The 125,807-nt window shown below is 50.7% G+C and overlaps 4 protein-coding genes across 4 annotated transcripts; 1 reads left to right on the forward strand and 3 right to left on the reverse strand.

Moving 5' to 3' along the window:
• Positions 1 to 2,329: 2,329 nt before the first annotated feature.
• Positions 2,330 to 21,159, reverse strand: paqr4a (progestin and adipoQ receptor family member IVa). The gene is made up of 3 exons (XM_073033891.1): positions 20,245 to 21,159; positions 3,775 to 3,993; positions 2,330 to 3,369 (listed from the first exon to the last, which is right to left on the reverse strand). Exons 1-3 carry the CDS (start codon positions 20,402 to 20,404, stop codon positions 2,939 to 2,941), a joined length of 810 nt encoding a protein of 269 aa, XP_072889992.1. The 5' UTR covers positions 20,405 to 21,159; the 3' UTR covers positions 2,330 to 2,938.
• A 6,626-nt stretch (positions 21,160 to 27,785) lies between these two features.
• LOC140719005 (kremen protein 2-like) lies at positions 27,786 to 44,206 on the reverse strand. The gene is made up of 10 exons (XM_073033314.1): positions 44,066 to 44,206; positions 42,651 to 42,759; positions 38,757 to 38,946; positions 38,199 to 38,290; positions 37,220 to 37,344; positions 36,060 to 36,213; positions 35,303 to 35,635; positions 34,723 to 34,833; positions 34,183 to 34,255; positions 27,786 to 33,525 (listed from the first exon to the last, which is right to left on the reverse strand). The coding sequence occupies exons 1-10, from the start codon at positions 44,204 to 44,206 to the stop codon at positions 33,303 to 33,305; spliced, it is 1,551 nt and encodes a 516-aa protein (XP_072889415.1). The 3' UTR covers positions 27,786 to 33,302.
• A 2,075-nt stretch (positions 44,207 to 46,281) lies between these two features.
• Positions 46,282 to 78,868, reverse strand: pelo (pelota mRNA surveillance and ribosome rescue factor). The gene is made up of 13 exons (XM_073034130.1): positions 78,782 to 78,868; positions 77,080 to 77,172; positions 75,015 to 75,165; positions 72,924 to 73,014; positions 65,710 to 65,873; positions 65,231 to 65,291; positions 64,472 to 64,633; positions 63,855 to 63,901; positions 55,457 to 55,530; positions 51,523 to 51,594; positions 49,615 to 49,689; positions 47,285 to 47,316; positions 46,282 to 46,591 (listed from the first exon to the last, which is right to left on the reverse strand). Exons 1-13 carry the CDS (start codon positions 78,820 to 78,822, stop codon positions 46,497 to 46,499), a joined length of 1,158 nt encoding a protein of 385 aa, XP_072890231.1. The 5' UTR covers positions 78,823 to 78,868; the 3' UTR covers positions 46,282 to 46,496.
• A 3,974-nt stretch (positions 78,869 to 82,842) lies between these two features.
• cldni (claudin i) lies at positions 82,843 to 86,096 on the forward strand. Its single transcript, XM_073033461.1, has 2 exons — positions 82,843 to 83,745; positions 85,436 to 86,096. Exon 2 carries the CDS (start codon positions 85,440 to 85,442, stop codon positions 86,088 to 86,090), a length of 651 nt encoding a protein of 216 aa, XP_072889562.1. The 5' UTR covers positions 82,843 to 83,745; positions 85,436 to 85,439; the 3' UTR covers positions 86,091 to 86,096.
• The last annotated feature ends 39,711 nt before the right edge of the window (positions 86,097 to 125,807 follow it).

Below are 125,807 nucleotides of genomic sequence, written 5' to 3' on the forward strand. Positions count from 1 at the left end.
AGCGGTGTCAAGGTAGCCTGAGAGACCCAGGGTTGGTGGGGAGTGCTGGTGAGGGAGTCAAGGGACCCAGCAGCAGTGAGAATGGTCTTGGCCTGGAGGTGAAGGTGGCCAAGGTTGGGGATGGAGTCAGAGCTAGAGGATGCATAATTGGTGGATTGGAAGCATCTGGATCATTGGAACTGGAGATGTTGGGATCTGTTGTCAGACCTGATTTAGGGTCTTGTCCAGCAACTTCAACTGTTTACTCCTCTCCATAGATGCTGCCTGACCTGCTGAACCCAATGCTTTGGATGTGATACACCTTCTTAGCCAACCTATCAAATTTGGGTGGAAACTGTATGGACCTGGTCCCCTAGATTCCTCTGTTCCTCCACACTGCTAAGAATTCTGCTGTTTATTTTGCCTTCAAGTTTGACCTTCCAAAGTGAATCACTTCACACCGTTCTGGATTTAAATTCATCTGCTACTTCACAGTCCAGCTCTGCATCCTATCAATGTCCTGCTATAATCCCCGACAACCTTTTAAACTTTCCATAACTCCATCAACCTTCATGTATTCTACAAAATCAATAACCCACCCTTCCACTTCCCTACAGGTGTCTCAGAACAGATCCATGTGGAAACCCTGGTCAATGACCTCCACCCAGAATAGCCTCCATTTGCTACAACCCCTCTACCTTCTATAGAAAAGCAATTCTGGATGCACGAGGCCAAGTTTCCCTGGATCCCATGCCTCCTGACTTTTAGAATGGGCTTACTGTGCGGAACCTTGTCAAATGCTCACTAAAATACATAAACACTTTGACCACTGCACTACCTTCATCAATTTGATTTGTCGCTTCCTTGAAGAATACAATCAGGTTTCCGAGGCATGACCTGCCCCTCTCAAAGCCACACTGACTATCCCTAATCAGATAATGCTTCTCCAGATGTTCGTAAATCCGCTCTCTAAGAATCTTCTCCAATAGTTTGAACGCCACTGAATTAAGACTCACTGGTCTGTTACAATTAGAGGGCACGGGTTTAAGGTGAGAGGGGAGAGACTTAAAGGGGCAAATTCTTCACCCAGAGGGTGGTCCATATATAGAACAAGCTGCCAGTGGATGTGGTTGAGGCAGGTACATTAATAATGTTTAAAAGACACTTGGACAGGTACATGGATAGGGTTGTAGGGTCTATTTCATTGTGACCCTTACACCTGATCGTCTGCCAGAACAGCACTTCCTCCATAACCGTAACACTATTTTGCATTGTGCTATTTGTATGGCCTCAATGCATTGATGTGGTGAAATGATCTGTATGGAACAAAATGTTTCACTGTACCAGGTACACGTGACAACAATGAACCAAGTTCCCAGTTCAGAATTCGCTGACACACCTCACAAGTGCATCACGTCAGTCGTAATTTATAACAAACACTCTTTATTTTGTGAAGGAGTTCCCACGGGGGGGGGGGGGGTGAGGGTGGAAAGACAAGATGATGGGGAGGGGTTGGGGAGACTTTGGGGGAAGGGGGAGTGAGACACAATGCAACCACCCACCCCCACCACAATCTGTGCCCTTTCCTTCCCCAGTCGAAGATTGACGCTGTGAGATATAAAAGTTGCAAATTGCGGGGGGTCGTGGGGAGGGTCCAGGGAGGTAGGTAGGTCAGGAAGACTCTGAGCTCCCAATCCCAGGACAGGGTGAGGGAGGAATCACACTGGGTTCCCGCTACCCACCCCTGGGACCAAGGGGGAGCGCTCCCTCTTTACCCTGTTGTATTGCTTGCTGGTGGGAGGGGCAAAGGGAGGAGAGTGGGTGGAGGAGCTCGAATAATCACCCTGGTCACCCCTCCCTTCCTGATTTGTGTTTGTTGGGGGGAGGTGGGTTGGAGTGTGGGGTCACACAGACTACCCTGGTCCATGTTGTGTTGGGGGGGGGGGGTTCCCACTCACCTCTTGGGACGTAGAGGAATCTCAGGCATGGTTGATGAGTGGAGGGTGAGAAAAGGAAGAGAGTGAGACTGTGTGGTGGTGGGGGTTGAAGGAGGAAGAGGAGGTAGAGGGGTGTCCTGTCTCCAGAAACACCCCGTTAACCATCCCAAATCCAGTAAGCACCTTGTTTACCCCCTCCCCATCACAATTCCCCGACTCTCTCCTGTCTCCCCATGTCCCAGTCTTCTCCGAGACCCTCATCTCGACTCCTCCCCTTGGGTACATTATTGTTTCTTGATCAGAGCCCATGTTTGGGCCGTTGTCTGAACCCACGATCGGGTCCATTGTCAGAGCCCATGTCCGGGCTGCTGTCTGTTGTCTAAGCCTGCATTGGGTTGTGTCTGGACCAGTGTCTGGCCTATTGCTTGGGCCCAGTCTGTTGTCTGAGCCACTGTCTGGGCTGTTGTCCACGCCATCGTCTGAGCTGTCTGGGCCCTGCTAGGCCACCATCTGTCATCTGTTCCTGTTTTCTCCGGCTGGAGTCTTCGTGTTCTGGCAGTGGGGTTTGGGGACGTAGGGAGAAGGGAATGGTGGGGGGGGGAGGGTGGGGAGAGGTCACAGGAAGGAACAGGGAACATGAAGGTCAAAGGTCGCAGGGAGTCCAAGGGTTGGGGGAATGGGAAGACGGGCATCAGGGTCAACAAGAGGTTGGCAGGGAGGTACTATGGGGGTCACTGAAGGGGGGGTGGGAAGTTGAAATGGAGGTCAGGGGCTGAGGGAAAGCAGAAGTCATAGTCACAAAGGTCCAGGAGGATCAGAAGAAATGGAATGAGGAGGAGGGTGAGGAGATACTTAGAATCTAGTGTCACGAGGGGGTCAAGGGTCAATTGGAGAGAGAGAAGGTCAGAAGGGGTCGAGGGGGATTGGGGTGAGTGGGAGGTGGGGAACGGGTTCAGGAGAAGGTGCTGGGAAGATTGGGAAGGCATTCAGAGAGGAGGAGGGGTTGGGGAGAGAGGTAGGAGTCAGGAGGGGCAGCGGGAGGCACTGATCCAGCCTAGGTCGTCCAGGACACCCCGGTTCAAGCAGTAAATGCTGGCCACCACCAGCAGGTGCATGATCTGGTGGCTGTTGAGGCAGTAGTCGAAGGCGCCGGGGAACCAGCGCTCAGGGATCCGGCCGGCGTTGATGAGCCCTCCCAGCGCCCCAAGCCCGTCCATGGCCAGGTAGCGGGGCAGGGCGGAGGGGGAGCCCCAGGCCAGGCCACACCACCGGAGCAGGAGGAGGACCAGCCGAAAGCAGGCTGGCCCCAGGAAGCAGCGTAGGCGCCCAAGGGTGGTGACGGCCCCCAGGGCCTGACGTACAACCCAGAGCGAGAGGGTGGCGTAGGATAGCAGGGCCAGTGCACGCAGGGCCGGGCGGCACAGGAGTGTGGCGTAGATAATGGGGAGTGCGCCTGGGATGGGAGAGGGAGAGAAGGCAGGAGTGGGGTGGAACCAGGAGCAATGGGTGGTGGTGCAGCCAAGGGAGAAGAGGGGTGGTGAAGGGGGGGAATGAGGGGATGGGGGAGAGAAAGAAGATTATAGACAATACACACTCCACACCCCTTCCTCACTGGTTCCCTTTGACCGATCTAGGAGTGTGAAGGGGAGAGAGGGAGCGACCAGCCCAGATGTGGGGGACGGAGGGAGAGGCCAGCCCAGATGTGGCGGGGTAGAGCGACAGACCTGCCCAGATGTGGTGGGGTAGAGGGGGAGGCCGGCCAAGGTGCAGGTGGCCCCGTAGTGGGGAGAGGGGGTGAACAAACAGCCCAGATGCGGGGCAGAGGGAAAGTCTGGCCCGGATGCAGGGGTTCACTTACCCAGCGTGTTGAGCAGGCAGATGCCGCACATGTCGATAGTGAGAAGAGTGCGGTAGACCTGCGCCCCCCCCTCATGGTTCATGAAGAGGTGGTAGAGGACACTACCCAGCTGGGGGGCGACACAGGCCAGGCAGTGGGACACGGCCAGCCATGGGACACTCAGCTGCGACCATGGAATTTCAGCTGGCATCAGGAACAGGAAATACAGCAGTGGGATTCCTGAAGGGGAAAGAACAGGTGTTAGTCAAAGGCAGGGCAATACTGTTCCCAGCTGATCACTGCATCTCCCTCTCTCTCCAACCTACCCCTCCTCTCCTCCCTCCACATCTCCCCTCCCCATCTATCTCCCAACCCTAATGACCATCCTCCCGGCCCCACCCTCCCCATTGCCACATGACTGCATCACTCCCCTCCCCTCATCCCCTGCATACGCCTCCCACCTTCCTTATCAACCCCTCTATCTCCACACCCTCCTTTACAGGACCAGTATCGTTTTTTCTCACAGAGGCTGATAAGGATATGGAACAAGCTGCCAGAGGAGTTGAGAGTTAGGGGGCAAAAGTTTAGGGGTAACATGAGGGGGAATTTCTTTACTCATAGAGTGGTAGCTGTGTGGAATGAGCCTCCAGTAGAAGTGGTAGAGGCAGGTTCAGTATTGTCATTTAAAGTAAAATTGGATAGCTATATGGACAGGAAAGGCACGGAGAGTTATGGGCTGAGTGCGGGTCAGTGGGACTAGGTGAGAGTAAGCGTTCAGCACGGACTAGAAGGGCCCAGATGGCCTGTTTCCGTGCTGTAATTGTTACATGGTTATAGGAAGTGGGGGAGCCCAGATGTGGCGGGGTAGATGGGGAGACCGGCCAAGGTGCAGGTGGCCCAGTAGTGGGGAGAGTGGCTAGCCCAGTAGTGGGGAGAGAGGAAAAGTCTGGCCCGGATGCGGGGGTTCACTTAACCAGGGTGTTCAGCAGGCAGATGCCGCACGTGTCGATAGTGAGAAGAGTGTGGAAGATGGGTTCACCACACGGTACAATTTGAAGGCACTCAGACAGGTGCACGGACAGGAAAGGTTTAGAGCAATACAGGCCAAATGGGACCATCTTGGTTGACACGGACCAGTTGAATGCACATCAGCCTACATCATGGGGAGTGGCGGTGGAGAGAGAGGCTCAGCACTAGCATCTGAGGTGATCTGTCCTGGACCCAGCCCAGGAGGGAAATTGGAAGAAGAGGTGAGCAGTAGTGATATGGGTTTCATTGGTTAGGGGAACAAACAGGAAGTTCCATGCATGAGAACGAGATTCTCGAATGCTACATCACCTCCCCGGTTGTCAATGTCAGGAATGTCTCAGATTGATAGCATCTTTAAGGCAGAGGGTGACCAGCCGGAATTCATGGCCCACATCAGTAGCAATGATTCGGTAGGAAGGGTGACAAGGTCCTGCAAAGTGAGTTCAGGGAGTTAGGTGCTAAGTTAAAGGACAGGACCTCCAGGATTGCTACCTGTGTCATGTGCTAGTGAGGCCAGAAATAGGAAGATCATAAAGTTTAACACACGGCTAAGGAGACGGTACAGGATGAAGGGCTCTAGATCTTTGGTTTGGTCTTTCTTCCAGGGAAGGCGAGACCTGTACAGGTGGGACAGTTTGCACCTGGACTGGACTTGGGACTAATATCGACGTGGGAAGGATTGCGAGTGCTGCTTCGGGGCTGGGGTTTAAACTAGAGTTCCAGGGGACGGGAACGCCAGGGCAGCTAATGGAGTGGTTATGGGAAAAGTGGATGTTAGGCTACATCAAGATTGTTTAATGTCATTTCCAGAACACAGGTGCGAAGGAGAAGAAAATAATTGTTACTCCGGATCCAATGCAGGACAACAAAAAAAAACAAGATATAGAACACAATAATAAAAAAGAATACATATAAGATAGCTTATATACATAGATTGATTGAATGTCCATAAAGTGACACTAGGTACAGGAGTGTCCATGCATAAGGCGACTGACAGGAAATGGTAAAGTAGTGATGGGGGGGTGTGGAGAGCTGGGTTTGTGGGTGGAGATTTTGATCACCCTTACTGGCTGGGGAAAGAAACTGTTTTTAAGTCTAGTGGTCCCAGCATGGATGCTACATAGCTTCCTCCTGACGGGAGTGGGACAAACAGTCCATGAACAGGGTGAGTGAGATCCTTCATGATATTGTTGGGACATTTGGGGCAGCTTTCAGTGTGCGTGTCCTTGATGGCGGGTAGGATGACGCTGGTGATGTGCGTTGCGGAGCCTCCCCGCCTGCTGCGCCCCATACAGTGATGCAGCTCCCCACTGGGTGTCCGTAGAAGGCCAAGAGTACTGATGTGCATAGCCCACTCCCTTCAGCCTCCTCAGAAAGCAGAGGTGTTGACCTGGTTTCTCGATGTGGAGAATGTACTCTGGGACCATGAGAGGCTGTGTGAGATGTGCACTCCCAGGAGCTTGAATCTGCTTGTAGTTCCCATTGCTAAGCCAGCGATGTTCAGTACTGTGCAAAAGTCTCATACGTAGCTTGGGTGCCTAAGATCTTTGCTTAGCACTGTATTTGACAACGTGGAGCAGAGAGCAAGATTGTACGTAAATCTGGTGGGAGCAAAAGATGTTGGGAATGATGAGGGTGGAGCGTCTCGGAAGGGATATGGGACAGTTAGCAGGGAAGGTTTGCTAGGGATTGGGGGTGGGGTGGCACAGGTGTAGACACACCCAGCCCTGAGACACAAGACAAGGTCATTTGATTCCAAACAATTGGTTTATGTATCATTACAGAATGTCTCTCTGGTGCTTCCCACTCCCTCCCATCTCCTTGCCCCCTTCCCACAACAGAGACCCATATCAGAATCAGGTTCATCATCACTCACAAAAGTCATGAAATGTGTTTTTTTTAATGACAGTACAGTGTAATACATAATATTCTTACAGCTTTAGGCACCCTAGCCACTGTATATATGCCTGAGACCTTTGCTCCTTAAGTCTATAATCATCTCCTTTGTCTTAATGACATTGAGGAAAGGGCACCAGCCTCGAGCTACAAAGACAGAAACCAAAAGGCTCAGCATGGTGGAAGTAATATTCTGAACTGCGTACATTTCAATGCAAGGAGTATTGTAGGTAAGGCGGATCAGCTTAGAGCCTGGATCAGCACATGTAATTAGGATAATGTAGCCATTAGATACTTGGTTGCAGGAGAGGCAGCTCAGTGTTTAGAGTTCTGATGTCGTAGACATGATCGAGCGGGAGCTATTAGTGATGGTGCAGTGGCATTACTAGTCAGGGAAAATGTCATGGAGATGCTCAGATAGGATACACAGAAGGGCTCGTCCATTGAGATGGAACTGAGGAATAAGAAAAGGATGAACTCATTAATGGGATTATAATATAGACAACCCAAAAGTCTGCGGGATTTAGAGGAGTTAATCTGTGGAGAGATTGCATACTGTTGCAAGAAACAAAGTTGTGATAGGTGATTTTAACTTTAGACATATTGACCCAGACTCCCATAATGTAAAAGGGCTGAAAGCGATCGAGTTTGTCAATATGTAGAGGTCCCAACTAGAGAGAACACAATACTGGATCTCCTATTAGGGAATGAGACAGGATAGATGACAGAAGTGTTTCTAAGGGAACACTTCGGATCTAGTGATCATAATTCCATTAGTTTCAAGATAATTATGGAGAAGGATAGGACTGGTCTTCTGGTTGAGATTTTAAATTGGGACACAAACAAGAGAAAATCTGCATATATGTTGGAAATTTAAGCAACACAGACAAAATGCTGGAGGAAATCAGCAGGCCAGGCAGCATCTATGGAAAAAGAGTAAAAAGTCATCGTTTTGGGCCGAGACCCTTCATCACTCCTGTAAGGTATTGTAAGGGATGGGATACACAAGTATTTGGATAGACAAGGCCCGATTAGGGATGGTGAACATAGATTTATGTGTGGTAGGTCATATCTAACCCATCTTAATAGCTTTTCGAGGAGATTACCAGGAAAATTTATGAAGGAAAGGCAGTGGATGTTGTCTGCATGGATTTTAGCAAGGCCCTTGCCAAGGCCCCACATGAGAGGTTGGTCAGGAGGTTCAGTCACTAGGCATTCAGCATGAAATAGTAACCGAATTCAACATTGGCTTAGCTAGAGTGGCAGCAGATGTTCCATTACTGAAGAAGGGAACCAGGGATAATCCTGGGAACTATAGACCAGTGAGTCTCACGCCGGTGGTAGGGAAATTACCGGAGAGAATTCTTAGGGATAGGAATTACGAGCATTTGGAAAAAACATAGCCTAATTAGTGAATACCAGCATGGCTTTGTGCAGGCAAGAAATGTCTTACTAACTTGATAGAGTTTTCTGACAAGGTGACAAGGGCAATTGATGAAGGTAGAGCTGTGGATGCTGTCTACATGGCTTTTGGTAAGGTGTTTACTAAGGTCCCTCATGGTAGGCACATCCAGAAGATTAAGATGCATGGGATCCATGGGGAATTGGCCATTTGGATTCGGAACTGGCTTGCCCACAGAAGACAGAGTGGTCTAAGGCACTTATTCTAGCTGGAGGTCAGTGATTCATGGTGTTGCACAGGGATCAGCGCCGGGAGTGTTGTTTGTCATCTATATTAATAATTTGGATGATAATATGATAAACTGGATCAGCACATTTGCAGATGAAACCCTCCCAAATGCTGTCGCAGGAAAGCAGCATCCATCAACAGGGACCCCCAGCACCAGGTTCAGAACAGATACCCCTCAACCATCAGGTTCTTGAACCAAAGGGGATAACTTATCTCACCCCATCATTGAAATGTTCCCACAACATATGGACTCACTTTCAAGCACTCTTTATCTCACATTATTGATATTTATTGCTTATTTATTTATTATTTTTTCTTTTTGTTTTTGCACAGTTACTATCTTCTGCACTCTGGTTGAATGCCCTAGTTGGGCAGTCTCTCTTTCATTGATGGTTATTATTCTGTAGATTTATTGAGTATGCCCACAAGAAAATGAATTTCAGGGTTGTATATGGTGATAATAAATTTACTTTGAACTTTGAATGACACCAAGATTGAGGCTGTAGTAGTGACAAAGGTTGTCAAAACCTGTAGCAGAATCTGGACTAGCTGGAAAAATGGGTTAAAAATGGCAGATTCAATTTTGTGCAGCAAAGTATGAGGCTTGGTCATTGGTAGGACTTACACAGTGAACATTAGGGGATTTGAGTACAGTAAAATAGAGGAATATGGGCATACAGATACATAATTCCAAGGAAGTGACGCCACAGGTAGATAGTGTTGCAAAGAGAACTTCTGGCACATTGGCCTTTATAAATCAAAATACTGAGTACAGGAGTTCCACAAGACATTGGTGACGCCTAATTTGTGTGCCAAATTAGTCACCTACGTACAGGAAAGTTTTCAGTTGGATTGAAAGAATACAGAGAAAATTTACATGAATGCTGCCAGGACTTGAATACCTGAGCTAATAGGTTAGGACTATATTCCCTGGGGCGAGGGAATATGATAGAAATATACAAAATTATAGTATAGATGGGTAAATTTCCACTGAGGTTGGGTGAGACTAGAACTGGAAGTCATGTAAAGGGTGAAATATTTAAGGGGAGGTTGAGGGGGAACTTCTTCACTCAGAGGGTGGTATGCGTTTGGAACAAGACGCCAGTGGAAGCGGTGGGTGCAGGTTCAACTGCAACAGTTAAGTAAGGTTTGAATTGGGCACATTGACGGGAGGAGTATGACGGGACATGGTCTACGTGTGGGTTGATGTGACTACGCAGAATAACCATTCGGCATGGCGTAAGTGGGCCGAAGGGCCTGTTTCAATGCTGCGATGCTCTATGACTAACCATTCAGTTCTTGAACCAATCTGCACAGCCCCAATCATTACACCAGAAGAGTAATAAGGTGAATATTTAGCACTAAAATAGACTTTGTTTTCTTCCAATTGTGTCCTTTATTGTCATTTTTAATTGATGCACCACAGCTGTATCACAGTTTGGTACGGCATATTTCTGCCTGTGATTGCACTAAATTGCAGAGAGTCGAGGACACAACTCAGCACATCACAGGAACCAGACTCCCCTCCATGAAGTCCATCTGCACTTTCCACTGTCTCTGAAAAGCAGCCAACACAACCAAAGACCCCACCCACCTCAGACATTCTCTCTTCTCCCATCGGGCAGAAGATACAAAAGCCTGAAAGTACATCCCACCAGACTTGAGAACAGCTATCTAACTTTGATCACTTTATGCGAAAAAGTACTTTATTTATTTTTGTTTCATTTTCTTGTAAAAATTGCATCTGTTTAGTTTATGCTTTTCCTGTGAATGTTGTATATCTGATGCTATCTGTCTGTGATTCTGTTGTATTAAGTTTTTCATTGAACCTGAACTTATGTGTGACAATAAACAGTTTTTGATTTTGATTTTCAAACTGCTGGAGAAAGTCACACACTTGTGCAGATGACAATAAACTCCACTGTGACTTTAAGGAGAAAAGGAGAAACGAATGGAGACAGTGGAATGAGAGAGATTAAAAGACAGAGAACGAAAGAGATTTAAGCAGATTTAGGGAGGGATTTCACAGCCCTAACAGCGGCGTTATCCAAAACTCTTGACGCACTATGGTTGGGATGAGGGTTGAATTTTACAACACTGCTCCACGAGTTACTGCTCCCTCTCCAACCACCCGCAGCCCTGACTAACCACAATACCGCACCAAACACCCATCACAACCCACCCCTCACCCAGTCTGTGGCGGGGACAGGCTCACCCACTGGCTCCCAGGCTGATGCAGATGGGAGTGGACATGATGTGCATCAAGCGGGGCTCAGTGTGCTAATCCAATCACAGGGGATGGAGTGTCAGCTAATTCCCCTCAAGGTGACCAGCTCTACAGTTTGAAATGGGGACACTGCTGGCTGGGAAAGATTAAGATTATAAGACATAGAAGCAGAATCAGGACATTTGTCCTCTGGTCCGTTCCACCATTTAATCGTGGCTGATTCTATAATCCCTCTCAACTCCATTCTCCTGCGTTCTCGCCATAACCTTTGACTCCATTACTATATTAATCAAGAACCTCTAAAACTCCTCTTTAAATATACCCAATGACTTGGCTTCCACAGCTGTGTTGGGCAATGAATTCCCACATTCACCACTCTCTGGCTATAGAAATTTCTCCTCATCTCTATTCTAAAGTGACTTCCTTTTATTCTGAGGCTGTGCTCATGATCCTGGGCAAATTTGGAATCACCCTCTCCACATACACTTTAGGCATTTTAATAATAATTATTAACAAAAATCCCTTCCTGCTCTGACAGCGGAGACAGTGGCTTGTTTGCACATCTTATCCTGAGAACATCTGGAGTCTCTCACTACAGGATTGGTTTCTGAATAGTTCCCCTTACCTCCATCTGCATGGGACACTCCCCAATTCCCTAGGTGGAATTAGTGCATTCCTTCCACATCTCCCCTATCTTTCCTCCCTTCTCAAGAGGGAGATGAAGGGTAGGTGATAAATGCTGGGAAGTTCCCCACCCTCAAGGGGAGATGACAGCTATACACGATATCTGTGAGGCTGCACTGTGCAGTTTTGGTTGCCCAGCTATAGGAAGCAAGGGAATAAGCTGGAGATGGTGCAGGAGAGATTCACCAGGACATTCCCAGTACTGGAAGGCTTGAGTTGTAAGAAGAGACTGGACTGGTCTTCCTTGGAGTGAAGGAGGCTGAGGGGTGACCTGACTGAAGTTTATAAAACCACGAGGGGCATAGATAAGGTCATGGTTTCTCTCCATCAGGGCACAGATTTAAGGTGAGAGGGGAAAGGTTTAAACGGTCAGGACTTTCAGCCAGAGGGCTGTACGGATATAGAACGAGCTCCCAGAGGAAGACACTTGGACAGGTACACAGATAGGAAAGGTTCAGAGGGATACAGGTCAAATACAGGCAGATGGGATCAGCTCGGGAAAGGACCTGGGCTGGCATGGACCAGTTGGGCTGAATGGCCTATTTCTGTGCTGCGTGACTCTGGGACACTGATCCACTTTGAGTGGAGATTGTGTTGATATCTTTTGATACCTTCCACCACCTCTCAAAACCAGAAGTTTACAGAAACTTGTTACGTGGGATCGCACTGTGTAGCCCGCTTGCAGCCACCCATAGGCTGTAATGTATTTAATATTTCAGTAATATTTGAGTAATATATTGTTTGATTAAGCATTTTTTGTTTACATACTCTTACATATAACCCATAATGAAGTATGTGAATGGCTTATGTTATTACGCCACCATGTCATAAGTAAGCACCTGTCACAAAGCAGCTCCTGTGTTTTTCTTTCAGTAACTTTTGGAGTTCCAAAATGCAAGTGACGATGAGGTAGTTTTAAAATGAACCCTACCTGTTGAAGTGCAGCACGTCCTTTTTTTCTTCGCAAGGGGAGAGAGAGATGTTCAAGTTTTAAAAAACATGCTGCAAGTGTTTCTTCAGAAGGGGACAAAATTGGCGTTCACCTCTCATAGGCTATTCCACATGCTTACAAATACCTCAATTTGTTCAGTTAAAAAAGGTGGAAAAATGAAGAAATTCACGGGTTCATAAACAGTGAGTACCAGGTGATAACCATAATTTTTTTTTAAAAGGCAGAAATGGTTGGCTATATCAGAAAGACAGACATGCTCAATTGCACAATAGATAACTGGATTATGTATGCTGATGAATTGAGCAGTTTTTTTAAAAAGCAAATGGAATCGCCGATGAGAAACGAGTGCCAGTTTTGCCGGGTGCAATAGGTGGCATAAAGATTGCCAAGAAGTCTGACTATGGCACCCAAACCAGTTGAAATGGGCTTTGCCAATATCATGAAAGCAATGCAGGATCATTTAAAACTGAAACTATTGTTGATTGCAGATGCTTTAGGTTTCATAAGCAGTATCAAAAGGACAAGGAGTCTATTTCAGCTTACACAGCTGAATTGAAGAAATTGCCTAAGCATTGCCAGTTCATCAATGGGTTTAATGATGTACTGAGAGATTGTTTAGTTTGTGGAATTTTACAAGAAAATATTCAAAAGTGGCTCCTAACCAGGGAATAACTCAGATTTAAAACAGCAGTTTAAATCACTGTGTCAATGGAAACAGCGGCCAGAGATGCAACTGAGTTGCAGTCAGGAATGAAAGAGAGCATGAGAAAAACTGTAATGTCTAAACAGAAACCTGCCTCGCTGAACAAATTGTGTTACCGTTGTGGCAGGGGCAAGCATACTCCAGACCAATGTAGACTTAAAGGTTAAACTTGCAACAAAGTAGGACACATACAAAGGGCATGTTGGGCAGGCAAAAATAAATGGACTGCACAGGGAAGAAGGAAAAGATAAAAAGTCCAGTTGTAATTACAAGAAGAATCTGCATGCTGTTGATGAATGATCTGATAATGATGAGAGTGATAAAGGACTGAGTAGCCTTGATATTTACAATGTGAGATCTAACCAGAAACGACCAATACGGCTTACACCAGATGTGAATGGCAAATTAATTAAAATGGAATTGGACAATAGCTTGGCTGTTCCCGTCATTACATAAAATGAGCCTGAAAGGCATCTTAAAGATGCTGAACTGAAGCCTGCACGTATCCAACCATACTGGAGAAAAGATAACTCCTATAGGAATGTACAGTCGGCCCTCCTTATCCGCGGATTCCACATGCGCGAATTCAACCAACCGTGAATTGCGAAAACCCGGAAGTGCTCTTCCAGCACTTGTTGTTCGAGCAGGTACAGACTTTTTTTCTTGTCACTATTCCCTAAACAATGCAGCATGATTGAAGATCCATCCATCATTTGCATGTCACATCCCCTGCAATAGACTCAACTAAAAGCAAATTAAGAAAGGTACTGGATGATGCCAGAGAAGCGTACAAGGACGGCACTGGAAAATTCAACATACAGGATAAGATAGTGTTAAATGAAAATGCCACACTTAAGTTTTTAAAAGCCCATCCAGTTCCTTGTACCCTCTGTAATAAAGTAGTAAGTGAGCTAGATCACATGGAGGCTGAAGGAATTCTTTCCAAGGTCGAGTTGAGCATTTGAGCAAAGCCAGTGGACCAGAAGCCAAGAAGAATGGGTCTGTCAGGATCTGTGGTGATTTTAAGGTCACCAGCAACCAGTACTGAAAGTAGATTAATACCCACCACCCAGGGATAGAGGATATATTTGCAAACTCTCTTGGAGGGAAAGGTTTTGTCAATTACTATAACAGGTTCCTTCTCCAAGAGAACGACAACCTTGTTGTTGATTTTGGAGGCTCACCTGCCTCAATATCCTGGAGAGCCATGTTGACTGAGGTCAGGCCTTGTGCTTTGGCTCTTAGTAGGGTCACCCATGACAAATAGGTCGAAGTGTATAGGCCAGACTAAGAGTGGTCCACCTGTCCTCCAGGTTCGGGGATGTCAGCTCAGGGCTAACAACTCTGACTAGTAAAACAAAATTGTTACAGAAACAGCAATGAAGAATCCTTCTACATCTAAGCGTGACAGTATTCTTGACTTTCCACCAGGGACATGCATGACTGACAGTAGTGAAAATCAAGAACAAGCTATGACATGAAGATCCTGAACACCACCAGAGATGGAGCACTTTCATTGCTGCCCTAAACGCCAATGGCGTAGTAGGCAATCATTTTCATTTCAGAACAGGCTCCTGCCAAGCCTGGCTACTGTGCTTCACATCTTGACTCATTACTACAGACCGGGAAGAAATGGCAATGGACAAAGCAGTGTGAAGTTGCTTTCCAAAAGAAAAAGGAAATGGTGACATCAGACACAGTACTGACACATTATTATCCACATTACCCAGTGAAGCTTACCTGTGAAAACTTGCCTTATGGTATAGGGTGCAGTCATATCACTTTATGAGTAATGGAAGTGAACGCCCCATAGCCTTTACATCACGTTCCCTTACCGCTGCAGAGAATATTACGAACAGATTGACAGAGAAGCCGCAAGTTTGGTTTGGGTATAAAACGTTTCAACCAGTACTTGTATGGGACAGAGTTTACGCTCATTACTGATCAATGACAAGTGTCCAATTTCAATCCACAGAAGGGTGTTCTGCTAACAGCAACAGCGTGAATGCAAAGATGGGCTCTGATTCTTGGAGAACAAAATCACAAGATCGAATTCAAGAGGACAACTAATCACGGAAATACTGATGGTTTGTCCCGTTCACCCTTGGAAATGGAAGTACCAGAAAAATTTACAATACAGGACACTTCCCTGTACGTATTCTTCCTAATACAAATCAAAAATCTCTCAATTACGGCAGAGTTGATACAAAAGGAAACCAGAAGTTAAAAGGTCTACATGGCAAGCAAAAATGGCTGCAATGTGCAGCAAAGATTCCAATTTCCCCATTCTTACCAGTGCCAGGATGAACTTCCCCTTGATAGAGGTTGCCTTATGTGGGGATTGAGAGTTTAGTACCATCCATACTGAGAGCCAAAATGTCAGAAGAGTTACACGTCGGTCACCTAGGCGTGGTCAAACTGAAAGCATTGGCTCGAAGCAGTTGCTGCTGGCCTGGGATAGATCAGCAGATCGAGCAGCCATGCACTGTTTGGGATGCCGACACGCCCAGATGATGCTCCATCCCTGGGAGTGGCCTGCATTGCCCTGGAAGAGGATTCATGTGGATTTTGCAAGACCGTTCATGGGCACAAATTTCTTGCCAGTAGCGGATGCAGCTACAAAGTGGCCAGAAATGTTCCCAACAGCCTCGCACACTGTTGATGTGTTGAGACGCCTCTTTTCAAGGTCTAGTGCTCCAGAACACTTGGTCAGTGACAATGGACCACAGTTTGTTGAGGAACAGTTTCAGTCATTCCTGAAAATGAATGGAATTACATCTGTATCATACCACCCAGCCAGAAATGGCTTGGTGGCAAGTTTTGTCCAAAGTTTAAAGAATGCTCTGTGAGCAATGTCAGTAGAACACACTACCCTTACACAGAATCAGAAGCTCACCAACTTCCTCCTTGCATATTATAATCTAACACACTCCACAATCAACAACTCACCAGCTATGCCGCTCCTGGATTTACAATGCTGTACCTGTCTAAATAGTAGCTGAGAGTTGAGATCCATTCTGTATTGAGTTGGGAGCATTGTGTTTACATAATTCATTATGGGTTATATGTAAAAGTATGTGAATGGCATACGTCATTATGCCACCACATCATAGGTGAGCGTCTCACTAAAGTAAGACGAAGTAGCCATGCATCTTCTGGTTCCTGTGTTTTTCTTTCGATAAGATTTGGAGTTACAAAACTTAATGGGTTCAACCCCTCAGACTGTGAAGGGTGTGGAGTGGGGAGGAGTAGTGGTTGCTGTGAGTGGGGATTATGGGCTAGGCTAACCTAGTCATCTACTGGGTGACAGCAGATTATCGCTGACCTGGGGGCCCACTGCTCGGTGCTGTCTCTCTCCCTTGTTCCGACACACCTCGCATTGTCTGCCCTACTTTACCTCCCTCTCTGAGAATTTACCCCTCCACTGCTTGCTGTTGTGTGTTCCATTACAATGCACCCTCACATACCCTGATTCTCCCTCCCTGCCTCTTCCCCTACCCTAAGGCACTTCAATTGCTGCTGCTTAGCCAGTGACTCTCATTTTTACACACCCTTGCATCCACCATGTTGTTTCCACTTTTTCCTGTTTACCCCCACCCCCGCTGTCCTTTCTTCTTACCATGGCTTCTCTCTGCCTCTCCCCCTCTCCATTCCCCCCCCCCCCCCCAGTGCCTCTGTCCCCACCCACCTGCACCTGCCCTGCACAGAGATGGTGTTGGGGGGTAGGGGGGAGAGAAAAAATATGAAATGAGCAGGACAGGCAGATAATAAGGACCATCTCATCTCAGATGGTGATGAGGGCATAAGGAACAAGATATCCCAGCTAGTGTTGCAAAAACTCTGCACTCAACATCAGTAAGATCACAGAACTGATTGTGGACTTCAGAAAGGGTAAGATGAGGGAACACACACCAGTCCTCAGAGAGATCAGAAGTGGAGAGGGTGAGCAATTTGAAGTTCCTGGGTGTTAATATCTCTGGGGCCCAAACCTGGTCGGAATATACTGATGCAGCTGTAAAGGCTAGACAGTGGCTACGTTTTATTAGGAGTTTGAGGAGATGTGGTTATGCTAATGTCTACAGATGTATCATAGGGAGATTCCTGACAGGTTGCATCACTGCCTGGTATGGGGGGGGAGGGGCTGCTGCATAAGATTGAAGTTTATAGAAACTTGTAAAATTAATCAGCTCCATCATGGGTACGAGCCTCCGCAGTATCCCATATGACATCTTCAAGAAGTGGTGCCTCATAAAAGGGACATCCATCATTAAGGACCCCCCCATTGCTACCAACAGGAAGGAGGTACAGAAGCCTGAAGACACACACTCAATTCAGGAACAGCTTCTTCCCCTTTGCCATCCGGTTTCTGAGTGGACAGTGAACCCATGAACACTACCTCATTCCATTTTGTTTTTATTTCTCTTTTTGCATTACTTCCTTAATTTAACTATTTAATATGTATATTCTTGCTGTAATACAGATTTTTAAAAACTATATTATCATGTTTTGCATTGTACTACTGCCGCAAAGTTAACAAATTTCACAACGTCTGCTGGTGATCTTAAACCCGATTCTGATCCATCATAGGCAAGAGATTCTGCAGATGCACACACAACAAAATGCTGGGGATCTCAGCAGGTCGGGGAGCCTGGAGATGGGTAAACAAGGCAGCCCAATCGATTCTCCAACATCTACTGCAACCCGGACAGAGTACGCCAAGTTACACAGCATCCCAGTCCATGGATACAAACTGCCTGTTTCAGGGCTGAGCATGGTAGAGTACACTAGGGCCCCACACACTGCTGGCTGAGCCCATCCCCACCCACACGCATTCCATGAGCCGACTGCATTTGTTGCAGTGATGGGGCGTGGGAGACATCAGTCCAGAGAACCTCCGGAGGGGAACAGCGGACGAGTCTCGAACAATGCGAGCATGAGTGATGCAGGAAAGACAGCTGCACGGCTTAGCCGAGAGAAGCACAGCCAGACCCAACAGTAGCCTCCCTCGAGTGCCTGGTGTTTACCCTGTTGCTCACTCAGGCAGGCTCCTCTGGGGAACCCATTAGCCCAAAGAGAATGTCAGGGCTGATTTACAGAGGTCCTGGAGCTTTGCAGCAGAAGACCGTTACACAACGTGCTCTCTCAGCACACCTCCAACCCATGTTCATATACAGCACAGACCGATTACTTCACTGATGATCCAACAATATTTCCTTCAAAAACACCTCCCATAAGTTTCCTGATGCTCTGACACATCAATCAAGCCCTTCCATCAGATTCCTGACATAGGAGCAGAATGAGGCCATTTGGTCCATTGAGTCTGATCCACCATCCGATCATAACTGATTTATTATCCCTCTCAATCTCACTAGGGTGTTTGTGGTCTGCAAGGCTTTGTTTCTTTTTCTTTTCATGTGGGGGAGGAAATCGATGTCTTTTTTTTTCAGCTACTTGTATGGTTTTCTATATTTAATGGCTATCTGGAGAAGACAAGTCTGAGATGTATTCAGCGTACATGCTTGGATAATAAAATTAACCTTTGAACCTTCATTCTCCTACATTCACCCCACACCCTTACTAATCAACCTCCGCTTTGAATATACCCAATGACATGGCCTCTAGCGAAATTTGAGGCAATGAATTCCACTAATTCACAACCCGCTAGCTAAATAAATACCTCATCTCTGTTGTAAAGGTAAAAAATTGCCTGACACATCTGTTGGAATTCTTTGAGGCAGCATAGAGAAAGGAGAGTCAGTGGATGCTTCAGAAGGTCTTCGACAAGGTAAATCTAATGTTAGGATTCATCTCCAGTGGATTTGAATATAAAAAGCAAGGATGTAATTGTGAGTCTTTATAAGGCATTGGTTAGACAGCATTTGGAATACTGTGAGCAGTTTTGGGCTCCATATCTTAGAAAGGACGTGCTGGCATTGGAGAGGAGATCCATAAGAATGATCCCAGGAATTAAAGGGTTAACATGTGAGGAATATTTGATGGTTCTGGGCCTGTACTCACTGTAGTTTAGAAGAATGACAAGGGCTGTAATTGAAACTTGTAGGACATTGAAAGGCCTAGATAGAGTTGATGTGGAGAGGATGTTTCCAATAGTGGGAGAGTCTAGGACCAGAGTGCACAGGCTCAGAATACAAGGTCATTGTTTTAGAACACAGACGTGGAGGAATTTCTTTTGTCAGAGGGTAATGAATCTGTGAGATCCTCACCACAGACGCCCATGACAGGCACGTCATTAGGTATATTTAAAGTGGAGGCTGATATGTTCTTGATTAGTTTGGGTGTCAAAGGTTATGGATTGAAGACAGGAGATTGGGGTTGAGAGGGAATGATAGAATAGCAGAGTAGACTCAAGGGCTGAATGGCCTAATTCAGCTCCTATGTCTTGTGGTGTGTTCACACATGCATACCAAGGGTCCTCTTTAAATTTCCCACCTCTCTCCTAAAACCTAACCCCTTGATTTACTTCAACAGGGGAAAGTGGAGAAAGAAAGATTCTCCTTCCCCCATTGATACTTGGGATAATCTTTCACACACGTCAGGTCACCCAAGCCTCCTTCACCCCAGGAAGGTGGCTGAATACCTGCTTCTTTCAAGGAAACCCACCAATATATTAACACCCACCAGGATGCTGCAAGGAAGCAACACTGCTCTGGGGAGGGGGAGGGGATTTCACACAAGAGAGCCTACAAACAGACCGGGGATTGGAGCAGGCTCAAGGAAACAGAGACTGGGAGGACAGGATGCTGGGCAGGGGAGGTTGGCTGGCTGGCTCTGATTCCACACCACAGATCTGCCCCAGGTGAGATGATGGGCCACAGAGGGAGGTTGGAAACAGATTAGTTATCCACCTTGCCAACCTACCCCCTTCCCTCATTCCCCTGGCAAGCCACCGACCCCTCCTATCCCACCACTCTGCTTCACCTCCTCCATCCCATCAACCCGTTTCCCTCCTTTCCCCATCATACCAACCTCCCCCACTCCCCCAACTCCCTCCCGTCCATTCCCACCACCCTGGTCAACCCACTTCCCGGTCCGTAAACCCACCTCCCTCTCCCCCAACATCTCTTTCCCCCTCTCCTCTACCTCCTCCCACCCGGGACAATCCCTCCCCTCGGACACCGACCTTGGGTGATGTTACCGAGCTCGTTGTACAGGTAGAAGAGGCTGCCCATGACCCTACCCTCCCTGGACCCCCTACCCTTGAGATCTCTCCCCCCACCCCATACACACCGAGCATGGCTCTGGACCGCTCCGCCCCCCCGGCATCCCGTCCTCCCCTCTCGGACACTGACCGTGGGTGTAGATGTTACCCAGCTCGTTATGCAGGTAGAAGAGGCTGCCCACACAGCCCCGCAGCGGGGTCACGGGCCGGTAGCCGCCCAGCACGAACCGGTTGAACTGTAGGTGGGCCGGGCTGCTGGCCCAGTCCTGGAGCCGGGGCCCGCTCGGCATCAGGCCAGGAGAGGGCAGAGAGCCCGGACCCACCGAACTGCCAACTGTCCGCCGCTCCCCCTTCCAACTATAAGGGGGGGCGGTCCCGACTCGGCCGGCAGTGAGCAGGCGCACCGGCAACGGGAACCGGCGGAGCGTTGAGGAGAGACAGAACGGCACAGGCGCACCGGCAACGGGAACCGGCGGAGAGTTGAGGAGAGACAGAACGGCACAGGCGCACCGGCAACGGGAACCGGCGGAGAGTTGAGGAGAGACTGAACGGCACAGGCGCACCGGCAACGGGAACCGGCGGAGAGTTGAGGAGCGACAGAACGGCACAGGCGCACCGGCAACGGGAACCGGCAGAGAGTTGAGGAGCGACAGAACGGCACAGGCGCACCGGCAACGGGAACCGGCGGAGAGTTGAGGAGAGACAGAACGGCACAGGCGCACCGGCAACGGGAACCGGCGGAGAGTTGAGGAGAGACAGAACGGCACAGGCGCACCGGCAACGGGAACCGGCGGAGAGTTGAGGAGAGACAGAACGGCACAGGCGCACCGGCAACGGGAACCGGCGGAGAGTTGAGGAGAGACTGAACGGCACAGGCGCACCGGCAACGGGAACCGGCGGAGAGTTGAGGAGCGACAGAACGGCACAGGCGCACCGGCAACGGGAACCGGCGGAGAGTTGAGGAGCGACTGAACAACCGCAGGAGAGTTGAGGAGCGACAGAACGGCACAGGCGCACTGACAACGGGAACCGGCGGAGAGACAGCACAGGCGCACTAGCAACGGGAACCGGCGGAGGGTTCAGGAGAGAGCATAGGAGGGGACAGCTGAACGCAAAAGGGAAGAGAGGAAGAATGGAGAAGTGCATGCGTACTGGACGATGAGCAGGTGCACTAAAACCGTGAACGGCAGCGCTTAAAAGCGGCGTCCTTGTGGGGGGAGGTGGTGGTAGTGGTTTAAAACTGTGCGCAAGCGCGGAAGAAGCAGTGCTCTGTACCCGGCTTCTGACCGCCGGCAACAGAATAATCCCGCCATTTACCGTCATCCTGTCAGTCATTGGTAGGTCCTACCCTTCAGTTCATCCTGTCAGCTAATGAAATGTCCCGAACTTCTTTGCACTCCTGTCAGTCAACTATTGGTTCCCGCCCCTTTGCATCCTGCTGCCAGTCAACAAGGGAAACTCTGCGGATGCTGGAAATCCGGGCAACGCACACACAATGCTGGAGGAACTCAGCAGGCCAGGCTGCCTCTATGGAAAAGAGTACAGTCGATGATTCGGGCCGAGACCCTTCGGCAGGACGATCAGCCAGTCAATAATAGATCTCTAATGACAGACCCCGACCCAACCATCTGTCAGTCAACACTAGGTCCCGCCCTTCTCATTCTTTTGACAGGTTCCAACCTGTCTCACCCTCAGGTTAGTCAGTCACGTGTCCTGCCATTTCCCCCTCTCCTGTCATTCAACCGCATGCCCCGCCCCTTTCTCATCCACCTGTCAGTCAATGCTGCTCCTTCTCATCTGTCTATCAATCAATCCTAGATCCTGCCCCTTCTTATCTACCTGTCATTTAAATCTGCCTTGCTTAATATCCTCCTGTCAATCACAGGCCCTGCCCCTTCTCACCCTCCTGTCCGTCAACCATGATCCCTGCCCCTCCTGCTTCCCATCACCCACCACTCAGCCTTCTAATTGTCATAGTAACATCATATCTCTATATATTATACAGTTTTGCTGCCTAAAAAGAAATTTCACAACATATGACATACCAAGTTCAAGTTTATTGTCATTCAACTACATACATGTACACCGCCAAACGAAAGACCAAGGTGCACAACTAAGTATATATAAAACTCACACACCACATATGATGTAATACTACTGCAAATAGATTAACAAATAATAAAATATATTACAAAGATTGACATTTAGGATGAGGAAACCAGGAATTAGCATAATAAGTAAGTGGTCAAAGTGCCCAAGGTGGGGGTGAGGGGCAGCTTTGTATGGAAATGTTCTCACCTCTGGTAGCAAACCCAACATGCAGATAGAATTTAGACAGGATTGTTTTAAGTTAGCTTGGTTGAAGTTGCCAGTTACAATAAACCATTGGTGTGTGAGCCTGGAGATCACTGATGGTGTCAGAGAGTTCATGCAGTACCTCCCCAACATCAGCACAGAGGTGAGGGGATGTATTCAGTCATAACCACAATGGCAGTGAACCATTCAACCCCCCCCCCCACAAATAGAGGGGATTGCACTTCACGTTAAAAGCCAGAGGTAAACACGACCAAAGCATTCACACACCAGTTCTTATTAGAATGGATATATAGTCCTCCTCCGTGGGTCTTAGCAGAGTTGCGGGGTTTCAGTTGGCCTGAAAAGAGATGAAACCCACTAGCTGGATGGCCGCTTCAGGGGTGGTATCTTGAAGCCATGTTTCCGGCAGGAAGAGCAAACAGCAGTCTTTCACCTCATGCTGATTCAGTCGGTTTATTTCCCAGCGATCGGATGTTTGAAAGTCAAATCGATGGGGGAGCAAGCCTGCGGGGTTTCGCCTTTCGTCTCGCATGAATACCAGCACATTTACTGTGCTTCTGCTCACCCGCGCACAACTTCTGACACCTTCAACCCTTGTTTGCAGCAGGCGATGACTCAGTACTCAGTAAGCCTCTTTGTGAGTGATAATTTCTGATACAAATCACTAGATTGTCACACGTACCGAGGCACAGTGAAAATCTATTGCTCTGCTTGTCATCCGCACAGATCAGTGGGGCAAATGCGAGGAGACAGTGCACTGTTCAGGGCAAGATCCTTAACAGCGTTGCAGAGCAGAGAGATCTTGGGGTCCAAGTTCATAGCTCCTTGAAAGCGGCTACACAGGTCAATAAGGTGGTTAAGAAGGCTTTTGGAATACTTGCTTTTATTAGTCGAGGCACTGAGTTCAAAACTCAGGAGGTTATGGTGCAACTTTATAAAGCTCTGATTAGGCCATATGTGGACTATCAGTTCTGGTCGCCCTGCTATATGAAGGATGTTGAAGCCTTGGAGAGGGGACAGAAGAGGTTTACCAGGATGCTGCCTGGTTTAGAGGGCGTGTGCTATCACGAGAAGCTGGATAAAGTTGGGTAGTTTTCTCTGGAGCGCTGGTGGCTGAGGGGAGATCTAATAGAGGTTTACAAACTTAGGAAAGGCATAGATAGAGTGTACAGAAAGTGTCTGTTTCCCAGGGATGAGGTGCGTACTACCTGACAGCATGCATTGAGGGTGAGAATGGGTAGGTTCAAGGGGGATTGAGGAGTAAGATTTTTACTCAGGGAGTGGTGGATGCCTGGAATGTGCTGCCTGGTATGGTGTACAGGCAAATACATTAGAGGCTTTTAATAGACATTTGGCTAGGCACATGGATGTGAGGAAAATGGAGGAACTGTGTAGGTAGGAGGGATTAGTGTTCGGGTGTTTTCAATTTGCTTCGGTACAATGTTTTGGGCCGAATGGCTGTTCCTGTGCTGTACTGTTCTACGTTCTGTTATTTTGTCAGATCATTACATCGTGGTAGGACTCGGGGAAGAACAGTAACAGAATATGCAGAGTAAAGTGTAACATCTGCAGGGAGGGTGCAGTGCAATGAGGGCTACTACACAGTCGATTGGGAGGTCAAGAGTCTGTCCTATCATACCAGGGAACCATCCAGGCCTTCTAACAGGAGGGTAGAAGCTGTCCTTGAGCCTGGTGGGACGTGATTTCAGGCTTTTGTATCTTCCGCTCGATGTGAGGGGTGAGAATAGAGAACGTCTGTAGTGGGTGGGGTCTTTGACTATGCTGACTAAGGCAGGGGGAAGTGTAGACAGTGTCTTTAGTGGGGAGGGCTGTTTCCTGATGTATTGGGCTGAGTCTACAACTTTCTCTGCTTTCTTGCAGTCACGGCCAGAGCAAACCGTGATGCGTCCAGATCGGATGCTGTCTCCAGTGCGTCAGTAAAAACTGAGTGTCAACTGGGATGTGCCGAACATCTTTAGCTTCCTGAGGAAGCAGAGGCGTTGGTGAGCTTTCTTGGGTAATGGTGCATATGTATTCGAACCAGGACAGGTTATCGTTGAGGTTCATTGAAGCTTGGACTCAACACCGTTGATGTAGACAATAGCATGTGCACACATCCCCACACCCCTTTCCTGAAGACAATGACCAACTCTTTTTTTTTCCCTTTTGACATTGAGGGAAAGGTCATCAGTTTACTGTGTCACAAAGCTTTCTGTCTCCTTCCCGTACCCTGACTCATCGTTATTTGAGATGCCAACTGCAGCCTTGCAGATGGAGATAGGGCAGGTTTATTATCGCTGACGTACGTTGTGAAATTGGTCATCTTGCAGTGCAACGGCGTAGAAATTCTGAGGGGGTTTGGTATGTCACCGAAGACTCGAGCAAATTTCCACAGAGGTGCATCTCCGCCTGCTATGGAGGCTTGAGTGCACAGGATCGGAGAGTTGCTCCATCACAGGCTCACCTTCCAGAGGCATTCCCTCAAGAAGGCAGGACATGCCCTCTTCTCATTGCTGCCATCAGGGAGGAGGTAGAGGAACCTGGAGACGCACACTTCATGGTTCAGGATCAGCTTCTTCCCCTCCGGCATCAGATTTCCAAATGCTCAATGAACACCACCTCACTGTTCTTCTTTTGCACTTCTTTTATTTTTTGTAACTTAATGCAATTTTTATGTCTTGCACTGTACTGCAGCCACAAATCAACAAATTTCACCACTTATCAGCGAAAATAAGCTCGATTCTGATTTTCAAAACATTTCCGTTTTGCCTTACAACAACGTTTCGTGTTCCACATTTTTACATACACCGACGAGCAATCAGACATGGTGTCGGCACATTTAACTCTCTCCTTAGAATTTGGGGGAGGGTAGGGAACAAGATCTCAATGTAGAAAAAGAATGAAGTCATCACCGGGGTGGGTGGGGGGGGGGGGCAGCAACAACAGATGAGGTGTAGAGACACCAGCCCAGCAAGGATGGTCCCAGTGTGCCTGAAGAGCCCGGTGGGGCGATGGACTGGGACGGAGACTGGGTCCCCAGAACCGGCGGGATAACTGTGAGAGGGAGAGGGAGGAGGGCAGAGAAAGAGAGGGACAAGAGAGAGAAGGAGGGAGAGAGTGGAAGAGAGGCGGAAGGGAGGGGAGGTAAGACAAGAGTGGGAGAAGGGGAGAAGCAAGGGACAGGGAAGAAGGCTGGGAAGGGGAGAGTGGGAGGGATAGGGAGCAGATCAGTGAGAGAAGGAAGGAGAATTGGAACAGAATGGCAAGAGGGAGGAAGAGAGGGTGAGCGAGAGATATATGGGGTGGGGGGTAGGGAAACAGAGAGGGGAGGAAGAGCTGGAGATAGCATGGACAAAGAAAAATGGAGGAGTATGTAGGAGAGAAGATACAGGGATCAACAGGAGTGAGATACAGGCCGGGATCTAATCCAGGGGTTTCTAAAATAGAATAACAGATCCCCGGGAGTGGATTGCAGGCTGGGATCTAATCCAGGGGTTTGGGGGCTTACGTATAGAATAACTGATCCCCTGCAGTGGGTTACAAGCTGGGATCTAATCTTGGGGATCGGGATTTATATATAGAATAATAAATCTCTGAGAATGAGTTACAAACTGGGATCTAATCCAGGCTTTCAGGGGGTTTATATATAAAATAACAGATCCCTGGAGTAGGATACAGTCTATGGTCTAATACAGGGGTTCGGTGGGTTATATGTAGAATAACAGATCCTGGAAGAGGAAGAGAAACTTGTGAGCCACTTTGAACAGCTGTGTTGTTTACATATTTACATCATACATGATATCTGTGTGGATTGTCCGTGTTCCATAAATTGGAATTTACTGTGAAACTCTGTGGCCTTTCTTCACAATCCTTTGATGGAGAGCTTCAGTCACCAGATCACAAATGGGAGGCTCTCACCACCGATTTGCCTCAAAGGCACACGCTGCTTCTATGTGGCCCTTCATCCATCCAGCCTCTGCTATCCCCCTCACATGTCTGGAACATTGAGGAGGTAGGTGATCTTTCCATTCGAAATGTCTCTTCTCTCCCAAACATACCATCCTCTCCTCCCCCCAACCAGGCATTGGACACACCATTTGCCACCCCCATCCCGACATTGGCAATTAACCCATGAGGGACTTTATGAAATGCCTTACTAAATTCCATGTAGACAACATCCACTGCCCTAACTTCGTTAATCTCTCTCATCACCATGTCAAAAATATCAAAAAAAGTTGGTAAAACACAACTTGCCCCACACAAAGCCATATTGGGTTTCTTGAATTAGCCCATGGGTTTCCAAATGTTCATTTTCTCCAGCAATTTCCCTAACAACTGACATGAGACTCACCAATCGATAGTTCCCAGGATTTTCCCTTGTTACCTTTTTAAATAGAGGTATATTAGACACTTGCCAGTCCTCCAGGACCTCACCTGTCGCTAGAGAGGACACGAAGATACTGGTCAAGGCCCCAGCAATTTTGTCTCTTGCCTCCTTCAAATCCCATCAGGCCCTGGGGACTGATATTAATACTCATTAGGAGGCCCAACACTTCCCCCTCCTTGACCTCTAAACACCCTAACGTATTTTTTACACTCAGCACTAACCTCCTGTTGCTCCATATCCTTTTCCTTGGTAAATTCTGAAACAAAGTTCTCAGTAAGTACTTCATGCACATTCTCCACATCCAAGCAAATGTTCCTCTTTATCCTTGAGTGGTCCTACCCTCTCCCTAGTTATCCACTTGCTCACGATGTATTGGGATGCCTTGAGATTCACCTTAATCCTCCTTGCCCTTCCCAGCTTTCTAAATTCCCTTCTTTATTTCTTTTTTGGCTTCTTTATAATCCTCATGTGCTCCATTTGATCCTAACTTCTGAAGCTTTAAATACCATTTCCATTTTCTTCTTGACTAAATTCTTCTTGACTAGGGATTCAAGGTTCTCTTAACTTTCCATCCTCATCCTTCCTTCTAATAGGAACTTTACTCTGTATGATTGATCTTTAACCACTCTCCACATGTCTGATGAGGACTTGCCAATTAAATAGGCATCCGTTAGTCTCATGACACCATGGATTTGTGCCTTGGAAGGTTTCCAGGGCGCAGGCCTGGGCAGGGTTGTATGGGAAACTGGCATTTGCCCAAGCTGCAGGCCTTCCCCTCTCCACGCCACCGATGTTTTCCAAGGGAAGGGCACTAGGACCCATGCAGCTTGGCACCGGTGTCGTCACAGAGCAATGTGTTGTTAAGTGCCTTCTTCAAGGACACAACGCGCTGCCTCAGCTGAGACTCGGACCAGTGACCTTCAGATCACCAGACTGATACCTTATCCACTAGGCCACGCGCCAACACAAGTTTTGCCAGTTAAAAAGGTGTTCCCAAATAACGCTTCTTCGTTCCTGCCTAATGCCCTCGTAGTTTGCCCTAATCCAATTTAAAACTCTCCTGCAGGTCACTGCTAATCCACTGAAAGGTCAGTCACCTGGCCTGGCTCAACACCAGGTCCAGTACGGCCCCTCCTCTCGTCAGACTGTGCACATATTGATTTAATAAATCCTCAAGGATACACTTAACAAATTCTTCCCCATCTAAACCCCCTGCACTAAGAAGGTCCCAGTTTATATTAGGGAAGTTGAAATCCCCCATGACAACAACCCTATTATCTTTACACATTCCCTTCATCTGATTACTTATCTGTTCCTCAATGTTCTGGTGGCTATTAGGGGGTCTGTGTTTCAATCCCATCTGTGTGACTGCACCCTTCCTATTCCTGAGTTCCACCCAAATGGACTTGTCTGATTTTTCCACTATGTCTCCTCTGAGTGCAGCTGTAATATTGTCCCTGATTAGTAGTGTAACTCCATCCCCTCTTAAACTCCTCCTCTATCTTTTCTAAAACCTCACTCTTTCCAATATTTTTATTAGTTTCTACATAAAAGAATACAGAGTACAAGGAAGTGTATATAAGAGGTCAGAAAAGATTAAAAAAACCCAGTTACATTGTATCTGTTCATAATAACAATTACATTACCCCATATTCATATAAGTTAATCAATAGTTATATTGAACTATACTAATTTATTACAAAAGAAAAAAAATCTAACCCCTACTAAGACTGAAGCTGTTTATTAAGGAGAAAAGAAGGTAAATACCTTCTTATATAATAAAAATTAATAATAGCCAACATCTGAGTTTAAATAACGAATTGAAGGCTTTGAAAATAATTCAGAAAAGGTCCCCACAAAGTTTGAAAGTCTTGACAAGATTCAGAAATTGAAAAACAAATCTTCTCTAAATCTAATCATGACGTAACGTCACATCCCCATTGAGCATGAGGAGGAAGAACATCTTTCCATTTAAACAAAAGCGTCCTCCTAGCTATAAGAGAGCTAAAGGCCAAAATATGTAAATCAGATGCTTTCAGCTTACTATCTTGTCCAGCAACAACACCAAAAAGGGCCATCAGAGGGTTAGGCTTAAAATTGACTTTTAAAAAAATAAGGAAAAAGTTTGAAAAACTAACTTCCAATATTTTTCAAGAATCAGGCAGGAACAAAACTTCAAAAACCTGGTATATTAATCAGCTATTCCTGCCCCTCTCTCAACCAAGGTTCAGTAATGGCTACAACATCATAGTTTCTTGAACTGAAACCTGCTCTAAGTTTATCACCCGTACCCAGAATACTCCTAGCATTACAATATACACGTTTCAAACTATCTGATCCATCATGCCTATTATTTTAATTTTGCCTTTCAACACTTTCCCTGACATCCACCTTCTGGTCTGAATCTTTCCTTAATTACCTGGGTCTCCGGTTCCTGACCCTTTTCAAAACTAGTTTAAACCCTCACAAGCAGCACAAGCAAACCTCCCGGCCAGGATATTAGTTCCCCATCAGTTCAAGTGCAACCTATCCCTCCTGTAGAGGTCACTCCTCCCCCCCACCAATGATCCAACAACTTGAAGCCCTGACCCCTGCACCATCTCCTCAGCCACTCATTCATCTGTACTATCACCCCATTCTACCTGCACTAGCCCGGAAGTAGTCCGGAGATTACTAATAAATTTTTATATTTTGCACTGTACTGCTGCTACGAGACGACAAATTTTGTGACACGTCAGTGACCTGATACTGATTTAGTTCTCCAGGTATTGAGTGAGAGAGGAGGGGTCCATTACCTATCTCTCCTGAAGCAGTAGGATTACAGAGTTGTACAGCTCAGAGACAGGCTCTTCTGCCCAGGATGTCCATACTGACCCCTTCCCTCCCAATCCCTTTCACCAGTTTTCCAACTCTACCCTTCTACGTGCTGTTTCTGTCTAAATGCCTCTTAAACGCTGTCACGATGTGCGCTGACAATATCAGAACCCATAGGTGGAGGAAAGACGGACTCCGTTGTAGAGACAGTGGCGAGAGTTTATTCATAATAATTCGAAAGAAGTTTGGCTCAGCCAAGCGACACCGCGACAAGAAACATTCTCAAAGTGAGGACCCCATAATTGGCGCTAATTGGGCGTCCGCTTAAATGATACAAGTAACAGAGACTCCCCAAGCCTATCAAAATAAACTTAAGCTTAAACAGAAAGCACCAGGACAGCAGGTCACAAAGAGCGAATCGCTTGAGAAAAACACAATGAACTCTAAACAATTAACCAATTCAGGTGCTCTAAAAGCCTTGGCCTAAAGCTCTCCTGCGCCCCACACAGGCCCGAAGAGCTCATTACAAATGCAGTGACTGCATCAGATTCCACCACCTCCTGTGGCAGCTCATTTCAAATGTCACTCACACTTGGTATGAAATATCTCACCCCTCAGGTCCCCCTTTAAATCACCTTCCTCTCTCCTTAAACCCACAGCCTACCTCTCCCTCTGGCAGCTAATTTCATATCCCCAGCACCCTCTGTGGGAACAATCTGCCTTTTTAAACCTATTCACGTGAACACAGCCCAGTCCGTCACACAAACCAATCTTCCGTCCTTGGACTCACTTTGCACCACATGCTGTTGGAGCAGTGCTGCCAGGATAATCAAGGACACGACCCACACAGCCAACACATTTTTGTCCCTCTTCCCTCCGGGAGGAGGTTCAGGAGCTTAAAGATTCATACGGTCAGATTTGGGAACAGCTTCTTTCCAACCGTGATAAGACTGATGAACGGATCCTGACCCGAATCTGGGCCGTACCTTCCAAATATCCGGACCTGTCTCTCGGGTTTTTTTTTGCACAACCTTACTCTCCCTTTTCTATTTTTTATTTATGATTTATCATTTTTTATTATATTTACTATCGATTTGTACTCCAGGGAGCATGAAGCACAGAATCAAATATTGCTGTGATGATTGTACACTCTAGTAGCAATTGTTTGGCGACAATAAAGTAATAAAGTATTAAAAAGTATTCCCCCTAGTTTTGGACTCCCCTCTTCTGGGAGAGGGACAGAGATAGAGGGGGAGAGGGACAGAGAGAGGAAGGGGGTGAGAGGGAGAGAGAGAAAAAAAAGAAAATGACCACCCTCCTCATCTACACCCCTCATGATTTTATAAACCTCTGTCAGGTCACCCCTCCAGTTCCCTTTGCTCCAGGGAAAACAGGCCGAGACTGCACAGTCTCCCCTTACAACTCAAGCCTTCCAGCCCCGGGAATGTCCTGGTGAATTTTTCTTCCACCCTCTCCACCTTCATATTGCTGGGTGACCCGAACTGCACATACTACTCCTCACTGATGTATCGCTGGAACGGGACATCCCAACCACTGTACTCAATGCTCCAAACGGTGAAGGCCAGTGAGCCAGACACCTTCTTCCCCTTTCCAGTGACTTCACTTTCAGGAAACCACGCACTTGTACCCCGGGTCTCTCTGTTCTACAACAAACCGCAGGGCCCTGACATTCTACCATCTGCCCTGCTGGGCAATGAGGAAGCACACTATCCACTGAATTCCCTCTTGTGGTTGATACTCTGACCACACAGAAAAAGTCCCTGATGATCTACCCTACTTTCTAGGAGGTTGAGGAGGCCTGGCTTATCACCGAACTCTAACAAGCTGCTACGGCTGCACTGTTGGAAGTGTCCTGGTGGCTTCACGGTCTGCACAGCAATTCAAACATGCAGAAGTGTAAGAAGCAGCAGAGAGTAATGGGTGCATCCCCTCCCCACCGTCAGTATTTACAGCGAAGCCTCAGGAAGCAGCATCATCAAAGACGAGAGCTTATTCATAATAATTCCAGAAGAACATCGGTGCCTTGGCCAAGTGACACAGCGAGAAGAAACATTCCCAAAACTAGGACCCCGCGATTACCACGAATCCGGCGTCCACTTAATTAATACAAGTATCACAGAATTGCTGACCCTCTCAAAGTAAACTTCATAAGTTTAAACAGAAAGCACCAATGTCCATTATCAAAGATTCCCACCACCAGTGTCATGGTCCCTTCTGGCAATTCCCCACCTGGCTATTTTCCTCAGGAATTGGGCCTCAATCCCCTTGTTTAGTTTCCAATCATTCCCAGATTCCACTAACTACACACACCTGCTTTCCATCAGAAAATGCAGGATAAAAAACCTTGTGATCACAACAAGGAGCTGCCAGTTTGTTGGTCGACTCCGGCGTGAGTAACCTCATTGCACGGCTCTTAGGACTGCCGGTTCTAAGTCTAGCATCGTTCCTGGATACCGATTCCACGCTGGCTATGTCAAGAACGCCTCCTGATTCTGCCTCTGCACTCGTGTTCTGCACCTGGGTTTGTCCACCGCCTCGCTCGTGTAACACCCAGGCCATGCCATCTTCTCACAGCTCCCATCTACAGAAGCCCGAAGTTCCACACTATCAGGATAAGAGCAGCAACCTCCTTTCAATCATCTGGTTCTTGAACCACCCGGCACAACCATGATCACTACCTCAGTACAGCAACACTGTGACCACTTCACTCTTGGGTGGACTAGTTCTAATGGTATTCTTTATTGTAACATTTCGACCTGACTTATGTTTGGTTGTTGTTGTTCCACCACCGTCTAGTTGGAGGGGCCACTACACAGGATCGGAAATTGCTGCAGAGAGTTGTAAACGCAAGACAGCTCCATTATGGGCACCAGCCTCCCCAGCACTGAGTACGTCTTCAAAAGGTGATGCCTCAGAAAGGTGGCATCCGTCATTAAGGACCCCATCACCCACGATGTGCCCTCTTTTCATTACTACCACCATGGAGAAAGTACAGGAGCCTAAAGACATACAGGGACAGCTTCTTCCCCTCCACCATCAGATTTCTGAATGGATAAGGAACCCATGAACACTAAATCACTATTGCTTTATCTTCTCATTTTTGCACTACCTATTTTTAATTTAATTTCTTATTGTAATTTATAGGTTTTTTTTCATCATCATGTACTGCTGCCACAAAATAACACATGTCACGACATACGCCTGTGATGTTAAACCTGATTCTGATTCGGGTTTAAAACGTTGTACATTTGATGCGATGTCTGATTTTGGATCTTTATCAGAGAACAGCAGGTCACAGGTACGCAGGTCCTCGATGTGACCGTGCCTCTCGCAGGGTCCTCCATTTGCACCACATCAATACCCTCCATCTCCTCGGCCTCTGATGCTCTAGGGCCAAATGGCATCAACCTCTCTCCAAACCTCTCCCCACCACAGGAGTTTTCCCCCACCCACCCTGGCTCCAGAACACTCTCCTCTTCCATCCCCTCCACTGAGACCTCTGCGAGGCACTCTGTGTGCCTCTCTCTGTCACAGACCTCTCTCGGGTGGGGAGGCAGCTTGGAGTGTTTCTCCCACAGTGGAAGAGACGGGAGAGTGGAGGTAATGGGGTACCGTAGATATCAGTGTCCTGGAGGGGAGAGAGGGGGCATCTAGTTGCTGTTGAGGAGGGATTTGAGAGAGGAGCTGGAGAGGGTGTCGGGACAGGCCAAATCAGCCCCCACACTCTGGGCTGTGGAGGGCCCCACAAGGACCACTCTTGAATGCTTGTAGGTGACTGCCCAGCCTTTGGGAGTGTGGCCAGTGCCAAGATCCGACTGCCTTCTCAATGTCCAGAGACCCAACGCCGTCTTCTGCTGAATTCGAGTGCAGGTGCTTGGGGGAAGGGGTGGTTGGAGAGAGGGGAGAGAAATGTCAGTGGACGAGAACAGACAGGATTATCGCACAGGCAGAAGGCAGTGAGGGGAGAGACAGATGTCCAACGTTCAGTCGCAGAGGGAGGAGGAGAAGAGATAGATGTACAGTAACAGATAGAGGAGAGGACAGTGTGTTACACCCAGTCCCAAAAGGGGGAGAGGATGGTGTATCCAATGTCAGTCCCAGAGGGGGGAGAGGACATTGAGTCCGATGCCCAGTTTCAGACAGCGGAGAAGGCATTGAGTCCCATGCTCAGTCCTAGGGAGAGGGGAGAGGATGATGTGTCCAATGCCCATTCCCAGAGAGGAGGAAAAGGCGTTGAGTTCAAAGCCCACTTCCAGAGGGGGGAGAGGATGGTGTATCCGATGCCCAGTCCCAGAGAGGGGAGAGGGCATTGAGTCCGATGCCCAGTCCCAGAGTGGAGGAGAAGACAGTGTGCCTGTTGCCTGCTCCTGGGGGGGGGTTGAAGAGGACAGTGAGGCCCGGGGGGGGGGGTGGGGAAGAGAGGACAATGAGTCCGATGCCCAGACACGGGGGGGGTGGGGGAGAGGACAATGAGTCCGATGCCCAGACCTGGGGGTGGGGGCGGGGGCAGGAGAGGACGGTGTGTCTTACCTCTTGTGCAGATGACACACTGTGACGAGGACAATGATGCCTGTTAGAGTGATGGCTGTGTACATGGCCCAAGCTAGAACAGGAGAGAAACGGGAGGGAGTCAGAACCTGGGAGGAGACATCCCCCCTCCCGATGATCCTCCCTACCCGCCCCATACGACGCTCTCGCAACAACCAAAGAAAGGAATGGCAGGAAGGCAGTGGAACTCAGCAATAGAGGACCACACCCGGGTTCCCACCCAACCCAGGGAACCTCCTTCCCTGCTCACAGCTCATCCCTCTGGGTGTCTGGTGAATCCGGTGTTGCTGCAGCTCCCAGTGTCTGCGGACACTCCCCCTCCCTCCCTGCAGCTCACTCACACCCTCCTCTCTCTCCTGCCTCAGCCCCTCCTCTTTCCCCTATCCCCTTCCTTTTAACCCTACTCTCTCTTTCATTCCCCCCTCCACCCTCATTCCACAACCTCCTTTCTGCCCCATCTAGTACCCTGCTCTGTGTTCCTGGGGGAGGGGAAGGATGGAGTGACTCCCCCCATCCCCATACCTGCTATTCCGGTCATCATCCTGTTTGAGCGTCCGGTCTCTAACCCCTCGGTCTCCATGGGGGAGGATCTCGGAGCTTCCATCAATGTTCTGACATCATCATTCTCCAGACCTGGGTCAAAGTTCAAAGGCAGGTTGGTACGACTGGGGCCAGGGGTCAAACCCAAACCTTCACCCTGTATCTGACTCTGAATGTGTGTGATGGGATGGTGTGGAGGGAACTCCACTCTGCGTCTGACCCAGGAGTGCGTGGAGGGAATGTCACTCCATGCCTGACCCCAGGAGTGTGTAAAGCGATGGTGGGGGAGCGAGGGAGAGGGAAAAGGGAACAGAGGTGAAGAGGGGGCAAGGAAGATAAAGGAGGAGAGAGGTGAGGTGAAGAGGGTCAGGAGATTGGGGTTGTGTGGAGCAAGGTAGCCTCTCCCCCCCTCAGATCTGTAGATCAGTGTGAAGGGGATGAGGGAGTGGGGGAGAGGGAGGGCCATGACACCGTGTGGGAGCTTCGGAGTGAGGGTGGGGGCTGGACGAGGGAGTGAAGGGGGTGGGATTACTGAAGCGAGCGAGCCTACCCCAGATCTCACCTCCGTAGACCAGTGCAAATCCCTGTCCCTCGTGGATGGAGTTGGAGAGGAACCGGAGCCGGATCCAGCCGGTGTGGAAGCGGTGGGTCCCCAGGGGGGAGCCTCCCCCCGCGAAGGTGGCCAGCAGCCGGCCTGTCCGCCCCTCCCGCACTTCCAGTCGGTCTCCCCCTTCTCGCAGCTCAAACAGCCGGATGTCCAGCTCGATGGCCTGGGCGCCCGGTGGCTGCAGGTCCCAGAAACACTCCGAGTCCGGCTTGTAGGTATCCGGGTATTCCGGGGAGTAGATTACCCCAGAGCGGGAGCGCAGATCTCCCCCGCATGACCCTACGGACACTGGGGGAGAGAAGGAAGGGGAGGGTTAAGGAATGCTCCTCCGCTCTCCCAATCCTCACTGCTCACCCCTCGCCTTCCCAATCTCCTCTCCCCATCCCTTCACAATGCCCTCTCTCTCCTCATCCTCTCCTTTCCCCCTCCTGGTCCTCTACCTCCCATTACCCTGCCCACTCCCTCCCCTCCCCCTCAACTTCCCAATCCACTGTGACCCTCCCCTCCCCCTCAATTTCCCAATCCACTGTGACCCTCCCCTCCCCACTTCCTAATGCACTGTGACCCCTCCCCTCATGTGACACTCCCCTCTCCCTCCAGCCTCTGCTTCTCCCCTTCCCACTCCTCCCTGAGAAAGACTTGCCCTTTCTAGGACCTTCTCCCTTCCCCATCTCCTCTCCCCATCCTCCCCCCTTCGCTCCCTCACACTCACCCTCGTAGACCCCGAGACGCCCGTCACCGCCACACAGCTGGCTGGACTGGCCGAAGCAGACCTGGTTACATTCCAGCAGGCTGGTCCGTCTCTGTCCGCGCAGGTCCGCCCGGCTACCGCAGAAACAGGCGTACCCCGCCTCCAGTCCTGCCAGCTAAGATGGGAGGGGGCGGTGGTGAAGATCTGGTGGTTTGACTCAGCTACACCCCCCCCCCCACCTTCTGAGGGATCGTGAAGTGCTGGATCCCTCCTCACATCACCTCTCTGACTCACCACACCCTCTCCGTCCCCCCTCCCTTCCTGTGCTGTGCACCAAGTTGGATCTAACAAACTCCTCCCCGTTACCCATTCCCTCCTACGGATCCCGGGGCTGGGGTCTCTGCTCACCCTCATCCCTGGCACACTCAGCACCCGGGTACACACGGAGACAGTAACACGGCGCAGAACGATTGGCAAACACACACACACACGAAGATGCAAACTCAAAAACACACCAAAGCGATGCACGCACACAGAGACAGACATACTCTCACTCACACACGCCCATCTCTGTTCACACCCCACTGGAAAGCCGGGGCAGGGGCGCCCCTCGCCACTCCTGTAGGTGACGGGGAGGAGGTGTGGCAGCAGGGGCCGGGCCGTTCTCTCACCCCCCACCCCGAGCAACTGCATGCTCACATACACAACGCAAGCCGATGCAAGTCCATGAGGACCACAGGAAAGTACAAACGCGGGCACTGGCTACAGGCACCCACGAGGTCCAAGTCACAATACATATAATGTCACCAAATAAAACCCTGAGAATCATTTTCTTGCAGGAAAATATAGAAATCCTATTTCATAAATACAATTTATGAAGAATTGCGCACAGACAGGGCAGGAAAGCGGGTGTGCAGAGGGGCGCCGGTTGCAGCAGAAGAGCTGGCGAGCATTTGCACACGGATTTGTTTGCACGCCAGCGAGTGTGCACGCAGGAAGATGTGTGCGGGAGGCTGCAGACACACGGGAGAGAATGCATGGGGTCGTGTGCGCGAATGCACTGCTGGCGAGCGTGTATACAGGGGGAGGTGATAATGCGTACAAGGTGGCCATGCACTACTAGCGGGCTGTGTGCATCACCGCTCCCTCGCCCCCCACAGTCCGAGGCACAGCCTACCTACCTCGTAGCCTTTCCTGCGGCAGAACCGGATGCAGACCTGGACCGTGAGTTTAGTGGAGGTGCCGCTGCTGCCACTTAGCGTCGCCGGGCTCCCCGTGTCCACGAAGCAGCCCACGTAACCTGGCACTGTGGAGATGGGCGGGGTGGGGTCAGTGGGGGTCCAACTGGCAGCGGGCTGCGTGCCCGGTAGGGGTGTGGGCATTCACAACAGGGGGTGCACGTGAGTAAGAGCAGGAGGCTAGTGCGTAGAGTGTGCAGGGAATGGTGCATTGGGTGCGCAAGAAACTAGTACATTTGCAAGTGATTGTGCCAGACACTGTTGCATTTCCATGGAGAAATTGGTGCTTTTGCTAGCGTGCGACAGTTGGTGCAGCCGACAGTGTTTGGGAATTAGTGCACAGAAAACTGTGCTTGCAAGGGTTCCGGAAATGTGCACGTTTGTGAGTATGTGCAAGAACTTACTGCACTGGTGAGTGTGCACACAACCGGTGCCTAGTTAGGGTGCTAGTGCACTTGGTGAGAGGAAATCATCGCACTGGCAAGGAGAAAATAGTGCAATGGCAAGTGTGCAAGGATTCTGTGAGTAAGAATTCAGTGCATGGCAAGTATGCAAGAAAAATAGTGTGTAAAAGAGCGTGCCTGAAATTAGTGCATTGGAGAGTGTGTAAGAAATTAGTGCCCTGATGAGCGAAAATTCAGTGCATTGGCAAGTGTACAAGAAACCAATCGTTAGCGAGTGTGCAAGAAATGTACACGTTAGTAAGAAGATATGGGTGCACTGGTGAGAGATTAATAGATTAGTGAGTGAGAAAATAATTCAGTGTATTGGCAAGTGTGTAGAAATCAGTGCAGTGGTGAGTGTGCAGGGAATTAGTGCATTGGATGTGTGATAGTCCACCGGGAAGCCAGAAGTGATACATTTGTGAGCGCGCAAGGGGAGAGAGCGTTAGCGAGCGTGCACCACGATGCGAGGTACTCACTTGTACAGCTGGGGATGTTGCAGTACTTCCAGTAAATGCCTTCCTCGCTCTCAGAGATGTAACACCACGGCTGAACATCACCGTCCGGGTTCCTACCACACCAGAGAGGGACGAGAGCCCGTCAGCCTCGAGGGGTGGGGGAGAGGTAGGGCTGTACATCATGGTCTGGGTTCCTGCCACACCGGGGATGGGGTGACAGTCAGGGTGCTGGGGGAGGGCGAGGAATGAGGGGACAGTAAGGAGAGGGAGGGAGAAGCGAAAGGGGAGATAGGGAGAGGGCAGTGCTGGGGCAAGGGGTGGGGAAGGGAGGATAGGATGGGGAGGGGATGACTAGGAGAGAAGAGAGGGTGGGGAGTAAAGGAATGGAGGGGAGAGGAGGAGGGTGGAGGATGTGGTGTGGAGGGGAGACAGGGAGGGGAAGCAGAGGGGGAATGGGGAGTAGAAGAGCGGAAGGAAAGGAGGAGTGGGGAGGAGAGGAACGAAGGGGGTGGGGGGGTAGGGAGAGGAGGGGAACGGTGGAGGAAAAGGGGAGGTGGCGAGCGAGATCATGATACCCACCGGCAGTAGTTATGATTCCCCAGCCCCCATTCCCCGTTGGGGTACACACGCGTGTTGTAAGCGTGCTGGCGTGTTTCGTTCCAGTACAAGCACCGCTTCCCATTCTCGACAGACGTCTGGTCCTGGTCGCCCCGGTAATCAGCTCCATTCACCCGGAAACACTCGGAGACTCCTGGAGAGACGGGAGATCAGCCAGGCCAGAGATTCCCATGACGGACCCGCACCGGCATCACCGTGCACCGTTCATGTCTCCATATCCCCCTGGGTCAGACCCACACCAGGAGCATCGGGCACGGTTCCCATCTTAATATCCACCGGATTTGGAATCACACCAGGATGAGAGAGAGAGGGGGAGCACAGGAGAGGGATTGCGAGAAAGATTGCGCACGAGAGAATGTGCGTGTGTGTGTGTTTGCCTTCCCTACACCCCTCCCCATCTCTGCAAACCCTTCTCTCCCTGTGCCCCTTCCCGTCTCTGATGCTGCTTCCTTCCCCTAGAGTCCCATCTCTCCCCCGGAGACACCCACCTCTTTGTGTAGGGATTCTGACTGGATCACGGGACAGTTGTGTGGAATTCTTCTTCGGCAGTTCCGTGAGGTTATCAGAATACGGGAGAGAGTCTGTAACATTAACAGGCTGAGAATGGGTGTCAAGGAATGGACGCTGTAGGAGCAACAGGCAAATTGATACAGAGAGCAACACTGTGACCACAGTCAGACAGAGGCATGAGTAGATAACACCAACACCCTGACTACCATTGCACGTAAAACCCAGACAGGAATAATGACTACAGTCAGATCAGAATAGAATTGAAGACCGGAAGCGCATCGGGAGCTTCACTCTGTATCTGACCCCGGGAGTGTGTGATGGGACGGTGTGGAGGGAGCTTCACTCTGTGTCTGACCCCGGGAGTGTGTGATGGGACGGTGTGGAGGGAGCTTCACTCTGTGTCTGACCCCGGGAGTGTGTGATGGGACGGTGTGGAGGGAGCTTCACTCTGTGTCTGACCCCGGGAGTGTGTGATGGGACGGTGTGGAGGGAGCTTCACTCTGTGTCTGACCCCGGGAGTGTGTGATGGGACGGTGTGGAGGGAGCTTCACTCTGTGTCTGACCCCGGGAGTGTGTGATGGGACGGTGTGGAGGGAGCTTCACTCTGTGTCTGACCCCGGAAGTGTGTGATGGGACGGTGTGGAGGGAGCTTCACTCTGTGTCTGACACCGGGAGTGTGTGATGGGACGGTGTGGAGGGAGCTTCACCCTGTCTGACCCCGGAAGTGTGTGATGGGACGGTGTGGAGGGAGCTTCACTCTGTGTCTGACCCCGGAAGTGTGTGATGGGACGGTGTGGAGGGAGCTTCACTCTGTGTCTGACACCGGGAGTGTGTGATGGGACGGTGTGGAGGGAGCTTCACTCTATGGCAACTGTTAATTAGCTACAGCAGTGTTTAGTACACTCATTCCTATAGGTCTGATCAAAGAACTCCAAGACCTGGGCCACTGTGCTTCTCTCTGAAACTGGATCCTTGACTTCCATACCAGGAGATCACAGTCTATGTGGATTGGAAATAGCATCTCCTCATCACTGATCATCAACATTGGTGCACCACATGGACATGTGCTTAGCCCATTGTTCTAATCTCTCTATACCATGACTATTTTTTGGCGCAGCTCAAATGCCATCTGAAGATATGCTGATAATAGAACTGTCAGCAGAATTTCAGATGATGACAAGAAGGCAGACAAGAGCGAGATAGATCAGCTTGTTGAGTGGTGTCGCAGGAACGACCTTCCACTCATTGTCAGTAAGACCAAAGGATTGATTGTGGACTTCACACAGGTTAAGACAAGGGAACATGAACCAGTCGTCTTTGAGGGATCATCAGAAATGGAGGGGGTGAGCAATTTCAAGTTTCCGGGTGGCAACATCTCTGAGGATCTAACCTGGGTTGAACATATCGACATAGTTACAAAGGAAGCAAGACAGCAACTATGCTTCAATAACAAGAGAAAATCTTCAGATGCTGGAAATCCAAGCAGCAGCATCATACACAAAGTGCTGGAGAAACTCGACAGGCCAGGCAGTATCCGTGGAAAAGAGTAAGCAGACAGAGTCTCAGGCCCAGACCCTTCATCAGGACTGGAGAAAGAAGTTGAGGTGAGAGTAAGAAGATGGGGGAGGTGCTGGGTGAAACCAGGACGGGTGGGGGAATTGGTGAAGTAAAGAGCTGGGAAGTCGATTGGTGAAAAAGAAAAAGGGCTGGAGAAGGGGAAATTGGATAGAGAAGGGTAGACCATGGAAGAAAGGGAAGGGCAAGGAGCACCAGGGGGAGGTGATGGGCAGCTAAGGAGATAAGGTGAGAGAGAAATGGGAATGGTGAAGGGGAGGGGGGCTATATTTCATTAGGAGCTTGAGATTCGATATGTCACCAAAGACACGGGTAAATTTCTACAGATATATCGTGGAGAGCATTCTGACTGGCTGCATCATTGCCTAGTATTGTGGGGGGGGGGGGGTCCATTGAACAGGATCAAAATAAGCTGCAGAGTTGTAAACTCAGTCAGCTTCATCACGAACAGTAGCCTCCCCAGCGTCCAGGACATCTTCAGGGAGCAAAGCCGCAAAGAGGTGGCATCCATCATTAAGGACCCCCATCACCCAGGACATGCTCTCGTCTCATCAGGGAGGAGGTACAGGAGTCTGAGGGCATGCACTCAACGATTCAGGAACAGCTTCTTCCCCTGTGTCAAGAGATTTCTGAATGGACATTGAACCCATGAACACTACCTCACTACTTTTTATTTTTGCACTACTTTTAAAATTTAATTCATATATATATAATTTTTACAATAATTCAGGTTTTATGTATTGCAATATACTGCTGCCACGTAACAACACATTTCATGACATATGCCAGTGATATTAAACCTGATTCTGACCCTTTGAGTGTGTGATGGGACCGTGTGGAGGGAGCTTCACTCTGTGTCTGACCCCAGGAGTGTGTGATGGGACGGTGTGGAGGGAGCTTCACTCTGTGTCCGACCCTGGGAGTGTGTGATGGGACGGTGTGAAGGGAGCTTCACTCTGTGTCTGATCCTGGGAGTGTGTGATGGGACGGTGTGGAGGGAGCTTCACTCTGTGCCTGACCCCGGGAGTGAGTGCGTGACAGTGTGGAAGGAGATTCACTTTGTGTCTGACCCCGGGAGTGTATGATAGGACAGTGTGGAAGGAGCTTTACTGTGTCTGACCCCGGGAGTGAGTGACGGGACAGTGTGGAGGGAGCTTTACTGTGTCTGACCCCGGGAGTGAGTGACGGGACAGTGTGGAGGGAGATTTACTCTGTGTCTGACTCGTGTGTACGGAGAGACTCACCTCGGTGCTGCAGTGAAAGAGACTCTTGGAGCCGAACATAGATGAAGATCACAAGCTGGAGTTCAAACTGCATCACTGGTCTTTCTTGAAGAGCACCCAGCAGGAGGGAGAGAGGGTAAAACAGCAAAATTGAGGGTAACGTGGAGAGTGGGTGTCAATGTTAGGGGAAGGAGAGAGATGGAGGGAGAGAGAGAGGTGACAGGGATATAAAGGGGAGAGGGGGAAGAGGAGAGAGGGGAAGTAAGATGGAAAGGAGAGAGAGAGAGGGGAAGAGATGGGGGAGCAGAGGGGGAGAGGAAGAAATAGAAAGAGGGTGCTTCTCAGGAGCCAATCAGTGTCCCAGGACCTGAGTCCTCAGGATGGAACAAGCAGCGGATCGAGCCCCAAGGCGGAGAAACCTGCCCTCCGCCGGCATCAGTACCCTCTCTCCTGTCCCCAACCCGGCACCAGGAGCATGTAGGTCTGTTCCGAGTCTGTGGCAGAGACGTCCACCGTCTGTCTGTCTCTGTCTCGCCGGCGCAATTACCCAGGGTCTGCTCGCGGGTGCAGGACCGACCCAGGCAGACTGAGCGAGGCATCACCTGCTCCCGGTTTAAGAGGAGCAGGGGCTGGGAGGAGGAGCTCTCCTGACTCGTCTGTGGGAGGTCGGGAGAGAAGGAAATGAGGAAGAAAGAGAAAGGGGGTTGGAGAGAGGGACGAGGAGAGGCTGGGAGGGGGAGAGAGGAAGCGGGATGGGTAAAGGGTAAAGGAGAAAGAGAGGGACTGGGAGAAGAGGAAGCAAGAGCGGGAGGGGAGGGGGAGTGAGAGAGGAGAGGGCGTGGATGAGGGAGGGTGGGGGCAGGAGAGGTGAGAGAGGGACGGGGAGGAAAGAGAGGGTAGAGGTGGAAGCGGGTAAAGAAAGGGGTGGGAGTTGGAGAGGAGGGGGCAAAAGGGAGGAAAGATAAATAAGTGGGGGGGGAGAGAGAGGTGAGGGAAGGGAAAATGTGATGTTCATCCAACTCCCTCAGACCATTCTCACCCCCCCCCCCCGGACCTGTCATTGGACACCCCATTCTCGTCTCCCAGCTCGCCCGCCCGTGGACCATCAGACACCGTTCTCTCTCCACCCTTGGCCACGGACACGCCGACCTCTCCCCTCACCCCAGTCTGGTATCTACTCGGTAGCGAGCACGGGCGAAGGTGTGCGTGAGAGAGGACTGGGTCTATTCCAAGGAGACGTTCTCAGCCACCTTCTCCCGGGGCTGCAATCGTTTGAAGTGAGAGCCTTGTGCTCGAGAAGCTGTTTGAGATTTCGATTGATGTTAAAGAGAAAGGTTCTTTGGATTTCTCTCGAAGAGCTTTCATCAAAGCTCCAGATCTTGGAACAGTTCCCGTACCCATTTGTACCCCGAAGGCTTGTGTTAACCCCTACAATGCTAAATAGATCACCAAACAATACAGCACAGGAACCGGCCTTTCGGCCCGCGATGCCTGTGCTGTACACGATTCCAGATTAAATTTAAAGAACTTCTGCCTGCTGGTGATTCAAATCACTCCATTTTCTCCACGCAGAAATAACTCGTGCTCTCTGTGTAAAAAAACACACTAGCCCCGTACATCTCTGAAACTCTTCCCCTCGCCCCTTAAGACATCTCAAACGTGGGAAAAGATGCCGACTGACTTACCCTGTCTGTACCTTTCATAACCTGTTAAACTTCAATCACGTCTCTACCCCCGCCACCCCCCCCCACCCCCAGCCTCTGCCGGTCCAGGGAAAACAACCTCTCCTCCTGCCTCATGTCCAGGCAGCATCCTGATGAACCTCTCCAAAGCTACCCCCACCCACACCCTCCGTGTAAGGATGCGACCAGAGTTTTAGACTGCTGAAACCTGACTCGTATATTCAGTGCCCCGACCACCGAAGGCAAGCATGCTGTGCGTCTTCTCCACCACCTTCCTTACTCTTGCGACCAGTTTCAGGGACCTGTAGCCTTGGATCTCTCTGAACATCAACGCTGCTGAAGGTCCTGCCGTTAACTGTCCTCTCTCTTTCCATTTGACTCCCGAGTGCAACACCTCACACTTGCCCGGATTAAACGCCATCTGCTGATTTCTCCGCCTTTGTCTACAACTGCTCTGTCTTTTCCTATATGCTGCCTGGCCTGCTGAGTTCCTCCAGCATTTTGAGTGTGTGTGTGTTGTTGGGATTTTCAGCAGCTGCAGGTTTTCTCTCGTTAGTGTATAAATAATAATCATCTGCTCTTCCATTTTTCTTTCCAAAATGGATGACCTCGCATTTATCAACATTGTAATCTATCTGCCAGTCCCTTGCCCACTCACTTAACCCATCTATATCTCTCTGCAGACTCTCCGTCTCTGCTGCACTATTTGCTTTTCCACTCAATTTAGTATCATCAGCAAATTTAGATACACTACACTCGGTGGACTCGTTAATGTATATCGTTAACAGTTACAGGCCCAGCGCAGACCCTTGTGTCACACCACTCACCACTGATTGCCAATCAGAGTAACACCCATTTATCCCAACTCTCTGCTTTCTATTAGTTAACCAATCCTCTGTCCATGCTAATACATCACCCCCAAATCTACACATCCTTATCTTATGGGTGAGTCTTTTATGCCGCATGTTATCGAACGCCTTCTGGAAAACCAAGTAAATAACATCCATCTGTTCCCCTCCATCCACTGCGCTCGTTATATCCTCAAAGTCCTTTGTCAATCCTCTACACTGTCCACAGCAGCACTTCGAGTCGTCGGTGAACTTACTACCCCATCTCCGTCCGTGTTTTTATCCAAGTCCCTTATATATATTTCACAAACAGAGGAGGTCCCAGTCCCAGTGTGGAACACTACTAGTCAGGAACCTCCAGCCAGGATAGGTTCCATTGACCAGTACCTTCCGACTTCTAAGGGCAAACCGATTCTGAATCAAAAAGGGTAATCACTCTGATTCCCATGCATCTGAATCTTCTGGATCAGCTTCCCATGACAGACTTTGTCAAAGACCCTACTAAATTCCAAGAAGACAACGCTCACTGCTCTACCCCGAATCAATCACCCTTATCAATTCCTGAAAAGGTTCAATCAAGTTAATACGTCATGAGTCACACTGACTGTCCCCAGTCATCCCTGTTCCTCCAAATGTGTGTTCATCCTGTCCGTTACCAGTCTATAGTTTCCAGGATTGTCCTTATTTCCCTTATTGACTAACTCTTGTCCACCTGGACCTCAATCATGGCTCAAGAGGACACAAAGATCTTGGTCAAAACCCCAGCAATCTCTTTCAAGAACCTGGGTCACATCCCAGGTGGCCTTGGGGATTTATCCACCTTCAAGGGGCCCAGCACCAGCAGATATCAAGATCAGGTTCATTATCGGTGTCACAGAACGCTCAGAAATCTGATGGTGGAGGGGAAGACGATGTTTCTGATTTGTTGAGTGTGTCTCCCCTCCCAGATAGTAGTAATAAGAAAGCATGTCCCAGACGGTGAGAGTCCTCACCGATGAATGTCTTGAGGCACCGGCTTTTGAAGATGTTCCCAATGGTGGGGAGGCTGGTGTCTAAGAGGAAACTAGCGGAATTTACATGTGATCCTGTACCAGGTGGGGACAGGAACAGTCAGAACTCTCCACTCTACATCTGTAGAAGTTTTGGTGACATCCCAAATCACTTCAAGCTCCCAATGAAGTAGAGCTGTTGGCTTGCTTTCATCGTGAGGGGCTCTGGATAGATCCCCAGGGATGTTGACGCTCAGCAACTTAAAACTGCTCACCCTTTCCACCACTGACCCCTCAATGAGGGCTGGTGTGCGTTCTACTAACTTTGTGACCCCAACATGCCCGACCCCACATGATCACATTGTTGTCCACAACCTTCTGCTTGGTGAATACTTATGCAAGGCATTCATTTAGGACCTCATCCACGTTCTTTGACTCTAAGCACGAGCTTTCTCCTTTATCCTTGAGTGGTCCTCTCTCACCCTAGTTACCCTCTTGATTTGAATGTAAACATAAAATGATTGCCTCTTTTGGGAGGCTCCTTGACAGTTGATGAGGGATGAGCAATGAATGCTGGGAGGCTCCTCAAAACTCAAAGCGACAGAAAAAATGCTGCTTGCTTCTGGTTTTAATATTAGTCGACATGCCCCCCCCCCCCCCCCCCGCATTGTCCCACCATAAGGCCACTGCCTCTGATCTTGAGTCTGTGCTGGAGATTGTAGTAAAACAGTCCAGGGGAGGGGAGGGGGTTCCAAGCTCTCCCCCTTCCTCTGGAACGGCTGCTTCTCTCTCCCCTCCGTCCTCACTCCCTGCAGACACAAATCCAAGGCAGGAGAGAGGCCTGTCTGAACGGGAAGCATGGCTTCAGTTGCTTTTAGTCACCATCCGAGCCGGAATCTTCTTCTTGGTCCGAGAGATCGGGAACCGGGAATCGGAGAATGGCAGCTACTCCTGTCAGCTGGCTGAGCTCTAGAGGAGAGAGGGGAAGAGGAGGAGAGGGAGTGGGGGGAAAGGAGAGGGAGTGAGGGGAAGAGGAGGGGGGAGAGAGGGGAAGAGGAGGGGGAGAGAGGGGGAAGAGGAGGGGGAGAGAGGGGAAGAGGAGGGGGAGGAGAGGGGGGAGAGAGGGGGAGAGAGGGGGAGAGGAGGGGGAGAGGAGGGGGAGAGAGGGGGGAGAGGAGGGGGAGAGAGGGACGAGAGACAGAAGTGGGGGAGGGGAAGAGAGAGGTGGGGAGATTAGAGGGGGAAGAGAAGGTGCAGAGGGGATTGGGGATGAACGGGAAGGGTGGAGAATTAGGAGAGGCAGAGCTCAGTGGGGAGGGAGATTTGGGGAGATCATGGAAGGGGGAAGGGTTGGCAGCAGGGAGAGAGAGGTTTAGGAAAGAATGAGGGAGAGGAGACACGCATTCATATTAGTGTTCTGTCCCATCAAGACTCTGAGTCAGGACCCCTTCTCGGGAACACCCCCCACCCCCCCCACCGCCTCCTGCAGCTCCACCCATTCAGGCAGGTGAGCTGGTATTGGGGATAAAGTCCTAGGATCCAGAAGGGGGCCTACTCCACAGACTGGCCAAGAGCTGGTGGGGAGGGAGCACAGGAAGATCCCATCAAGCTGGGGAGGGGTAGGAAGGCAGGTGTGTGCATACAGAGGTTAGATATACTCACGTTCTCCGGAGACGTGGAGACTGGAAAACATCCTGTGGTGGCCGGAATGTGGAGGAGTAAGGATGTAGGAGAGAAAGGGGGAGGGGGAAGATGGGGGAAGGGGGAAGGAGGGAAAGGGAGTGGGTAGAGGAAGGGAGGGTGGGTGTGAGATGGGAGAGAAAAGGAGACAAAAGGAGAGGGGGAGGAAAGGGGAGTGGGTAAAGGAAGGGGAGAAAGATGAGAGGGAGGGGAGGGAGGGAGGAGAGGAAGGGGGAAAGAGGGAAAGGAAGTGGGTAGAGGAAGGAGGGATGGGTGTGAGAGAGGGAAGGAGGGGGAGTAGGGGGAGGATGGGGAAGGGAAGGGAGTGGGTAGAGGAAAGGGAGATTGGTGTGAAGGGGGAGGGGAAGGAGAAGAAAAGGAAGGAGGGGAAGAACAAGGAGGGAGGGGGAGGGGGGGAGGAGTGAAGGGGAGGAGGGAGTGAGGAGGAGAGGGAGGTGAGAGAGGAGGGGGTGAGAGAGGAGGAGAGGGAAGAGGAGATGGAGGAGGAAGAGATGGACAGGAAGGGAAGACGAGGTGAGGAGAGGTGGAAGGAGAGATAAGGGAGGGAGAGGAGGGGAGAGGTAGAGGGATGAGGACAGAGAGGGAGGAACAAAAGGTTAGAGTGAGTGTCTCTCCCTGGTGACCTCCCACCACCCCACCCTCACCCTGGTCCATCCCTCCCCCTCCCTCTCCTACCCTCATATTCCCTCGACCTCCATCCCTCCCTCCGAACAATCTCTGCCTTAACTGACGGGATAGAACCCAATGGGACCGCCTCTCCCTGGACAAGGAGGAGATGAAGAGCTTGGTAACTTGTGCAGCCACTTTCAAGGAGATAGGGACTTGTACAGAGGATCCTTGAGGTCCATCAACACTGTCCTACCACTAATTAGGGTCACACAGCAGAGAACCAGGTCCTTTGGCCTAACTGGTCCATGCCGACCAAAATTTCCTTCCAAGCTGGTCCTATTTGTCCATATTTGGCCAAATCCCTCTACACCTTTCCAATCCACGTATTGTCCAAGTTTCTCTTAAATGTTGTTACTGAACTATCCTCTCTGGCAGCTCATTCCACCATCTGAATGAAAAGGTCTCTCAAGTTCCTGTAAGTGTCTCTCCTCTCACCTTAGACCTGCACCCTCTAATTCTTGATCCCCCAGCCCAGGGAAAAAGACTGTGTACATTCACTCTACCTATGCCCCTCATGACTTTATACACCTCTATAATGTTACCCCTCTCAGCCTGCCCAACCTTTCTGTATAACTCAAGTCCCAGCAGCATCCTCATAAATCTCCCTTGCACTCTTTCCAGCTTAATGTCTTCTTTCCTACACCAGGGTGACCAAAACTAAACATAACACTCCCAAGTCAGGGACACAAGAGATTCTGCAGATGCTGGAACTCATGAGTAACACACACAAAATGCTGAGGGGTAAAGATAGGGGTAAATCCAAGCAGGCCTTTTCTGCTGAGGTTGGGCAAGTCTAATACTAGATGTCATAGGTTAGAGGTGAAAGGTGAAATATGTAAGAGGAATTGGTGGGGGGAACTTGTCACTCAGGGTGGTGAGAGGGTGGAATGAGCTGCCAGTGGAAGTGGTGTATGCGGGTTCGATTGCAACATTTAAGAAGTTTGGATAAGTACACGGATGGGAGGGATATGGAGGGTTATGGTCCAGGCCGGGTTGATGGGACTAAGCAGAATTACAATTCAGCGTAGACTAGACGGGCCAAAGGGCCTGTTTCTGTGCTGTAGGGCTCTATGACTCTTGGTGGATACAGTCCAGTTCATCACAGGCAAAGTCCTCTCCACCACTGAATATCTCTACAAGCAGCCCAGCCACAAGAAAGCAGCATCCTTCATCAAGGACCCCCCACCCTCCAGACGCCTTCGGTCCCACACCACCAGCTTCAGGAACTGTTACAACCATCAGTCCCCTGAACTGGCATGGACAACTTCACTCACCTCTACCCTGAACTGATTCTACAACCCACAGACTCACTTTTCACCTCATGTTCTCAGTTTTGCTTTATTATGCACAGTTTGTCTCATTTTGCATATTTGTTTGTCGGTTTTTGGCTGTTTATGTATTTCTTTTTTCCCTGTAAATGTCTAAAGGTAAATAAATCTCAATGTATATGGTAAAAGGCATGTATTTTGCTCATAAATTTACTTCGAACTTGAACTTTAAAACACCAGTGAATACAAGGCCAGTGGATGATCTGACCAGCAGCAGGGTCACAGGGACACGTCCCACCTCTGCCGGGATCCGACTGCCCCAGCCTCCCCTGCCCCGACCTAGGCTTCCCTCACCTTATAGTTCCCCCGTTATCACGCACGCTGTCCACCAGTTTGACATAGCGACTTCGCTGTGCGATGTCTTGGCTCCTGTTGAAGGGGAAGAAAGAGGAAGAGTAGCCTTCATGTTTCTGGCCTCAGTTCCCTCCTGAGGCATGTGCTCTCACATTTCCCATCTCAATATCCCCTGGGTCAGACTCACACCGGGATCACTGTGCACGGTTCCTGTCTCTGTATCTCCTGGGTCAGACTCACACCAGGAGCTCCATGCACGTTTCCCATCTCAGTATCCCCTGGGTCAGACTCACACCAGGATCACCACGCACGTTTCCCATCTCAGTATCCCCTGGGTCAGACCCACACCAGGATCACCACGCACATTTCCCATCTCTGCATCCCCTGGGTCGGACCCACACCGGGATTACCGTGCATGGTTCCTGTCTCTGTACCTCCTGGGTCAGACCCACACCAGGATCACTAGGTATGGTTCCTGTCTCAGTATCCCCTGGGTCAGACCCAGACCAGGATCATTGTGCACAGTTCCCATCTCTGCATCCCCTGGGTCAGACCCACACCGGGATCACCAGGTACGGTTCCTGTATCTGTATCTCCTGGGTCAGACTCACACCAGGAGCTCCACACATGGTTCCCATCTCTGCATCCCCTGGGTCGGACCCACACCAGGATCACCAGGTACGGTTCCTGTCTCTGTATCTCCTGGGTCAGACCCACACCGGGATCACCGTGCACAGTTCCTGTCTCTGGATAAGCCTGGGTCAGACCACACCAGGATCAGCAGGTATGGTTCCTGTCTCTGTATCCCCTAGCTCAGACCCACACTGGGATCACTGTGCACGGTTCCCGTCCCTGTATCTCCTGGGTCAGACCCACTGCAGGATCACCAGCATGGCTCCGGTACTAGAACATCAAAGAACAGAGGAACAGAGAGACCTCGGTATACAAGGATATGACACACACAGTGAATGATGGGGATTACTGAGGGACAGAGAGACCTTGGTATACAAGAGTTAGGCACACCCTGAGTGGTGGAGAGTAACGAGGGACAGAGGGAGTTCAGTGCATGAGGGTGGAACACATCGTGAATGGCGAAGAGTGTTGAGGGACAGAGGGTAGGACATACACCATGAATGGGACGGAGGGACCTCAGTGTACACAAGCGGGGGAGAGGGCAGGGAGGGTAAGGCGGGGTTGGTGGGTTAGTGAAGAGTATTCTAATTAGAGTTGCCAGGAATCTGGATTCATTCCAAATCTGGGAATCAAGAGGGAGGGATGGGAGACAGTTGGAGCCCAGGCACAGAAAATTCCCTGGCAGGGAGACAGAAATGGGAAGAGGGATCAAAGAAAGAACTCATCTAGGCCCAACAAGCACAACTCGACAGTGGTTAGCTGGGTTAGCTCAGCAGATTGGGACACGGGAAGGAGGGAGTGTTTGAGACAGAGAAAGGGACGGAGAGAGACGGAGTGATGGAGGGAGAGATGGAGTGAGTGAGAGGTGGAGGGGAGGAGAGAGGGAGTGCATCAGGGTGGGAAAGGGAGACTCAGAGAGACAGTGGTGTGACAGGATTTAAAGAGGGTTTAAAGAGGGAGGGATGGTGGGAATTAGATTGTGGAGGGCTTGGAGAGGGGGAAGAGGAGGGAGGGTGGGATGGATGGGAGGGAGGAGAAAGACCTCACCTTCCACAACTCCTCCCTCCTCTCCTGGGACCAGCCGCCTCCTTCAGTCACTTGTGGAATTCTGCTGTGCGCTCACCCCAGGTCTGCTGAAGGAGGAGGGGTGCAGGCGGCATGGTGAGAGAAGTTCCTTTTCCCTCTCGTGGAAGGCCAGGAGTGATCTGGGCAAATTACGCTCACCCACCCCAGCCCCGCCACTGAGAGGGGAACGGGAGTGAGAGGTGAACTGACCTGAAGAGATTGTCAGAAATGAGGAGGGTTTCCACAGCCAGGGCTTCATTTGCCTTCTCCACTTCCTTCACCCTGGGGAGGGGTCAGAATTCAAGCATTAATGCCATGGAAACAGGTCCTTCTGCCAACTCCTGAGCCCTGTGCCTTCCCGAGCTGCTCCCTCTGCTGTATTTAGCCCACCTTTCCCATCCGTGCATGTTTTGTGTCTTTTAGTTGTAGCCGCCTCTCCACTTCTCCGGCGGCTCATTCCATATCGTCACTGCCTCCTACGTGGGAAAAGCCTGCATTTTTCCACCTTTCTCCACACACCTTAAACCTGTGTCCTCTAGTTTTAAAATCCCCTCCCCTGGGGGAGAGAGACCATGACTACCCACCTTCTCTACACCCCTCATGGCTTTATAAACCTCTGTGAGGTCACCCCCTCAGCCTCCCCCACTCCAGGGAAAACAATCCCAGGCTGTCCAGTCTCTCCTTGTAACTCAAGCCCTCCAGTCCCAGGAACATCCTTGTGAACCTTTCCTGCACCTTCTCCAGCTTAATCATACCCTTCCTATAGCTGAGTGACCAGAACCACTCACAATACTCCCAAGTGGCCTCACTAACAGCTGAAATGGGACATCTACACAGTGCCCCAACTAATGAAGGTCAACGTGCTAAATCCCTTTTTCACCTGTCCACTTGCGACTCCATTTTCAAGGAACCATGTGACTGTAGCCCTTCAGCCCGTGATGTTGTACCAACTTTTTAACTCACTCCAAGATCAATTTAACCCTTTCCTTCACTTCCCTTTCTAAGAGTTTCTTAAACGTCCCTAACGTGTCTGTCTCTGCCACCATCCCCAGGAGTGCCGTCCACTCACCCACCACGTTCTGTGTCCAAAACCTAGCTCCAACATCCCTCCTGTACTTTCCTCCTATCACCTTAACAGTATTTCCTTTGGTATTGGCCAGTTGGGCGGAGGTTTGGAGATACGTCTCTACAGAAGAAGGTGTAAGGCGCTCCTTCCCTCTGCTAGCCTGCATGCAGGATGTAGCACCAGCTTAGTCTCTCATCATGGTCACGTGAAGTCATACGAGCAGCTGGTGCACATCACAAGTCCTGGCTATCACGCAGACAATCTCTCAAGAGTATTGAAAATGACTGGGGTCACCCATCTTGCAAAGACATTGCCCAGAAGAAGGCAATGGCAAACCACTTCTGCTGAAAAATTTGCCAAGAACAATCACGGTCTTGGAAACACCAGGACCATCCATTTTATTTAAATGGAAAGATTCCAACCCACCTACCACATTTCAATGGTTTTCCCCAAACGATTGCATGTTTAAATTTGGAAAAGATTAGGAGCAGTACTATGGACCCCTCGGTTAAATCTGAAGAAACTTGGAAGCCATTTATTCAATATTTTCATATGATGCAAGTTGACCCTTTCTGAATCCTTTTTTCAGTAATTTTTTTTATGTATAGAGGAGCGGAGTTAACGACAAATTATAATTTTAACCGATGAAATATGGCAGCCCAGTCTTTGTTTTTTTAGGTTAGTTTGTTTTAGTTTGGGGTTCTTTTTCTCTTTTTTTTATAATTATCTTTCTCATGGTTAATTACTGAGAGATTGGGAGGTTAGACTCCATTTGCTACTCGGAATATGTGTCTCTACATGTTAACCGTTATTAACGTACTCCTGATCTCTATGTACCAGTATCAATATTGTTAATTGGAAACTTAATAAAAAGTTTGAAGAAGGAAACACCATGACTGCCCACGTCATACTGCATGGCACATAATGAATGACTGATTGGCCATTATTGATCTGAGAAAAAGCCCCGTCCACACTATCTATGCCTCTGATCATCTCAAACACCATGCTCCAAGGAGATAAGCCCTAGCTCGCTCAACCTTTCCTGAAAAACCATGCTCTCTAATCTAGGCAACATCCTGGTAAATCTCCTCTGCACCCTCTCTAAAACTTCCACATCCTTCCTGTAACAAGGTGACCAGAATTGAACATAATACTCCAAGTGTGGTCTAACCAGGGATTTATCGAGCTGCAACATTACCTCAATCTGACTGATGAAGGCCAATACACTTCCTAACCACAGCAACTCTGAGGGATTCATGGATGTGAACCCAAAGATCCCCCTGTTCCTTCACACTACTAAGAATCCCGTAAATACCCCTGGACTTTGTTTTCAAGTTCAACCTTCCTAGGTGAATCACTTCACACTTCTCCAGGTCCAACTCCATCCTCCACTTCTGAGTCCAGTTGTGTCCAGCCAATGCCCCATTGTAACCTACAAAGACCTTCCACAATATCCACAGCACCACGGTTTTAGTTTTGTGACTTTTGTCACCCTTCACCACAGCACCAATTACCAAAATTAACATCTGCACCAACAGTAAATCCTGGTTAGTGAGATCACACCGTCCCATCGCACACTCCTGGGTCAGACACAGAGTAAAGCTCCCTCCACACCATCCCATCACACACTCCCGGGTCAGACACAGAGTGAAGCTCCCTCCACACCATCCCATCACACACTCCTGGGGTCAGACACAGAGTGAAGCTCCCTCCCCACACCATCCCATCACACACTCCCGGGGTCAGACACAGAGTGAAGCTCCCTCCACACCATCCCATCACACACTCCCGGGTCAGACACAGAGTGAAGCTCCCTCCACACCGTCCCATCACACACTCCCGGGTCAGACACAGAGTGAAGCTCCCTCCACACTGTCCCATCACACACTCCCAGGGTCAGACACAGAGTGAAGCTCCCTCCACACTGTCCCATCACACATTCCCTGGGGTCAGACACAGAGTGAAGCTCCCTCCACACCATCCCGTCACACACTCCCAGGATCAGTCACAGAGGGAAGCTCCCTCGTCACCATCCTATTACATACCCACAGGGAGAGACACACAGAGTGAAGTTCCCTTACACCATCCCATAACATACGCCCTGGGGTCAGACACAAAGGGAAGCTTCCTCCTCACTGTTGCTCACTGTCCCATCACACACTCCCTGGGGTCAATCACAGAGTGAAGGTGCCTCCATACTGTCCAATCATACATTCCCAAGGTTAGACAGAATAAAGCTTCCACCACAGAGTGTTAGCGAAGGGTTAATGATCCTCCCATGATAATGAAGCAGCTGGGCAGAAATCCCCTGGTTCTTTCCCAGCATCTGGGAGGTTGCAAACTTCTGAAAACACCTGGGCTTCTGACTCTGTGCTGAGACACGCCCAGCGAGGCTGTGATTCAGGCAGAGAGGGAATGAGAGAGGATCGAATAGGAAAGGGAGTGGGGGGGGGGATGGAGAGGGAGAGAGGATGGGAGAGAGGGGAGGGGAGAGGGGGGAGAGAAGGGGGAGGGAGAGGGAGGGGGAGGGGGGGGAGAAGGGGGAGGGGGAGGAGGGGAGAGGGGGAGGGGGGAGGAGGGGAGAGGGGGAGGGGAGAGGGGGAGGGGAGAGGGGGAGGGGAGAGGGGGAGGGGAGGGGGAGGGGAGAGGGGGAGGGGAGAGGGGGAGGGGAGAGGGGGAGGGGAGAGGGGGAGAAGAGGGAGGGGGAGGGGGGAGAGGGAGGGAGGGGGATGGGGAGAGGGAGGGAGGGGGAGAGGGAGAGGGAGGGAGGGGGAGAGGGAGGGGGAGTTGAGGTGGAGGGGAGTGAGGTAGGGAGGGGATGTGAGAGGGGAGGAGGGAGTGAGGGGCTGGAGGGAAGGAGGGCAGGAGAGAGCAGGGGAGGGGAGAGAGAAAGAGAGGGGGAGGGGAGAGGGGCAAGTATCGGAGGGGGAGGAGCAGAGGGTGGAGGGAGCTCCTGCCTCACACTCTCGATCTTTATCCCCCTCCCTCTTCCCCTTCTCTCCCCTCCTTCTCCATTGTCTCTCGCCCACCCACAGAATCCTCTTCCTCACCCCACGGACTCCTCTCGCCCACACCTACCCGTAGAAGGCTCGGTCTGGCTCTTGTTTCAGCATCTTGTAGAAATCTTCCAGTGCTTTCACCTCCCCAGCTGCCTGTTATGGGTGGGGGAGCAGAGGGGCAGGTTAAGTCTGTTACAGAGGATATAGATGCAAGTGGGGCTGGGGGTATGGGAAAGGGAAACCAAGGTGGGTATCTACTTCAATTCCCCACCCCATCTATTCCCCTTCGTAAACTCCACCCTCCCTACCTGTCCTTCTCACTGCCTCCAATTCTCCCTAAACCACTCTACCCCTCCCTCCCTTTCATTCTCTACTCTTCCCTACTTTGCCCCCTTCTGTTCCACTGCAATCACTCTCCTTTTCCCCCTCCCTCCTTCTTCCCCACTTTCTCCCCTACTCTCCCCTCCTCAATCCCACCCTTTTAACAGGCTTCTTCCTTCTCCCTTCACTCCTCCTCCTCCTAACCTCTCCCCTCCCCCCACTACCACTCCACTGTTGTCTCCTCCCTCCTTCTACCCCCTTCTCCCTCTCCTTCCTCCTCTGCTCCCTATCCTTTCTGCACACCGTCTCTCAGAAACGATGATCACATGATCCCTCCTTTCACTCTCACTTCCTCTGATTCCGAGGGGATGGAGTCATCAGGTAGTGAGGGAGAAATGTAGGGGAGGGGCCAGGTAAGGCAGGGAGTGATGGAAATGGGGAGGTAACGGGACACGGAGATGGGGATATGTTTCAGGGTGGGTGGAATTCATAGGGATGGGGAGGGGTCAGAGACGGGGAGGTGTGTAGGGGAAGGAGGGTGTCAGAGACGGGGAGGGGTCAGAGACAGGGAGGTGTGTAGGGGAAGGAGGGTGTCAGAGACGGGGAGGTCTGTAGAGGAGGGTGTCAGAGATGGGGAGATGTGTAGGGGAAGGAGGGTGTCAGAGATGGGGAGGTGTGTAGGGGAAGGAGGGTGTCAGAGATGGGGAGGTGTGTTGGGGAAGGAGGGTGTCAGAGACGGGGAGGTGTGTAGGGGAAGGAGGGTGTCAGAGACGGGGAGATGTGTAGGGGAAGTAGGGTGTCAGAGACAGGGAGGTGTGTTGGGGAAGGAGGGTATCAGAGACGGGGAGGTGTGTAGAGGAGGGTGTCAGAGGCGGGAAGGTCTGTAGGGGAAGGAGGGTGTCAGAGACGGGGAGGTGTGTAGGGGAAGGAGGGTGTCAGAGACGGGGAGGTGTGTAGGGGAAGGAGGGTGTCAGAGACGGGGAGGTCTGTAGAGGAGGGTGTCAGAGACGGGGAGGTCTGTAGGTGAAGGAGGGTGTCAGAGACGGGGAGGTATGTTGGGGAAGGAGGGTGTCAGAGACGGGGAGGTGTGTAGGGGAAGGAGGGTGTCAGAGACGGGGAGGTGTGTAGGGGAAGGAGGGTGTCAGAGACGGGGAGGTGTGTAGGGGAAGGAGGGTGTCAGAGACGGGGAGGTGTGTTGGGGAAGGAGGGTGTCAGAGACGGGGAGGTCTGTAGAGGGTGTCAGGGACGGGGAGGTCTGTAGAGGGTGTCAGGGACGGGGAGGTCTGTAGAGGAAGGAGGGTGTCAGAGACGGGGAGGTGTGTAGAGGGTGTCAGAGACGGGGAGGTGTGTAGGGGAAGGAGGGTGTCAGAGACGGGGAGGTCTGTAGAGGAGGGTGTCAGGGACGGGGAGGTCTGTAGAGGAAGGAGGGTGTCAGAGATGGGGAGGTCTGTAGAGGAGGGTGTCAGAGACGGGGAGGTCTGTAGAGGAGGGTGTCAGAGACGGGGAGATGTGTAGGGGGAGGAGGGTGTCAGAGACGGGGAGGTCTGTAGGGGAAGGAGGGTGTCAGAGACGGGGAGGTGTGTGGGGAAGGAGGGTGTCAGAGACGGGGAGGTGTGTAGGGGAAGGAGGGTGTCAGAGATGGGGAGGTCTGTAGAGGAGGGTGTCAGGGACGGGGAGGTCTGTAGAGGAAGGAGGGTGTCAGAGATGGGGAGGTCTGTAGAGGAAGAAGGGTGACAGAGACGGGGAGGTGTGTAGGGGAAGGAGGGTGTCAGAGATGGGGAGGTGTGTAGGGGAAGGAGGGTGTCAGAGATGGGAAGGGTGTCAGAGACGGGGAGGTGTGTAGGGGAAGAAGGGTGTCAGAGATGGGGAGGTGTGTAGGGGAACGAGGGTGTCAGAGATGGGAAGGGTGTCAGAGACGGGGAGGTGTGTAGGGTGAGGAGGGTGTCAGAGACGGGGAGGTGTGTAGGGGAACGAGGGTGTCAGAGATGGGAAGGGTGTCAGAGACGGGGAGGTGTGTTGGGGAAGGAGGGTGACAGAGACGGGGAGGTGTGTGGGGAAGGAGGGTGTCAGAGACGGGGAGGTGTGTGGGGAAGGAGGGTGTCAGAGACGGGGAGGTGTGTTGGGGAAGGAGGGTGTCAGAGACGGGGAGGTGTGTTGGGGAAGGAGGGTGACAGAGACGGGGAGGTGTGTAGGGGAAGGAGGGTGTCAGAGACGGGGAGGTGTGTAGGGGAAGGTGTCAGAGACGGGGAGGTGTGTAGGGGAAAGAGGGTGTCAGAGACAGGGAGATGTGTAGGGGAAGGAGGGTGTCAGAGATGGGGAGGTCTGTAGAGGAGGGTGAGAGAGACGGGGAGGTGTGTAGGGGAAGGAGGGTGTCAGAGATGGGGAGGTCTGTAGAGGAGGGTGTCAGAGACGGGGAGGTGTGTAGGGGAAGGAGGGTGTCAGAGATGGGGAGGTCTGTAGAGGAGGGTGAGAGAGACGGGGAGGTGTGTAGGGGAAGGAGGGTGTCAGAGGCAGCGAGGTGTGTAGGGGAAGGAGGGTGTCAGAGACGGGGAGATGTGTTGGGGAAGGAGGGTGTCAGAGACGGGGAGGTCTGTAGAGGAGGGTGTCAGAGACAGGGAGGTCTGTAGGGGAAGGAGGGTGTCAGAGACGGGGAGGTGTGTGGGGAAGGAGGGTGTCAGAGACGGGGAGGTGTGTAGGGGAAGGAGGGTGTCAGAGACGGGGAGGTCTGTAGGTGAAGGAGGGTGTCAGAGACGGGGAGATGTGTAGGTGAAGGAGGGTGTCAGAGACGGGGAGGTCTGTAGAGGAGGGTGTCAGAGACGGGGAGGTGTGTAGGGGAAGGAGGGTGTCAGAGATGGGAAGGGTGTCAGAGACGGGGAGGTGTGTTGGGGAAGGAGGGTGTCAGAGACGGGGAGGTGTGTAGGGGAAGGAGGGTGTCAGAGACGGGGAGGTCTGTAGAGGAGGGTGTCAGAGACGGGGAGGTCTGTAGGTGAAGGAGGGTGTCAGAGACGGGGAGATGTGTAGGTGAAGGAGGGTGTCAGAGACGGGGAGGTCTGTAGAGGAGGGTGTCAGAGACGGGGAGGTCTGTAGGTGAAGGAGGGTGTCAGAGACGGGGAGGTGTGTGGGGAAGGAGGGTGTCAGAGACGGGGAGGTCTGCAGGTGAAGGAGGGTGTCAGAGACGGGGAGGTGTGTAGGGGAAAGAGTGTGTCAGAGATGGGGAGGTCTGTAGAGGAGGGTGTCAGAGACGGGGAGGTGTGTTGGGGAAGGAGGGTGTCAGACGGGGAGGTGTGTAGGGGAAGGAGGGTGTCAGAGATGGGGAGGTCTGTAGAGGAGGGTGAGAGAGACGGGGAGGTGTGTAGGGGAAGGAGGGTGTCAGAGGCAGCGAGGTGTGTAGGGGAAGGAGGGTGTCAGAGACGGGGAGATGTGTTGGGGAAGGAGGGTGTCAGAGACGGGGAGGTCTGTAGAGGAGGGTGTCAGAGACAGGGAGGTCTGTAGGGGAAGGAGGGTGTCAGAGACGGGGAGGTGTGTGGGGAAGGAGGGTGTCAGAGACGGGGAGGTGTGTAGGGGAAGGAGGGTGTCAGAGACGGGGAGGTCTGTAGGTGAAGGAGGGTGTCAGAGACGGGGAGATGTGTAGGTGAAGGAGGGTGTCAGAGACGGGGAGGTCTGTAGAGGAGGGTGTCAGAGACGGGGAGGTGTGTAGGGGAAGGAGGGTGTCAGAGATGGGAAGGGTGTCAGAGACGGGGAGGTGTGTTGGGGAAGGAGGGTGTCAGAGACGGGGAGGTGTGTAGGGGAAGGAGGGTGTCAGAGACGGGGAGGTCTGTAGAGGAGGGTGTCAGAGACGGGGAGGTCTGTAGGTGAAGGAGGGTGTCAGAGACGGGGAGATGTGTAGGTGAAGGAGGGTGTCAGAGACGGGGAGGTCTGTAGAGGAGGGTGTCAGAGACGGGGAGGTCTGTAGGTGAAGGAGGGTGTCAGAGACGGGGAGGTGTGTGGGGAAGGAGGGTGTCAGAGACGGGGAGGTCTGTAGGTGAAGGAGGGTGTCAGAGACGGGGAGGTGTGTAGGTGAAGGAGGGTGTCAGAGACGGGGAGGTGTGTTGGTGAAGGAGGGTGTCAGAGACGGGGAGGTCTGTAGAGGAGGGTGTCAGAGACGGGGAGGTCTGTAGGTGAAGGAGGGTGTCAGAGAAGGGGAGGTGTGTTGGTGAAGGAGGGTGTCAGAGACGGGGAGGTGTGTGGGGAAGGAGGGTGTCAGAGACGGGGAGGTCTGCAGGTGAAGGAGGGTGTCAGAGACGGGGAGGTGTGTAGGGGAAAGAGTGTGTCAGAGATGGGGAGGTCTGTAGAGGAGGGTGTCAGAGACGGGGAGGTCTGTAGGTGAAGGAGGGTGTCAGAGACGGGGAGGTATGTTGGGGAAGGAGGGTGTCAGAGACGGGGAGGTGTGTAGGGGAAGGAGGGTGTCAGAGACGGGGAGGTGTGTAGGGGAAGGAGGGTGTCAGAGACGGGGAGGTGTGTAGGGGAAGTAGGGTGTCAGAGACGGGGAGGTGTGTTGGGGAAGGAGGGTGTCAGAGACGGGGAGGTCTGTAGAGGGTGTCAGGGACGGGGAGGTCTGTAGAGGAAGGAGGGTGTCAGAGACGGGGAGGTGTGTAGAGGGTGTCAGAGACGGGGAGGTGTGTAGGGGAAGGAGGGTGTCAGAGACGGGGAGGTCTGTAGAGGAGGGTGTCAGGGACGGGGAGGTCTGTAGAGGAAGGAGGGTGTCAGAGATGGGGAGGTCTGTAGAGGAGGGTGTCAGAGACGGGGAGGTCTGTAGAGGAGGGTGTCAGAGACGGGGAGATGTGTAGGGGGAGGAGGGTGTCAGAGACGGGGAGGTCTGTAGGGGAAGGAGGGTGTCAGAGACGGGGAGGTGTGTGGGGAAGGAGGGTGTCAGAGACGGGGAGGTGTGTAGGGGAAGGAGGGTGTCAGAGATGGGGAGGTCTGTAGAGGAGGGTGTCAGGGACGGGGAGGTCTGTAGAGGAAGGAGGGTGTCAGAGATGGGGAGGTCTGTAGAGGAAGAAGGGTGACAGAGACGGGGAGGTGTGTAGGGGAAGGAGGGTGTCAGAGATGGGGAGGTGTGTAGGGGAAGGAGGGTGTCAGAGATGGGAAGGGTGTCAGAGACGGGGAGGTGTGTAGGGGAAGAAGGGTGTCAGAGATGGGGAGGTGTGTAGGGGAACGAGGGTGTCAGAGATGGGAAGGGTGTCAGAGACGGGGAGGTGTGTAGGGTGAGGAGGGTGTCAGAGACGGGGAGGTGTGTAGGGGAACGAGGGTGTCAGAGATGGGAAGGGTGTCAGAGACGGGGAGGTGTGTTGGGGAAGGAGGGTGACAGAGACGGGGAGGTGTGTGGGGAAGGAGGGTGTCAGAGACGGGGAGGTGTGTGGGGAAGGAGGGTGTCAGAGACGGGGAGGTGTGTAGGGGAAGGTGTCAGAGACGGGGAGGTGTGTAGGGGAAAGAGGGTGTCAGAGACAGGGAGATGTGTAGGGGAAGGAGGGTGTCAGAGATGGGGAGGTCTGTAGAGGAGGGTGAGAGAGACGGGGAGGTGTGTAGGGGAAGGAGGGTGTCAGAGATGGGGAGGTCTGTAGAGGAGGGTGTCAGAGACGGGGAGGTGTGTAGGGGAAGGAGGGTGTCAGAGATGGGGAGGTGTGTGGGGAAGGAGGGTGTCAGAGGCAGCGAGGTGTGTAGGGGAAGGAGGGTGTCAGAGACGGGGAGATGTGTTGGGGAAGGAGGGTGTCAGAGACGGGGAGGTCTGTAGAGGAGGGTGTCAGAGACAGGGAGGTCTGTAGGGGAAGGAGGGTGTCAGAGACGGGGAGGTGTGTGGGGAAGGAGGGTGTCAGAGACGGGGAGGTGTGTAGGGGAAGGAGGGTGTCAGAGACGGGGAGGTCTGTAGGTGAAGGAGGGTGTCAGAGACGGGGAGATGTGTAGGTGAAGGAGGGTGTCAGAGACGGGGAGGTCTGTAGAGGAGGGTGTCAGAGACGGGGAGGTGTGTAGGGGAAGGAGGGTGTCAGAGATGGGAAGGGTGTCAGAGACGGGGAGGTGTGTTGGGGAAGGAGGGTGTCAGAGACGGGGAGGTGTGTAGGGGAAGGAGGGTGTCAGAGACGGGGAGGTCTGTAGAGGAGGGTGTCAGAGACGGGGAGGTCTGTAGGTGAAGGAGGGTGTCAGAGACGGGGAGATGTGTAGGTGAAGGAGGGTGTCAGAGACGGGGAGGTCTGTAGAGGAGGGTGTCAGAGACGGGGAGGTCTGTAGGTGAAGGAGGGTGTCAGAGACGGGGAGGTGTGTGGGGAAGGAGGGTGTCAGAGACGGGGAGGTCTGCAGGTGAAGGAGGGTGTCAGAGACGGGGAGGTGTGTAGGGGAAAGAGTGTGTCAGAGATGGGGAGGTCTGTAGAGGAGGGTGTCAGAGACGGGGAGGTGTGTTGGGGAAGGAGGGTGTCAGACGGGGAGGTGTGTAGGGGAAGGAGTGTGTCAGAGATGGGAAGGGTGACAGAGACGGGGAGGTGTGTAGGGGAAGGAGGGTGTCAGAGATGGGGAGGTGTGTAGGGGAAGGAGGGTGTCAGAGATGGGAAGGGTGTCAGAGACGGGGAGGTGTGTAGGGGAAGAAGGGTGTCAGAGATGGGGAGGTGTGTAGGGGAACGAGGGTGTCAGAGATGGGAAGGGTGTCAGAGACGGGGAGCTGTGTAGGGGAAGGAGGGTGTCAGAGGCGGGGAGGTCTGTAGGGGAAGGAGGGTGTCAGAGACGGGGAGGGTGTCAGAGACGGGGAGGTGTGTAGGGGAAGAAGGGTGTCAGAGATGGGGAGGTGTGTAGGGGAAGGAGGGTGTCAGAGATGGGAAGGGTGTCAGAGACGGGGAGGTGTGTTGGGGAAGGAGGGTGTCAGAGACGGGGAGGTGTGTAGGGGAAGGAGGGTGTCAGAGACGGGGAGGTCTGTAGAGGAGGGTGTCAGAGACGGGGAGGTCTGTAGGTGAAGGAGGGTGTCAGAGACGGGGAGATGTGTAGGTGAAGGAGGGTGTCAGAGACGGGGAGGTCTGTAGAGGAGGGTGTCAGAGACGGGGAGGTCTGTAGGTGAAGGAGGGTGTCAGAGACGGGGAGGTGTGTGGGGAAGGAGGGTGTCAGAGACGGGGAGGTCTGCAGGTGAAGGAGGGTGTCAGAGACGGGGAGGTGTGTAGGGGAAAGAGTGTGTCAGAGATGGGGAGGTCTGTAGAGGAGGGTGTCAGAGACGGGGAGGTGTGTTGGGGAAGGAGGGTGTCAGACGGGGAGGTGTGTAGGGGAAGGAGTGTGTCAGAGATGGGAAGGGTGACAGAGACGGGGAGGTGTGTAGGGGAAGGAGGGTGTCAGAGATGGGGAGGTGTGTAGGGGAAGGAGGGTGTCAGAGATGGGAAGGGTGTCAGAGACGGGGAGGTGTGTAGGGGAAGAAGGGTGTCAGAGATGGGGAGGTGTGTAGGGGAACGAGGGTGTCAGAGATGGGAAGGGTGTCAGAGACGGGGAGCTGTGTAGGGGAAGGAGGGTGTCAGAGGCGGGGAGGTCTGTAGGGGAAGGAGGGTGTCAGAGACGGGGAGGTGTGTTGGGGAAGGAGGGTGTCAGAGACGGGGAGGTGTGTTGGGGAAGGAGGGTGTCAGAGATGGGGAGGTGTGTAGGGGAAGGAGGGTGTCAGAGACAGGGAGATGTGTAGGGGAAGGAGGGTGTCAGAGACGGGGAGGTCTGTAGAGGAGGGTGTCAGAGACGGGGAGGTCTGTAGGTGAAGGAGGGTGTCAGAGACGGGGAGGTGTGTGGGGAAGGAGGGTGTCAGAGACGGGGAGGTGTGTAGGGGAAAGAGTGTGTCAGAGATGGGGAGGTCTGTAGAGGAGGGTGTCAGCGATGGGAAGGGTGACAGAGACGGGGAGTGTGTAGGGGAAGGAGGGTGTCAGAGATGGGGAGGTGTGTAGGGGAAGGAGGGTGTCAGAGATGGGAAGGGTGTCAGAGACGGGGAGGTGTGTAGGGGAAGAAGGGTGTCAGAGATGGGGAGGTGTGTAGGGGAACGAGGGTGTCAGAGATGGGAAGGGTGTCAGAGACGGGGAGGTGTGTAGAGTAGGGTGGTGTTCATGGCAGTGGGGGAGGGAGGGTTCACAACGTCAGGGACAGGATGACAGAGATCAAGCCCCACACCTCACCTTCGTGTTGGCCAGTCGTCCTGTCACGTTGGGGTCACAGAGTACCTCTGAGAAACAGAGTAGGAAGGATGTGAGGCACTGGTTGAAATCTTTCGGCTCCCCCACACGCCACCCAAAGATTAGCTGCCCTCTCCTCTCCCCCCACCCCCATCCCCACTCCTGTCTGCACAGACCATCCTACCAAGGGGAGTCAGCTCCTTTTGTTCCCATCCGCACATCGGACACTATTTGGATCTTCCCAACATTTATCGCCCATCCCTAGTCACCCCCTTGGGAAGGCATGGTAATTGCCAGCATTTATCGCTCATCCCTAATCATCCCCTCTTGAAGGTGCGAAATTGTCTATGTTCATGCTCATGCAGGTTGTGGGGTGTATGGGGACCCTGCATGAGGTGCTGGCCAGGAGAGGCACGAGGTTTGGGTGAGTGACCGCAGTGTGTTTGACCGATGGAGGGAGGTGGGTAGGAAGCCTATCAAGTGGGCAACTGAACGACACCGAGCTTCCCGAGAGTTGTTGGACCCAAGGGAGTGTTCTATCACACTCGTAACGTGTAGATGGGGGAGAGGTAATGTGGCGGATGTCGAGTGCATGGACTAACCCCAATCAGGAGACTCACCTTTGAGGGCATACTTGTGCCCAGAGGAGGAGTGAACCTGTAAGAACTTGGAGCGGTTGTCGAGGATGAGCCGGATATCAGACTTCACTGCCTGGTCAAACATGTAATTGCAGAAGTGTTCTTTGACGAAACCAGGGCTGGCTATCAGCACACACTTCACCACTGAGGTATGGGGGAGAGAGGGAACAGCGTGTCAGAGTCTGGGGAGGGAGAGAGAGGGGAACAGAGAGAAAAGGAGTGGGGTGAGAGAGGGGAACAGAGAGAAAAGGAGTGGGGTGAGAGAGGGGAAAAGCTGGGGAGAAAGAGGGGAGAGGCAGGGGTGAGAGCAGGGGAAGGGATAGAGGTATGGGGAGAGGGGTGAGAGATGGACAGAAAGGGGAGAAAGGGAGGAGAATAAGGAAAGGAGGAATGGGACAGAAGAGAGAAGATATAGGACACAGGGAGAGGTGGGAGATGGGGAAAGAGAGGGCTAGAGAGAGAAGGCTGGGGAGAGGAAATGGGTAGGGAAGGGTGGAGAGGGGTGGAGGAGAGAAGGGTAGGGAGAGAGTGAGGAGGGGAGAGAGAGGGGAGTGGGGAGAAGTGAGAGAGGAGAGTGGGGAGAAGGGAGAGAGAGGGTGGGGGAGAGGGGGAGGAGAAGAGAGGGGAAGGAGAGGGGGACGAGGAGAGGGGAATAGGGGTTGAGATGGAAATAGGGGAGGGGAGTGTGATAGAAGGGAGGGTGGCGAGAGGAGAACGGGGGTGGGGGGAGAGGACACTCACCATCGAAGTTGATGTGTCGAATGATCCCCTGCATGACGGACTCGTAGAACCTCTCCAGGGCCTAGAACAGAGTGTGGTCAGCAGGTCAGTGAGTGAATGTCCACTCCTCAAGCCCACCATGACCAGGTATCAGACACCGTCTTCTCCCTTCCCCTCTCCTTTCCCAGTCCAGGCATTGAACACACTGCCCTCTCCCCACCTCAGCTCAGGGGCTGGACATTGGACACACCTTCCTCTCCCCCCTTGGGACCCAGCGTCGGATTCACCGTCCTCTCGCCACCTCCACTCCGGAACCAGGTGTAAGACACACTGTCCTCTTCCCAACTCCTTTGGGACGAGACATCGGACATACCTTCCTCTCCCTGTCTGGGACTGGGCATTGGACATACCATCCTCTCCCACCCCTCTGGCATCAGGTGCTGGACACACCGTCCTCTCCCCCCTGCTGGGACTGGAGGTCAGACACCGTTCTCCCCCACCTTGTCGTGCTGAGAACAGCTGCCTTTCCGTTTCCTGGGGATCGTGCTCTCCACCTTGGCCCTCAGCACCGTCATACAGGACGTCACCAAGCAGATGTGAGCCAGACCCTCCTGCATCACCACAGCCGCCACATCTGCACTTTGCGCTGGGTCACATGCCTGTTCTGCAGCCAATGAGAAGAGAGGAGACAGGTGAGAACATGTTGCCCAGGCAGCTCCCTCACCCCAGTGTTGCCTCTCTTAATATCCTGGACGCTCGGCATGGGACATCCCAATTTGTCAAACACCTTCCCCTGCCGCCTTCCTGAAATTCCGAGAACAGAGCTGTGGGAAGTTCCCCTACTGAGGTTGTCCTAAGGTTAGAAGTTCGAGGAGATCTGGTTTGTCACTGAACACAAGCAAACTTCTACAGATACACTGTTGGAGTGCCCTGACTGGTTGCATCACGGTCTGGTACGGAAATCTGAATGCGCAGGAGCTTTAGAAGCTGCAGACAGTAGCGGTCTCAGCCCATTACATCATGACCACATCCCTCCCAACCATCGGTAGTATCTTCAGGAGGCACTGCTTCAAAAAGGCAACATCTACCATCAAAGATCTCCAACATTTGGGCCTTCTCATCTCCCTACAGCTCCCACTAGGCAGGAGGTACAGAAGCCTTAAGTTTCACACCACCAGGTTCAGGAACAGCAACTTCCCTTCAACCAACAGGGTCTTGACCCTAACACTAATCCCTAATCACAACCCTGATCACCACCCCAGTAAAACAACACTATCACGTGCTATCGTGGACTTTGTCTTTGATCTGTGTTCTTTGTGTAGAAAATAAAAGTTTATGAGACGATTGAGAAGTGCAGATAAAGTAGATGTCTGGTATCTCTTTCTCAGGGTTGAAATGTCTAATAATTGAGAGCATCCATTTAAAGTGTGAAGGGGATAAGTTCAAAGGAGGTGCTTGGAGAACTTTTTTTTAAAACACAGAGAGTGGCAAGTACCTGGAACGAGCTTCAAGGGTGGTGGAAACAGATACCACAGATGCACATGGACACCTAGATAAAATTTGGCAGGTCCTCTTTGACCCTTACCGATTTTCAAATCGGTGCACTGCAGAAAGCCGGAGCTTTCTGCCGAAAGAAACGGCAGAGGGTGGTGGACACAGCTCAGCAGATCATGGAATACAGCCTCCCCTCCATGGACCCTATCTACACTTCCCACTGCCTCGGTAAAGCAGTCAGCAGAATCAATGACTCCACCCAGTCCAGATATTCTCCTTTCTCCCTCCCACTGGGCAGAAGATAAAAATGCCTGAAAGCACAACCCAGCATGCTTAAGGATAGCTTCTACCACTGGGCAAGAGATTCAAAAGACTTAAGTCGCACACTGCCAGGTTCAGGAACAGTTATTACCCTACAACCATCAGGATCTTGAACCAGTGTGGATAACTTCACTCAGCTCTACTCCACAACCTATAGACTCCAAGGGATTCACCTTCAAAGACTCTGTGGCTCATTCTCAATATTATTCATTTACTTTTTACTATTTTCACGATTTGTCTTCTTTTGCACATTGATTGTTTTTCACTCTTTGTTATGCACAGTTTTTCACAAGTTCTATTGTTTTTCTTTACGTGCCTGCAAAAAAATGAATCTCAAGGTGGTATATAAGACCATAGGACATAGAAGCAGAATCAGGCCTTCAGCCCATCGAGTCAGCTCCACCATTTCCCTATCAACCCCATTCTGCTGCCTTCTCCCCATAACCTTCAAAGCCCTGACTAATCAAGAACCTATCAACCCCTGCCTTCAATATACCCAGTGATCTGGCTTCCACAGTGCCTGCGGCAAGGAGTTCCACAGATCCACCACCATCTGGCTAAAGAAATTCCTCATCATCTCCATTCTAAATGGACGTCCCTCTTCTCTGCGGCTGTGCCCTCTGGTCCTAGACTCCCAGTGCAGGAAACATCCTCTCTACATCCACTCTATCTACGCCTTCCTCATTCTTCTGAATTCCAGTGAGTATGGTGGCATAAACATTAATAATAAATTTAAATTTACTTTCATTTTTACCCCGCAGTTATAGTTTATTTAATGATCTGCTAGTTACGATAAGATGGGACTTTTCACTTCACAATCTACCTCATTGTGGTCCTTGCACCTTATTGTCCGCCTGTACTGTGCTCCCTCTCTGCAACTGTTCAATAGTTTTCCATTTTATTACCTCGATTTGTATGGACATTGTGGAGGGAGAAGGGGTTAGCTTAATGAGGCATTTAATTAGTTCAGCCCAATAGGATACGCAAATTAATTTATATATAATTTATATTCTTCTTCTGAATGTTGTTATCTTGGAATTGGAATTGACCCTATTTATATTTGTCACATGCACCAAGAGACAGTGCAAAACTTGTGTCCATACAGATCTGTTCACTAAAGTAGAACCATAATGATACAGAATAAATTGAACAGCTACAGAGAAAGTGAGGTGCAGGTAAACAATAAGTTCAAGTAAATTTATTATCAAAGTACATATGTGTCACCCGAGATTCATTTTCTTATGGGAAAACTCAATAAATCTATGGAATAATAACCATATGAAAGACCACACCAACTTGAGTGTCCAAACAGTGTGCAAAAGACAACAAGCTGTGTAGATACAAAAAAAGAAACAATAAGAAGAAGAAATAAGAAATTAAAATCGAGAACATGAGATGAGAGTCCTTGAAAGTGAGTCTGTAGGTTGTGGGAACATTTCAATGATGGGGCAAGTGAAGCTGAGTGAAGTTATCCCCTTTGGTTCAAGAGCCTAATGGTTGAGGGGTAATAACTATTGCTGAACCTGGCGGTGTGAGTCCTGAGGCTCCTGTAACTTCTTCCTGATGGCAGCAGCAAGAAGAGAGCAGGTCCTGGGTGGTGAGGGTCCCTGATGATGGATGCTGCTTTTCTGCGACAGTATTTTATGTAGATGTGTCCAATGATGGGGGTGGGGGGGGGGGGCTTTACCCATGATGGACTGGACTGTATCCACTACTTTTTGTAAGATTTTTCCATTCAAGGGTATTGGTATTTCCATATCAGGCTGTGATGCAGCCAATCAATATACTCTCCACTACTCATCCACAAAAGTTTGCCAAAGTTGTAGATGACATGCTGAATCTTTGCAATCTCTTAAGGAAGTAGAGGTTCTGCCATGCTTTCTCATAATTACTCTTATATGCTGGGCCCAGGACAGTTCCTCCAAAATAATAACACTGAGGAATTTAAAGTTGCTGACTCTCTCCGCCTCCGATGAAGGCTGGCTCATGGACCCCTGGTTTCCTTCTCTTGAAGTCAATAATCAGCTCCTTGGTCTTGCTGACACTGAGTAAGAGGTTGTTGTTGTGACACCACTCAGCCAGATTTTCAGTCTCCTTCCTATATGCTGATTCATCACCACCTTTGATTCGGTCTACAACACTGGTGTCATCAGCAAACTTGAATATAGTGCTGGAGCTGTGCTGAGCCAGACAGTCACAAGTTTAAAGCGAACAGAGCAGAGGGCTAAGCACAGAGCCTTACGGTACACCTGTGCTGATGAGGTCGTGGAGGAGATATTGTTGCCAAACTGAACTGACTGGATTCTGCAAGTGAGGAAATCCAGAATCCAATTGCACAAGGAGCTATTGAGTCCAAGGTCTGGAAGCTTATTGAATAATTTTGAGGGGATGATGGTATTGAATGCTGAGCTGCAGTCGATAACAGCATCCTGATGTATGCATCTTTTTTGTCCAGATGTTCTAGTTGGGTGAAGAACAAATGAGATGGCCTCTGCTGTGGACCTGTTGCTCGACAGGGAAATTGGAGCAGACCGAAGTCGTTTTTCAGGCAGGAGTTGAAATGTTTCATTACCAACCTCTCAAAACGTTTCATCACTGTGGATGTAAGTGAAGTTCTTCTTGGGCACCAGTGTAACTGAAGCCTGCTCGAAGCAGGTGGGGACCTCAAACCACCAAAGCGAGAGGTTAAAGATCTCAGTGAACACTCCAGTCAGCAGATTAGCACAGGTCTTGAGTACTTGGCCGGGTATCCCACCTGGGCTGGATGCTTCCCGTGGTTTCACCCTCCTGAATCCTGAGACTGAAATCATAGGATTATTGGGGGCTGAGGGACCTTGTGATGGTTCATGCATGTTTTGACAGTCAAAGCGAGCATAGAAGGCATTGAGCTCATCTGGAAGCGAAGCCCAGCTCTCACCTATATCACTTGATTTAACCTTATAAGAGATTATAGTACTCAAGCCCTGGCACATCTGTCGAGCATCCTTCGTTGATTCAGGTTTAGTCTGGAATCGCCACTTTGCCCTTGAGATGGCTTTCCGAAGATCATACCTGGACCTCTTGTAACTTTCTTGGTCATCTTACTCAAACGTCTCTGATCTGACCCTCAGCAGACTGCGCATCTCATAGTTCATCCAGGGCTTCTGATTGGGGTAGATCCTGAATGATATTGTGGGGGCACACTCATCTACAACTGTCCATTACAACCATGGTGCATTCATTCAGATCCACAGGTCAGTCCCTCAACACGGCCCTGTCTGCTGACTTGAAACAATCCTGTAGTTGCTCCTTTGCCTCTCATGACCACCCCTTCCTTGTCCTGATCTCTGGAGCCTTGCTCTGCCTATATGTAGGTAGGAGGACAGCCAAGTGATCCGATTTACTGAAATGCGGTCTGGGCACGGAAAGGTAGCATTCTGTATATTAGTATAACAGTGCTATAGATTATATGTTGATGGTGATCGGGCAGGAAACTGGCTGACTATGTCCCTGATTATGATTTGAAATGGACTGTTTATTGCTTGGAGTTGCATCATGCACTTGATTATAGTCAGCCACTGGTGGTATGTCAACAGCAGTCAGGAGGAGAACTCCCTCGGTAAATAGATTAGGCAGCATTTGACCGTTGGGTGTTCAAGGTTGGGGGAACACTAGTTCGAAAAAACCACCACAACAGAGCACACGCCTCCACCTTTTACCTTTTCTGAATCAGCATTTCAGTCCATGTGGAAAATCGACAAGCCTTCCAGTTTGATCGCTGAACCTGGTGTGCGAGCAGACAGCCAAGTCTCACTCAGACACAGTATACAACAGTCCCTCATTTCCCTCTTGCCGTCAGGTCCTCAGTTTTGTTCTCCAGCGACTGCGTATTTGCTGAGATGCTGGATAGAGGGGGCCTCATTCCTCCGGATTTCAGCCAGGTTCAGAGTCCTTCCCCTCCTCCCCCCCCACCAGCCACGGCGGCGAACCTGTGTCCATTTAAAAGTGCTGGACTTGTCCGGTCTGCCGAGACCTTCATGAAATCTGTAGATCGTTAAGTTGATTCTAAAGTACGTTGCTTAGACGCGGGTTGCAGGGACAGTAATTCAGAAGAGGTATATATTGAGGAGTATATAGACATATTGTCCACAACCCACAGAACGTCGCTGTGGTTCACCGGCACCAGTATAACAGCCATGATGAGGTCAAATGTCGTGTCAGACCAGGGAACCATCCAATGGACTTCTAACAGCAGGGCAGAAGCTACCTTCAACCTGCTGGTAGTGCTTTCAAGTTTCTGTACCCTCTCCCCGATGGGAGGGGGGAGAAGAGAGACTGTCTGGGGTGAATGGGGTCTTCGATAAAGCTGACTGCTTTATGCTTTTTTTTAATCACCAAGACCAAGGAGATGGTGGTGGACTTTAGGAGATCTAGGCCCCATATGGAGCCAGTGATCATTAATGGAGAACGTGTGGAGCAGGTTAAGACCTACAAGTATCTGGGAGTACAGTTAGACGAGAAGCTTGACTGGACTGCCAACACAGATGCCTTGTGCAGGAAGGCACAGAGTCGACTGTACTTCCTAAGAAGGTTGGCGTCATTCAATCTCTGTAGTGAGATGCTGAAGATGTTCTATAGGTCAGTTGTGGAGAGCGCCCTCTTCTTTGTGGTGGCGTGTTGGGGAGGAAGCATTGAGAAGAGGGACGCCTCACGTCTTAATAAGCTGGTAAGGAAGGCGGGCTCTGTCGTGGGCAAAGTACTGGAGAGTTTAACATCGGTAGCTGAGCGAAGGGCGCTGAGTAGGCTACGGTCAATTATGGATAACTCTGAACATCCTCTACATAGCACCATCCAGAGACAGAGAAGCAGTTTCAGCGACAGGTTACTATCGATGCAATGCTCCTCAGACAGGATGAAGAGGTCAATACTCCCCAATGCCATTAGGCTTTACAATTCTACCGCCAGGACTTAAGAACTTTTTAAAAGCTATTATTAATGCTTTTTGAGACGGTGATTTAGATGCATATCATATTTTTTTACTGAGTTAAGTATTGTATGTAATTAGTTTTGCTACAACAAGTGTATGGGACATTGGAAAAAAAGTTGAATTTCCCCATGGGGATGAATAAAGTATCTATCTATCTATCTATCTTTACTGAGAAGTGGAGACAGAGCCTGACGCTCTGTGATTGTGATGCCGTGGAAAGTAAGTTTCTCACGGCACCTGTGCAGACACAGACACGTGAAAATGACAGTAAACTCCACTTTGCTTTCCAACACCCCATACAGTCGAAACTTTAACGTGCACACTCAGGCCCCAGCGTACCTTGCAACTCAGGGGAAAAAAAGTCCACAGTTCCCCAGTGTCCCAGAGCAAGAGAAACACGCGGTAGTGGAATGTCCCCAAAGGAGAAAGAAGGGGGGGGTGTGAAGCAGAGAGTGAGAGGGGATGAAGGGGAGGAAGAAAGAGAGGGGGTAGGGTGAGCAAGAGGGAGAGGTGGGGGAGGAGCATGACAGAGGGGTGTGAACTATAGAGAGAGGGAGGGAGGGTCGGGATGATCAGGAGACAGAGTGGCAGAGAGGGAGTGAGTGGAGTGGATGAGATAGAGTGTGAAATGAGAAAGAAAGTATGGTGGAGCAAGAGAGAGGAGGCACAGATTAGAGAGAGGGGGTGCGTGAGAGAGGGGTGTGCAAGGGAGTTGAGGGGGAGAGGGGAGAAAGGGAGTGGCAGTGTCGGGAGATGGCGCAAGGGAGGGGGGAGTGTGGAAGGGGGAGCGAGGGAGTGGGAGGGAGGTGGAGAAGAGATAGCACTGGGTCTGTCTCAGGGTTCAAAGAGTAAGTGAAGGCACTGGCATTGCCAAACTGCCAGTGGGAATGACCGCAGGAACCCCCATCCCCAGCAGCCTCACAACTGACTCACCAATCCGGTCCAAAACCACACTGTCCCACTGCTTCTTGGCCAGTGTGAACTTCCGGTTCATCTCCAGCTCGATGGTGTGGTAGGCACCCATCTGTGTGTGGGTGGGGTACGGGTGGGAGAGGAAGGGGAAGGATAACACTTATTCAAATCAGCTGCGACTCAGGAGATCTGTTAATCTATATACGGTGCCTATAAAAAGTTTTCACCTCGCCCCCACCCCCACCCCCAGAAGTTTTCATATTTTCTTGTTTAACAACATTGAATCACTGTGGATTTAATTTGGCTTTTTTTTGACACTGATCAACAGAAAAAGACTCTTCTGTGTCAAAGTGAAATCAGATCTTTACAAAGTGATCTAAATTAATTAAAAATATAAAACACAAAATAATTGAATGCTTAACTATTCACCCCCTTAATATGATACCCAAATCATCACTGGTGCAGCCAATTGGTTTTAGAAGTCACATGATTAGTTAAATTAGTTAATTAGTTCACCTGTGTGCAATCAGGGTGTTTCAATTGATTATAATAAAAATATAATTGTATCTGGAAGGTTCAACTGTTGGTGAGACTATCCTGGCAAAAACTACACTGCAAAGACAAAGCAACTCCACAAAAAGGTTATTGAAAAGCACAAGTCAGGAGATGGATGCAAGAAAATTTCCAGGTCACTGAATATCCTTTGCAGTTAAGTCAATCATCAAGAAATGGAAAGAATATGGCACTGCTGTAAATCTGCCTCAAGCAGGCTGTCCTCAAAAACAGTGACTGTGCAAGAGGGGGACCAGTGAGGGAGGACACAGAGGCCTATGACAACTCTGGAGGAGTTACAATCTTCAGAAGCTGAGATGGGAGAGACTGTGCATACAACAACTGTTGCCCGGGTGCTTCACCAGTTGCAGCTTTATGGGACAGTGGCAAAGAGAGAGCCGTTGTTGAAAAAAAAACTCTCATGAAATCTCGGCTAGTTTGCCAGGAGACGTGATAGACTCTGAAGTCAATTGGAAGAAGGTCCTATGGTCTGGTGAAACCAAAATTTAACTTTTTGACCATCACACTAAACACTGCACATCATCAAAAACACACCATCCCTACCATGAAGCAGGGTGGTAGCTGCACCATGCTGTGGGGATGCTTCACTGCAGCAGGCCCTGGAAGGCTTGTGAAGGTCGAGGGTAAAATTAATGCAGCGAAATACAGGGAAATCCTGGAGGAAAACCTGATGCAGTCTGCAAGAGAACTGTGACTTGGGAGATTTGTTTTCCAGTAAGACAATGAGCCCAAACATAAAGCCAAAGCTACATAGGAATGGCTTAAGTTAATGTCCTGGAGTGGCCAAGTCAGAGCCCAGGACTCAATCCAATTGAGAATTTGTGTCTGGACTTGGAAAAAGGCTATTCATTCACAATCCCTGGGCAATCTGACAGAGCATAAGCAGTTTTGTAAAGAAGAATGGGATAAATTGCAGTGTGCAAAGCTGATAGAAACCTATCCACACAAACTCAAGGCTGTAATTGCTGCCAAAGGTACATCTTTTAAATAGAGTTGAAGGGGGCGAGTAATTATGCAATAAATTATTTTGTGTTTAATAATTCTAATAAATTTAGACCAATTTGTAGAAATTTGCTTTCAATTTGTCATGAAAGTTTTTTTTTTCTGTTGATTAGTGTCCAAAAAGCCAAATTAAATCCATTGTGATATAATGTTGTAAAACAATAAAACATAAAAACTTCTAAGCAGGGTGAATACTTTTTATAGGCACTGTATAAACCACCCTCAAATCTCTGGATTAGATACCAGCCTGTAACCTACTTCCAGGGATCTGTTACTCTAATTTATAAACCAACCCCAAACCCCTGGATTAGATCTCAGCCTGTAACCCAGGGATGTTATTTTACATGTATGTAACTCCCCCCACCCCACTCTCCAAACCTCTGGAATCTGTTATTCTATATATAAATCTCCGAACCCCTGGATTAGATCCCAGCTTGCAACTCAAAATCTATTGTTCTATTTATCACCCCGCACCCCTGGATCAAATCCGATCTTGCAGCTCATTCAAGGCAGCCCGTGACCCCAGTGCCCACTCACCTTCACGTACTCATTCTCCTGGATGTTGGTCCCTTTCACTCTCAGCATGCATGCCTGGACGTCAAAGTCGATATTCTCCACACAGATGGTGAGGGTCGTGCGGATGCGATTACTGCCTACGCTGCCCGTCGCCGATTCTGTCTGCACCTTCCTGGGGGAGGGGGGGGATTTAACGAGACCGTGCTGGTCAGTCACAGGCTTCAGTTCTGCCCTCTTGACCCACAGCTGACCCAGAGGACTGGAGAGTCGGTGGCATCAGTCCCATCTTTCACCCCACCTCTCTCTCTCTCTCTCTCTTCCCATCTTCCTAGAAGATTATGATGGGACAGTGCGGAAGGAGCTCCCTACTGAATCCATATACAAATCTCTTGAAGATGTTTTCAATTGTGGGGAGGAGGAAAGTGCACAGTTAATGCTGTACTGTTCTGCAGTGTCCCGGAGAGTTGGCTTAGAGGGAGAACTTATCTAGTTAAATATCCATGGAAGACATTAGGGACAGGATCATAAAACACAGGAGCAGAATTAGACCATTTGGCCTGTCGAGTCTGCTCCCCCATTCAATAATGACTGATTTTTTTCACAACCCATTCTTCTACCTGCTTCCCATAATGCCTAACCCTCACCCCACCACCTTTACGAGTCAAAAACCCATCGACCACCGCCTTAAATACAACCAGTGACTCGGAGTCCCCCAACCCTTTGTGGCAACAAATTCCACAGATGTACCACCCTCTGGCTGAAGTAGTTCACCCTCATCTCCGTTCTAAATGGATGCCCCTCTATTCTGAGGCTGTGCCCTCGGATCCCAGACTCTCCTTCTGATGGAGACGTCCACTCTATCCAGGCCTTTCACTCTCTGGGAGGTTTCAGAAGGATTCCCCCTCCCCTTATCCTTCTGAATTCTGTAACATTTGTCAAACACTCCTCATACATTAACTCTTTCATCCCTGGGATCATTCATGTGAAGCTCCTCTGGACTCTCTCCAGAGTCATCCTTCCTTGGGCTGACAATATTCCAAATACGGCCTGACCTTGTGAAGAGTGAACGTGAAACACAGAACAGTGCAGGATTATAAAGCTGTGTCGACCTTTAAGCCAATTTCAAACCCAATCCAATGTTTCCCTACCACGTAGCCCTCCATTTTACTTTCATCCATGTGCCTGTTTTCTGGTAAGATGGTGCTGCGTCTGGACCCCATCAGCGAGTTGCTCACTGGCGAAGAAACTGAAGGAGCTGCACTTGGTGCGGATAGTGTTGCCGCCGGCTACAGAGAGACATCGGAGCTGATGTGCGAAGGCAGTGTGCGTCCTAACAGCAGGTGATCATCTTAATCGCTGTTCTTGTGATCGCACGACCCTGTTGGACATTGGTAATGTGGAATGCTGCAAGTCCAATTCACAGCAGGGAAGCTGCGTGGCCTCGGTTGTGGTGAGGACGAGATCTCAAGACACGGTGTCACCTGTTCGCACCCGCCAGGAGAGGGGAGTCTGTGTCGGTGCCGGCAGAGCTGTGGCACAGCGTCCAAGCTGGCATCAGTGCAGCCCTCCAGTGTACGCTCGGCAGAAAACAACCCGTATTGTGTTCAGCTGCAGACTGCTGCAACGTTCATGGACTCAGGGACTTGGACTGTATTTTTACTGCTGTCTTCTATGTGCTATATGTGCATTGTGCTGTGAATGACCGTTGGTATTGTGTTTTACACTTTGGCCCTGGAGTAACCCTGCTTCATTTAGTTGGCTGTTTCATGGGTATTCCTGTATGGTTAAAAGACAATTATACTTGAATTTGAGTCTCTTAAATGTTCCTAATGTATCCGCCTCTACCACCGTCCCTGGGAGCACATTCCACACCCTCAACACTCTCTGTGTAAAAACGAAACACACCTCCTTATACTTTCTTCCAGTCACCTTAAAGTTATGCCCTGTCCCTGACAGCCTGGGAAAAGGGCTCTGGCCTTCTGCTTGATCTATGATTCTTATCATCCTATACACCTCCATCAATTCCGGCGGAGTTATGCCCACCTCCTCAGCACACCCTCCCCTCGCTCCCGGACGCTTTGCGCACCTGATGGTGGAAGCCCTCAAGCTGTCGTTCACGCCGAGGAGATTGTAGGTGTGCCACATGTCCTCGGCTTCCTCTGGCATCAAAGTCACCTGGCTAAGGGAGAGTCAATGGGGGTGGGGGGGAGGGGAAGAAATCGGCTGTTACTGTCACATGTACTGAGGTACAGTTCAGGGCATCAACAGCTCAGAGGATCTATCCTGGCCCGAGCGCAGCGATGGAATCACGAAGAAGGCACGCTGGTGGCCATTACTCATTAGGAGTTTGAGCAGATTCTGGAGCTCAGCAAATGGGTGGTTGGAGGCATTCCAACTGGCTGCACATCCACCTCTGCTGCAGAGGATTGAAGACTCAGCCAGATCCATCACCAGCACAAACATTCCCACCTTCAAGCAGTACCCGAGGAGGGATCCATTATCAAGGACTGTCACCATCTGGGACATGCTCTCTTCTCACTACTACCATCGTGGTGGAGGTAGAGCAGCCTGGAGACACACACTCATTGTTTGAGGAACAGTCTTTGTTGGTTTGTAGCTCTTCATTGATTCCATTGCTCTACTCTGAATGCCTGCATGAAAGCGAATTGCAGGGCAGTATATGGTGACACATACACACCCTGATAATACGTTTAGTTTGAACTTTTGAGCTTCCTCCCCTCCGCCATCAGGTTTCTGAATGGTCCATAACGACGGAGCAAAAGCCAGCGGGATGTACTTTCAGGCTTTCGTATCTCCTGCCCAGTGGGAGGGGGGAGAAGAGAGAATATCTGGAGTGGGTGGGATCTTTGATTGTGCTGGCTGCTTAACTGGGGGGGGGGGGGGGGGCTGGATTTTATGATGTGCTGACTTGTCTCCCCAAGTCTCTGAGCTGTTGGCATACCAAGCATACCCTGACAGGATGCTTTCTGCATTGAAAAAAAATTGGTGAGGGCTGATAGCAAAAATTCCAAATTTCTTTAGCCTCCTCAGGAGATGGAGGCATTGGTGTGCTTTTTTTTGGTTGTGGCATCAATGTGGTTGGATCTGGAGAGATTGTTGGTGATGTTTACTCAGGAACTTGAAGCTCCCTACGCTCTCAGCTTCAGCACCGTTGATGGGGACAACAGCAAGAAAAGGTGCATCACCCCCCCCCCCCCGCTAGGGTCAAGAGGGAGGGAGCAGATAGTTTTGGGGGGGAGTGAGGGGGCAGAGAAATCAGTGGGGAGAGCCCGGCAAAAATCAGAAGGGACAGGGTCAAAATGCAGACAAGACTGGGAAAGAGGAAAGCTGAGCAAGGAAACCTGGAAGTGGGACAGTGGGATTTGGAAAGTAGGGCATGTGAAAACTACGAAATCCAGGAGACAGGAGAGGGAAAGCCAGGGGGCGCGGGGGTTAAACATGAAAACCGGAAATGGGGCAACAGAAAACGTAGGAAAACCGGAAGCAGGATAGGTAAACCAGAAGCGGTGTAGGAAAATTAGGGGGAAAAGGAAGTGGGGCGAGTAGAACCCAGGAAACCGGAGGTGGGGCACAAGGGATCCCCGGGAAAACCTAAAGAGGGGGCAGGGAACCAGGCAGGGATCTTCCAGCCGGTGGAGACTGTCGCGGAACGCCACTCAGGGGAAATTACACCACTCCGGACCAAGTGCGGGGGTCGCTAGACCGATACAACCACCCCCCCCCCCCCACAAGCCCCATCCCGTTGCTCGGTAACCGCCGCGCCTCACCCCGAGTTGTCCCGCTCGATCATCTTGCTGAGGAGCTTCATGGTGGACCTCCGGCTCCCGGACACTCGGCCCGGCACGCACCGCGGCCACGCCTCACGTCACAGATACTGGCAACTCCACATTCGGCCGCTACCATCTTTAGTACTGGCCACACCGGGACAGGGACATGTAAATTCGGAGTGGGGTAAAAGGGTGCGAGAGGGTTTGGGTTTTGCTGGTATTGCTGTTGCTGCTTATATTTAAAGCGGAGATTAATATGTTAGTGAGGGTAGGAGTATGCGATTAGGAAGGATCGAATGGGAGAACAGGTTCGATGGGCCGAATGAGCTCATTCTGCTCAAGCCTCAGATTACGTTTTTTATGTATTAACGCAACACATTTTGCTGTATGTTCCTACGCACATAAGACGTAGGAGCAGAATTAGGCCATTTGGCCCATCGAGTCTGCTCCACCATTTAATGGTGGACTGTACTTCCTTAGAAGGTTGGCGTCATTCAATGTCTGTAGTGAGATGCTGAAGATGTTCTATAGGTCAGTTGTGGAGAGCGCCCTCTTCTTTGTGGTGGCGCGTTGGGGAGGAAGCATTAAGAAGAGGGACGCCTCACGTCTTAATAAGCTGGTAAGGAAGGCGGGCTCTGTCGTGGGCAAAGTGCTGGAGAGTTTAACATCGGTAGCTGAGCGAAGGGCGCTGAGTAGGCTACGGTCAATTATGGAAAACTCTGAACATCCTCTACATAGCACCATCCAGAGACAGAGAAGCAGTTTCAGCGACAGGTTACTATCGATGCAATGCTCCTCAGACAGGATGAAGAGGTCAATACTCCCCAATGCCATTAGGCTTTACAATTCAACCGCCAGGACTTAAGAACTTTTTAAAAGCTATTATTAATGCTTTTTGAGATAGTGATTTAGATGCATATCATATTTTTTACTGAGTTAAGTATTGTATGTAATTAGTTTTGCTACAACAAGTGTATGGGACATTGGGAAAAAAAAAGTTGAATTTCCCCATGGGGATGAATAAAGTATCTATCTATCTATCTATCTAATCACGGCTGATCCTGTTTCCTTCTCCCCGTAACATTTGATGCGATATCCAATCAAAAACCTATCAATTTCCGCCTTAAATACACCCAACGACCTGGCCTCCACGGCTGCCTGTGGTAATAAATTCACCACCCTCTGGCTAAAGAAATTTCTCCGCGTCTGTTTTGAATGGACGCCCCTCAACCCAGAGCCTGTGCCGCCTTGTCCTCAGCTCCCCCCTCCACCATAGTATGACAAATAAATCTGAATCTGGGGTGAGGGAAGGGGTAGGTAGAGGGGGGGAATGGGTGGATGCTTGAGGGGAGGAGGGAGGGACGGTACCGATTTGTCGGGTTGGAAGTGAGGAGGAGAGGTGTTGAGGTTGTGGGAGGAGGGGCAGGTGTAGAGGGAGCCAGGAAGAGGAGTTGAACTAGCAGAGCTAGTTTCCTCGTTCACCCTCTGCCGAGTTTTGGTTTCCCTGCTGACGACCCGTCCTCAGCAGCCAGACCCGGAGGGGGCGCAGAAAAGCTTCACCAGGAGCAGAATCAGGCCATTTGGCCCATCGAGTCTGCTCCACCATTCAATCCTGACTGATCTTCCTGGATTAGAGGGCAGGTAGTGGACAGTTGTTACCTTGTTGCTTCTCTCCCCTCCCATTGTGCAGAAGGTACAAATATCTGAAAGCAAGGCCCACTGGGCTCAGAGACACCTCTCCTCTCGCTGTTGCAATCAGGAAGAAGGCACAGGAGCCTCAAGACACAAACCACCTGGTTCAGGAACAGTTATTAGTCTTGAACCACAGGAGCTAACTTCACTGAGCTGTTCCCATAACGTATGGACTCACTTTCAAGGACCCTCATCTCATGTTCTCAATACTTATTCCTTATTTACTACAATTGTTATTACTGTATTACTTTTTGTATTTGAAGTTTCCAGTCTTTGGCACATTGATTGTCCGTCCTGTTGGGGGCGCTCTTTCATTGACTCTTGTATTTCTTGTCATTGTGATAAAATTATTTTGAACTTTGACCTTTCTACCCCACGGTTACAAGACTATTGAACAGTTCCCTAGTATGCTAAGTACTAGGTGGGAAGAGTGTCTCCCTTTGTGATGGGTGTTACTGCTCGCTGAGAGACTCCCTCTGTAACAGGGGGTCGCTGATGGGGAAGCAACCCCCTCGGTGACAGGGGACCCAGATGGGGCATGTGACTCCCTCTGTTATGAGAGAGAGAGAGAGAGACCGCCCCGTAACAGGGGAAATGGGGTCTCCGATTGGGGAAGAGATTCCCTCTGTAATAAGTGCAAAGGGAGAGACTCTCTCTGTAATGGGGGAGAATCTCCTGTAACAGAGGTTAGGGGGGAAGAGACTCCCTGTAACAGGGTAATGGGGAGAGACCCCCACTACAGGATCTCCCTCAGTGATGGGAAACGGGGTAGCAACTTCTTTTACAAAAGTGGTGTCGGCTCCCCCTGTACCAGGGTTAATGGGGCTGAGACTCCTTCTGTCACAGGTCCCCAAAAGAAGAGTCTCCCTCTTTAGCAAGGGGAGAATATTAGATCTCCCTTTCTCACCCTTTCTCTCTCTCTCTCTACCCCTCCACTCTCTCGAGGGCTGGCTCTCTGGGGAGATCTTCGAGGTGGCGATGGTTGGGTTTTCACCTCGTGAGGGAGTGTAGTGAGGGGGGTGGCACAGGCCGTGTTGAAATCCTGTGGCGCTGGATGAGGTCACTGATTTCATGTGACGGGGACACAGTATAAGTGTGAATGAGCTCTCCTACCCCACACTGGGGCCGAACTAACGAGCATCGCTCGCTTATCTCCCAGTGCACTCTGTAAACACACACAGCTTGCCAAAATAGATTAGAGGCTGATTCACTACTTTGCCTGTTTCCTTCCATCTGCTTTCCTTGTTTACTCCCCTCTGCTCCCTTTTTTCCTACAGAACTGTAACAGTTTATTTACATCACATATACATGTTCAATATTTACAAGACAGTTATGCTCAGATTAAAATATGGCTACTCTATTCCCTTGTGCTCTTTCTGCCTTCTCTCACCTGCCTCTTTTCCCTCCATCCTCCCTCTGCGTCTTTCCCCCACTTTACCCTCCCTGTCTTTCTCATTCTCCCATTCTCCTTCACCCAGTTTCCCCTCTCCCTGTTTCTGGTTCTCTTTTTTTTTTTGTTTAACTCTAACCCCGCTCTCTCCCTCTCCTCTTGCCCTCCCCTTCCTTCTCTCTCCCTCCATCTCTCCCCACCCTCTCTTTCTATCCATTCCTGCTCCCTCTCCCCATCCCAGCCCAATCTCTCTCCCATTCCACCCCATTCCTTTCTCTTCTATCCCCTTCCCTCTCTCCCCATACCCTTCCCTCTCTCCCCATCCCCTCTCCATCTATTCATTCCTGTCTGTCCTCCACTCACCATCTCTTCCTCTGCCCTATTCCTCTCCCTTCTCCCTCTCTCCCCTCCCTTTCCCTCTGCCCACACATTGCCCTCTTCATCCTTTTCATTTATCTTACTTTCTCTCCCTCCCTCTCTTCCCCATCTTCCCTTTCCCTCTCTAGCTCCCTTCCCTTCTCCACCCTTCCTCCCTGACCTCTGAACTCTCCCCTCCTATTTCCACCTTTTCTCCCTTTATTCCCTTCCCTACCCCTTTTTCCCCTACCCTCCCATTGCTACCGTCACCTTCTTTCCTCTTCCCCCTCCCTCTCCTGTTCTCTCTGCCCCTGAGCTGGTTGGACCAGAGTCCCCTGGATCAGCCCCCCCCCCCCCCCCACGAGCCCATTCCTCCCTCCTGCTGCTCAGCTCTTATCAGTGAGCCCATCAGTGCGGTGCACAAACACCAGGGTGTTTCCCTGGCTCAGTCACGGCATAGTAATTAGTGTCCTCCTGGGACACCCGCCCACACCTCCCTCCCTCCACAGTTCTCACTCGTCCACTCTGCCACCTCTCTCTGTCACTCCCCCCAACGGCCTCCCTCCCTCCACAGTTCTCTCTCTCCCACTCTAACATCTCCCCTCTCCCTCTCTGTCCTTCCTCATCTCTCACTTCTACCCCCTCCCTCCCTCTCTCTCTCCAGTTCTCTCTCCACAATCTCCCCCTTCTCCCTACCCCCTCTCTCTCCTCCCTCTCTCCCATCCTCTCTGTCTCTCCCTATTTCTCTCCCTCCCCCCTTTTGCTATTTCTCTTCTACATCCCTCTCTCCTCTCCCCATCTCTCTCACTCTTACCTCTCCCTCCCTTCACATTTCTCCAATCTCTCCCCTTCCTCTCCCTTTCAACCACTCATTCCCCCATTTCTCTCCCACCCCCTCCCTCTCGCCCTTTCACTGTGTTGTCTCTCCCACCACCCTACCCCTCCCTCCTTACTCCCTCATTCTCAGCCTCTCAATCTCAGTCCTTCCTCCCCTTCCCTCACCCCTCCTTTCCCTCCCCCCTTTCTCCCACCTGCCTTCTTGCCCTTGTGGTGGTGAGAGGGACAGGAAGGGGTGGAAGAGTGGGAGGCAAGAAGGGCAGGGCGGTATCAGGGGCACACAGGGGTACAGTAGAATCTGGAGTGGTAGGTACAGGAGGAGAGGGAGGGAAGGGTGAGGAAAATGAGAGGGTGAGAGAGAAGAGGGGATTGTGATATCGAGAGAAACAGGAAGGGTGGGGCAAGGGAAAGAGGGTAGGGCATCACAGATACCACTGTCTCGTCTCCTGAGATTGGGACAGCCCGTCCTTCAGTTACTGGTCCAATCAAAGGCAGTCACTCCCTCCCTCCTGGCCCGCCCCCTTGCCCTGCCCCGCTTCAATCTGCTGGGGACCAGCTCCACAAGGAGACCTGCTCTATAGCCCTGCCTTTCGGACCCCGTACGAGGCTCCAGGGGGACGAGAAGAACAGAGAGATCACGAAGACCGAAGACAGGACCGGACTTCCCTGAGGCACTAACAGTACCTAGGTAGGTGCACCTCTGCGTCTGACTCCGGGAGTGTGTGACGGGGCAAAGTGGTGGGAACTTTGCTCTGAGTTTGACCGCAGGAGTTGCGACAGGGCAATGTGAAGGAAGCTTCACTCTGTGTCTGACCACAAAGTTGTGGAGTGAGGCTCGCTATGTATCTGACCATGGGACTGTGTGACAGGATGGTGTTGAGGAAGCTTCACTCTGTGTCTGACCCCAGGAGTGTGTGACAGGACAGTGTGGATGGGACTTCACTTTGACCACCACCTGCTTTTCTTGAAAATTATTAACCTAACCTCTAAATTTGCTGAACTCTTTCATTCAATAAAGTGGGAAAGGATGGGACTTGTTTTTCAGGGCATCAGCAGTCTCCAAAATACTCTCCAAACTTTTGTCTGCTTAACTTTTAGTTAACTTTCTGATGTGGGAGAGACGCAGGATGACTTGTGCCAGTGAGTAGTCCTAACAGGAAGGCAATTAGGGGCGATTTCATGATTTTATCAGCTGTTGTAAGTCCTGAATCCATTAGAATATGACGAAGTATATCAACACTTGCATCTTTGCTAATTAGTCCCGAAAGTGAGTTCCTGTTTGCTGATGAGGGACGTCTTTTTCATATCCCAGGAATTTCTGGAATTAATTGCAGTACGGATGAAGGGGGGGGGTAGTTGCGATTTAGTTGGGAGAGGGGAGGGGATTCTTGTCGGGAGCAGTGGTGCAGTGGGGCGCTCCTGCTCCCCCATGGCTGTCCCTCCTCTAATCCAGCTCTTCCCTCCCTTGGGTCTCGGACGGGAATGACTGATTCAGAGGAAGGATGCCACAGTGTGTTGGTAAATGAGTGTCCTGTCAGAGTGTGCACAATTAACCTTATCTCTCTCTGTCTCTCCCCCCTCCCCCCATTCTCCTTTCCTCCTTCCCCACCCCTTCTTCTCTCCAACCCCCTTGTTCCCCTTCTCTTCTTCCTGTCCAACATCTTTCCTACCTCTTCTCCACCTGTCTCCCTTCCTCACCCTTTCCCTCCCTCATCCCCACTTTGTTCTCTATCTATGCTCTTCGCATTCTCCTTCCACTCAACCTCCACTTTCTCCCCATCTCCTCCACCCCCTCTCTCCTTGTTCTCCACCTCTCTCTCCTTCATTCCCTTCCCTCTTCCCCTGCCCCTCCTCCCCAATCCCCCTCTCATTTCCTCCCCTCCTTCTCCATCTCCCTCCCGTTCCTCATCCCCCAATCCCCCTCTCATTTCCTCCCCTCCTTTTCCCTCTCCCTCCCGTTCCTCATCCCCAATCCCCCTCTCATTTCCTCCCCTCCTTTTCCCTCTCCCTCCCATTCCTCATCCCCCAAACCCCCTCTCACTTCCTCCCCTCCTTTTCCCTCTCCCTCCCCTTCCTCATCCCCAACCCCCTCTCATTTCCTCCCCTCCTTCTCCCTCTCCCTCCCGTTCATCCCCAATCCCCCCTCATTTCCTCTCCTCCTTCTCCCTCTCCCTCCCGTTCATCCCCAATCCCCCTCTCATTTCCTCCCCTTCTCCTCCCTCTCGATCCTCATCCCCCAATCACCCCTCATATCCTCCCCTCCTCCTCCCTCTCGATCCTCATCCCCCAATCCCCCCTCATTTCCTCCCCTCCTTCTCCCTCTCCCTCCCGTTCCTCATCCCCAACCCCCCTCTCCCTCCCGTTCCTCCTCCCACCAGCCGGATGCCGCCCCCACCGCCGGCCGCTTTCCAGGTGGTGGTTCTGCTGCTGGGCCTGTTGGGCGAGCTGGGGGTGCTGGCCTGCTGCGGCCTGCCACTGTGGCGGCGCACCGTGGCCTCAGGCCGGGGCCTGCTGCCGCGTCAGCGGTCGGTGGAGGGGCTCTGGGTCAGCTGCGTGCTGCCGGCCCCTGGCAAGGCCACCTGCCGCCAGATGTGGATAGCGCACGGCGGCGAAATCCCGCTCGACGTCTTCGCCTCCCGCCTGCTCACCCTGGCCAGCCTGCTGCTCGGCCTGCTCGCCCTGAGCCTGCACTGCCTGGGCTCGGGCTGCCTCCGCTGGGGCCCGGCGCCCATTCACCGGCCTCGGCTGCTGGCGGTGACCGCCTTCCTCCAGCTGGTGGCTGCCCTGGCCATGCTGCTGGCCGTCTCCTGGCCCGCCTTCCTGCTGGCCACCGACTACCAGCACCCGCTGCTCTTCGAGCAGTTGGAGGTGTCGATCGGGCCCTGCATCTTTCTGGGCTGGGCGGCCGGCGGCCTGCTGCTGCTGAGCGGGATGCTGCTTGGCTGCTGGGGCTGCCGGGCCGGCGGGTCGGCCGCGGGAGCGAGCGGGAAGGGAGGCAAGTGGAGTGACGACGGGGGCAGTAACTTCCTCTGAAGGAGGGGAGAGGGAAGGGGTGGTAATCATCGGAGGGGACGGGGTTGGAGTGAGGTGGAGGAAGGGCAATAATCATCTGAGGGAGGGGGTTGGGGTGTGTGTAGGGAGGGAGAGGGAGGGAGCACGGACAGGGTAATAAATTAATCTGAGGGGGCAGAGGGAGGGAGCGCCGAATACCTCCGGCTTCGACTTTGCGTTATAACAATAAATAAATCAGCATTAACCCAGTACATCCACCATCTCAGCTGCCTTCTCTACTCACCCCTGGCATGAAGGAGAGGGACGGTGTAGGGTAGGGGAGGAGGGAAAGAGGGTGTAGGGAACGGGTGAGGAATGGAAGTGGAGGATGTAGGGGTGGAGGGCAATGAGAGGTGTTGGGGACAGGAAGGGGAGGGAAAGAGAAGGTGTAGGGGAGGAGGGAAGGGTGTAGGGGTGTGATTGTAGGGAAGGGAAGTGTGTAGTGGAGGGGGCATGTAGTGGTTCAGGGGAGGAGGGAAGGGGAGTGTGTAGTGGAAGAGAGGGTGTAGGTGGAAGTGGGGGGAACGGGAAGGGGTGGGGTGGGGGAGGAGAGAGGGGTTGGAGAGGAGATCAAATGGACGGAATGGGTTGGTAGGCTGGAAAAGCCTTGTCTTGAAATGGGGATCCTCTCCCAAGGGGAAGCAATCCACCCTGGGAAATGGGATCCCTGCTCCTCGCGTCCAACCCCAGCCTCACCCCCACCCCTCACCCCTCCCACGCTCACTTCAAACAACGGGTGAACTGTGGCCGATCTAGCTTTGTGGGTGATTCTCAGCTGGGGGAGTAGGGATGGGAGCTGGCAGCCCAGGACAGACACAGAAACGATGCAACGTAGACACTATCACAGACACGATGGGCCGGAAGGCTTGTTCCCCGGCCGTGGACTCACTAGTCTCTTTACTACTCCGTGGAGACCAGATTTTCGCTCAGACTCCGGCGGGAGGGTACCAGGAGCAGCAGAATCCGCCAAAATGTATCTCGGGGAAATGCCTCGCCCTTTGGTCTCGGGGACGGGTCAAAATCCCAGAACGGGGAGTGAGGTGGGAAGCGTGGAGGTTGAGGGATGTGGGGGAGGAAGGGGACAGAGGGGAGGGGAGAAGCGGCAAGGTGCGTCAGGGCGTTCGGGGTTAAAATTGGCTACACGGCTTCTGTGGAGTTGGGGTGAAATCATGCTGGGCCCGTGAGGGGCAGGAGAGGGGGGAGAATTTACGGGGGGGGGAGGAGGTAAGGGGGAAGGGCGAGGGGAAAGGTGATGTATTTTAGCGGATTCTGAGGAGATGCGACTTGACTCAGGGTGGTGACAGACTGGTAGGGGCTGCCAGCGGAGACGGTAGTTGTTCCAGCGGGATAACCGGACCACAACGAGATAGAATGTGAGATCTGGGTCTGATAGCAGCGGGGTGGAAGCTCTTGAGTCTGGTGGGACATGCTTTCGGGCTGAGAGAAGAGAGAATGCCCGAGGGAGGATGGGGAGAGAGACGCTTACTCACTTGAGGAGAAGTGACCGAGAGAAAGCGACGGGACGGTGCAGAGGGAATTTCCCTCTGCGTCTGACCTTAGGAATGTGTGATGGGATGGTGTTGAGGGAGCGTTTCTCCCCCCGGGGCGGAGGGGGGGGGGAAGAAACACATTTATTTCCATCCTCGCTCAGCCTTGGGGCCAGTAGAAAAGTCCCGCGCATCGTGATCCCCGTCCTCAGCGCTCATTCCACCAGCCCGCGGTCCTCAGCGAGAACCCCAACTTCGCGGCCACCTCGTCGGCCGCTGTCCATCAGGGGTCGCCGATGGCCTCCGCGCCGTACCCGAGCGTGACGGGCCGGGCATTTCAGGCCGCGGTGGAATGACAGCGATCGGGAAAAGGTCGTCACCCGAGCAAACGGGAGCAACTGGCCGTGCCTGGACCCGCGATGGTGGCGGTCTCGCCGGAGGGAGACGCGGAATTGGAACACGCAGCGAGGGTGGAACGAGCACATGACAAGGAAGCAATTTTAAAAATCAATGAAAATAAACTTTATTCAATAAAAATGATTTACAAAAATAAACTGCATTTTTTTTCATTCTTACGTAGAGATAATGCTTTCTATGACATCTTTTCTTAAACTCTAATGGGATTGTTGACAACTCCGCGGTGGTACACCACCATAATAATTGAGGGGCTTCCTAATCCAACGTGCAAACCCATCCCACCACCTCTCCAGCGGAGAAGAACCCTAGACTGTGGTCCTTCCCCACCGGGCCCTTGCGGTGGCTGCACAGAGTCTGAGTGCGTCCCTCAGCACGTACTCCTGCAGCCGAGAATGTGCCAGTCGGCAGCATTCCCTCACGGACATCTCCGTGTGCTGGTAGACCATCACGTTTCGGGCCGACCAAAGAGCGTCTTTCACCGAGTTGATGATCTGCCGGCAGCACCGGATGTTGGTCTCGGTGTGCGTCCCCGGGAACAGCCCGTAGATCAGACAGTCCTCTGTCACGCAGCTGCTGGGGATGAACCTCGACACTGCCCCTTCCATCCTCCTCCACACCTTCTCCGCGAACTCACAGTGTGCAAATAGGTGGGTCACCGACTCCTCCTCACTGCAGTCCTCCCGTGGGCAGAGGGGTGTGGAGACGACGTTCCGGGTGTACAGGAGGGATCGGACTGGGAGGGCCCCTCACACCGCCAGCCAGGCGAGGTCTTGGTGCCTGTTGGTGAGGTCTGGCGATGAGGCATTTTGCCAGATGAACTGGACGGTCTGCTCAGGGAACCACCCCACTGTGTCCATCACGTCCTTCTCCTGCAGTGCCTGCAGGACCTTACGTGCTGACCACTGCCTGATGGGCCTGTGGTCAAAGGCGTTGACCTGAAAGAACTTCTCTACGAAGGACATGTATGGCGGCAATGACCAGCTGACAGGGGTGTTGCATGGGAAAGGGGCCAGACCCATCCTTCGTAGCCAGGGCGACAGGTAGAACCTGGGCACGTAGTGGTACTTGGTGCCCACGTACCTGGGATCCACACACAACCTGATGCAGCCACACATGAAGCTGGCCATCAGGGTGAGGGCGACATTGGGGACGTTTTTGCCCCCGTTGTCCAGGGACTTGGGCATGGTGGCCTGTCTGACCCGCTCCATCTTGGATCCCCAGACGAATCTGAAGACGGCTCGGGTGATTTCCGAGCTGAAGGAGCGGGGGACTGGCCACACCTGCACCAAGTACAGCGGCCCTGAGAGCACCTCACACCTGATGACCAGGTTCTTGCCCGCTATCGATAGGGAGCGCCCTCCCCACAGCCCCAGTTTCTGTTTCACCTTGGCAGTCCGCTCCCGCCAGTTCTTGTTGCACGCATCGGCCCCTCCGAACCAGATCCCCAACACCCTCAGGTGATCAGCCCTGATGGTGAAGGTGACGCTGGATCGGTCGGGCCAGTTGCCGAAGAGCATGGCTTCGTGCGGTTGACCCTGGCCCCCGATGCCTGCTCGAACTGTTCGCAGATGCCGATCAGCCTGCGAACTGACCTCGGATCAGAGCAGAAGACGGCGACGTCGTCCAAGTACAGGGAGGTTTTGACGTGTCCCTCCGCTGCCTGGCAGAGTCTACCCTCCTATGCCCCCATCCTTCCTGATGGCTTCGGCAAAGGGTTCTATGCAGCACACGAACAAGACAGGGGAGAGAGGGCAGCCCTGCCTGACTCCAGACCTGATGGGGAAACTGTCTATTCCCCACCCATTGACCTGGACTGCGCTACAGATGTCTGTGTAGAGCAGTTTGATCCAATTCCGGATTCCCTCCCCAAATCCTATTTTGGAGAGTACATCCGCCAGGTACGTGTGTGATATCCTGTCGAAGGCTTTCTCCTGGTCCAAACTGACCAGGCAGGCGTCCACCCCCCTGTCCTGCACGTAGGCGATGGTGTCCCTCAGCAGCGCGAGGCTGTCTGAGATCTTCCTGCCCGGTACAGCACAGGTTTGGTCCGGATGGATCACCTGCTCCAGAGTAGACTTGACCCTGTTGGCGATAGCCTTGGACAGGATCGTGTAGTCCACATTCAGGAGTGAGATGGGCCTCCAATTTCTAATGTCTTCCTTCTCCCCCTTCTGCTTGTGGATGAGGGTGATGATGCCCTTCCTCATGGATTCAGACATGCTGCCTGCCAGGAGCGTAGCGTTGTACATTTCCAGCAGGTCGGGGCCCATCCGGTTCCACAGAGCCGAATACAACTCGACCGGTAAGCCGTCACTTCCGGGAGTCTTAGAAACATAGAAAACCTACAGCATAATACAGGCCCTTCGGCCCGCAAAGCTGTCCCAAACATGTCCTTACCTTAGAACTACCTAGGCTTACCCATAGCCCTCTATTTTTCTAAGCTCCATGTATCCATCCAGGAGTCTCTTAAAAGACCCTATCGTTTCCGCCTCTACCACCGCCGCCGGCAGCCCATTCCACGCAATGACCACTCTGCTTAAAATACTTACCCGACATCTCCTCTGTACCTACTTCCAAGCACCATAAAACTGTGCCCTCTCGTGTTAGCCATTTCAGCCCTGGGAAAAAGCCTCTGACTAGCCACACCATCAATGCCTCTCATTATCTTGTACACCTCTATCAGGTCACCTCTCATCCTCCATCACTCCAAGGAGAAAAGGCCGAGTTCACTCAACCTATTCTCATAAGGCATGCTCCCCAATCCAGGCAATGTCCTTGTAAATCTCCTCTGCACCCTTTCTATGGCTTCCACATCCTTCCTGTAGTGAGGCGAATTGAGCACAGTTCTCCAAGCGGGGTCTTTCCAGGGTCCTATATAGCTGCAACATTACCTCTCGGCTTTTAAACTCAGTCCCATTATTGATGAAGGTCAATACACCGTATGCCTTCTTAACCAGAGTCAACCTGCGTAGCAGCTTTGAGTGTCTTATGGACTCTGACCCCAAGATCCCTCTGATCCTCCACACTGCCAAGAGTCTTGCCATTAATGCTATATTTTGCCATCATATTTGACCTCCCAAAATGACCTACCACCTCACACTTTCCTGGGTTGAACTCCATCTGTCACTTCTCAGCCCAGTTTTGCAACCTATCGATGTCCCGCTGTAACCTCTGACAACCCTCCACACTATCCACAACACCTCCAACCTTTGTGTCATCAGCAAACTTACTAACCCATCCCTCCACTTCTTCATCCAGGTCATTTGTAAAATCACAAAGAGCAGGGGTCCATGAACAGATCGCTGAGACACACCAGTGGTCACCGACCTCCATGCATAATATGACGGGTCTACAACTACTCTTTGCCTTCGGTGGGCAAGATTCCGGTTTTATGTCCATGACCGAGTTCCGGAATCTCGTTTCTCTTCGTGGCCACAGTCTTGGTAAAATGCTGCAGTGTGTGTGGGCTCGGGTACTGAACATGTCCCCAGGTGTGGCGATGCTGGTGGTGGGCCTGCGGGGAGGTTAGCCCCGACTCCTGTTCCAATCACTGGTTGACCCGCTACCTTCCGCCTCCCTGAGCTGGGGGGAGGTGGGGAGGGGGGGGCGCCGGACGCAGGTCTGCTCCCGGTTATTCCGGAGGGGGATGGGGAGGGATGACCACTCACGTTCTGCTGCCAGTCTCCTGGAGCTGAGCGCGGATGGCCTCTGTGGAACTCCCGGTTTCTCGGGTCTGGTTTTGTTTGGGTGCGGTGCGGATCCCAGTCTCCCGGAGCTGAGCGCGGATGGCCTCTGTGCTGCTACTAGTCTCCGGGACCGAATTGCTTCCCCGTCCATAATCGCCTGTTGGCTCCTTTTAACTTTTTCCCTCCCCGGTCCGCCCGCGGCGCCGGTTTCTCGGGCTTGCTTCACCCTCGGATGAGGGAAGGTCGCTGGCGTTTGTCTGCTGCCCTGCCCTCTTCTTTCTGTTCCTTATGCCCATGGTGATGGTGTCTTCCGGGACTTCTTCCTCTTGTCCCCTCCCCCCGGTGGAGGGACCTGGGGTATTCAGCTGAGGGGTGCGAGTTTGAGGTAGTCGGACTTTCCTCAGTCACAACTTCTCTTTCTGCCATAACCGTTGTTCCCCAGTGGTCAGTCAGGCCAAGACGGGACTCCCGACGCTCTCTCAAACCGCTCAGTCTCAGTGCCGTCCCGACATAAAAACCACATCCCACCATAGCCGGGGGGAACAAACCTCTCTCCACCCCCCCAATCTCTTCCTCCAGGTGACGCTCGGAACGAATCCCGGAATCAAACTGTCTTCCAGCAGCCGGTTATTAGAGCGCCAGTGCCCGGGTCCCACCCGGGAGTACTGGGGCAGCGAACTCCACCCACACGAAGAGATGGTCCGAGCACGACACCTCCGCATGGAGGATGCCTGTACGGGGGAGATGTACGCCCGAGGGATGTAGAGACGATCAAAGCAAGACCCCCCCCCCCCACCCCCGAACCTTCTGGAGAAGGCGCTGGAGTCGGGGTGAAGATTCCGCCAAGTGTCCACTAGCTCCTTTAACTTCTTTACTGACGCTGGGGCGCACCGGAGACGAGAGCGGTCCTCCACTCTGGGGGTACAGTTGATGCCTCCCTCGAGGATGTCGAGCAGAGTGGACACCTGAGGGAATTGGCGGGTCCGCGACACCGCGGCTCGGGGCATGCACATCGGGGGTGGGGGGAGCAGCGGTACCCCACCCACCCAGGCGCCCGGCCGGGGGGAGCCTACGGCCGGGAACGATATCCGACATTTCCGGCTGGAAGGTCGGGGCCAACAAGGTCGCCACCCCCACGAGAGATGGAACTGAAGTGGCTCACGTCGTCGGTCCCTGCCGCTCCAGGAGCAAAGTGGGAACCCACCGCCTGTCTCCCATCCCCAACGACTGAAGGAGTATTAAATCGGCGGCGAGAGACTCGGCGGCCATTCACATTGAGAATAGCCACAGTGAGTACGCTGGGCGTCTGCACCGTTACCCTCCCCGGCGAGAGCGATGCCGCCCTCTACCCCCAGCAAGAGCGCTCCGGACTCGGGTGGTGCCAACGCCACCTTGTGCCCTGCTGTCGCTGGAAGGATTGAGGCTGCTTCCCGCCAGGTCATCCGGGAAGGTTTGAAGCTGTCGCCTATCATTCCCAGAAACAGCATTCCTTTCCCCCCTTGCCCTTCCGTCTGAGCAAGACGGGCAAAGATTTCACCCAACTCGGCGTGCTCAGTGTAGGGAGGCCGGAGGTGAGAACAAATCTCTGATCTCCTCCACGGGTATCAGCGGGGACTTCTGGGGGGGGGGGGGGTGAGGATATCCATTGACTCACTATCAAATGAGTCTCCCTCCAGCCCCTCGCTACAACTAGAGCCCCCCATCTTCCTCCAGGTGTGTATCAGCACACCTCACTCACCCCAGCCAACTCCAGCCTCACCTCAGCCCTACCCCTAGGAGGGGTCATCCCCGGGAATCCCTTGTGAAACAAGGGTTGGTGGGGTCAGCGTGGTGAGTACACCCCTCACCTCAAGGACCGGGCCCAAAGTGGTCCCTGACAACTCCGGTTCTGGTGAGTCCACCAGGAGCTGGATCCCGAGAGTGAGAGGGGACGGTCACTGCCGTGCCATCTTTACTCAATGTACTTGCCTCTAAGGAGACTCTAACTAAGTTCCAGGCAGTCTCATTGCCAGATCAGGGGCAACACCACCTTCCAGTACACACCCCACCCACCACAGGGGTCGAGGGAGTTCGGGTTTGGATCTGCCCGTCACGTCTATGCTCTCTCCCCTACTGGGAGAAGAGCTCCATCTCCTCAGGCCGGACGAGCATGCCGGTACAGGGACCGCCGATGCAGCCGCACCCTCCGCTTCCGTCCGCGCACTTCCCTCCGCCCCCTGCTGAATCTCATTGCAACCGGACACGGGGTTGGGCGTCAGCTCTGCATTTCCGGGGGCCGTCTTCCTTTGGACTTCTTATTCACCTTCCTCTCCCGTCCTTTGCCGCACCCTCGCTACACATAGCCTCAGGTTCCCCCGCTTGGAGCAGGGGACGGGGCAGAAGCAGGGACAGGGGGCAGAAGCAGGTACAGGGGTAGGAGCTGCTATGTATGGGATCTATTTCTGTTAGGGCCACTCCCCCAGTTTGCACGTGCAGATTGTTTCTCTCTTTCTCTTTCTCCCCCATTCTCCCTCTCTCTCTCTCCCTCCCTCTTACTGGCTCTCTCTCCCTCCCCCCTCTCTTTCTTCCCCCTCTCTCCCCTCCCTCTTACTCTCTCTCCCACCTTCTCCCCCACTCTCTCCCTCTCTCTTTCTCTCCCCCCCTCTCTCTCCCCTCCCTCTCTCTCCCCCTCCCTCTCTCTCCCACCTTCTCCCCTCTCTCTCCCCCTCCCTCTTACTCTCTCTTCCCCCTCTCTCTCCCCCTCCCTCTCTCCCCTCTCTCTCCCCCTCCCTCTTACTCTCTCTTCCCCCTCTCTCTCCCCCCTCCCTCTCTCCCCCTCTCTCCCCTCCCTCTCTCTCCCCCTCCCTCTCTCCCCCTCTCTCCCCTCCCTCTTACTCTCTCTCCCCCCCTCTCTCCCCCTCCCTCTTACTCCCTCTCTCCCCCTCTCTCTCCCTTCCCCCCTCCCTCTCTCCCCCTCTCTCTCCCCCTCCCTCTCCCCTCTCTCTCTCCCCTCCCTCTCTCTCTCTCTCCCCCCTCTCTCTCCCCCTCTCTCCCTTCCCCCCTCTCTCTCCCCCTCCCTCTCCCCTCTCTCTCTCCCCCTCTCTCTCTCTCCCCCTCTCTCTCCCCCTCTCTCTCTCCCCCTCTCTCTCTCCCCCTCTCTCTCCCTTCCCCCCTCTCTCCCCCTCTCTCTTTCTCACCGGTTAAAGCCATCTCCGGGGTTCATGTTTTTATTTAATTGACACGTCGTTGTGCAGAGTGTGCAAGACTGACAAAAAGCGCAACTGACTGATAATTCTCAAACACAAAAATAAGCAAATGCATAAAGTTACCGAATGTAAACCAGAATCAGACAACACAGAGTCTGACAACGGTGACCTGTCACGCCTAGAACTGAAGCAGATCACAAAATCATTTGGATCGCAATAGATGTGGCTGGAATAAAACTGAAAATGGAGCTGGATACAGGGTCAGCTTTGTCTATAATTCCAGATGCTGACTACGACAGATGGTTTTCTAAGAAACAATTTGAGAAGACCTCAGTGATGCTAAAGACTTAACACGGGTGAAAAGCTCTCTCCCAAAGGCAAACGGAAAGTGAATGTGACGTATGGAGGCCAAACACAGCAACTAGACCTTTATGTATGGAAACGTGGAGGGCTAGCACTTTCTGGAGGCGAATGGTTGAGAAAAATCCAGCTAGACTGGCACTCAGTCAGAGCTGTCAGTGTGGCATCGACAGGCAACGGCAGCCCAAATGGTAGCACTAACCAGAGACTGTCACGGCTGCTTGATGCTAATGAGAAGGTGTTTGAGAAGGAGATTGGTAAACTCGAAGGCATGGAGGCCAGAACTGAACTGGATGAAACAGCAACACCAAAAGCTTGTCCAGTACCTTACGCACTACATCATAAAATGGATGCTGAACTGCAGAGCTTGAAGGCATCTGGAATTCTCTCCGAGGTAGAGTGGAGCGATTGCCCTAGTGATCAAGAAAGAGAAGGCCAGAGCCGTTCGCACATGGGGGGATTTCAAGGTGAGCATCAGCTTGGTGCTGCGTATCATGCCGTAACCCCCTGCCACGAATCATAGACATTTTGCACCTTTGGCAGGCAGGGGGAGGTTTTCAAATATTGACTTGTCACAAACCTATCTGCAAATGGAGATTGAGGAGTCAAGCAGTAAGTTCCTCACAATCAACACTCACGCCCTCTGTGTTGAGAGCATCCTGAGCAGCTGCATCACTGCCTGGTTTGGAAATTGCACCGACTAGTGCAGAATGCAACTACACACAGATCGACTGAGACGTCCTTAGTCTAGCACGGGGAATAAAGAAGTTCCATCACTTCCTCTACGGACAAAAGTTTACGCTAGTGACAGATCACCAGCCCCTGGGAATTTCAATCCCAGGAAGGGAATTCCAGTGATGACTGCTACCCAGTCACAACGTTGGGCACTGTTCCTAGGAGCCTTGGAAAATCTGCATATTGCACACTCAGGTATAGTCAAGATGAAGAGTCTCGCCTGGAGCTATGTGTGATGGTCGGGAATCGATAAACAGATTGAAAACTCGGCCAAAAACTGTTCAGGATGACAAAAGGTTCTAAGTGCACCCCCTCAGGCACTGATACACCCCTGGGAGTGACCATCGTCACCAAGGCTGTCCGAAACAAGAAACGCATTGAATGATCACTACTAAAATATGAGCAGCAGTGTCCGCTGATAAAGTCCGGGAGCGAGTTGTGTTCCTGGGTGGAAAAGTTTGTAGCTTCCTGAAGTTTGCAGATCTGCGGTGTCAGCAGATCCTGTCGGTGTGGCCTCCATTACGTTCTGGGATCCTCTGGAGCATGTTGCAGACAGTCCAGACCAGCCTGTGCTGCTGAAGCAGCCCAGAGGAAGAGGAACCTTCTGTTGCTGGTGCAGCAGAAAAATGCCCAGCACTCGACAGTCCCTTTAGGCACGGAGCCAGAAATTCCAACGCCAGGAAAGGCTCCGCCAGTGTTGAAGAACAACCAGGCCGCGAAGGGTCGAGACATCTCAAACACTCTGGCACCCACCCTGACTGAGAAACGTGATACGGGATGTTGGCAGGGGAAAATAGTGCCTCTCTTGCTTATGGAACGAAACAGCTTCTTGGTGAGATGCCAGTGGCCGCAGCTAGAAGATACACAGTTATCAGATGCAGTCCAAGCAGGTGGACTAAGACAGCCACTCACTCAGAGGTTCAGGAGACTCTCTGTACCTCCTGCAAACTTTAAACAACAAATTTCCTCCATTTATTCCCGCTCAATCAGAACAGCTCCACCTTGTGGCTGAACCCGGGAGTGTGTGACATATCGGTACGGAGGGAGCTCCACCTTGTGGCTGAACCCGGGAGTGTGTGACATATCGGTACGGAGGGAGCTCCACCTTGTGGCTGAACCTGGGAGTGTGTGATACAAACTACACACACAAAATGCTGGTGGAACACAGCCGGTAGGCAGCATCTATAAGGAGAAGCACTGTCGACGTTTCGGGCCGAGACCCTTCGTCAGGACTTCTCCTTCTAGATACTGCCTGGCCTGCTGTGTTCCACCAGCATTTTGTGTGTGTTGTTTGAATTTCCAGCATCTGCAGATTTCCTGGTGTGTGATACAATAGTGTGGAGGGAGCCCCACCTTGTGGCTGAACCTGGGAGTGTGTGATGATTTGAAATTGGTTTGTTTTTACCTACGATGCAGTGAAAAGACTGACCTGCCTACAGACAGATCAAACGATTACACAGTGCATTCAGGTAGTACAAGGTAAAACAATATCAGAATGCAGAATAAAATGTAACAGCTACAGAGAAAGGCAGAGCAGGCAGAGAATAATGAGGGGCAAGACCATAACAAGGTAGATTGTGAGGTCTAGAGTCCGTCCTATCATGCCGAAGTTCAAAGTAAATTATCGTACACAGTGCTTCCTTGAGATTCATTTTCTTGCAGGGTTTTACAAGAAAATAAAGAAATACAATAGAATTTATGGGAAAAACTATACAAACAACCAATGTGCAAAAGAAGACAAACTGTGCAAATAAAAAAGTAATATTGAGAGCATGAGCTGTAAAGGGCCTTTGAAAGTGAGTCTGAAACGTGGGATTAACACAAGTAAAGAAAAAGATTTGGGGGAAAAAGATAAATTGAAGTAAATAAGTATACAGGAATTGGGTAAGTATGTTTATGGATAGGAGCAAACATGAACGTGTTAGGATACCAACACCTACGGTGGAATTTACATAGGGCTACACACATTATTTTGGACAAGAAAGAAATGGACGAGAAGAGATACATGGAAATTATGATTCGACCACCATTATTACTATTCTTTTCACAACTTATTATTTAGTTTAATAGTATGGAATTACAATTGCACATAAATATCTATTTAAGTGCCTAATTATTTTTCTTTTAATATCATCTCAGTGTGTACTTGTGAATGTATAAATATATATAGATTTATACCTATATAAGAAATGGAAAAGGTTTTATATGTAAATAAAGTTTGTGTAATACTTGTGAATACCTTATCCAAATAAAAATTAAATTAAAAAAAAGAAAAGAAAAGACAAAAAGAAGAAAGTCAGTTTGTAGGTTGTGGAATCAGTTGACAGCTGAGGTGAGTGAAGTTATCTATGTCAGTTCAGGAGCCTGACGGCAGCAGGGTTCCTGATCAGGAACTGTTCCTGATCTGGTGGTGTGGGACCTAAGGCCCTTGTACCTCCTGTCGGAAAATGCTTGATAATGGACGCTGCTTTCTTGTGGAACCCTGCATGCCAACGTGCACAGTGGTGGGATGTTGCCCGTGATGGACCAGGCTGCACCCACCACATTCTGTAGTTGTTTCTATTCCCAGTGTAGCCATACCGGGCCACGATACAACCAGTCAGGATGCTCGCCAGTGTGCGTCTATAGAAGCTTGTCAAAGTGTTTGGTGACATTCCAAGTCCACACATGCTTCTGAGACTGTCGTGCCTTCTTTGTGATGGCCCCTTACATGCGTGGTGCCGGGACAGACCCTCTGATACAATGCCAAGGAAGTTAAAGTTATGGATGCTCTTCACATCCAGTCCCCTAATGAGGACTGGCTGATGGAAGTCCAGCTTCTTTCGTCTGTACTCGATAATCAGCCCCGGCGGTCTACTCCATCTATTCCTCTCATAATCTTACAAACCTCAATCAGATCTCCCCTCAGCCTCTGCCGCTCCAGAGAAAACAACCCGAGTTTGTCCAGCCTCTCGTTATATCTCATGCCCTCTAACCCAGGCAGTATCCTAAAGAATCTCTTCTGTACCCTCTCCAAAAGCCCCCCCCCCCACACCCTTCCTGTGATGGGGCGACCAGGCTGAATGTAAAACTCCAGATGTAGCTTGGCCAGGGTTTTATAAAGTTGCAGAATAACTTCCTGACTCTTGCACTCAGTACACCTACAAATAAAGGCAAGAATACTGTGCGCCTTCTTTAATTAGGAGGTTCAGCTTGTCACCGAACACTAACAAACTTCGACAGATACACTGTTGGAGTGCCCTGACTGGCTGCATCACAGTCTGGTACGGAAATCTGAATGCGCAGGAGCGTTAGAAGCTGCAGAGAGCAGCGGACTCGGCCCAGCACATCACTGGCACACCACCCCCCCCCCCCCCCCAACCAGTTCAAGTACCTACTGGAGGCTCAGCCTCACGAAGGAAGGCAAAATTCATCAACAAAGATTCCCCACAATTCGGGTCGTGCGACTTTCTCTCAGGTCCCATCGGGCGGGCGGTACTGAAGCCAGGAGTCCCTGCCCACCGGTTCCAGAACACAGCAAAATCCTTTTAACCAGCTCAGCCCTAATCACTGCCTCAACACAGCAAGGGTGTGACCGCTTTGTACTGCAGCGGAGTTTGTTTTATTCCTGTTATGTTCTTGTAAAAATTAGAAGACAGGACAGCACAACACAGGAGCAGGCCCTTAGTCCCACGATGTTGTGCCGAACTTATTAATCTAGTATGAAAAACGAATCCCTTCTGCCTACGTAATGTCCATAACCCCCCATTCCCTCTACATCCATGTCCCTACCTGAGGTGCTAGCCTCCGCCACCACCCCTGGTACCACATCGCAGGCATCCACCACCCTCTACGTAAAAAACACACTTGCCCCGCAGATCTCCCTTGAACTTACCCCCTTTCACTTTAAGTACATGCCCTGAGAGGCAAAAAAAAGATACTGGATGTCTACTCCATCATCTCTTGGGCACTGGTATAATTGTTGCCCTTTTGAAGTGGGTGGAACTTCCAACCATAGCTATGAGAGGTTGAAAATGTCTTTGAATACGCCCATCAGCTGGTTGGCACAGGTTTTTAGAGCCTTACCAGGAACTCCATCGGGACCTGCCACCTTGTCAGCCTCCGAGACAGAGATCACAGGGTCACCGCTGTGGTTTTGTTCCCCATTTCAAAGTGGGTTGTCGTGCCATCCGATGTCACCTCCAGCCTCACTCGGAGTTGTTTCTTCGCTCTTGAAATAGCCCTCTGCAAGTCATAGCTGGTTTTCTGGTGCAGGCCTGGGTCTCCAGCCTTAAATGCCACAGGTCTAGCCCTCAGCAGACGACGAACCTCAGCTTTTGGTTTGGGAATGTACAGCAAGTTTTCGTAGGCACACGCTTGTCCGCACAGGTTTTAATAAAGTCGGCGACAACTGTGGCGTACTCATCCAGGTTCGAAGATGAATCCCTGAATACAGTCCAGTCCACTGACTCAAAGCAGTCCTGTAGGCGCTCCTGAGCTTCCCTTGTCCAAACCTTCTTGGTCCTCACTGCTGGTGCTGCAGTCTTCAGTCTCTGCCTATACTCAGGGAGTAGAAGGTGATCAGACTTCCCGAAGTGAGGGCGTGGAATAGCACGGTCAGCATTCTTGATGGTGGTGTAACAATGGTCCAGTGTGGTGTTCCCTCTGGGGTTGCGAGTGATCTGTTGATAATTATTTAGTGACATTTTCAAGCTGGCTGGTTAGAATCTCCAAAAATGATGGTGGAAGTGTCAGGGTGTGTGCTCTTTCATGCCTGTTGATTACAGTCGCTCAGTTCATCTAGAGGCAGTTTGACATAAGCCTTTGGTGGATCGTACACTGCTATCAAAATGATCACTGAACTCTCCCGTGGCAGGTAAAATGGCAATAATCTCCATATATAGTGACCAGTCCCAAATGTGGATCCCCTCCATTCCTCACCCTTTGCCTCCGTGAGGCTTGGGGCAGGGACGTGGGGTGCATTGAGACTGGTCGGTCAGAAATGTCCCACCACTGAACCCCCACCCCCCACTCAGGCAGTGAGAGGGCTGGTGGCTTATCCCAACAATGGGGCAGAGTCATAATGAGGTCAGGGGTTATAGCACGGGCTCTGTGCAGTAGGGAGTATGCACACGCTTAGAGGCACACAAAAGCATCCACCTATGCTGGTGTAATGTGACACACACATACGCGCGCACACTCACCCACACGTACACTCACCCACGCACACACTCACACATGCGCACGCACATGAAATCCTGCAAGTGTCTCCCTCACAGCCCACATGAAGTTTTCTGGGTCCCAGCAATAACCATGGAACAACTTTCCTGGTGACAGGGGTCATGGCAGTGTGAGGTATGTGGAGAGATTCACCCTGTGTCTGATCCTGGGAGTGTGTGATGGGACAGTGTGAGGTATGTGGAGAGATTCACCCTGTGTCTGACCCCGGGAGTGTGTGATGGGACGGTGTGGAGGGAGATTCACCCTGTGTCTGACCCCGGGAGTGTGTGATGGGACGGTGTGGAGGGAGATTCACCCTGTGTCTGACCCCGGGAGGGTGTGATGGGAAGGTTGTGGAGGGAGATTCACCCTGTGTCTGACCCCGGGAGGGTGTGATGGGATGGTGTGGAGGGAGATTCACCCTGTGTCTGACCCCCGGAGGGTGTGATGGGATGGTGTGGAGGGAGATTCACCCTGTGTCTGACCCCGGGAGTGTGTGATGGGACAGTGTGGAGGGAGATTCACTCTGTTTCTGACCCCGGGAGGGTGTGATGGGACCATGTGGAGGGAGATTCACTCTGTGTCTGACCCCAGGAGTGTGTGATGGGACAGTGTGGAGGGAGATTCACCCTGTGTCTGACCCCGGGAGTGTGTGATGGGACAGTGTGGAGGGAGATTCACTCTGTGTCTGACCCCGGGAGGGTGTGATGGGAACGTATGGAGGGAGATTCACTCTGTGTCTGACCCCGGGAGGGTGTGATGGGACAGTGTGGAGGGAGATTCACCCTGTGTCTGACCCTGGGAGGGTGTGATGGGACGGTGTGGAGGGAGATTCACTCTGTGTCTGACCCCGGGAGTGAGTGCGGGACAGTGTGGAGGGAGATTCACTTTGTGTCTGACCCCAGGAGGGTGTGATGGGACCGTGTGGAGGGAGATTCATCCTGTGTCTGACCCCGGGAGGGTGTGATGGGACCGTGTGGAGGGAGATTCACCCTATGTCTGACCCCGGAAGGGTGTGATGGGACCGTGTGGAGGGAGATTCATTCTGTTTCTGGCCCCCGGAGGGTGTGATGGGACAGTGTGGAGGGAGATTCACTCTGTGTCTGACCCTGGGAGTGTGTGATGGGACAGTGTGGAGGGAGATTCACTCTGTGTCTGACCCCGGCAGGGTGTGATGGGACGGTGTGGAGGGACACTCACTCTGTGTCTGACCCTGGGAGTGTGTGATGGGACAGTGTGGAGGGAGATTCACTCTGTGTCTGACCCGGGAGTGTGTGATGGGACGGTGTGGAGGGACACTCACTCTGTGTCTGACCCCGGGAGTGTTTGATGGGACGGTGTGGAGGGACACTCACTCTGTGTCTGACCCCGGGAGTGTGTGATGGGATGGTGTGGAGGGAGATTCACCCTGTGACTGATCCTGGAAGTGTGTGATGGGACAGTGTGGAGGGAGATTCACTCTGTGTCTGACCCCGGGAGGGTGTGATGGGAACGTGTGGAGGGAGATTCACTCTGTGTCTGACCCCGGGAGGGTGTGATGGGACCATGTGGAGGGAGATTCACCCTATGTCTGACCCCGGGAGGGTGTGATGGGACAGTGTGGAGGGAGATTCACCCTGTTTCTGACCCCGGGAGGGTGTGATGGGACAGTGTGGAGGGAGATTCACTCTGTGTCTGACCCCGGGAGGGTGTGATGGGACAGTGTGGAGGGAGATTCACCCTGTGTCTGACCCCGGGAGGGTGTGATGGGACAGTGTGGAGGGAGATTCACCCTGTGTCTGACCCCGGGAGGGTGTGATGGGACCGTGTGGAGCGAGATTCACCCTGTCTCTGACCCTGGGAGTGTGTGAGGGACGGTGTGGAGGGAGATTCACTCTGTCTGACCCCGGGAGTGTGTGATGGGATGGTGTACCGGGAGCTTCACTCTGTCTGACCCCGGGAGTGTGTGATGGGATGGTGTGGAGGGAGATTCACCCTGTGTCTGACCCCAGGAGTGTGTGATGGGACGGTGTGGAGGGAGCTCCACTCTGTGTCTGACCCCAGGATAACAGCCCTCCCGATTCTACTGAACCCGTCTGACCATCTCCCCCAGCGATCACACCCCCACCTTGACCTGCTCTCTTCCTCTTCTTCAGCAGATAGAACGGGATTATTGGGATTCCCAGGAAGTTTGGCCTGCCTTCTGAAGTTATGTCAGTGAGGAAGCTGTTGTGTTGTTCAGGCTCCTCAAGGGTAAGTTTGAGGGTGTTCCTACCGCGCCCAGCGTCCCATCCCTGACCTTTGCCCTTCACCACCATGTCTCTTTGACGAGAGCCCTAGGTGAGGACGGTTTGGACCCTAGTGCTGGGGTATCCGAGACTAGAATCCACACAGGATACGAAATTGAAATGAAGACAGGTTTCTAAACCAGAAGAAAGACGGGAGTCCAAAGTAGAGCTGATGATTGAGCACTGAGCCTCAGTTTAGCTGATCTTTAAATATTAAAATCCTGTCGCTGAAACATGGCCACCAATTAGCGGGGGTAGGCCTGAGCCTTTAGTGGGGCTGCTGCACCAGCTCTCCCTAATCCGGAGAGTCAGAACGGCCAAACCCCAGATGCTGATGGGCTCAGGTGCGTAGCGTAACTGCCCCTGCTTGCCAACATCCTAGAACATCCTCCGCGTCCCCTCCCCTGCCCTGGTCTTGGAGAAGGGGAGTTGGGTCCCATCTGGAGAACTGCATTCTGTTCCGGTCACCCTGTCACAGGAGGGGGGCTTTGGAGAGAGACTCACCAGCAGACAGGAGGGGGTAGGATAATCTTGGGCTGCCTTCCCTGGAGCAGCGGAGGTCAAGGGGAGATCTGACAGAGGTTTATAAGATTATGACAACAATTGATAGAGTAGACAGCCAGATCTTTTCCCCAGGGTTTAGATGCCTAATACTAGAGGGCATGCATTTAAGGGGGTAGGAGCAAGTTCTTTTACACAGAGGGTGGTGGTGAAAGCAGATACGATACAGGCATTTAGTTATATGTTTAATTACCAGTTTAATTAGCAATTAATTATACATTAATAAACCAATTTACCAACTTCAGGTGAGAGGGTGTAGGTTCAAAGGAGATGTGCTGGGCAAGTTTTTACACAGAGAGGGGTGGGTGCCTGCAATGTGTTGCCAGGGTGATGGTGGGGGCAGGTACAATAGACGTGTTTAAGAGGCTCTTAGGTAGACACACCGACGTGCAGGGAACGGAGGGTGTGGACGTAGAGGGTCAAGGCTGGTTCGCAGTTCAAAGGTCAAGGGTCCATTTGTGATCACGGTACACAACTCTGAAATTCTTCTTTTCCGGGTAGCCGTGAAATCCAAGACAAGAAAGGCAGCACACTCATCAGTGCCCAATCACACTCCCCCCCCCCCGCAAAAAAAACCCAAAACAAACAAAACGGAACAGGCATATCGATCCCCAAGTCACTCCTCCCGCACAAAAAGACAGAAAGAACGGAACAGGCAGGTCGACCTCCAAATCCCTCTCCCCTGCACAAAAAAGCATGAACGAGACGAAGCAGGCACATCAGTGCCACAAGCAAATGGAATGTTGGCCTTCGTTGCTTGGGGGATTGAAATTAAGAGCAAGGGAGGCTATGCCTCAACTGTGCAGGGTACCAGTGAGGGCCTCACCTGGGGTACTGCATGCAGTTCTGGTCTCCTTACTTGAGGACAGATATATTTGGAACTGGTGCAGAATAGGTTCACCAGGTTGCTTCCGGAGATGAAGGGTTGGCCATTGTGTACATCTCCCTCAGCCTCCTCCATTCCGGGGAGAGCGGACCCAGCCTCTCCCCTTGTACCTGAGATACTCTGTCCCTCTGCGCTCCTCCCCAGTGCCATCATCCTCTCCCAGTGGTGTAGGGAACTGAACTTCACCCAGTGCTCCAGCTGGGTTCTGACCCATGGATTGGGGGTGGGGGAGGGGGGCTTCACCTCCCTACTCTTGCATTTCACGCCCCAGTGAATGAAGGCTGTTGGGATCCTGCCATTAGTTGTGTGCTTCCCTCTTACATTTTGAGACAGAGTCGTAGAGCACTATAGCACAGAAAAAGTCCCTTTGGCCCATCTAGTCTGTGCTAACCTGCTCTTCTGCCTAGTCCCATCTGCCTGCACACAGACCATATCTCTCCAAACCCCTCCCATCCACGTACCTATCCAAACTTTTCTCAAGTGTTATGATTCAATCCTCAACCATCTCTTCTACTGGCAGCTCGCTCCAAAACTCTGAGAGAAGAACCTCTCCCCTCAGGTCTTCCTTAAATATTTCACCTTTTACCCTAAACCCATGACCTCTAGTTGTCGTTTCACCCAACCTGAGGGGAGAAAGCCTGCTATCATTTACCCTGTCATCATCATTACGTGCCATGTCGTATGACATGGGCGGTCATGGTCTACCACCATGATTGTTTTTGGTTAATTCTACTTAAGTAGTTTACTATTGCCTTCTTTGCAAATCGGGTGACCGCCAGCCATCATCGATACTCTTCGGAGATTGTCTGCCTGGCATCAGTGGGGTCACATAACCAGGACATGATATGCACCAGTTGCTCATACAACTATCCACCTCCCAAGGCTTTACGTGACCCTGAATGGGGGACAAGCAGGTGCTACACCTTGCCCGAGGGTGACCTGCAGGCCAGCGGAGGGAAGGAGCACCTTACACCTACTTTGGTAGAGAGCGTATCGCCACCCTGACACCCAACTTATCGATACCTCTCATAATTTTGTATACCTCAATCAAGTCTCCCCTCACTCTCCTACACTCCAGGGAATAAAGTCCTAATCTATTCAACCTTTCCCGATAACTGATGTCCTCGAGACCTGGCAACATCCTGGTAAATTTTCTCTGTACTATTTTAAACGATTCAATATCTTTCCTGTAGGTGGGTGATGAGAGCTGCACACGGTACTCTAAATCTGGCCCCACCAACATCTTATACAACTTCAACCTAACATCCCAACTTCTGCACTGTTATGGTTTGATCCTACTGTATCTCAATGCATTGTGTAACGATTTGATCTGTACAAACAAGACAAGCTTTACACTGCATTTTGGCACAAGTGACAATAATGAACCAATACCAACGCCCTGATTTATGAAGGCCAATGTGTCAAAAGCTCTCTTTATGACCTATCTACTTATGACACCACATAAAGGAACTATGTACCTGTATTCCCAGATCCCTTTGTTCTACCACACTCCTCAGTGCCCTACTGTTCACTGTGTAAATCCTACCCCGGTTTAACCTCCCAAAGTGTAACATCTCACACTTGTCTAACTTAAACTACATCTGCCATTTCTCCACCCACATCTCCAAGCCATTGATCTATCCTTCCACACTCTCCACCGATTTTTGAGATCTGCAAATCCCGATCAATTATGGAGTGGAGATTCCCTTTGGGGAGAACTTTCTTTCCATAGAGGGTACAGAGTCTTTGGAACTCTCCTCACTGCCTCTTCAGTCCGAGGACAGAGATTTTTTTTTGAGGGGGGGGGAGAGATGGGGTTGAGGTTTGGTGAGGGTGGTGGTACAGGGTTGTTTTTTTCTCTCTCTCTCCCCCTCTCTCTCTTTCTCCGTCTCTCTCCCCACACACACACACACACACACACACACACACACACACACACACACACACACACACACACACACACACACACACACACACACACACCTCTTTGAGGCTCTCTGTTGGTCAGGGTGTCAGGGTCCACCATGGATACTGTGAACTACCTGTCTACAAGATACACAAGCCAGGGCAATATGAAATGTCAGGCAAGCTGTTGCCCACGTAGCGGGCTTCCCCACTCCACACAGCTGATAAATCCAAAGGAACAGCAGAGGCCGAAACAGTTTGTTACCAGTGGCATTGCAGGAGTTTCCAGTCAGTGTTGAACTCAATGCCTTAGGGGTTCCAGCTCCAAAGCCTCCCCTGTGAGTGGGTATAGCTGCAAGGCAGCGGAGGTTTAAATATATATACTAAAGTTATTACGAACTCCATGGAGCATGTGGGGATCTTCCAATATCCAGGCATTCCTTTTTTTTTTCTTTCTTCTTTTTTTCTATAGGGATGTTAGGAGGGAGGGGTTAAGGGGAGGGTGGATGGGTAACACACATTTTCTTTTTCATACACTTTTATTCTGTAATTACTTGAAAACACAATAAAAAAAAGTTTTAAACTGCAAAAAAAAAGTCATTAAACAGTATGGTGAAGTAATACAAAATGAGAATTAAAAAAAGTTTTCCCTCTCCAACATGAGTTGCTAATCACAGCTGAAGAGCCCCATCTACCCAAATCTACTGGCTTTAAGATGCCAGTCACCCGCTTCTCCCGTCAGTGGAAACGGTTCTGCCAGGCTTAGTAGCTAAGTGACATGGGGAGGCCGGGAGCTGGACTTGGTGGTCAGAGGCTATTTGAGTTGCACACCATTGGGTGCATTTAATAAGAATTGGGAGGTTATCCCCACTTCCTCCCCGTCGGTAAAAATCTTCAGAAACCACCCAGCTCGTTATCAAAATCCCTTTGTGAGCTGGTCCCATCTCTCCGCGATAGGCTGGAATCCCTGTGAACCTTTCCTATCCACATATCTGTCCAGGTGTTTTCATTGTAGCCACCTCTGCCACTTCCTACGGCACCTCGATCCGGATCCCCGCCACCCTCTGTGTGGGAAAACCTGCCCCTTTAACCCTTACCCCTCTCACCTTAAACCCGTGCCCTCTGGGTTTAGACTCCCCTGTCCTGGGGGAGAGAAACCGTGACCATCTGCTTCCGAGATCGTAAAAACCCACGTCAGGTCACCCCCTCAGTCTCCTTTGCTCCGGGGAAAACCGTTCCAGCCCTGATCGGTCTCTCCTTATAATTCAAGCTACCCTGGTCCCGGGAACGTCCTGATGAATCTTTCCTGTACCTTCTCCAGCTGAATCCCACCCTTTCTATAGCTTGGTGACCAGAACTGCACACAGTCCCTCCAATGTAGCGTCTCAGATGTCTTGTACAGCTATAATGTGACCTCCCGGTGCATTGAGGATTCCCAGATGAAAATGTGGCTGATAGATAAGATAAAAACTGGTTGAGGTGTGTTTAATGTGAGAGTCAGAAAGTTCAAAGGAGGTGTGCAGGACGTATTTTACACAGGAGGGGTGCATTCCTGGAATGTGCAGCCAGGGGTGGTTTTGGAGGCAAATACAATAGAGGTATTTCCCTCTAAATGAAGGAATGGTAGGATATGGACATGGTGTAGGCAGAATAGATTAGTTTAGTTAGATAGTTAATTACTAGTTTAATTAGTTCAGCATTACATTGTGGGCCGAAGGGCCTTTTCCTGTGCTGTACTGTTCTTGGTTCTATACAAATATGGTCTGACTTACGCCTTATAAAGCCTCAGCATTACATTCTTGCTGTTATATTCTAGTCCTCTTCAAATGAAAACTTGCATTGCATTTGCCTTCATTTTTGCTGACTCAACCTGCACGTTAACCTTGAGGGAATCCTGAACCGGGATTCCTTCTGTTCCAGTCGTGATGAAGGGTCTTGGCCCGATATGTCAACTGTTTAGTCCCCTCTGTGCCTGCTGAGTTCTTCCAGTGTTTTTGTGTCCTATTGCAACTCTGATTCCTGAATTCCCTCCCTGCACCTCTATCCTTCATTCCAAAGTACGTCATCCCCACACTTCCTCACGCTGTTTTCGCCTGCAACCTCTCCACCCAACTCTCCCAACTTCCCAAAGAGCAACACCTCACATTTATCTGAACTAAACTTCATTTGCCATTCCTCAGCCCACTTACTTTGCTGATCAAAAACCCCCTGTAATTCCCAAAGACTATCTTCACTGCTCACAACACTTATTTCAATGTTTTCTGCAAATTTACAAACTGTGCCTTGTACATTCTCGTCCAAATCATTGATACAGGTGACAAGCAGCGAATGTCCCAGCACTGGGGAGACCATTGGTCTCGGGTCTCCAGTCTGACAAACAACAATCCACCCTCACCTTCACTTCCTGCCATCCAACTGTGTGTCCAATTCGTGAACTCCCTTGGATCCCATGTGATCCAACCTTCCAAAGCAGCCTGCCACCTGGACCTTACTGAAATCTATGTAGACCTCATCTACTACCCTGCCCTTGTTGACCTTCTGGCTCAATACTTAGAAAAACCCGAGATGTGATCTCTCACGCTAACCATCATCAGGGACCCCCACCACCCAGGACATGCCCCCTTCTCACTGCTGCCATCAGAAAGAAGGTGCAGGAGCCTCGGGTCTCACATCACCAGGTTCAGGAACAGTTATTACCCCTCGACTCTTGAACCAAAGGGGATAACTTCACTCGCCCCATCACTGAACTGTACCCGCAACCTCTCCATCTCATGTTCTCGATATTTATTGCTTATTTATTTATTATTATTGTTTCTTTTCATATTCGCACAGTTTGTTGTCTTTTGCACACTGGTTGAATGCACAGTTGGGGTGCAGTCCTTCACTGATTCTATTATGGTGATTATTCTGTTAGGGACTCATTGAGTATGCCAGCAAGAAAATGGAATCCCATGTGACATATATATACTTGGATAATAACCATTCTTTGAACCTTTGAGAAAGCTGTGCTAACTCCCCTTAATCAGCTCCCGTCTTTGCAGATACTCAGAGACCTTATCCCTCAGAACCACCCCACTAACCTCCTCAGCACAGATGTTAAACTCACTGGTCAAAGGTTCCCTGGGTTTCCTCTGCCCACCCTTCTCGAATAAAGACACAACTTTTGCTCCTCTCCGGTCTTCTGGCCCAAAGCTATGGACACCCGATGTTCTGCACTTCACAAGACCACAAGACATAGGAGCAGAATTAGGGCCATTCAGCCCATCAAGTCTGCTCTGTCATTCCATCATGGCTGATTTACTATCCCTCTCAACCCCATTTTCCTGCCTTCTCCCCGTATCCTTTGATACCCTTATTAACCAAGAACCTATCAATTTCCACTTTAAATATACCCAATGACTTGGCCTCCGCAGACGTCTGTGGCAATGATTCACCGCCCCCGGCAAAGAAATTCTTCCTCATCTCTGTTCTAAATGGATGTCCTTCTATCTGAGGCTGTGCCCTCTCGTCCTAGACTATCTCACTGTTGGAAGCATCCTCTCCAAATTGATTCTAAGTCTTTCAATATTCGGTAAGTTTCACTTAAAGCCCCCCTCATTCCTCTAAACTCTGGTCCTTGTTTCTCCAGTTATAATAGATTTTTGGAGCACTACAGCACAGATACAGGCCCATCTAGTCTGTGCTAAACTATATTACTCTTGCATAGTCTCGTTGGCCTGCAGCTGGACTACAGTCCTCCATTTCTCTTCAGTGCTGAAACCAAACCCACATCCATCAGTTTTACTTGCAGTTCATTCCATTCTCTCACCAGCCTCAGAATGAAAAGGTTCCCCCTCATGTTCCCTTCAAATGCTTCACCTTTCACCCTTAACCCATGACTCTGGTTCTGATCCCACCCAACCTCAGTGGGAAAAGCCTGCTTGCATTTCCTCTATCTATACCCCTCATAATGTTGTATGCCTCCAGCAGATCTCTCCTCATTCTCCTATGCTCCAGGGAATAACTCATCCAACATTTCTCTGTAACGCAGGTCCGGGCAAATTTTTTCTGTACTCTTTCAATCTTATTGATACTTTTCCTGTAGGTAGGTGACCAGATATGCACACAATACTCCAAATTAGACCTCACCAACATCTTATACAACTTCAACATAACATCCCATCTCCTGTAATCAATACTTCTTTAAAATGAAGGCTGAAGAACTGGGAGTTCTCTTTATATCTTTATATCTTTATACCTGTGATGCCACTTTCAAGGAATTATGGATCTGTATTCTATCGAACACCTCATTGCCCTGCCAGTCACTGTATAGGTCCTATTCCAGATTGCCCTCTCAAAGTGCAACACCTCACACTTGCCTGCATTAAAGTCCATCTGCCATTTTTCCAGCGGTGGCAGATCTTGCTGCAAGCATTGATGGTCTTCCTCACCTCCACTATGCCCCCAACCTTGGTGTCACCTGCAAATGGAAACGTCCTCCCGATGTCCACTCTATCTCGGCCTCTCAATATTCACTAGGGTCTCAGTGAGATCCGCCACCCCCCCACCTCACCCATTCTTCTACACGCCAGCGAGTACAGGCCCAAAGCCAACAAACGTTCTTCACACATTAACCCTTTCATTCCCAGGATCATTCTTGTGAACCTCCTCTGGACCCTCTTTGACGCCAGCACATCCTTTCTTAGACTTAACAGCCCAAAACTGCTCTCAATACTCCCAACGTGGGCTGACCAATACCTCATGAAGACTCAGCATTATGTCCTTACTCTTATGTTCCAGTCCTCTTGAAATGAATACTAACGTTGTGTTTGCCTTCCTTACTACCAACTCAACCTCAACTTTTAGGTCTCCCAGGTCCCTTTGCACCTCCATTTAGGAAATAGACTATGCCTTTATTCATTCTACCTAAGGGCATGACCATACACTGTAATTCATCTCTCACATCTTTACCCAGTTTCCTGGTCCAAGATCTTCTGTAGGCTTCCTGCTTCCTCAACGCTACCTACCCCTCCACCTATTTTTCTTCCCTGTTCCTGCGACATTGACCTCTGCAACAGCTTTAGACTCAGCCCCTTCCTCTGCACTTCCATCCCAATGGGGACTCATCTAGGTTTGGGACCAAGACTTTTCGGGTCGGGATTGGGATAGTATATGGGCGACGGACTGACGTGAAGGCAACAGGAACTGAGGCCTTAAGCGACACTGGGGCAATCGGGGAGGCTTTGTTGCCTCTTGCTCGGAAATGACAGAGGAACGTACCAATGTAAAGTTGGAGGGAGGTGATAGGGCATGCCAGTGGTCGGTCAGCGGCCTCCTCACCAAATCTTCCCTTTCTCATTCCTTCCCCACAGAGCTCGGACCACCGGACCCAGCGGGTCAAGGCGAAGAAGGGGCATCTCACCCCCATGCTGCCACAGAACGACTGGCTGTTGGACAGCTACTACCACATCCGGGCCAGGATGCGGGACAAGGAGGCGGAGGGAGCGGGAGGGGGGTCACAGGGCAGGGAGGAGGCAGACAGTTCAGAATCCTGGGTGTTTCAGCACCCCTTCTCGGCCAGCCCCCGCCTTGAGGCCCCTGCAGCCCTTCCACCCAGCCTCCCCTCCCCGCCCCGGGACCCTCGGGCACTGGGACGGCCCTGGACCTCACCTGGACTCCGCCGCCCCTCACCTCCACTTGCCAGGCCCCTTCCCATCGCAAGGCCTGCCCCCCACGCTGGGGGATCCAGAGGACTCGTTGCTGTGGGAACAGAGACTGACTCCTTTCAAAGCCCAGGAGAGGACAGAGGTCTAAGGGCTGGCCCTTCAGGGCCCGAGGTGCTGGAGAAGGAGTCTGGAACCCCAAAAGCCGCTGTACCTGTGGAATCAGAACCTGCCCCCTCAAGAGGCCTAGAAGAGAACAAAGGCCTACAGGAGGAGGGTCTAAAGAGGCTGGGTTCCGCCGAAACCTCTGCTCTAAACCCTGTTGTTGGGGAAATGATCCTCACCCCACTGCCTAGCCCCGGACAGGACAGAGGCCTACAGGACAATCTTCTGGGCCAAAAGGAGGGGGAGACCGGGCCTGGATCCCCAGAAGCCTCCACCCTAAGCCCCACCTCCGGGGAAATGGTCCCTGCCCCCTTGCTGGACTCAGGGGTGTTGGGGGGTGAGGAGGAGGAGAAGGAGGTCTGGGAAGTCCGACTCCTGTTCGGACCGCGCTGGGGCTCCCTGTCCCTCGGGGCCCCTGATACTCCATCCGACGAAACCCCAGGCTGGGAGACGGAGAGAGAGCGGCGGTGGTGGGAGGTAGAGGGGTTGTGGGGGGAGGAGGGGGCAATTGAAGACCCCAGCGGGAGTCAGGGTGGGATGGGATCAGGGGCTGACACCTGGAAGGGCCGCACCCTGCGGAGGGTCTCATCTGTCCCCAGCCTAAACAACACTCACCTGGACAGCGAGGAGGGCCACAGCCCGACGAGGGATGACTCAGAGGGGCTGGGTGAGGGGTTCCGGACCTCCCTCGCCTCTGAGGCGGGCTCCCACTCACAGCCTCTTGCTGGGCCCCAGGAGACATCTACAGATGGAGCTGGTGGTTCTATAGGCAGGCAACAGCCACCTACACGTGGAGTTCAGGATTCTGCAGTCAGACAACTTCAGGGCCCTACAGGTGTTCAGAGTCCTACAGACAGAAAGCAACAACCTACAGCCTCTGACTTCCAACCTGATCACTTCTTGACGACAAGCAGAGAGCTCCCACTTGAAAAGGGCCTAGCTGTAAATGAAAAATTTCCGCAGCAGCAAGCGATGAGTACAGGCGAGGAAGCTCTTGAAGTGGTGCCCCCTACAGGCAATGAATCTCATGAACAGGCACTGATTACAAGTGAAGAATCTCCTTTGGAACAGTCGTTGGCTACAGGCATGGAATATCCACTCGATCGCCCCCTCACTGCAGCACTTGACTTCCCATATAATCATTTCCTGGATTCAGGTGAGAAACATCTTGAACAGGTGATAACTACAGGTGAGGAAACAATTGAACAGACACTGACTACAGACAAGGAATTGCTTGAACAGGTGTTGGCTACAGGCGAGGAGTCTCTTGAACAGGTGTTGACTACAGGCGAGGAATCAAATGAACAGACCCTACCTACAGGCAAGCAATCTCTTGAACAGGTGCTAATGACAGGTGAGAAATCAATTGAACAGACACTGCCTTCTGGGAATGAAACTTTGAACAGACCATATCTTGAACAGACCATATCTTCAGGTGAAGAACGTACAGTTGAACAGACCACATCTTCAGCTGAAGAATCGACAGTTGAACAGACCATCTCTTCAGGTGAAGGATCGACAATTGAACAGACCATATCTTCAGGTGAAGGATCGACAGTTGAACAGACTTTTGAACAGGTGTTGACTACAACTGAGGAATCTCTTGAACAGGTGCTGACTACAGGCGAGGAATCTCTTCAACAGGCTTTAACTACAGGCAAAGAATCACTTTTGGAACCATCACTGGCTACAGGCATACACTATCCACTCGACCACCCTCTGAGTACAGCATTGAACTTCCCATTTGACCACTTTTGGTCTACTGGCAAAGAATCCATTGAACAGGTGCTGACTACAGGTGAGGAACTTTTTGACCAGACACTTGCTAAAGGTGAGAAAACTTTGGAAGAGGCACTTCCTATAGATGGAAAATCTCAACTGCAACAGATGCTGCCAACGGGCATGGAACCTCCATTCAAACAAGATGAGTCTACAGGCAGGCAAACTCCTTCTCTGGCATATCGGATTGCGGGTGATGTTTCTGCACCTGGATCAGTGACCACAGTCGAGGATGCTCCTTGTGAAGTTATCTCAGTCACAACCAAACCACAGGTCTCACCGGCAGGTACACACTTGGACCCCACAGAATTCCACAATACAGGCAAGGACATCACAGTGGGCCACATCCTAAATGCAAGCAAGGAATCTCTCACAGAACGGGCCCTGAGTACAGGTGAGGAGACACTTGAACAGGCGTTAACTACAGATGAAGAATTTCTTCAACAGGTGCTAGCTACAGGTGAGAAACCTCTTGAACAATTGCTGGCTACAGGGAAAGAATCTCCTTTAGAACAGTTGTTGGGTACAGACATGAAATATCCACTTGATCGCCCTCTCACTACAGCACCTGACTTCCCATATGATCATTTCCTGGATTCAGGCAGGGAACCTCTTGAACAGGTGATAACGACAGGTGAGGAATCAATTGAACAGGTACTGACTACAGGCGAGGAATCAATTGAACAGGTGGTGACGACAGGTGAGGAATCAATTGAACAGGTAGTGACTACAGACGAGGAATCAATTGAACAGGTAGTGAGTACAAGCAATAAATCTCTTGAACAGGTGCCGACTACAGGCAAAGTATCTCCTTTGGAACAGTCACAGGTTACAGGCAAGGAATATCCACTCAACCGCCCTCCCACTACAGCACTTGATTTTCCACTTGGCCATTTCCTGGATTCAGATGAGGAATCAATTGAACAAACTGTGACCACAGGTGAGGAATCTCTTGACCAGGCACTGGCTACAGGTGATGTATCTTTATTACCAATGGATGTGGAACCTGTATTTGAACACAACGTGACTACAGGCAAACAAAGTCCTTCGCCACCATCTCTGGTTTTCAGTGGTGTGTCTGCAGCTGGGTCAGTGACCACAGTGGAGGACGCGCTCTGTGAAATTATCTCAGTCACAACTGAGCCACAGGCATCACCTACAGGTGCAGAATCACACCCCACACAGTCCCAAGGTACAGACAAGGGGATCACAGTGGGCCACTTCCTGATTGCAGGTGAGAAATCTCTCTCAGAACAGGGCCTGAGTACAGGCAGAGAGATACCCAAAGTAGATGCTTTGAGTACAGGTCGGCTGTCTCTTGAACAGGCTGTGACTACAAGCAAAGAATTTCCTTCGGAACCATCACTGGCCATAGGCATGAAGTATCTACTTGACCGCCCTTTCACTACAGCTCCTGACATCCCGTTTGACCATTTCCTGACTGCAGGTGAAGAACCTTTGCGTGAACAGGTTGCGTCTTCAGGCAAAGAATCTAGAGGCAAACAGGCACTGACACCAGGTGAAGAATTGACAGAGCAGACCATGACTACAGGTAATGAGTCTATAGGATCATTGATCCTGGCTACAGAAAAGGCATCTTCAACCGAACAGCCCCTGTTTTTGGGCCAAGAATCTGCAGGCAAGCAGGCAATGGCAAGGGGCAAGAAGTCTCCAGATGAACAGAACATATCATCAGATGAGGAATCTACAGACGAACAGACTGTATCTTCAAGTGAAGGAACTACAGTTGAACAGACCATATCTTCAGGAGAAGGACCTACAGGAGAAAATGATGCACCTTCGGCTGAAGAACCTACAGGTGAACAGGCCATATCTTTGGTTGAAGAATACACAGGTGAACATGATGTATCTTCGGCTGAAGAACCTACAGGTGAACAGGCCATATCTTTGGGTGAAGAATACACAGGTGAACATGATGGATCTTCAGGTGATGAAACTACCAACAAACATGAAAAGACCATATCTTCAGGTGAAGGATTGACAGATGAACAGAACATATCTTCAGGTGGAAAATCTACAGGAGAACAGACCATATCTTCAGGTGAAGGATCAACAGTTGAACAGACCATATCTTCAGGTGAAGGATCAACAGTTGAACAGACCATATCTTCAGGTGAAGGATCAACAGTTGAACAGACCATATTCTCAGGTGAAGGACCTATAGGTGAACGTGATGTATCTTCGGGTGATGAATCTACCAGCAAACATGAACAGACCATATCTTCAGCTGAAGGATCGACAGTTGAACAGGCCATATCTTCTGGTGAAGAATACACAGGTGAACATGATGGATCTTCAGGTGATGAATCTACCAGCAAACATGAACGGACCACATCTTCAGGTGAAGGATCGACAGTTGAACAGACCATATCTTCAGATGAAGGATCAACAGTTGAACAGACCATATCTTCACGTGAAGGATCGACAGTTGAACAGACCATATCTTCAGCAGAAGGATCGACAGTTGAACAGACCATATCTTCAGGTGAAAGACCTATAGGGGAACATGATGTATCTTCGGGTGAAAAACCTACAGGTGAAAAGGCCATATCTTCAGGTGAAGAATACACAGGTGAACATGATGGATCTTCAGGTGATGAATATACCAGCAAACATGAGCAGACCATATCTTCAGAAGAAGGATCAACAGTTGAACAGACCATATCTTCAGGTGAAGAACCTACAGGTGAACAGACCATATCTTCAGCTGAAGAACAAACAGTTGAACAGACCATATCTTCACGTGAAGGATTGACAGTTGAACAGACCATATCTTCAGGTGAAGAACCTACAGGTGAACAGACCATATCTTCAGCTGAAGAATCATCAGTTGAACAGACCATATCTTCAGCTGAAGGATCGACAGTTGAACAGACCATATCTTCAGGTGAAAGACCTATAGGGGAACATGATGTATCTTCGGGTGAAAAACCTACAGGTGAAAAGGCCATATCTTCAGGTGAAGAATACACAGGTGAACATGATGGATCTTCAGGTGATGAATATACCAGCAAACATGAGCAGACCATATCTTCAGAAGAAGGATCAACAGTTGAACAGACCATATCTTCAGGTGAAGAACCTACAGGTGAACAGACCATATCTTCAGCTGAAGAACAAACAGTTGAACAGACCATATCTTCACGTGAAGGATTGACAGTTGAACAGACCATATCTTCAGGTGAAGAACCTACAGGTGAACAGACCATATCTTCAGCTGAAGAATCATCAGTTGAACAGACCATATCTTCAGCTGAAGGATCGACAGTTGAACAGACCATATCTTCAGCTGAAGAACCTACAGGTGAACAGACCATATCTTCAGCTGAAGGATCGACAGTTGAACAGACCATATCTTCAAGTGAAGAACGTACAGCTGAACAGACCATATCATCAGCTGAAGAACCTACAGGTGAACAGACCATATCTTCAGATGAAGAATCGACAGTTGAACAGAACATATCTTCAGGTGAAGAACCTACAGGTGAACAGACCATATCTTCAGCTGAAGAATCAACAGTTGAACAGACCATATCTTCAGCTGAAGGATCGACAGTTGAACAGACCATATCTTCAAGTGAAGAACGTACAGCTGAACAGACCATATCTTCAGCTGAAGAACCTACAGGTGAACAGACCATATCTTTAGCTGAAGGATCGACAGTTGAACAGACCATATCTTCAGATGAAGAATCGACAGTTGAACAGACCATATCTTCAGGTGAAGAACCTACAGGTGAACAGACCATATCTTCAGCTGAAGGATCAACAGTTGAACAGACCATATCTTCAAGTGAAGAACGTACAGCTGAACAGACCATATCTTCAGCTGAAGAACCTACAGGTGAACAGACCATATCTTCAGATGAAGAATCGACAGTTGAACAGACCATATCTTCAGGTGAAGAACCTACAGGTGAACAGACCATATCTTCAGCTGAAGGATCGACAGTTGAACAGACCATATCTTCAAGTGAAGAACGTACAGCTGAACAGACCATATCTTCAGCTGAAGAACCTACAGGTGAACAGACCATATCTTTAGATGAAGAATCGACAGTTGAACAGACCATATCTTCAGGTGAAGAACCTATAGGTGAACAGACCATATCTTCAGCTGAAGGATCGACAGTTGAACAGACCATATCTTCAAGTGAAGAACGTACAGCTGAACAGACCATATTTTCAGCTGAAGAACCTACAGGTGAACAGACCATATCTTCAGATGAAGAATCAACAGTTGAACAGACCATATCTTCAGGTGAAGAACCTACAGGTGAACAGACCATATCTTCAGCTGAAGAATCAACAGTTGAACAGACCATATCTTCAGCTGAAGGATCGACAGTTGAACAGACCATATCTTCAAGTGAAGAACGTACAGCTGAACAGACCATATCTTCAGCTGAAGAACCTACAGGTGAACAGACCATATCTTCAGCTGAAGGATCAACAGTTGAACAGACCATATCTTCAGGTGAAGAACCGACAGTTGAACAGACCATATCTTCAGGTGAAGACCCTACAGGTGAACAGACCATACCTTCAGCTGAAGAATCAACAGTTGAACAGACCATATCTTCAGCTGAAGGATCGACAGTTGAACAGACCATATCTTCAGGTGAAGGATCAACAGTTGAACAGACCATATCTTCACGTGAAGGATCGGCAGTTGAACAGACCATATCTTCAGGTGAAGAACCTACAGGTGAACAGACCATATCTTCAGCTGAAGAATCAACAGGTGAACAGACCATATCTTCAGATGAAGAATCGACAGTTGAACAGACCATATATTCAGGTGAAGAACCTACAGGTGAACAGACCATATCTTCAGCTGAAAGATCGACAGTTGAACAGACCATATCTTCAAGTGAAGAACGTACAGCTGAACAGACCATATCTTCAGCTGAAGAACCTACAGGTGAACAGACCATATCTTCAGCTGAAGGATCGACAGTTGAACAGACCATATCTTCAGATGAAGAATCGACAGTTGAACAGACCATATCTTCAGGTGAAGAACCTACAGGTGAACAGACCATATCTTCAGCTGAAGAATCAACAGTTGAACAGCTCATATCTTCAGCTGAAGGATCGACAGTTGAACAGACCATATCTTCAGGTGAAGAACGTACAGTTGAACAGACCATAGCTTCAGATGAAGGATCAACAGTTGAACAGACCATATCTTCAGCTGAAGGTTGGTCAGTTGAACAGACCATAGCTTCAGGTGAAGAACGTACAGTTGAACAGACCATATCTTCAGATGAAGGATCAACAGTTGAACAGACCATATCTTCAGCTGAAGGATCAACAGTTGAACAGACCATATCTTCAGATGAAGGATCAACAGTTGAACAGACCATATCTTCAGGTGAAGAACCGACAGGTGAACAGACCAAATCTTCAGCTGAAGGATCAACAGTTGAACAGACCATATCTTCAGGTGAACAGACCATATCATCAGCTGGAGAATCAACAGTTGAACAGACCATATCTTTAGCTGAAAGATCGGCAGTTGAACAGACCATATATTCAGGTGAAGAATCTACAGAACAGACCATATCTTCAGATGAAGGATCAACAGTTGAACAGACCATATCTTCAGCTGAAGGATCAACAGGTGAACAGACCATATCTTCAGCTGAAGAATCAACAGTTGAACAGACCATATCTTCAGCTGAAGGATCGACAGTTGAACAGACCATATCTTCAAGTGAAGAACCGACAGGTGAACTGACCAAACCTTCAGGTGAAGGATCGACAATTGAACAGACCATATCTTCAGGTGAAGAATCTACAGAACAGACCATATCTTCAGCTGAAGGATCAACAGTTGAACAGACCATATTTTTAGCTGAAGGATCGACAGTTGTACAGGCCATATCTTCAGGTGAAGAACCCACAGGTGAACAGACCATATCTTCAGGTGAAGGATCTATAGGTGAACAGGCCATATTTTCAAGTGAAAAATTTACAGAAGAACAGACAATATATTCAGGTGAAGAACCCACAGGTGAACAGATCATAACTTCAGGTGAAGGATCTATAGGCGAACAGGCCATATTTTCAAGTGAAGAATTTACAGAAGAACAGACAATATCTTCAGGTGAAGAACCCACAGGTGAACAGACTCTGAATATAGTTGAAGACTCCTCTTATGCAGAGATCCAGACTTCAGGTGGAGAACTTCCATCTGAACAGTCCCTGACTGCAGATGAAGATTTCAGTTATGCAGGTGAAGAATACCTATATAAACAGGCTCTAGCTATAGGTGAAATTTCCACAAATGTACAGGCCCTAACCACAGATAAAGGTGCTTTTTATGCAGAGACTCTGACTACAAGCAAAGAATCCTCAGATGAAAAGTACCTGACCTCAAATGAAAAATCTTCAACTGAACAGCCTCCAGCTACAGCTGGAAATTCCCTTTATGAACAGTCAACACTTACAGGCAAGGAAACTAATTATGCAGAGATCCTGACTATAGGTGAAAATTCCTCATATGGACAGGTTTTAGGTACAGGCAAAGAGTCTCTAACTGAACAGGATGTTAAAATAGCTGAAGAATCTCTTAATGAGCTGGCTTCTGATACAGGTGAAGCATCTCTAACTGAACAGGTTGTAGACACAGGTGGAGAATACACTTATGAACAGACACTAGCTACAGGCAAAGAGTCTTTAACTGCACTGGATGTAGCTGCAGGTGGAGTCTGGACTTCTGAACAGACACTCACTACAGGTGAAGAGTCTGTAACAGAACAGGATGTAGCTACAGGTGGAGAATACACTTACGAACAGCTATCAGCAACTGTAGAAGAGACTCTAACTGAACAAGATGTAGCTACAGGTGGAGAATACACTTACGAACAGCTATCAGCAACTGTAGAAGAGACTCTAACTGAACAAGATGTAGCTACAGGTGGAGAATACACTTACGAACAGCTATCAGCAACTGTAGAAGAGATTCTAACTGAACAAGATGTAGCTACAGGTGGAGAATACACTTACGAACAGCTATCAGCAACTGTAGAAGAGACTCTAACTGAACAAGATGTAGCTACAGGTGGAGAATACACTTACGAACAGCTATCAGCAACTGTAGAAGAGACTCTAACTGAACAAGATGTAACTACAGGTGGAGAATACACTTACAAACAGCTATCAGCAACTGTAGAAGAGACTCTAACTGAACAAGATGTAGCTACAGGTGGAGAATACACTTACGAACAGCTATCAGCAACTGTAGAAGAGACTCTAACTGAACAAGATGTAGCTACAGGTGGAGAATACATTTATGAACAGCCAGCAGCTACAGGCGAAGTGTTTCTAATTGGACATGAGATAGCTACAGGTGGAGACTCCACTTATGAACAAAGTACAGTTACAGGTGAAGAATCTCTAACTGAGCAGGATAAAGCTACAGGTGGAGACTCCACTTATGAACAGGCATCGGCTACAGCTGAAGAGGCTTTAACTGAACAGAATGTAGGTACAGGTGGAGACTCTATTTATGAACAGATACTTGCTACAAGTGGAGACTTGACTTATAAACAGGCATCAGCTACAGGCAAAGAGTCTCTAATTGACATGGATGTAGATACAGGTGGAGACTCTACTAATGAACAGACATCAGCTGCAGGTGAAGAGACTCTAATGGAACAGGATGTAGCTACAGGTGGAGAATCAACTTATGAACAAACTACAGGTACAGGCGAAGAGTCTCTAACTGAACAAGATGTGGCTAAAAGTGGAGACTTGACTTATGATCAGACATCAACTACAGGCGAAGACTCTCTAGCTAAACATAATGTGGCTACTGGTGGAGAATTCACTTATGAACAGGCATCAGCTGCAGGTGAAGAATCTCTAAATGAACATGATATGGCTACAGGTGGAGACTCCACTTCTGATCAAAGTACAGTTACAGGTGAAGAGTATCTAAATTATCTGGATGCATCTGCAGGCAAAGAAACCCCTTACGAACAGGCTCAAGCTACAGGTAAAGAGTTTTTAATTGAACAGGATGTAGCTACAAGCAAAGAATCTGACACCAAACAGGGTGTATTTACAGGTGAAAATACTCTAACTGGACAGGATATAGCTACAGGCAGAGATTCCCCTGATGAACTGTTAATGCCTACAAGTGAAGACATCTATTATGCAGAAATTCTTACCACAGGCAAAGAACCATCTTATGAACAGGTTTCAGCTACAGGCAAAGAGTCTCTAACCAAAGAAGGTGCAGCTATAGGCAGAGATGTTTACAATGCAGAGGTTATCACCACAAGCAAAGAACCTATAAGGGAACAGGTGCTGGTGACAGGCAGAGGGGGCCCACAAGGACAGGTGCCCCGCTTGCCCCCGGACCCTGAGAATGTTCTCTTTGGCATCCTCCACCCGCAGATGGGTCGAGGGCAACGGGGCGAGGTGACAGACAGCGAGCTGATGCGGGTTCCCCAGGATGACAGGCACTTCTGGGCAACCCTCTATTTTGCAGGGGTAGGGAGGGCCCGAGACCTCCTGAAACAGAGGGGGCTCCAGGCACAGGGAGCCCCACGCTGACCCTGCCTGGCAGCGAAGGGACTCATCACGGGAACCTTGACCCTCCTCCTCATCCCCACACCCCCTTCCTCTCACATTAAACGATTGTCCAACTAGCTGGCTGTGTCTTCATATTCTTATCTGTGCACAGAAAGGGAGGGATCTGAGGAAAAGGGGTCAGTCTACACTCAGTAAACTGCCCTCACCACAATTGTAGTGTGTCTCTGACCCTTGTACACCGAGGTTCCTCTGTTCCTCAACACTGCCCACTATTCAGTGTGTGTGTGTCCTAACCTCGTACACTGAGGACCCTCTGTTCCTCAACACTGCCCACCATTCACGGTGTGTGTCCTACCCTTGTACACTGAGGTCCCTCTGCTCCTCGACACTCCCCACTATTCAGTGTGTGTGTGTCCTATCCTCGTACACTGGGGACCCTCTGTTCCTCGACGCTCCCCAACATTCACAGTGTGTGTCTTACTCTTCAACGCCAAGGCCAGAACCTTTCTCTCAGGGTAGAGGTGTCTAGAGGACATTTGCTTAAAGTGAATGGGGTAAACTTTAAAGTAGATGTGATTTTGTTCCTGTACCTCTTGATCTAGAACTATCAGAGCCACGGATAGTGTAAACACAGAACATTTAATCTACAATACAGTACAGGCCCTTCGGCCCACAATGTTGTGTTGACTTTTTAACCTACTTTAAGATCAACCTAACACTTCCCCCCCATATACCCCCCACCCAGCTTTTCTACCATCCATATGCCTATCCAAAAGTTAGCTAAATGTTCCTAAGTTATCTATCTCTACCACCAACCCTGGCAGCATGTTCCACGCACACACTACTCTCTGCGTAAAGAACTTACCTCTGACATACACACTGTACTTTCCTCCTTGAAATAATGCCCCCTTGTATTAGCCATTTCCACCCTTGGAAAAGTTTCTGGTTACTGTAGCAACACACACAAAATACTGGAAGAACTCAGCAGGTTAGGCAGCATCTATGGAAAAGAGTACACATTCGGCGTTTCAGGCCGAGAACCTTCACTGGATTTTCTTGTTTCTCGTGATCTACAGTAGGCCTTTTGCCATCTTATACTATCAAATCATACTTATACTTTGCTATCAAATCACCTCTTATTGTCTTTCGCTCCAATGAGAAAAGCCTGAGCTCACTCAACGTATCCTTGTAAACCACACTCTTTAATCCAGACAGCATCCTGATAAATCTTGTCTGTGTCCTCTCTAAAGTGTCCTATTCCTTCCTCTAATGTGGCTGAACACGATTACTTCAAGTGTGGTCTAACCAGAGTCTTAGGGAGCTGCAACAAGACCTGGCAGCTCTCGAACTCAAACCAGAATCAGAATCAGAATTAGGTTTAATATCGCTGGCATACATTGTGAAATTTGTTGTTTTGAGGCAGCGGTACATTGCAATACAGAATAATAAAAAAATCTATAAATTACAATAAGAAATATATTTCAAAATAAATTTAATAAGTAGCGCAAAAGGAGAAGAAAAATAGTGAGGTAGTGTACGTGGGTTCATTGCCCATTCAGAAATCTGATGGCGGTGGGGAGGTGGGGAGGAGGAATTTTTTCCCAAAACGTTAAGTCTGTGCTCCTGTACCTTCTCCTGAATGGTAGCAATGAACAGAGGCCACATTTTGGGTAATGGGGGTCCTTAACGATGGATGCAGCATTTTTTGAGGGTTCACCTTCCGAAGGTGTCCTGGATTTTTGGAAGGCTGTTGCCCGTGGTGAAACAGGCTAAGTTTACAACTTCCTACAGCTTTTTCTGATCCTGTGCTGTGCCCCCCCCCCCCCCCATACCAGGCAGTGATGAAACCAGTCAGAATGCTCCCCACGGTACATCTGCAGAAATTCGGCGAGCGACTTTGGTGACGTGCCAATTCTCGTCAAACTCCTTATGAAATATAGCTGCTATTGTGCCTTCTTTGTAATTGCATCAATATGTTGGGCCCAGAATAGATCCTCAGAGATGTTGACACCCAGGAACTTGAAACTACTCACCCTTTCCACTGCTGATCTCTCAATGAGGACTGGTCTGTGTTCCCTTAACTTCTCCTTTTTGAAGTCCACTGTTCCCCTTGGTTTTATCGACGTTGAGTGCAAGGTTGTTGTTGCAACACCACTCGACCAGCTGGCATATCTCGCTCCTCTACACCCCCTCGTCACCATCTGCCAACAATAGCTGTGTCTTTGGCAAATTTATAGTTGGTGTTTGAGTTGTGGGTGTAAAGAGAGTAGACCAGTGGGCTAAGTGCATTAAGGTGCGCCAGTGTTGTTTGTCAGCGAGGAGGGGATGTTATTTCCGATTCACATAGACTGTGGTCTCCCGGTGAGAAAGTCAAGGATCCAGTTTCAGAGGGAGGTACAGAGGCCCAGGTTTTGGAGCTTATTGATTAGAACGGTGTTGAACACTGAGTGGTAATCAATAAACAGCAGCCTGAAGTAGGTATTGCTATTTTCCAGGTGATCCATGGATGTGGACCCCAAGATTCCTCTGTTTGTCCACACTGCCAGATATCCTGTTATTAGCCCTTTATTCAGCCCATCGAGTCTGCTCCATCATGGCTGATTTATTATCTCCTCTCAACCCCATTCTCTTGCATTCTCCCCGTAACCTTTGACAACTTTACTAATCAAAAACCAGTCAGCCTCCACCTTAAAATATACTCACTGACTTGGCCCCTACAGCCCTCTGGGGCAATGAATTTCACAGATTCTCCACCCTCTGGCCAAAGAAGTTCCCTTGCCTCTCTGTTCTAAAGGGATGCCCTCCTGTGCTCTCTGGTCCCAGACTCCCCCAGTGGGAAACATCCTCTCCAAGTCCA

This window comes from Hemitrygon akajei, chromosome 31 (genome assembly GCF_048418815.1).
Source record: "Hemitrygon akajei chromosome 31, sHemAka1.3, whole genome shotgun sequence".
Taxonomy (NCBI): domain Eukaryota; kingdom Metazoa; phylum Chordata; class Chondrichthyes; order Myliobatiformes; family Dasyatidae; genus Hemitrygon; species Hemitrygon akajei.

What these genes read in the sequence shown, in the direction of transcription:
- pelo (XM_073034130.1), bottom strand. Translation starts at nt 78,822, where the DNA reads ATGAAGCTCCTCAGCAAGATGATCGAGCGGGACAACTCGGG. An exon ending in AGGAGAATGAGTACGTGAAG is followed by an intron (nt 73,015 to 75,014) that starts GTGAGTGGGCAC and finishes ACCCACACACAG; the next exon opens with ATGGGTGCCTACCACACCAT. An exon ending in GCTGTTCTCAGCACGACAAG is followed by an intron (nt 65,292 to 65,709) that starts GTGGGGGAGAAC and finishes ACTCTGTTCTAG; the next exon opens with GCCCTGGAGAGGTTCTACGA.
- LOC140719005 (XM_073033314.1), bottom strand. Translation starts at nt 44,206, where the DNA reads ATGGCGTTTAATCCGGGCAAGTGTGAGGTGTTGCACTCGGGAGTCAAA. An exon ending in GGGAATCATAACTACTGCCG is followed by an intron (nt 38,291 to 38,756) that starts GTGGGTATCATG and finishes CTGGTGTGGTAG; the next exon opens with GAACCCGGACGGTGATGTTC. An exon ending in GCCGCAGGAAAGGCTACGAG is followed by an intron (nt 36,214 to 37,219) that starts GTAGGTAGGCTG and finishes CTCCCATCTTAG; the next exon opens with CTGGCAGGACTGGAGGCGGG.
- cldni (XM_073033461.1), top strand. Translation starts at nt 85,440, where the DNA reads ATGCCGCCCCCACCGCCGGCCGCTTTCCAGGTGGTGGTTCTGCTGCTG.
- paqr4a (XM_073033891.1), bottom strand. Translation starts at nt 20,404, where the DNA reads ATGCCGAGCGGGCCCCGGCTCCAGGACTGGGCCAGCAGCCCGGCCCAC. An exon ending in GGGTAACATCTACACCCACG is followed by an intron (nt 3,994 to 20,244) that starts GTCAGTGTCCGA and finishes TTTCCCCTTCAG; the next exon opens with GAATCCCACTGCTGTATTTC. An exon ending in CTGCCTGCTCAACACGCTGG is followed by an intron (nt 3,370 to 3,774) that starts GTAAGTGAACCC and finishes CTCCCATCCCAG; the next exon opens with GCGCACTCCCCATTATCTAC.